Genomic DNA, 144,179 nt, shown 5'->3' on the forward strand with positions numbered 1-144,179 from the left:
CGGTCGCCAGCGGGGGATGAGCTGCCCACACTAACTGAGGTTCACTGGTTTGTGGCCCTCTGACACCCACAGCCAGCCACGGATTAACGCACAGGCTTGCCTAGGCCATAGCCTAGGGGCCCCACCTGTCTAGGGGCCCCTGAATGGGCAGATTTTTTTATTTTAAATTTGCATCAGCACGAAAAAAAAATACACCCTCGGTGGCCCATGAGAAATAAAACAAAAGATAAGATGGTGATGGGATTGATGTGACATTTGGGTCACTTCTGTCCAACCAGGTGCTTGTGATATCATGTCATCTCATTTTAATTTACGTCACAGCTTTTGCTAGATGGCATAGCGGCAAAGGGTCCGAAAGAAAGTACAATAGTGGAGCCCAAAAATGGAAATACAAAGGTTAAAAGAACAACGTGACCGAGATAGCAGCAGGAGGTCCGGCAGCTCCCAGCCATTGGCTGACATCTGTGCTTTGGTTGAAACAACTGCAGCGGGATCCTAAGCTGTTGCAGCAGTTAGCTCATCGTGTCATCGGTAAAATTCCACAATAACATGCATATTATACAGGCTGGTTTTATAATTATGGATTTATACACAATTTATGTAATGTACAGTGGTTTGTGTTTCCGTAAAAATCTACCGAGGCGTTTTTGGGGGCCGTCCATATTTCTCGTATACTTGTATAAAACTGGAGCTTTCGCTCTCCTGGTGTGTGTCGTTTGTAAGCAACCAGGAATGTAGAGGAAGAACTGTAGGATTTGCTGTTCCATTGTGTGTGTATCCGAGTGCGATTGTCCCGGACGCCCCTCGCAGCGTTGGTTTGGTGTCTCAGCTTGATTCTATCAAACCGAGGTGGGATGGCATTCAACTTACGTCATCACGAAAGTGCATGACACATGATGGTAAACTGAACATGGTTCAATTGGCTATATCGTGTTTTTTCGGTACATTGGTGCGCACCTGAGTTTGCGTGACAGTTTTAACATTAGTCATTTTTCATGCAAGCCGTGCCCCGTTACGAACTAAACTGCAAGCGTGAAAGGCACCAGAAAGCCAAAAGGGGGGGTCTCATACAAAAAGCAGCCTAGGGACCCCTGACCACCTTAATCTGCACGTGCCACTGTAGCCAAAGAACTTCAAGAAGGTGCAAAACTTCCAATGTTTATGATTTCTGTGCAAGCTCTCAGATTGAATTAGCTTATTTTAATTGGGTGTACCGAATGCAGCACGCTCCCTTAACAAACACTGAGAATTGAGCTTTGCGGTTTTCCAAGTGCAATGAGTCTCATCGCACATCGACAAATGGAAAGTGCAACGAGGAGAAGCTGTAAAATTATTTGTGTATTCATAGGAGACGATTCAATCTCAGCTATAATGAGTTATCACACACAACCTGGGTTCATAGTTAGAACGCTAGAAGCTAAATTATTATTTTGAAGACAAACACAGAGTTGTATTCTAGACAGCATTTTTGTGTTGTTTTAATAAATGATGGACTCAAGTGATCCTAAAAGCAGCAGTAACTGATGTTAGTGTAATGGACCATACTGTAAAGTTTATTAGCTTTTTGCCTTCTGCCATGCTTTCTGCTTACCTCGGTTTTGCTGATGTTGCAATACCAATTTGACGAACCAGCTGGCGAGGGAAAAGACGCAAAATCATGTGGCCTTGATGTTTGCTCATAACGCATTTATTTATGAAAATCTCAATTTTAAAGTATTATCATAGTTTAATTCTTTATGATATTGTATCAATAGTCTCATCCAAAAAAGCTACATTAAACATAAACATTATATAATAATACAATTTATTAAACAAAAATATTATAACAAATATAAAAATTCATAACTCATCTCTATGCCATTTCAGAAATATATAATCCTTTTTTAGTTAAACATTAACATCATTAACTACCATAATAGTACCATCATTTAATTTTTTCTACTATGGTTGTCAATGATGACACGTGAGAACCAACGGCAATTGATTTTTCTCATTTATTATTTGGATGACTTTAATGAATTACTTTTGGATTACTTTTTGAAGAATGTGCTTTAGCTTCAACATTATGGACCTCATCAAATATAAAATGATTTCTTCGTGTTTATCTGAGGAGGAGAAGTCATAAACACCCTGGATGGCACGAGGATGATTAAATTGACAGAATTTTCATATTTGGGTGACCTGTCATGTCCCTTCTCATTCCCAGTCTGGTTGTGTCGCCTTAAAACAATGTTTATGTGGCTTTTCCACAAAACGTGGCGAACGTGACGAAAGGATATTGGGGATCTGTAGGCGTAGAATCGACGCCTCCTCGAGTTGCAGCTACGCTTATCTCAGTCAACAGGCTGTGGAGAGTGTGACACACGCTTTTGTCTCGGCCCACGTGCGCTTCTTAATCGTTCTCGTTCCCTAACTCTCCTCGTCTTCTTCTGCAGCCATCCAAAGCCCAGCACCCCTCAGCCTCCTCGTCACTCACTAACGCCAACTTTGCGTGGCCAATTAGCACATTGACATCGCAATGAAACGACAAGGGCTGGCAGCCAAGAAGAGAAGAACACACGGTAAAACCAAACAGAGTTACCATTGCTTACCGTAATCCATGTGCCTGACAGTTGCTACGTGACTTTCTTGTCAGAACAAGCACTCTTGCTGTAAAAGTGGTGCTAGCTTTGTGAATCGCGAGAAGCATGCTTGCCTGCAAACCCGATCTCGACGCCCGCTGCTTGACACCCAATGCAGAATACTTTATGCAGCTCCTTCCGCAATAGTAAACCACGGAGCGCAGTCCACCAGGCATGTTCATTAGGTGTAGCTGTGCTTTGTTCAGCACAAATATTTGATTGTGTCTTCTTATGCATAATGTGGTTGTTGCTGATTTCATGGTAGCGGGACTAAAATTAAACCTGGCAAGCGTGATTAGCGAAATTGACACAGCGAGGAGCGGACATTTCCATAGCCTGCTCAATGTATTGTTCAACAGCCACTATCATTGTTAATAACAGCTTTTTCTTGTGTCATCTAATGAACGGCCAAAAGGTTTCTGTCTCCGGCAAATGAAGATGTATGGCACCACATTTCCTTCAGTGCGAGGAGCTCTGTGGATTTCCTTGGAAGTGTTTTTTCTTTACAGCACCCAAGCGGATGGGAACATTTGTGCGGGGTTGAAGCATGCAATGTGAATTGTAAATTATTGTGGTTTTTTTTGCATAAACCGTATCAACATTAGTTGAAACTTGTTTTTGGCCGTCACAAGCTTTATCTTTCAGACTGTATGAACTCTTCGACATACGTGACAAACCAAAATTGACAGCTAGTTACACTTTTAAGTCAATGTTGTGTGATATTCGCAATTCAGTAATCTGATATCAGCATTTGAGGTTTGACATGAACACACAAGTGAAATTTTATTCCAGTAGAAAGTTTACCTTCGGAAGTTTATGTAGCCAAATGATGGGAGGTATTTATTTGTCATAGCGCCAAAAAAATGTTTTCATTAAACTGTTTCAAAGGCGATAAGAAATGTTCATGGCCTGTACGTTTTCTCAATTCGCCAGCCATCGGCAGGTGGGACAAAAAGTCATATTTCGACCTCGCTTGTTAAGGCTTTCCATTATACACTGTGTTAAATCTGTTTACCGAGATGGAAAGTGGAATGTAACGCGGTGGAAAGATTAATGGGCGAGCTAAGCAAGCACCGCAAATGATTTTTCAAAACAAATTTGTACATTGATTCCCTCAGGTTGTGGAGCAAGGGAGCGGGTTTAATTGGGAAGATGCCTTAGAATAGAAGCTCACCTGGAGAGGAGTGTTTTCTCTCTCTCTCTCTTCGTTATCTCAGTCTGTCAGAGAGGTCCTGTAATCACATCATCTCTTATCAGCTATTTCTGCCATCCCAGAATGCTCAGCTCTCAAGTCTCCAGGTTATCTGCAGCAAGGAAGGGAACACTTGACAGTGGTGTTCTTAGATTTCCAATTGACTATTTTAAACTATGTCATTAAACTAATTTGCATGTTTCAGCACGGATATTCTGATGCATTTTGAATAAAATGCAGTGTAGGATGCGTGTTTACGTTTGTATTCGCTGATGTAGACATGCTCGGTCTGTTTATCGGACATCTGTTGTGTTTTTTTGCCCGATGTCTCATTTATATTACGAATTCCAAATCATGACTCAGTTCAGCAAGCTACCCGCATCCACATTTGCTCTAAAAATCGTATTCTTAAGTGGGTCACGTCTTGGGAAAGTTTGGCCTGCTTTGCCAGTTGGACCCACGGTAATTAGGACAAAGGGAGGGCGGAACCTGGGCACATTGCCCCAAATCCTGACTCACAAATTACAACTACACAGATGAATGCAGTCCCACCAAATTTGGGTCTGGGTTGCCGTTGAACCTAGCCATCTTAACTATGAGTTCAACACATTCTCAGAAATGAAAATTTTATACGTATGTGAAAAAATGACTTTAAATTGAATAGGTTTGCCAGCTTTTGAGGTCATTACATTACTATGGATGAGTTCAAAGAGAACGCAAAGTAGTATCTTGATATTTCCTTTATATCCCTTAGTCTTTCATAACACATATTGCTTTTTCTTGCTTATATTAAACACATTTAAAAAATAATACAAAAGGCGTTATTTCACATTTTTGTAGTTGTCACGTTTAAAAGTAGTTTTTTAATTTTTAAGAATTTCCTGAATAAAAAATAAACATATTTGAAACAAATAAATGTAATAAAAATATATAAACCTGAGCATAAAACTAATAATGGCTAGTTAAATGGTCAACCCTGTTATATTTCTCAGCATACATTAAAATACAGTAATTTAGTCGAAGAGCACATTGCAGTATATTTATTATTTGTTTATATGTTTATGGTAAAGCGACAATTATGTATGATTGTAACTCTTCTTAATTTGTGTCTTCAATAAAACTTATTTCACAAATAGCACATTGGAATATATTAACACACACATGCATATATACATGCAAATTCATTCTTTAAAAGCTTAAAAACGATGCTTTAAAATCCTGTGGCCAATTGGAAAAGGTACAGTTTCATAAAATGACCCAGAAAATCAAAGAGAAAGTTTGCCAAGTGAGCTGTGCCCAGAGGCTGATCTCTAAAATATATTTTGCAGAAAGTTCAATGCAATATACAGAGAGCCAGTTAACAGAAATGTCTGCATTGAAGGCAGCGCTTTTATGGCTTTGCAGCTGTATTAAATGAGCTGTGTTGATGGCTTTGTGCCTAGAGTGATAAAAAGCTTTTTTTTTGCTCTGCCAGGCTTCAGTGGTACAGGTACCCTAAGTACTCGCCTTGATGGGCCCTGTCCGTTTTAAGGCTCTCTTTTGCTCTAGTGGAGATGAAGAGGCTGAGATTGTGCCGAAATATGCGCGTGTGCCTGTGAGCGTATGTGCCCTGAATCAACCCCGTGGAAATGTTCACTTTGCTCGACAGAGTAAGGTCACTCTCGATGGAGGGGAGGGGGGCCGTCCTGCTTGCGCATTGCGACTGGCTAATCCAACAGCTAGTCCAGATCACATTTATGAGTTTTGTCCTCTAAGTTTCAACCCTGTTGGTTCTAGGCAAGAAGCATCCCTCAGATGACCTGTTGTTTGGACCGGAGAAAGAACGTGCCCGAAACACATGCCCGATCGCAGCGTATCCCAACAGCTGTTGTGACGGTGAATTTTCCTTTTTCGCTGCACTTGAGGGGTTGCTATGGTGATAGTCGGCCATGTTGGCCTTGATGTTTTCACAGCCCTTTCTAATTACGCTCGGCGGTTTGAAATGACTCAGGACATTTCGGTGCGCCGTGAAAATGCTTTTGACAGCACAGACCCCTGTGAAAGAAACTGCAGAAGCAGAAGGCACGCCACAAAAAAACAGATGACTCATTTTAATCTAATATGTGGCATATTTACTGTACATTTTTAATCTTTGGTCATAATATTTGATGTATTTGATCTTTCTTTTTATCTGTTAGATATTAATTGGTCTCTGAAAATTGGTGTTTTTATAACAGGTGGTTGGAGGGGTTAAGAAAAGGAGGCTTGAGGCAGAATAGGAAATTTCAGAGAGGGAAGTGAGATTTACATTTAAGCATTTAGCAGACACTTTTATCCAAAGTCAGTAGATTTACAAAGGTGAGAAGTGCTACGAAGAGATTCTTGAAAACGCTAACGTGAGAAATGTTAGGAAATGCTTTACATGTAAAAGAGGGAGAAAGAAACTAATAAGATATTTCAGTACATTTTGATGAAAGATAACTGAAAAGCTTTTTAGAAATAAGACAATTTGTGCATTAAGTTCATAAACCTGCCCTTAAAATTTACATTGTTACTTGCTTTGAAATACCACAAATCACACAATTTAGTTTATAAATTGGCTTCATAGTTAAAAACACTTAACCTTACTTATTTTCTTATGAGGCAAACCACTGCTGAGGTCTCTCTGACAGCATCACATGAAGAGTCCTCTGAAACCAGCCCTTCAGGCAAGCCATTTATTTTTAACTCGTCTTCCTCGTCCCACCATCTGTAAAAACGCTCCTGGCTCTCCATTAGCGAGGTCACGTGGATGGCAACAAGAGGACAAGAGTCTTTTTTCCAGGTATCGAATCAACGCCAAGCTTAAGAGTGAAACCCAGAAGGTTATGATGGTGCCTTCTGGCTTAATTTCAGTCAAATCTCTCGGTTAGCATAGACCAATGTGGACTAGCACACAATTCATGGTTTTAGGTTAAAGTATGGTTTAATATTTTATAAAGAAACTTAATGTATTGGCTACAACACATTAATATCCCAAACAAACTGGTAGAATTGAATGTGTTGACAAGATTTGTTGTCAGAACTGATGAGATCTATGCTTTTTTGGCCCTCTGGTTCCAGGCCTCCCAGATGTGCGGTGTTCCAGTTTTAAGAGCCGAAGTCTCTCTGGAGAGCAGGACGTTCAGTCTCAGTTCCAGCATAGAAACTGACACCCACTTTTTAGCAGTGAAGCATTTTAGCAACATCTCGGTCACATTAACCATCTCTGGTTAATACTCCGAGTGTGTGGCCACCCCAAAAGAGGATAGCAATAAAACAGCGCCCCCCACCCCCCCTGTCGTGACGCTCGTGATATACGGTACGTGAGCGCGCGTGAGGCCTTGCTATTCATTCTCCGAGCAATCAAGCATCTCATCCGTAGTGTCTATTTTGTCATTACCGATTTAATGAAGCGTGAAAGTGGCTCGCTAGCTCACCTTGAGCGTGTGCATCTGAACGTTAGCGTGTGCGAATGGGTGGAGTATCAAGCGCCTGACCAGCTGACCAATCATAAGTGAAGGTTTCATTCAATGCTGTGCTGTGTGTGGATGTCATTGCATTAGATAAAATATCTGGCTTGATTTTTTGTTAAAAATGACTTTTTTAAACATCAATCAATACTTTTTTAGTAGGCCATTGTTATAAAGGACAGGTGGATTTCCATCACACCCTATTGCGACTGTGTGTATCTTTAACACAGAAGAGTAATCGCATAGCTGTTTTTTTGGCTGCGAGTCAAGCCCCCCCACACGTTCATTCTATCCGTCTCTATCTATATAAATGTCGGCCTCCCTTGCACTGCTGAAAAAGCTCCCAGGAGGCTGAACGCTGTCTGGTTTAGGGGAGAGGAAAATCACTGGGCCGGGCTCGACGCAGGAGGTGGGTAAGTGCCGTTTGGCTCGTTTTTTCCCCTCACGCTTTCCCTGTCTCTACCTGCCGTGGCTGCAGAGCACTGGGAGACGTGAAGGGTGATGAATGGCACCGTCCATGTTTTGGGAAGAGAGGTGTACCCTCCCGAAAGCTTTCAGGGAGACGTGTCATCGCTCTTGTCTGCCAGGTCAGGAAAGCGCAATTCAAAGTGTTTTATTGGTAATTCTCACACGATGGATAAAGAGAGTATGAATTGGAAAAAATGGATTTACCAGTTGAGTTGCATTTCTTATCCCATCTGTTTAGTTGATAGGAAAGGATTTTAGGTTATTTTTTAGATAGTTCCAGGACACAGATGAATGAAGTAAGCAATCTTATTTCCCTTTAAAGGTCTTGTGTGTAATTTTATGGAGGATCTATTGACGGAAATGCAATATAATATACATGTCTTCAGAGGTGTACAAAGACCTTACATAACAAAGCATTGTGATTTATTACCTAACAATAAGCTATTTTTATCTAAACGGACTGCTCTACAGAGCGCATTTCGTAAATGCGTTATCTCCTTCAGCGAAGAAGCAAAAAAATGACCACATATTAGTCCTGTGTCAGCCACCGTAGTGCTTCGAAAGGGAGTTGTGTAGTGAGCCTTTGATTGCAATTCACAACCTCACCACTAGATGTCGCCAAAGTTCATACACAAGACCTTTAATGCAATAAAAATGGTATTTCACAACATGAACATCCAAAAAAGGGGTTTTATTTGTATTTTGCTCCTTTAGAGTGCACACCATTGGATCAAAGACAGCAGGTTGACCCTGGATCCTCGCAGTCCCTGTCATTGATAAGTCAGAGAAAAGCATCCCGGGACCCGGCTTCCCCCTCACACTCCATCTGTCCGATGTGCGACTGGACTTAAATTTCACACGCCGAACTGCTCGCTCAGCATAATTGATGTGAACATCCCTGTTTGAAGACAAGATGAACAACTGTCTCCTTCCCCGGAATGAATCCTTAGGGATGGATGTCATCTACTTTCAATCGTCAACCGGTGAAAATAATGACTTCGAGAGACACACACGCACGTAACCTCTGAATCTTATTTGAGCGTAAGATCACCAGTCAGTTCGTATAAACATCACTGTATGAAATATATCACTTTTTTATAATTTTATATGCGGTGCCATAACTGTCAAATGTTTTCACCGAAAGATGTCATCAATCTATATTCGATCTTGGATGTATTTGACTAACATGGTTTTATATTTGTATGTCAAATCATTTTGTTTATTGACTATGATGGTGTATTATGATCGTGCATTAGCCTGCGGCCCAGCTGCAACTTAAAGCAAGTAAAAGATCCTGGCTTCACATCTGTGCTTCATGTTTTATTGACCCGATCACATTATAAAAACCTGATGTGCCTATGCATTACGTCTCTACTAAAGCTATAAATTCTGTTATTATGCAAAACACTACCAGCTATATGACACGAGGGGTCACAGTCTTCATATTCAGATGAACGGTGCTGTTTTTGTCTCGCTGCATGATACACTTTTTGTCAGAGTATTGAATATTGTCTGTGACATGTACGTGAGCCAAATCTAGAGACGTTTATATTTAGCTCATGTAGGCTGGAACAGAAGTCATTTGCTGTGTGACATGATTAATTTACACTGAAGAAATACAGAAACGTTATACACCAGATGATCGTACAAGAGCGATTCGCATTGTCTCGAGTGACCCGCTGTAACATGCTACCTTAACGGATTAAATAATTGATTGAAAAATGTATGGCCTAAAACATCACCGAGCCTAAATGTAAAACTATTCCTGACAAGAATAAACAGTGTTTGACCTACAGCGCTCCTCTTTCTTGACTGACAAGATATCAAGCGGATAAAATATCCACTTTGTCCCATTGAGATGAATAAATTTCAGATACGCTTCTTCACCATCATAACAGAACTCATATTATACCCATGAATGCTTTATGATGAATCTGACATGGTTTTTCTGTCCTTCTCATCTCTTTTCCAGCTTTAGCGTGCCTCTCGATTTAGGCCGTGATGTGGCTGCCTCTCTAAACAGTCTCTTTATGAGACGCAGTACATCATATTGATTTCTGTGGGAATGAGATTTGTAGCAAGCAGATCTCTTTTGCTGCCGATGTTGTGGTTGTCAGATGAACACGCTCCTGTACGAGTGAGGAAAGGAGCTGCGGTTTGGTGTGTCTGAGCCCACCCAGATACTGGGAAAGGTAAATCGGCATGTGGTTTCACAATACAATCTCTTGGTCAATTCGTACATTTTATACAAAGTGGCTTATTGGAATTTGTACAATCTGGTTTTAGTACAATAAGGTTTAGGGGTGGGGTATTTCTTTTTTTAACAATCATACAAGGGGTGTCACACTATCCATGGTCTAAAAAAACTGGATTATCTGTATTGTGTAAAACATCATAATTCGGCACCCATTTCAAGTTTTTCCAAAAGTCTGTTTTTCTGCCCCACTACTCTTGGATTTTGAGTGCGATTGGCCAAAAAGCAAAATAAAAGGGAATTAAACTAAGTTAAATTCTAAAAGTAAAAAGCTAATTTAACTAGCATTATTATTTTTTTAAATCAATTGACATCACAATAATATTATTAATTATTCAGAAATATTTTGGCATTATTTAAATCATACAAATGGATTAGCCATCTCATAAAATAGTTAAAGTCCCAGTGAAATGAAAAATGACAATGCCTACTTTTTAAATGAAATATTGCTATTGTAAATAGTTTATCAATGTAGGTCGTTCTCTTATTAGCATTCGAGTGCACTCATAATCTTTAGCTAAAATCTAAAGATTCTGCATTACTATCCATCTTAAATGACCTACGTTAGACTGCTTGGGCGGGGCATCCGATAACTCCTCCCATCCAAATCTCAGTCTGCTGCCAGTTCCATTTCAAAATGCAGCGACTGTGTTTAAACAGCCAATCAAATCGCAGAGAAATAAGAAAATCACGGCCACTATTTTACTCATTAGAAATTCCATTTCAGTCAGAAATGCATCAAAATACAGAAGTAAAAACGATCGCAACTTCCGGTTCACGGGGACTTTAAGGATAGATTAGGTTCAGTCCGGGTTCATGACTCAGAAGCCACGCCCACTGTCTGTTCACCGAATCGAGATGTGCTCAAAATAAGGTCTTAATTCATTCGTAAAATTCTCACTGGGAAACAGAGGATTGAATGTCTCATGCCATTAGGCAGAAGTCCAATCTGACTGACTTCAGCCCTGGCAAGATTCCCGGTCTCTAAATTTCATGTCATGACCGTGAAAGAAATAGCAGTATGTATATTTTATGTGGCCCTTTATAATGGGATGCTACATGCAGGTTGCCAGGTGGTGTGGAGGTGTACAGGTCTGCATAATTCATGGGGTTCTTCCTCTCTCTCTGTCACTATTTTTTCTGTGAGGAAGTGAGAGATTGAAGTAGCCCACAGAAAGTCTTGAATCCGACACTTTTATTGACTTCCGCATTAGTTCAGCATCTTGGAAAGGAAACAATTAGCTTTAAAGGTAAATATGTGTGTGGGCTTATTTGTATTTGAGTGACTCAGGATTCAGACACACCGGCTGGTTCTGACCTCTCAATTATACATCCAACCTGTCGTTGCTAATTAAAAAAAGAGCAGCACACGTTCCCGCTCTTATCTTGTTCTTGTGGAATTGCGTGCCCTATTTTGTAAAGAATGACCTCAATATTTCATTCAAAAAGGTGGATGTGCACTAATTGAATGTATTTATACAAGGTCATGACCCTTAATGCACACCGAGACTGATGTACACTTCCTTCCATATTCCGATCTTTTTTCAGACACCCACATTACTCCAGTACCTGAGAAAGAATGACTTCCCTACAAATCACTACATACTCCTACACAAACCCCATGCAGACAGTAATGTAGTCCACATTTCCCTTTTAAATGATATATAACAAATGAATATTTAAGGTCACGATTTCTGTTTAGGTATTTTAAAAAGCCATCTGGTTGATGCAGAACATTTACTCAAAGTTAAGTGATCCTATTCTATTACTGTTATTTCTTCTTATTGAAATAGGATGCAGCCTTGCATCTGACCGATGCTATTATACGCATGCAATTATGTTGCCTATATTAAATGTTTCCGCATCATGAAATGTTCTCAGGATAGTAAATTACTGTGCTGTGTGATTTATTTTTTTGTGTCAGATGAAATTACTAAATAAATGTCTACTGGAAGTTAAATGTTCATAACACTGGTTTTTAAAATGACATGATTTCCTTTAAAAGTAAAGACATATGAGAACAGTACATCTTATTTAAAATTGACCAATTTTCCCAATGTTTGTGTGTTGTGTATTTCTCTCTCTCTCTCTCATGCTTGTGTAGGAGGCAGCCTGCGGTGTGTTTACTCAGTCAGGGAGCTTCTACCTACGCTAGCTAAACTAGGAGAGAAATGCCACATTTTGATAAGTTTCCATATATAGAATAGCCTACAGTTGGCTACAGATTATAAAGTTACAGTATAATTTAAAGTAAAAGTAATCTTCTTTTCTATTTTATTTTATTTCATTTACTGCACACATATGTAAATATTCACAAAGTCGCTTTGGGAAAAGATTTGAATAAATAGACCTTCTACCCAATATGTGCCCAATCCAATACGGATATGGAAAGAATATATCAAATTATCAAGAGATTTAAACATAATATAGGTTTGAAGGAATCCTTCATTTGGGTTCCTGCACATGTAGGGTCGAAGGAAAATGAAGTAGCAGATAAGTTAGCCAAAGAATCAACTAATTCACAAATAATAGAAATGAAGGTTTTATTAAGTAAAGGTGAGGCAATTACAAAATACTATTTCCAAAAAATATGGGAGAAATGTTGGGATGCAAATAGTACAGGAAGACATTTATATAGCCTAATATAGAAATTGAAAATTACATAAGGGAAATTTTGAAGGAAATGAGTAGTTCTCTCGAAAGCAGAGAGAAATGTGAAAAATTATAAAATAGTTAAATTTAGCATATGCTGTATTGCGGCACACAGCAAAATTGCTGTTCTACCGTATTAAAAATGATCCTTTTGATGATAACATTTTGTTATAATTTAAAATACGCTAGAACACCACTTCTATATGTGTCACAATGTACAGTATCTTCTAAATTTAACTATTTTCTCATTCTTCCATTTCTCTCTGTTCTAAGTCACCGCAACCGGAAACTGGCCAGGGTTCTGAACGTGAAACGCGGAAGTCACACATGCATAATTCTCCAGTTCAGAAGGTGGCGGTAATGCGCCTATGAGCAGGTTTGCCAACTGCCAGTAAAACACAAGAAGAAGAAGAAGACATTTGTGACGCCGTTGACGTCATTTGAGAACGAAACCATGGTCGTCGAGACAGCAAAAACTCTTTGCTATGATCAAATGTAAGATTTATTTTCCTCTATAATATTATAATAACATATGTAGTTTTGTTTTTTTTACTTTAAAAGTTGTTTCCATGCGCTCAGAGCGTTTAACGTTATATTGTTAAAGTTAAGAGTGTCGGGCTTTGATTATGTGGCAGTTTCGCATCTGACAGCTATCAATCCTGAACTTTACACGCAGACGTCCTGTAAACGTATTATTACAGCTTTTAAGGGATACACATAGAAATGTCATTGTGAAATAAACTTTTAAAATGCTGTCTATTCACATTGAGCATGCATTTCCGTGTATTGTTCATGTTTTGTGTAATGAAAACATGCCTGGCTTGATACCATTGTGATAACAAGGATTTTGGACATAACTTGTAATTGTGGTTATAATAGGTATCATGGTATAGCTATCCATCACCATACTGCAGCCATAGTGTTTTTTAAGATCGTATGCTGTAGTTTTTTATGTATGTTTCTCTTAAGATTCAAAATGAGAATACTGATGCACCGATATTTGTCATCTTAAAATAGATCACTGTTTTAGATTTGTTTCCATTAGTAAACTTCAAAAACATTGATTAGATACATTTAACAAGCAAACATTAAATTCTGTCATCCAGAGATTGAATTTTGTTTTATAAAGGTTTATGCAGCATTGTACAACAAAAGTTTGTAACTTGTGCTTTTATCATGCTGTAGTTTATGTGCTGATAGTTTAAAATTAATCTGGTGCATCGCAAGTAACATTTTTTTTCTCCGATTTTAGTTTACGCTTTAAGCACATATTAATTACCAATACGTGATGTTACCGGCATCACATTACTATCAACATCTTTTTTGTTTTGTTTCATTCATCTCTGCAGAATGTCTCCACATAATTCTTCGTAGTGAGGCGTGAGCCTCTGTTTCTGCTCAACAATGTCTGGTCAAGAGGATCCCGGCAAGGCTGTAGACATGTGGTCCTCCCTCCGCTGTCTAGGCTATCTGTCCAGCTTCAACCTGCTGGTCGCTGTGTGTCTGGGAATGTACGTACGATGGGAGCAGACGGCTGAAGGTGTCATACTGGTCATCTTCATCCTTGGTTTGTTCGTCTCGGCCATCGCCTGTATCCTCTACTACTACTTTTCAATGGAGTCAGCCAGTTTAAGTCTTTTCCACCTGTGGTTTGGCTTCCTGCAAGGTCTGTTGTGCTTCCTCAATATCCCGTCTTTGGAGAAGGACATAAAACATCAGGTCACAAACTACCTGTTGCTGGCTAGTGTGGCCATTCGAACACTCGGGGCCCTGACAGAACGTCTGTGTGGTAATGCTACGTATAAACCTGTTGTTCTCACCTCATTTGAGCTTCTGGAGCTTTTGGGCTTCGCTGTCGCCAGCCTCAGTCTGTTTGTCAACGAATCGGTGGCTGTTATAGCTCTAGTGCTCGCTTTGGCAGCCCTCATTGTGGACCTTCGAATGAAGTCGCCATTGGCGCTCCCGAACCTCACCTGCTTCACTGTGATCACCGCAGTTTATTTCTTCAAGTCTTTAAAGTTTGAAACCAACCCCTACGCCCTCAGCTGCTACCTGGGACGGCTTATATGCGAACCTCTATTGGACGTCTACTTTAGCAGCCTGTCGCCTACAGAACGCTGGAAGCCGTTTTTCTCGGCTGGAGGTTTGTGGAGGAAGCTCTCCTTGTTCCCCCTGAGCCTATTCGAAGTGGCGTTTGTGGTGCTCTGTGCCCTGAAGCTGGGTGACATGAACGTGTGGTATCTGGTCATCCCCGGCTTCTGTGTCTTTGGCCTTTTGTGGGTCCTGTGCCACATGGTCTTCTTGGTCACACTGTGGGGTTTTCACACCAAGCTAAGCGAATGCCAGAAGACGTGTAAGGACCAGCAGTCAGACACACTCAGTTTGGTCAGGATAATGGCCTCTCGAGGCATGCGTCATTTCTGCCTGATCTCTGAACGCCTGCTACTCTTCTGCATGCTGTCCACATTCATACTGGCTGCTGTCTCATGGCAGGTAGGATCTCATGCAAAACTATTTCTTTGTATTTTGGGGTGCAAAGTAACCTGGGCATGTTTTCAGAAATAATAAAAAACTATTTATCCACACTCCTACTACACACAGCTAACAGCCGTGAGGCTTTGGTTCCACAAATAATCCTCCTGACTTTATTAGTAACGCACTTAAGATTTAATATTAAGATTTGAAAACCAAGATGAGTCAAGAGAGAGACTTGAACAAATGCAGCATGTTTCATTTCTATTTTAAATGCCATATAACCAACAAACAGCTCACTGGTGAGTCATACTGTGTACTTGTGGTTGTCAGTAGCAGCTTTGAAAACCATTGTTGTGTTCTGAATAGTGTACTAACATAATGCTTATTGTGCTGTACACGGCTTACCATTGTAACTGGGCTTTGTGAAACAGTATCCGTAATAACCATTATAAATCTTACTGTGCTGAGCACATTTTAGTATGTTAGCTTTTATGGTTCTTTTTTCTGGTATCAATTCCAAATTTGCACACTGCTGAAGCTAGTTTGAATGATGATTGCTTTGCTTTTCTTTTTATTATGCTTTTCTTCCTGTGTTTTTGCTTGGAGGGATTGTGTCCAGGTTGGTGTGTGCATCAAAGCATCTTTGCAAACTTAACCTTATAGTTAGACTGTGTTTGAATATTTAAAAACATTTAAATCCACTGCATGGATCTGTTGATGCTGAGCGTTTGTTTCTCTTTTCAGGTTACGAATGTGCTCTTCATGAGTGTGTTTTTAGTGTTACTGCCACTGGAGTCTTTGGCTCACGGACTCTTTCATGAACTGGGCAATTGCTTGGGGGGCACCAGCGTAGGGTACGCTGTTGTCATTCCCACCTATTACAACAGGTAAATGCATGTACGCACATATTTGATTACCAAACACTTTGATTTTAAGGGACTTGAAATGGTCATGTAATACATTTTGCATGTATCGTGATGTATTTTTATCATATTTTTGTAAAATAATTTCAACGTATTCTCTGTGAACATTTGATTGGGGCTTCATTACATTGATTGCTTTTTTAGAGTAAACCGTGTGCCGTTTTAACGAATTTGCATTACTTGTCAGTAATTCTGGTTTTGTATCTAAATCTCGTGTGCCAAGAGTCCAGAAAAAGTGAGCTGAGAAACTTCCCCCCTTCAAATCCCCCAAACACATCAGCGCAGAATAAACTAATATCCTTTAATAAACACGGTCTATGACTGGCCCCGCCGGGAAACCCACGTGTCGTGCATACTGAGAGGATGGGTGGCTGTGCAGGGCCGGCCGTGAGTAAGGTCTCTGAAGATGATGTAGATTAAGATGCAGACCCACAGCCTCTTGACGCTTAGTATTCCAGCGCTCTCAAAGAGGAGCTCTGCAGGGAGCAGGCGCATGAGGGGAATGTAGCAGGGTGTAATCTTCCGTCTGATGGGTACAGATCATGTTTTTACCGTGATGAGGGCCACTTGGGAAGATGAGGGAGCGAGAGAGAGACGTAAGGGACTCCGTGCTCGTCTCCACCACGAGAGCTCATTTCATTCTTAGCAGATGCTGCGCCTCACCGTTTCCTTGCACTTTTCACAGGAATGAGATCTGTCGTCTTGGACGTCGTCCAAACATTCAGATGGTTTTACCCAAGAATCACTTTAATAGCTTTGACAAATAGCCATCATTTCTTAGTGCTATTAATGAAACATCTTGATTATCTGTTGGGATAAAACCTTGTAGCAAGTAGACCCATTTCAATTTAAAGGAGAATTGCAGATAAATTGCCAAAATAATCACATATGCCTTTAGTCAAGATTCTCATTTTGGAGACCCAAAATGGCAAATTCGGAAAATCCATTATTCTGCTTTAAACCACGTTGTTAGTTTTCTGAAACAATCTCATGTTGATTCATAGCTATTTCACGAATCATATTCATATTCATTACTATTAATTTTACTCTATTTTTATTTAAAACTATTTAAATTCGTACAGTCTCCTTTGTGTTGGTCTCACTTCATTCCAGTCACGTTTTGAGGGCTTCAGTGTTTATTTTATCTACTAATCGTACATATTTGCGCGATTTACATTGTACGAATTTATACAAATGAGCCATTTCATAAAGTAGTTCATAAGAATAGTTTATAAAATCTATTTGTAGCTATACAACACCATATTGTTAACATATTAATGTTATTACGATTTTGATATTATGTTTTATATTATCTTGGTTGTAACGTCACCGAGCACAAATGATTATTGTTGAAATAATGCTGAATGCTGGCTAAACGCAAACTTCAATGAATGACTAACTTTATCGGAATGAACATAAATTTTGCTCTGTTTCTTACACGGCATTCCCCAACACCAAAGAGCTGCATAACAAATCTTCTCAAATCCTTTTGACTAATTCCATTAAAATAATAACAAAAAAGCATTTTGAACAACTAAATAGTTACGGAACTTCCTTTTGAGTGAACTGCTTCTCTTTTGAAAGCTTCCAGCAATGTTTGGAAATGAGAGATGTTGAATCTAGTTCGCGTTTGGGCAGTTAGAGACTGACAATCTCCCATCTAAAGTGAACATACCAAGAAACAGGTTTTCAGTGGCAGAATACGAGAGAGAGAGAGAGGAGATACAGAGGAAACAAGTGTGGTGAAGTGGCCACTTCCGCTCGGATGCCTCAGCACCTGCCTAGCTAGTTTTCATGGGTCACCGTGCCTTACATGTGATATTTCATTAACGCTGAAACTGTCTTTCACCATTGAGAAGTTCATTTCAACACTGCCATCTAGAAAACAGTTAATCTTGCTTTTGTATAAGAACAATTTTCAAAAAGGTACCAAGTACGTGGGGTTGTAATACTCTAGGCTATTAACTTATTATTATTATTATATCATGTTCTGAATGATGTTTACAGCGGGAAGGCTTGCTGTGCTCTTTCAGAATGGTAGAACAGGTCACGTTGACCCCACAGAGGCTTCTGAATTGGTCTTCGTATTGTCAGATGTATTAATATCATCCATTGGCCTTTGTTCGTTTTTCTACACCTTTAATTTTGCACTGCTTGATATTTGTTTCTCTTTCTTTTATTGTGCTAATGTTTTTTTTTTCGTTGGTGTACCCATAGAAGGTCAAGGTGTTCCATTTGTCTTCATTTTCCACAGTTTACAATTCTTTTATCCTCTCTCTCTCTGTCTCTCTCTCTTGTCTTGACTACAGTGCGGATGGCCAACCATTGTTACTGGCTCCGGGGCAAGTCCAGGAGTGCCAGTCCACATCCACCTTGAACGCCATACAGACACTGTTTTCTCACCATCTGATCCAGGCGTTCAGCTGTGACTACTCCACCAGTCTTAGCCTGGACCCCCTGCTGGGAAAACTGCGCTCTTTTCTGGACCTCTGCACCGCAGAAGGTCCGCGTCATGACACCTACGTCCTGTACTACAGTGGCCGGACCCTTCTCAGCGGCGACTGGGCACTGGCAGGTGAGAGTCAGCCAGTAGCATAGAGTATTAAGACATTTACAACTAAAACGATGACTTTAAAGGTTAAGATTACAATGTTAGCATACACCAACGAACGATATGTTATTAGGGTTCGAGCCGGAAGGGCTAGAAACCTATTGTATTTGTAGGTTTTATTATTAGGGTTCGAGCCCGTAGGGCTAGAAACCTATTGTATTTGTTAGGATTTTTATTCTTCTTTATTCTGTGGAGTGTGAATGTAAATAATTATAAAAAATGTTGAAATTTCGATACACGGTTGCCAGGTGGCGCCAAAACGTTCTAACAGGAAGTAGCCAATTAAGGTAAAATGTAAATAACTCGTAAACGGTTTAAGATATCTTCATTGGCCTGAAAAAAAGCTATATATGAATAATCTGATTTCAAATTATCAAAAACTAGGCGTTCGGGCACTAGGTGGCGCTATAACACGAAAATGCTCATAACAACCCAACCGTTGGTCCGATTAACATGATACTTCTTCTGATGCATCTTTAAGTCATGTACCACAAATCCCCAATAGGATAAAAAAAATGGCCGCCATTCGAGAATGAAGTTTTAGCGCTTCCGGTTAACGGAAGCCGATCGGAACAACGCTTGCTGGGCTCATTCGACTCATGGTCCTGAAGGTCTGTAAGAAATAAGAACTCACTCGTCCAGCATGGGGCGAAACAACTTATTTTTAGTGTATTAATAATTGCGTTGCACGTGACGTTTGACACACACACACACAATATTAATATCAAACGATAGATCTTCACATTCTGAACAACTTTGCCTCCTGAACCACTTCTCTCAATCGAACGGTTTGTGAGTTATCAGTGGTACGATAAAAACCTACTTTTGCATACTCGTCCTTGGTTTTTCGCCCAATCGGAACTGAAACCGACCAGATTGATTCTCTGGAGTGTGAATGTAAATGGTTATTGAAAAAAAGTTGAAATTTCCTTTCACGATCTCTTAGGGGCGCCAAAATCTAAAATGGGCGGATCCTATTACATTTAAATGTCCACAACTCAAGAACGGCTTAACATTTCATCACAGGACTTGGAAATACAGTGTAGAACATCGCTCCGAGGTCAAAAAAAGAAAGCGGTATTTGTACACTAGGTGGCGCCATAACAGTTAAAAATAACGAAATTTACGCATCTTTTGGAACCAAATCAATTGTGTATCACGTGACATTTGACATTTACGCAAACTATTGATATAATATGATAGCTCTCCTGATTCCGAACAACTTTGCCTCTTGAACGATCGATGTCGATCGCACGGTTTGTGAGTAATCTGTGATGATAGTAAAAACCTACTTTAACCAGGATTTTTCGCCCGATCGGAACCAAACCAACGCAGCTGTCTTCTCTAGAGTGTGATTGCATATAACATAACATTAAACATGTATAACATTAAAATGTCAATAACTCATGAACGGCTCAACATATCGTCATGGGGCTTGGAACTCTCATGAAGACCGCCACTACGAGGTTCCCTACAAAACAGTGTCGTTTGAACACACGGTGGCGCTAAAACAGTGAAAATGACAACTTTGGCGAAAACCCCGCAGTCGTTAACCTATTTGCAGGCTCACGACTTTGTCTGCGATTGATGTATTGTCATTGCAGTTTTTCAATCGTGTTCCTGGATAGTCGCCTAGTCCTAAAATAACACACATGCCAGGCAAACCTACGTAAGAGTTATTTAAGCGCTCAAACCCGGAAAAGGCTGCTTGCAGCTTTAATTTTTATTTGATTTTGATTGACTGTCAGTGTTTTATGGTTTATAAGCTAATAGCAATTTAGTCACATTTGTCTGCTTTTTATAAAAGACCTAAGAATTAAAGCTTTTATTTTGGCCCAGCTTTCGCAAATTATGGCTGTGAAAGCCCTCCAAACTGTAAAGATGTATCTTGGCTGCATTCTTTATCTCCGCCACGCGCATCTTGTCTCAGGCTGAGGTATTAATCCTCATGAGCGATATGGGATGTCACGGCCGCTGTCAGACTGTTTGATCAGACCGGCCCGGGTGAGAAATAGCCGCGGGTTCTCGCTCGCTTTTGAACAAGGTGTTTGCCGAACGTCATTCGCAGTCTTCCCTCAGAGAGAACTGTTCGAAAATTTACACATCTGCTGCGTCAACCACGCCGTCTACCTTAACATCTGTGTCAGGCCTTTATACATAAGTGAATGAGATTTTCTGAAGCCCTTGCGACTGGATGTGTTATAATTGTATAGTTAGTTGAAACAATAGCCGTACAACAACTGACTCGCAGTTTTACTAATATTTTAAATTAGCTTAATTTTTATTCAAATTAACTTTACCTTTTAATTTCATATTTGTAGTTTTCATGTTAATTTAAGTTTAGTTTTTAGCCATTTTGTTATTTGTTTATTTTTATATTGCTGTGTAAGTTTCAATAATTTTTTATTTCCATTTTAGCTTTGGTACAGTTTATATTTATTTCCATTTATCCTTTCGACCAGCAGCAACACATTTTAAAGTAACAAACCTGAGAAAATCTGTTATTAAATTACTGACCTCGGTTGCATTTTGATGGCGTTTTAACCCTTCTCTGTGCAGGCGGTGAGTGTTTACGTCTACAGCAGGTTCTCGACATGTGGAAGGAACGAAACACCAGTTTCTCCTCCCGCCTTATCATGGTCCTAGATACCGAGAATTCAGCACCGTGGGTGAAGGCCATGGGAAGGGTCGAAGGGATGTACGTAGCGGTTCAAGGAGCGAAGATGAGCCCCGCCGGAGATGCGGAGGATCAGCGAGCCCCCCGGCTGGGAGACTTCACGCAGGAGTGGGTGAAATACAACTGTGATCCTGACAGCGGTGTTCAGTGGTCGGAAAGTGGAAGGGTCGTCACTGCTATATATGGCGTATCCAAACCCTGGAGCGACTACGCCCTTCACCTGCCCACTGGGAGCGACGTGGCCAAGCACTGGAAAACTCACTTCCCCCGGGCCACGTACCCTCTGTTGGTGGTGGCCAACTGGTGCTGTGGACTTAACCTACTCTGGTTGTGTAGTGCCTGCTTGCGATGCGTTAGGAGAATGAAACTGTCATGGTTTCCACCCAACATACTGGACACAGGGCAGGGAATTAAACTGGTACGGTCATAAGAGGGTGTTTACTTTACGTAACATGTATGTTGTTGTGGGAGAATGGTTGTTGGTTAAGATGCTCTTGGTGTCATTTCAGTTGCCTTTTATAAGTCGGTGCCTATGGACTAGAACTGTGTCTTAGTGCCGTGTATACGGCCAAACATAATTCTGTTACCAAAGAAGAGCATTTGCACAGTTTTTATACTGTAAGTGCCTATTGTTAATTTATTACGTTTTAAAGAGACAGTTCACACAAATATGATTGTTCTTTCATCATTTACTCTCCCTCGTATCATTGCAATCCTGTGTTAGTTTCCTTCTGCAGACCACAAAAGAAGATATTTTGAAGAATGTCGGTAACCAAACTATATTGAACACTATTGACTTCCATTGTATGGAAACAAAACCTCGGAGACATTTCCCAAAATATCTTCTTTAGTGTTTCACTATACATATTTTGAACGACATGAGGGGAAATAAATGATGACAGGAGTATTACTTTTGGGACTTTTTGGTATCTTTATAAGGGGCTTTCTTTGGGTACGTTGGTGTTGATATATTAAGCCTCAAACTTTGTTCTTGACCAGGAGTGGATAAGCTTGGAGCCACTTCAACAAAAGCCATTGCATTTGTACATGCATATAAAAGCCATATACCTAGTTTACAAGTGCTTTATTTTTTTTGTCTTTATAAAATAAATGCCTTATCAACATCTCACCCAATCTTCAATACTAAGCCGAAAATACAAATATTTCAGTAAACCTCCATCTAGTAGTCTCTATGATAGGTATACACATGCATATAATGTTTCCAGTTTCATCATTCCAGTTTTGTGAAAACAGGGCAGATGATGTCATGGAAACAGCGAAGGAAACTGTCAGTTTGTTCGTTCTTGTCCTTTAGAGAGCGCGACCCGTGTCTCGCTGCGTCTCTGCACGTCTCCCAGGCAACGTTTTAGAGTCGCTTTCATGCATTTTATGAGTCGAACACAGCAGGTGGGTGGACAATATCTGCCTTCGGGTTCTTTTTTCACAGTGAGTCAGAGAAACTTCCCTATTTGCCTGTGAAAGGTATGGAGAACATTTATGTCAGTTTTATAACCTTCTCTTATTTTACCAAAACGTGTAAAATGGATTTTCTCTTATTATGAAAGCAGGAAAGTGTTCACGATGTTATAAAATGACCAGATTCAAAGCTAAACTGAACTAGAAGTGCTTTATTTGACGTATAGAGCATTGCTAAGTCAGATGGTCTAAGAAGTACATTCATCTGGACCCCATCTGCTGGTTTCTAAACCCAGATACAGCATATCGGCTGATCTCACAATCCTATCAACTAGACTACTAGAATGGTCTTTTTTCAATCATTTGTTCATTTATTTTGTATTTCATGTGTTATACTATAATTTATGTATATATACCGCCGCTGAAAAAAGTTGAGAGACCATTTCAAACGTATTATCAGTTTTTTTTTATTTACTATGTATAGGTATGTGTTTAGGTAAAATTATCATTTTTGTTTCATTGTGTGACCTACTAACAATATTTCTCCCAAATCTCAAATAAAAATATCTTTTCTATTTGCATTTATTTGCAGAAAATAAAAACCGTAGAAACAGGTATTATTTCAGATCTCAAATACTGCAAAGAAAGCGAGTTTATATTCACTTGTTAGCAAAACAACAGTAATATTTCTGGATGTATTTAGGAAAAGTTTAAAGATTATTTTTTATGTGAAAACCTGTGATTTTTATCGGAGTTCATGTGTCTGGTCATGCAAGTCTTTCATTGACTTTGTATTGATTTTGTAATTCAACAGACACTGGGCAAGACTGACCACAATACATCTAGAAATGCTGATTAAATAAAAATTTGGAACGGTCTCTTTGGAATTTTTTCCCGGCTGTATATATATATGCGCTCATATAAGCAGTTCATATTAACTTGTGTGTGAAATTTGGAGGTGGCATGAAGGTCATGGGTTTGATTCCCAGGGGACACTTACTGATACAAAATATATAGATTGAATGCGCTGTAAGCAACTTTGGAAAAAAATATCTAATGATGATCACTTTTGACTGTGCTACTGTGTTCAGTACACATTTCTGGTGTAAGTTCATACCAGGACCATCACTTAAGCATGTGTCCAAGAAACTGTTTCAAAAGCCTCCCTCTCCCGTTCTCTGTGTTTTTCTTACCTGTCGGGCAATTGGGCAGTGAAATGGAATAGCCTAATTTAGACGCAGCTGACATGTGCCTTAGTGTGTGTGTGCATTACACACATGTAAACACTCTTCCCTTCAGTTTCTCTCTATGCTGCAGTGAGATCCCAGTTCTGATATTACACGGCTAGATTAATAATGAAGTACCAGAACACTGTTGTAAAAGTATACAAAAACGTAAGCTTTGTTAACAACCGTAAAATGTTAACTATGTTGTTGTAATAATGTAATTCCAGTTACGTTTTCTCATAGGGAATGTCAAATGGAAACTTTCATTATGGAACAAGTCAAAACCAAAAAGTGACTGGATCACCTGAAAATCAAAACTTGTTTTAATCTCATGCCATACAAGGCGTGTAATAAAGAAGATATTTTGAGAAATGTCTCAGTGGTTTTGAATTTATACGGTGGGAGTCAATGGGGGCAAATGTTGTTTGATTACATTCTTCAAAATATCTTCTTTCATGTTCTGGAGAATAGATTTCTGAGCGAACTATACCATTATTATATAAAGTATCAAGACTAAACCTGAAACAACTATATAAAAACTATTATTCAGCTAATTTTCTGTATTTTTCTGAATTTTCTGAACTATAAACATGTTTATAAATTTAGTCCTAGATATCACATTTGTAAACAGCACAGATTGCACTTCTGTCTCTGCAGTTGAGTTGAATTTCGAGTCGGTGTGGTTGTAGAGTAAAGACTGGATACATAAAACAACCTCTCTCGCTCTCTTTCATTAAGTCTTTGTCAGATTTAAAAATATCAGTACAAGGAGTCTCGATGAGCTTTGGATAAATAGTCCAACTTAGACATCAATGACTTTCAAAGATAAATGTTAGTAATTTTTTTATCAAGAAAAGAAGATTTTTAAATGTTGTAGTTCTGAGAACATCTAATACATCTTTTTAAAGTGTTTCTATGGTTTTTAAAATGTTGGAAATGTGTCTTAGCCTTAATCAATAATGCAATTAGTTCATGTGTATTCATTTGATAAATCAAGCAAATGTATATATCAAGGTATAATCTTTATACCAATAAAGTTAAAGCTTTGCCTTAATACGTGTGTGTGTCAGTCTCAGCAAGTCTTATATTTTCTTGTATCGTCAGGTCATTAATGTCACAGTCGAGCGTTTCAAAGCATTACAGATCGCTCGAATGGCTGACTAACTTAAGCTCAGTGCTTTAATAAGAACTCTTCTCAGATGGATGAGAAAGCAATAAAATGCTGTAATTACATTTAGAACGACTGCTCGCTGCTTTTTGGACAAGCGGCTCTCTGCATTAACATTTGCTGCGCGCCTTCGGATGAACAATCATGTCGTTCCAATTTGCATTTGACTAAAATCATCATTACCCTCGTGCGCTTCTGCATGCTAGTGTTTAGATATTAATTTAATGAAATCTGCCGTAATCCCTTTTAATTCCCTCTAATCGATAACGGAAGGCCTCTTAGTGCCGAGGCTGCTTCAAAAAGATTTGTTTTGTCATTAGCTTTAAAAATGGAGATCAGCTACAGGAAAACGCAGTTGATTTTTAATCTTAGAAATCAGGTTGGCTCGATGCAAACCTGAAATATTTCCTTCCACTTTAACATGAACTGATCTTATTAGGTGAAATATCAAGTTCAAACAAAAGATGGCAGACTGTCAAGTAATTTCAGGCATTCTGCAATTGTAAAATCTGCAATTGGTTGGACCATGGTTGGATCAAATATGGACATTTCCCACACAATGTCACAAGAATTTATAACTAGAGGTGGCTAATTTGTATAAATATGAATACTTATTTGTACATTTTAGTACGATTTGCATTCGCGTCAGTGACTTTAAGTTTATGGGAGGCATTTTGCAAATAATGGTACATTGTTGTACGATTCACATTGTACAAATTAGCCACGTCTTAAAATGGTTATGATTTTCTGTGAGATCAAGTTGATCAAGATCAAGTGTTTTTCCACCATATTTGTTTGTGCTTAGTATTATCTGTCTCCCATCAGCCTTTCAACTTGTGCCAATGTCTGTTGGTATCAACACCAAATCTCACACGTCTTCTTATCAATGACAGTTATGTGCAGAAAGAAAACTCCATCACTGTACGATCCCGTCCTTGCCATTGGCCCTTGTCATCAACCCCCAAATGATTTAGTAAGACACAGTCACCTAGACCTGCAAGCCAAGCGTTACGCCAATTCCAACACAACCGCTTCGGTGTAAGTTACAGCACAGTCAGAGGCGATTGTTGCTCTCTGTATGACCTAGTAATGATATTTATACCCTCGTCGAAATTGCTTTCCATTTCTCCATTGGAGGAACTCTAAAATGAGTCTCCCGCCAGCGATCACGAACGTTTACACGGGACTAAGAAAATGCCCGGAGCCTTGTCATTGGGGTGATGCTACGGAATTGATTTATATGTTCAGAAATGTTGCACTCATCTAATAGAGGTTCAGGGCGGAATGATCGACGACACGCCAAATAAACCGCATTGGTACCTTTCTTACCGTTAAACATGCAAAATTTATAGTAAGTCTGCTGTGATGAATTACCCTCGTGAATGTTTTTCGTATCCAAGTCTTTTCACTCTAATCAACGGCGTTGTAACCCTGCCAGATACGTCGGAGGGCCGTCTACCCGCCCCTTCATTTATTGGTCACATAATGAACGCTTTCATGCTTTCCGTCCTGGGACGTGATGGGTTATTTGCGGGTGTTAACGGATCAAGTGCTCCATTGCAGCAACTTGACTGCTTCTTTCGTTGCATGCAATAACATTGCATTTAAATGCATGTAGGAATCTCGGCTGTGTGACCTTGAGTCGCATTATTTAATAGTTTGTAATGCATGTGTAAACATTTATACTCCCAAGAATAGTCCTGTGGCATGGGCGATCATCCTTTTGGTATCGTGTAGTGTAATCGTCACATTTGGGAATTGAAGTTTGGTAGCAGTAGCGATTCACAGGAGTCCCATTGATATGATTAGAGGAGTCCTTAGCATATCTGAGACATATTGACCCTAGCGAGTTCTCGACAAAGTCGTCTGAAACTCATTCACCTGCTAAATGCCACAAATCTGCTCTAATCACGCCAAGTTATGGAGAGAGTTGATTTCTGGAGTGCCAGGCTCTGATTCAGCCATCAAGGACTAATGCATCTCGAGTCCTGACACTGCATTTATAAAACACAAAGACAGAAGCGTACAAGCACACAACTGCTTTGCAGGAAAACGAAATTACTTGATTAAAAAAAGGCTAGCAGCACGTACCAGCTGTTCGCATTATGTGCCGGTAAATCTAATGAGGTCTTTCCGCGCCCGCCGGGCAACTTGACGCTATATACTTTTTACTGAGCTGAATAAAAAACACGGTGTGATATTGAGAAAATGGCTCAGTTCTGTTAGATTCCACAATGTTAATTTGTCAGTATTATAATTTTTTATTATAATAAATAAACGTTAAAGCATGCAAACCATAACAGTTTTGTTAAAAAAATAAACGAAAACATCCGTTAATGAGTGAGTACTTAAAAAATGTATTCATATATTGAGCTGTCCAGTATGATTTTTCTACAAAGTTTGATGTCATTTGACTTCAACCCATGTCAAGAAAGTATGTAAAGTAACCTGCAATTTTAGTTTTCAAACAGAGATTCACCCAAAAATTAAAAGATGTCATATACTTACCCTCCTAGACCTGTATGACTTTCTTTCTTCAGCAAAACGCAAAAGAAGATATTTTGAAGAACGTTGGTCAGCAATCAACCTTGGACTCCCTTGACTGGACACAAAACCATTTTTCAAAATATCTTCTTTTGTGTCCCACAAAAGAAAGAGTCATATACAGGTTTTGAATGACATGAGCATGAGTAAATAATGATTGGACATTTTTGGATGAACCTTTCCTTTAACTGTATGGGTTTGATGAGCAGATTTCTGAAAGAATTTCCTACAATTATTTTGAAACACTGTACATGTTAACACGAAAAAATATCATTTTAAAATATAACACAGCTCATAGCTTCAAAAAAGGAGTAATGGTCGAAATAGCTAAGAAAGTTAGAACGCAGTTTTGAAAGCGCAGGACAGTTTTGGAGCAACAGAGCCCTTGACCTTCACTGTAGTTTTACAGCTGATCCCAAATCGCTCCTTTGGGTGTGATTTCATATAACCGCCCTCCTCCCCCACTTCAGCCCACTCTGTTCCTCATATCAGCGCTCGATGGGCACATTGGCTCAATTAGACCGCGCATAGCTGCAGTTAGAGTGCCGTGTGTTACGGTTAAGTGCAAGCGTCTCTGCGGTCTCAAACATTTTCGGGGACCTTCGGTCGTCTGCTTCTGCTCTCTTGGACCCATTCAGCCACCCCATAATATCCGTGCCGTATATAACAGTGATGTGGGACCCGACTCCTATAGAGCGGATGCTTGACAGCGTTGCACTGGCCGAGGGCCAAGCCTTCATGAGATACCGCGAAACGGGTTAAGATGACTTCATCAGTTTGTTGAGTGACCTTTAACCAAGATGGTTATCTCTGGCCTTTCATCCACAGGGTTCACCTGGCTCAGGGTTTTTCCGTCACACTGAAATTATTCATTAGCTAATCAAGCACAAGCCCCAAGGTTAAGCGTCTGTGTGTAGAAGGGGCCGCCGTGTGCACACGGGGTCACACGCGATCACATCGCTGACACACGTCAGAGAGAACTGCAAGAGCAGGCGATCGATGGGTTTCAATGGACGAGAACAAAACTCAATTTTAATACGCTGACCGCTGTGTTTATTAGATGGGATGGTATTGATGATGAAATGAAAGCCTGGTTCAGTTATACACAGATGGAGTATTGGTTATCAATCGATTTAGAGCCACTGATGTTTTTATGTTTGTGTTTGAAGGTTCATGTTTAAAACTAAAAATAATATCTGAGAAATGTAAAAAAAAACAAAGGAAACACAAACTACAATGCTACTGTATTTTGCTTGCCATTGCGTTCTTGGTGGTTGCTAGGGTGGTAACTAAGATAAACATTGACCCTCGCCAAAAAAAAAAAACGTCCAAAATATTGGATTATACAATCTTATGATTGAAAAATATTCAAAAAGTAGTTACATTTCAAACAGAAAAATAATAAAATGCTTTATATTAATATTAAAATAAAATATAAAAAAATATTAATATAAAAATAAAACGTAGACTCATCTGAATACATTTTATGATTGTAAAAATTCATAAAATAGTTACATTTCAAACAGATAAATATTAAAATGCTATATATTAATATAAAATAAAAATAAAATATTAATATAAAAATAAAACGTAGACTTATCTGAATACATTTTATGATTGAAAAAAATCATAAAATAGTTACATTTCAAACAGATAAATATTAAAATGCTTTATATTAATATTAAAATAAAATACAAACAAAATATTAATATTAAAATAAAACGTAGACTCATCTGAATACATTTTATGGTAGAAAGAAATAGATAAATATTAAAATGCTAAATAAATAGACAAAAAAATTATAAATTTTTTATAAATTAACTTTTAAATCCAATTGATCTAAAATTGGACCTAAAAATTTAAGATAATGTGTCGATTATCGCAACAATATTTTGAAAATTAGTAGCAAAAAGTTAATCTGATTTGTTTTTATTTAAGATGCTACAGCAGAATCCATTAATAGGAAACTCCATCAGGATCACCTGTGTGCGTGTTTGTTGCTTGTTAATGTTCACCTCACTGATTCATTCCACCCACTCCCTTTTAAAACCATTTGCCTCTCTTCCTTGCCTCTTCCATTTCTTTCCACTGTTATGATCATTTTCTCATTCATTCATTCGGATTCTCAATCTCTGCTTTTAAATGAAGGCTATGACCTGTGTGTGTGGGATTTAGAGACTGTGTGAAGTGTTTAAAGAGCATTGAGCTTTAGGAAATGCCATTTTGAGTGCGGTTTCCAGGAAGATCTGAAGCACTGGGGTATTGAACCCTTGTATGGTGTGGGTACAAAAAAATGACCTGGATTCAGTATTACATTAACCTCTTAATGCCTTTGAAATGGTGCATTTGCTCTTACCATCCTCACATTGTGAGTTATATCCACGTCATCATGCACACATTATCATGCTTTTAATGGCTTATTGGGAATATTGATTTGCCTGCTTGTCCTTTTCTCTGACGTATTGTTTATCAAATTTTATTCGGGGTTCAGATACTGTTCTCAGATTTTTCAAACCAAAGGAATCACGCACACTTGAGATCTTTGTCATCCAGCAGGGGATGGATGAGTTACACCCTTGAACTGTCCTGCGGCCCGCGCTCATTTCATCTCTAAATTACCTCCGACCATGCAATAACATTAAATCACTGGATGAGAAAAATGATTTTGCAGTTTTTAAAGGCCAAGAGAACTCGGGCGATGAATTATCATGTGTGGGGTCTCGCCGAATCAAAAGACCACTGAGAGGACATCAATAATGGGAGATCAGGAGACATGGTTTGAGACCCGGAGACCAAAGGTTAATAGATATAAGGGGCAAAAGAGCCCTGTGCTTTAAATGGAAGCGATTGTAATCTACGGTGAATATTAGATGTGGTTGTGAAAAATGCTTTGTTTCTTTATAGTCATAGATGGTATATCATAAAGGTGCGTGAAAAAATCTTCATACTGTATACTATTTTCTAGGCCACTTAGTGGAGAACACTGAAATGAATGTTATGTTTATGTAAATGTACTTGTGTATGTGTTTTGTCTTTATTCTAACCAAACAACTTACAACAACTAACTTTAAGTTTTTTTTGTTTGTTTGTTTGTTAAGTATGCTTAAGTAAATTTATATCATTTATTATTTTTGTGTTAGGTATACTAATGTCAATGCACTTCGTATGAAACTTGTAAGTGTATTATTTTTACTAAATTGACCATCTTTATAAAAGTATACTTTAAGTGCAACAATAGTAAATAGTACACAACTAGATTTTTGTTTGTTCATGTGAACTTATAGATATATTGACAGTTTACTAGTTCAACACTTTTTTTGTATTTTTTATATGGGAATTGCATTCCTGTAGCTCAGTGGTAAGAGCATTGCGTTAACAACGTAAGGTTGTGGTTTCGATCCCAGGGGATTGTAAAATGTGTGGTAAAGCAATGTAAGTCGCTTTTGATAAAAGCGTCTGCCAAATGCCTAAATGTAAGTTTACTTGTAAGTGTTCTTTGTGAGAATCTATCATTGTACTTGTAGCCTAGCAAGGGCGTAGATTTAGTTTTAAACATTGGGTTGAAGTGTGTATTGGTATGGTTCCGGATATTTTTACTAACATGAATACTTTACATGAATAGTAGTAAAAATCAGTTATGTTAGAGTATGCTGTTCTTTTTCAGAATATGTATAACAGCGTCACCTAGTGTACGACTGTAAAGGAGCTTCAATCACGGCTTATGGGAAATGTGTGTTTTAGCAGGGAACCGTTAGCTTATAAATGACAGAAAATTCCCTCAACCACGGGGAAAGTGTTAATAAATACACCTTATAAATATCTTCATATAAACGATAAGATATTCACTATTCCCGTACCTCTCGTTGTTGTCTTTCCTGCTCATCTGAAACAGCTGTATCTCTGCTGCCAAAAGTCCCTCACTGTGGTAAACATAAGACAGAAGAAATCAAATAACTTTGTCTACTGACAACTTTAACATTAACTTGGCTTATGCTAACACTTTCCAGTAGATGCCTTAAAATATTTTAATACGCTAACGTTAAATTCTAAAATAATAAATGCTATTTTATGCAGTTTTCCTCATTATGTTATTGTTTGAATTGCATCGTCTTTACCTGATTCTTCCTGCACTCCCTCCACTCGCGAATATCCGTTATTTTAAATGTAGAAGCGCGCGCAAATTTTTCTAGGCGCGTTGGCGCGCGCGCACACTGGGTCATCGTCTGAAGAGAGAAAGAGGCGTGGTTTGAGACGAGAAATTAATCGGGCCTAGGCTCGAGGGAACCAGCGCGGAGCTTACTTCCGGGTTCGCCTAAAAAAACACGTCATATTAATCTGTGTAATGGGCGGTAAAAATTATGGCGGTAAAAATTACGGAGGAGCCTTTAGGACAGATTCGCATTCGATTGGGGAACATGCAAAACAAATGAATTCTTCCTTATTTCTTGTGATCATGTTAAATATAGGGGAGTTGTAATGCCTCGATTAAAATATTGAACTGTGTTTACACTTGTTTTCAGTATTTATTAGTCAGGATTTTAAAGCGTTATTTTTTAAACCACGTGAATTTTGATGCAGCAAAGTACGCTCCTATTTTTTTATATACTGCATTTAATATAGTTTATTGCTATTTATATTATATATATATACATTAAGTACTTCATTATAAGTAGTCTGTATATTGATATATTGACTTTTTTGTCAGTAGTGTATACTTAAGTGTAATTTTAAGTACATTTCTGAGAAGTACATGCCGTAAATGTAGACTAAAAGTATGGTTTCCTATATTTAGTTAAAAAGAAACACAATTGCATAAAATTTTTCATGAGGGAAATTTTCAACTCCAAAAGCAAACAACCTCCCTTAATTCGGGGACAGGATTATTTTTTGATATATCAATGCCATAGTCTTTTTGTCTGTTTTTAAACATTACAGTCTATTGTCTTCGTCTGTAATCAAGCATTTGTTCCCTATGTAGAGCATTTCAAATCACTTACAGGACTAGTTCACGTGCGTCTTGGTGGACACCAGCTAGCAACGTAAATGAGTTTTAGAAACAGATCTGGGCTATTGTAATATAAAACGCAGAACACAGTCAACTCATGCATACTGCTGTTGTGCTGTATGTAAAAAGATCATTTTTAAACCAGATTTGGTTAGCGGGCGTGCTGCCCAGAAGTTCTGTGTCAGAAAGATGAATCTGTAACATATCCCTTGCATTTAGCAATATTCCGGCGCTCATTTCTTGCGTATTTATTTAGAAACAACATCTGGATGCCAAGAGTGTTTGGCAATGCAGAAGATGTTTTCCTTTAGCCTTATTTCCATAATGAGATTATGCATTGTGATTTATGCCTGAGTCACAAGATATTGTCTACGGGGCCCGATGTTCTGCTCTGGAGGGACGGCAAATGAATTAGATGAACAATATAGGCAAATTATTCTCAGCCATGTGTATCTTGTTTGTCTTTGGTGGGGGAAAGGTCTGAATATGTTGGAAATGTGTTCGTGAACTCTACCTTTATGATGAATCTCATATTGTAGACCTACATATGTTTATGTGTTTATATAATAGGTAATTGGCTTTCCAAATTGATTACAATCCCACACTTGCTTTGTGTGCGATAGTTATGAATGATACCTCAGATCGTATAGTTTGTTTCGTGATTATCACCTTGTTTTACTTTAAACCTTACCAATGCAGATATTGTCTCAAATATTTCTTATCGACATGAATGAGATTAAAGATAGAGCAAAACTATTATTGATATCAATAAGACTCCAATGTGAAGTCAAACATTTCTCATCACATTGACCGAAATCCAGATTATTTTTGATCTACAACGTACATTCAGTTTACATCTCCATACTCTTTTTAAATTGGCCTCACTCAGGTGTCCAGAATGGTGACTGATTCAGACTGATTATGAAATTAGTCTCCTTGATGTTATTCCCACAAGCTATTAGACAGTAATGAGGTTCTTGTTCAAGGAAGGCCTTTTAATAAAGCAATATAATCAAAACACACCGCCGTCACTCTCAAATACATCTAAACACATGTGCACATGTATGTCGCGGTGTGGTCTGTCACACGGGCGTGCATAAAAAGAAATAAATCCAATGTGAGCAGAAACAGGTCGATGATTCTCTCTGTTAGTGTAAGATTAGATGTTCTACATAGGTGCCGTTGATTTGATATGCATGGCCTGCCAGCGTAGCTCTGAAATGTGATTACCATTTTCATGTTTTTCCGTGGCGGCCCTTTGCATTATCTACTAGATTTTCATTTGTTGCTTGTCTATCATCCGTGAGGAAAAGCTGGCCTCAACATTGACTCGTCCAGCCGTAACTGGTGTCGCACTGGTTTATTATAAATATCAGGGCTCACATTCATGTGGCATTTCCATGGATTGAATAATGAAAAGGTTGTTCGTGGACCACGACACGCCAAGGAAGCGAGATGAATAGTGGAAATGAGGAAGAAAAGAGCAGGACAGAAAAACAGGAGCTCCAGTGAGGCGTGCGGAGGACTGCTGAGGACACGCTACACTCCCGCAGCTCTCTAAAACCCTCACTTTTCAAGCCATCATTTCCGTTGAGAAAAAATAAAGGGCTTAAAATAATATCCCCCCGATGAATTAAACTCAACCTCCCCATAAATAACCACATTTTCTAAAGTTATGTATATTTTCATGACTTACCATCTGGCAACGTAACTGCTACGTCCCAATTTAATTACCATTAAATTACCATTTCACAACGGCACTTTTATGATCTCCTAACGTTGCACATAAACCAAGATTTATCAAGTAACGTACTACTATGACATGTTTGCAACAAAACTACAACGCCATATTCTTGTCACATCTATGTTTCATATCGCTTCATATCTCGGCTTACATTTTAGCGAAGCACTTTCTGTGTACTCACAGAGAACGCAAACAGCATCTCGATGATCCACATCACCTTCATGGTCTCTTTGGAAATGAAAACCAAACTTCAGACAATTTAATAAGCAAGAGTGATCTAGTTATGTACTACTATGGCATATTTGCAACGTAACTACAACGCTATACTATTGAAACATCCATGTTTTATATCGCATAACGCGTACATTTTAAAGGGGTCATTTGACATGATTAATATTATCGTTTGTTTAAGATGTAATGCAATGTTTATACACGATTTAAGGTTCAAAAACGCTGTATTTTCCAAACACTGTGCATCTTTGTATCTCCTCTTTGCTTCTCTGAAATGTGCAGATTTTTTACTTAGCTCATCGCTCTGAAAAGCGAGGTGTGCTATGATTGGCCAGTTAACGAGTGTGTAGTGATTGGTGGAATATTGCAAGCCTGTGACTGAAATGTAATGCCTCTCACCATATTTGGAACATCAGGTTCCAACGCAGTTTTACTGACAGGTACGCCCACCTTACTTAGTATACATTTGGGTGGTCTTAATCAACTCATACCGCCAACTGACGTAGATTTGTTGGGGTGTGGTTACACGAGGTGTTTCAGGCAGGTCTGGGTGAGCATTCGCTTTTAGATAGAATGCATCTTTTGTTACCACACTTTCATTTTTGCAATTTTTCATGTCTTATACATGCATAGGCAACGTATAACACACCGAACACACATAAAAACCTCATATACACCTCATGATTTTAACATAGCACGTTCTGTGAAGTCACATAAACTGCAAACAGCGTCTCCAATGTACCCATGTTGCCTTGACGGTCGCTTTGGAAATGAAACACAACCTTCAGAGAATCAATTGACTTCTAGCGTGGAATTGATCTTTATGGATTTTGGAAAGAGTTGTTGACTAAGATGTGTTCTCAGGTCAGTTACTTGCTGAGTTAATGTGACTAGGTCGGAATCTTCAGTCATTAAGGGGGACCAATCAGCTCGCATTCCCTCTCAGAGCCCTGGCAACAGCCCTCAGAGCCCTGGCAACAACCCTCGGAGCACAGGCAAGTGTGCTTTAATCATTCCACTCAGCAGCCAATAGTGGACAGACACAGACACACACACATGGAGGATCATAGGCAGTCATGCAGGCGTTTATATAAAGCACACGCACAACCTCTGAAATCTCACACAAGCCAGCTGGGTCTCATGTCTCCTCTGCTTTCTCTCACATCTCAATGTGCTGTTTACTCACCATTGCTCTTATTTAACTGACCACAGATCAACACATCATTTTCATTTGGTTAAACATATTATATCAGGAGAAAATGGTTTATTTTCAGACATCTACATATTTTAAGACCAACCGCACAGATGTCCAGGATTTACAACACGGTGAATTTTTATTTCAGAAAAACATAATAAAAAAAATATTTACAGAATATGTTATATAATATGTTAAATATCTTTTCCATATATGGAATTAAAATGAACCAATATGAAAAAATATTGAAATTTTATTAAATTGTATTAAATTGAAAAAGTTTTGTGTATATTCTATAAGAAAAGCATTAGAAATATATTTGGTGTTCCTACAAATGTTCCATAAAATACCATTTCATTTAATTAAATTCATTTCAATTAAATTTTATTAAATCCAATTCTTTATTCGATTATTTCATTTATTTTCATTTATTTTCATTTAAGTTCATTTAATTGTTTTATATTTTATTTATTATTTGTTTATTTGTTTATTTATGTATGATGATTTAATTAATTAATCATTCATTCATGTATTCCTTTAATTTCCTTCCTTTACTTTCCTTTCCTTTCCTTTCCTTTCCTTTCCTTTACTTTCCTTTACTTTCCTTTCCTTTACTCACTTTACTTTACTTTCCTTTACTTTACTCATTTACTTTACTTTACTCACTTTATTTTATTATTATTTATTTTTCATTTTATGTGCAATGGTAATAAGTTGGCATAAAACAATTAATTGTAGATAAAGTTTATGATAATCACCAGTTTAACATAATGTTGGATGAATGTTGAATTTACGTTATGATCTTTTCTTAATAATTAAATATAATTCGTTTTTCAAGTGATACTATAAATTTCATTTTGGAATCCAGCATGGAATCCATACAAATACACTAATGTCATAATAATGATATTTTTTTACTTTTTCTTTCATGGGTGTGTCTAACTCTGCACACACTGTAAAAAAGCTGCAGTCGTGTGAATAGAGCTCTCGAGGAGATCTAATGTAGTTATCAGAGCATCGCTGTTTGTAAAGAAGAGAATAAAGTGGCACACCTGCTGTGCCCGTTGCTCCTCTGCCAAAGTGTTGGCTCATGCTGTTGGTGAACAGGTGCTTTTCCCTGAACCCCGGCATTACCCTGCTTGGCACAACCCGGCAACCAGTTGTCAGGCCCTGTGGGCGTCCTAATGTGTCACCGGCTATATCACGAGTTTGCATGGCAATCCCTTCCACTAAAACAGTGGGTTTTTGGCCATAGTTAAAACTATGCATGTGTGTTTTGTTAGAGGCCTGCCACCAACCCTGAAAGTGTTTAAACATGAGCATTGTGTCCTGGAGGAGATGTCTAACATCTGTGCTTGGCTGAAAAAACTATAATGTTAACCGTATGTATCTACTGGTTACGTTTTGGGTTGATATTTGTCAGATGGAACCAATAGAAATGCATGGAATCCTAATGGACAAAGACCCAAAACACACTACATTAAGAAAATTTGTAACGGTTTTAATGGTGAACAGCTGATGGTTCATAATGGTATTAGTAATGGAAACCATTAGATTTTGTATCATGCAGGCTGCATGTTGAGAGACTAATGAGTTTTTTCCCCTGTTTTAAATAGGGGGACATTTTTTTGTGTGCTTTATGACTTTGGCCATTAGAAAAGAAAGATCATTTGGATTGAGAGCAAGACATTAGGTGAATCATATCCGTCTGAACAATCACCTGTCATGAGTTAATGGAAATAATAATAGGTTGCTCTGGGAATGTTTTTGAAGAATGATTAATGATGTAACCATTAATAGGAGTGTGATGGCTTACATTCAGAATAGTGAACAGGTGCCATCTGCTGGTGAGATTTTGTACTTTTTGTAAATCTGGACATTTTCTTACTTTAATTCAACATGTTCAAATACAACTTTAAAATGCATACATATTTATTTAATTACAATTTATATATTTTTATTGATTTTACTTTATTCTATTTATTTTATTTCCTAAAACAGTGAATACAACAATGCTTATTTATTTATATTTAAAAAACTAAATGTCTAACCCTTACGATGACATTTACACACTCAATTTAAACAATAAGGTTGGAATACAACATAAAACATATTTTATTGCATAATTAAAGCTATACATAAATAAAAAATGGAATCATTTTTTGCAAATCTGACAATAAATGATTTATATTTGGTCACCTATATAACCAGACGATGGCTGTTAAACATTACAGTCAACACGTTTGATTAGATTAAGAAGTGTTTTTTTTTTATTTAAGCAACAACAACTAAATTCATCCTTGTAACAGAATTTGGATTAATTTGGTGAATGTGTGCATCACATGACAAAAATGAGGCAAAGACATAAGACATTCTTCATCAGTTAATGTATTAGGAGATAAACATCTAAGATCTTCTTAAAAGTATTTGTATCAATACCGATTTACATTCTGCTGGCTTGAAGTCAAGCATCTCACTTCATTGAAAAGATCATTCAGAGTTCATCAGATTCTCACGCTGACCCTGAAAGCTAACTCCAGTGTCTGCAGCCAGAGTTCCAGCCATGAACCTAATTATACCACGATGGATGTCCCGCATAAACATGAGCATCCGCCATCGGGAAATAAAATATGTGGGTCACAGTAACTTTATTTATTCAAAACCTGAAATTGCCGGGGAGAAGCAAGGATTGGTATTTTGGAGATCAAAGATGCTACTCCTGAGTCTGTGAGGATGCTAGTTTCAATGAGTGGCATGACTCGGTGATAAAATAACTCTGTATTCTTCATGCTGCTCGGTCTGGTCCTTGGCAACGGGAAGCAGAGAGGAGGACAGGTTTGTCGGGAAACATCAGGCTGTTTTCTGCCTAATTTATCAAACGTTACAGAACACCAGACGCCAGCTGCTTCGGAGACGCTGTCAGATGGGACAGGTGCATGTGTAAAGTGAGGGATACGAGCCCAGATTTATGGCTGAACTGGGGTTGTGTTGACATGACATTGATGTCTTTTCATAGTGCAGTTTAATGCAATGCTTCCTATCGTGTACATATAGTACTTACACTGCAAACAAGCTAATTGACTGTTTTTAGTATGTAATATTAATGTACTGCACTCAATAATCATTATACATTTCTTACTGTTTTTATAACTACAAAACACTAAACATCATGACATTTTCATAGACCTCTCAAAATGTATTACTTGGCACATGAACTCATCACAGTGTGTGATTGATTCCCCTGAATGCAAAGTCGTTTTGTTTTTGAAATCCAGTTTTATGTCCTAACGTGTGGCAAAACTAACAATAAATTAAAGGATTATTTTATGTTGGTTGAACAAGTCATGTCGAATGCATTGCATTACGAGATTTAGTTATGCCATTCAAGAACACATGGACAAAGAAAACAAAAGACTTTCATTGACTTAATATTTCCCAAAAATTATGAATCAATTACTCACCCTCTTGTTATTTGAAACCTGTATGACTTTAATTCTTCCTCCGAACAAAGTTGTCAACCGAAAACACCGGCCCCCATTCACTTCTAATGGATGGATACAAAACCAATGCATGTGAATGTGTGCCGGTTTTGAACATTCTTCAAATTATCTTCTTTTGTGTCATCAGGAGTAAAGTAAGTCATAGAGATTTGAATTGACAAGAGGGTGAGTACACGAGACAATTTCCATTTTTTGGGTGAACTATCACTTAAAGATGAATCAGGATTATTGAAACTAACCAATTAAATCGAAGCTCTGAAATGATGCATTAGGGCGGAGGATTTATAAATGGATAATAGGTGGTCATTAACTCCACTTGTGAGTCTGTTGTCATGTTTGAAACTAAAAATAATAATATACGTTTAGTCATGGTACTAAGTGACCATCTAAACGATAACCGATGTATAGGTTAAACCACAATGCCATTTTCTCACATGATACTCATCGAAATGCTTCTGGCAGGACCTGAGAAAAGTTAATTGTGCAATCAAGCATCAAACAAGAGCTGACAGAGTTTGTGCAAAAAGATGTTGGAGGCTCCAACTGGACTGCAAGAGGCAAGTTATTTTCTGAATACTGATTGACTTGGGTAATAATATTTAGTTATTCAAATATTGCATTGTATGCATGTGCCATCCTGATAATATGTGAATATTCCCATTTAACACAATGGGCGATTCGTTATACATGGCACTCTGGTGAAGTGTGTGGAGAGGTGAGAATGGTTTTAGTGATGTAGCAGGTCATTGATTGGCAGGTGATGAAGAGGAAAATGTCATTTTCATTTTTATTTCTCTCCATTTGCCCGACTGCGTCTTTCTTCCTCCATTAAAGAACGGCTCTGTGATTTTAATGGCTAGTCATTTGCCAGGCTGATAAACACTGGCGCTGTTCAGTCCATTTGTAGCAGCCACTATCACCTCTGACAGAACATTACGCTGCCAGTTTGACACGTCGTGTAGCATTAGAGCAGAATATCGTATAAGTTTATTACAACAACAGACAGCAAGATGATTGTCAATTACCCAGAATGCATTGCAGTGACTTGTGTATAATACCCAACGAATGTATTCATAAATAGCGCCGCTCTTGCATAAGGATAACTGCAGCCCACAATGCATTGAAGGCAATTGGTTGAATACTCCTTATATAAAGTCATTATGATTGTTATTCTTAATAACTGTAAATATTTTTAGTAGGTTTAATTCAAATGACCCCTAAGGTTCAGTTCTCTTAATAGTTTTCAAAATAGTTTTTAATTGACCAATTTTATTCTAGAAAAAGCAATCCAAACAGTTTTGATGATCCTCTGTCGTTTTTGGGTCTTGACTCAATATGCTTTGCATGCGTTTTTTTGCCAGACCACATTAAATTGTTCTTAAACTGCGCTTCAGTTTACACTCAAAGCACAACTACACAATACAAACACAAATTCTTTATAAAGCATGTGTAATATTTTCAAACAATGGGTGTAGATGTCAAGTTCCCAAAGTTGGACATGACTTTTGGCCTAGAGTCTACATTAATCTGGTTTTGGTTAAGACCACATAATTTACGCAGTATATATATCTCCTCAACAAATGAATGCACAAATGCATCAAAAGAGAAACCCTTTAAAAGCTTTTGTTAAACGTGTAGCACATTGAGAATACCTGATTGTGGCCTCGATTACATTAATAGACGCAGTAGGTACAGTAGACGCACTTTTGTTAGTCTACATAAGCGAGATGGCTCAAGTAACTTTGTATTCTTCAGAGTGACCTCAAAACCATGCCCATGAGTCACATGGTTTATACAGGAAGCGCATATGCAGTTACAAAACATCAATGTTTATTTCAGCTTCATTGAATTGGTCTTCATGGCAACTGTAAATGAACCAAACAAGGATGTAAATTCCAGGAAGTGTAGTAAGGGGAGCTTCACAAAGTAAGTTTCTTTAAAAGCCTTCTCAACGTCTCGGTCTTGCTGTTGAAATCGCTTTAATAAAAGACCAATCTAAACAGGGGATTTCAGTTTTATTATTATTTTTAAATAATTATTTTTAATAAATGTACTACAGTACAGCCCACTGACAATAACATTACACAATATATTCATAAATACTGTGCAAGTCACGACACAATCCATATCAACACAAACATCAAAAGATCATGAGTTGAGATTCTAATAAACCCAACAACACAAAAATACACACATAAATTAGAATCTATGACAAATGAGTGAATATTAAGTTTGGTAAATACTACATTTATAAAGAAATGTAATTCCGACTATGCTAGGAATGCAAAGATAATAAGGAAATGTACAAAAAAGTGCATTACAAAAACATCTCAAAACTCCCCGACATCGTTCCTTTTGTCACGAAACTTGTTCCTCGCCTTGGTTCGCGCTTTAAACGCAGCTGCATTGTAGAGGTGCTGAAAGAAACAAAAGCACACGATTACACCACATGCTCGTATTCAAAACGCATTTATAACATGCACAAGAAAAACAAAGCAGAAACCTCGCTTACCCTTTCCAATCTAGAGCTCTTCATAGCTTTTAAAGCAGCAGAATCGATCAACATCGGTGGTCCCAGTTCAAACACATCCCTTATAAACTCGTTCGCCTGCGATTGAAAAATTCTGCATGTTGTTCACTTCAATACACTGTAGAATTAAACCACAGTTAACGCTTGAGCTTTACCTGTAAATGATAGTTCATGCCAGAGCCCACAAACTCTCTGAAAATGTCATACATCCTCTTCCTAACCCAGCTGTCAATGACCATGCGCTCTGTCCCGAAGCGAATTGTCTCAGTTTGAAAATCCCCATCCTGTTTCAAAATGCAGAAGTGGATCAGTTTCAGAAGAGAGGTCAGTTTCAGAACTACACACCAAGTATGACAACCAGCCCTACCTCTACTGCCTTCAGGACATCTCTGAAAACAGATCTTTGCTTTCTCTTATCAGTCTTAGCTCTGTGTTTGTTGCAGTCGGTGGCCAACGCATTCAGCTTTTCACACAATGGCTCCCAGTCGTCATATTCAAAGTCCTGCGGAAGGTCAATGATCATTCCATCATCATTCAAATGACTCATCCTAGGACTAGCTACAATTACAGTAATTAGCGTAAGAGATTTTGCTAAAAGTAAGTCCAAAAAGGTTGTTTGGTTATCAGTGGGCAGAGCTGCTGCGTGTTATTTACTCAAGAGAGCAATAAAAAGTAAGGAAAAACCATGGTCTCCAACAAGACACTTGTTATAAAGGGATATAATCCAAAGTAAGAGCTTTCAAAGCATTGAGGTCATTTGACTGAATACACAATTGTCAATACTTCAACAGTGAATCATCAAATCAAAGGGGAGTCTCAACTATTGGTTCTAAAATGTAACTTTTGTGATTTATTCCACGGCTTTAAATTGCGAGTTTACAGGATGTGCGAGACTTACAGGGTCAACATCGCGGATGAGTTCGAACAGCAGCGCGATGGTCTCTCCGGCAGCAATTCTCATGTTGACCTCATCGTTCTCCAGCAGACGAGGAAGTTTAGACAAATGTCTGAAAAATGGCAGAATGTCAGAAACCGAGAGGTGATTGAACCCAAGTGTTTTTACAACAGAGCTGATGGGCGTCTATATACGTACTTCTCTGTGATGGCTCTTATGTGGTTGCCTGGGCAGATGGTAAGAAGCAGGGCCCAGGACAGAAGAGCGTTGGTGTGGAGCTGTGTGGTCTGAGGGTTAACAGAAGGTCTGGTCCCGTCCTCCCTAACGTACGAGCGAGTGAAGAGGGTCTCAAAGCTCTCCATAGTGCCATACACATCCTGGAAGACAAAAGCAGATTAGAGAAAAGTTTAGACAAAATGAAAGTAGTCATCTTTTTTTTTTTGGAGTTTTGCATTCCACACTTACCATGATATCATCTTCAGCTACAAGACTGCAAAGGCCCAGACTTGTTGCACACTGAAAGATAATTTGAGATGAGATGGTTACAAAATCCCCAAGATTTATCTTTTAAAGGAGCATCCTTGGACAAAACACGTACAGCTTGTCTGGCCTGGATGTTGGCTGTTCCGTCATTCAGGATGGTCTTAAAAACAGGTTTAAGCGTCTTAAAAACCTCCTCGCTCTCAATTCCAGAACCCAGCTGGATGCACAGAAGACACGCCAGAGAGGCGGCAGCACTCTGCTCCACTCCCTTCCCTGAATCACACGCAAGCGGAAAACTTCAGATCAATCATTCCACCAGCTGAGGAAATCTTCAAAACACAAACCTAAAACCGCAAACCTTTCTTCAAACAGCGCTCGATGCTGTCCGTGATGGTCATCCTTCTCTCGGAAATAAACTCGTACAGGATTTTGGTTGCCATGGCAGTCTTAAGTCCGTCAAGGGCACCTTGCCTGGTCTTGGCACTAGAAAGAGAATGCAATTACACAGTTCAGACTGCCGCAGTGGGGTTTGCTGGAGGAGGTTGTCAACACGTTGAACCAAAACCTTACAACATCATCTGGATCATTCTACAGTTTTAAACATGTGCTTGAAAACAAACCTCTTATCCACCGTGCTGTCGATGTACACCTTCAGTTTATACTGGAAGTCCTCTTGAGTCATTTCCTCACTTTCACCAGCTGTTGGACAATCATCATAACGTCACATTTATCCCTGCCATCATCTCGTGCCAAAACATGATACAGTACTCAAGGTTTACTGAAAATCACAACATACCATCCTCGGGTGCACTGGTTCTCTCACTGAGGCTGCTGCAGTGACTGAGGGTCTCAATAGATGAATCTTCATCACTGAACGGAAGGACATTTCCCTGTTGTCCGCCTGCAAAACAAACTATATTAAAAGAGTCACAGATAACTTCACCATTGTGTTTGTATGACTTGTTGATCCACTTTTATTAGTCAAGAAATAACTCTTATTGGAGTAATTATAGATACTGTACTCCATAATTCATTATGTCATTCAAAATCTAAACGCTTTCTTCTACGGACGACATAAGAAATGTCTTTGTGGTTTTGTCTCCATACAGTGGAATTCAATGTCACCCTCATGTCATTACAAAACTGTGTCTCACGTGACGGCACATGCATGTGGTCGATTCTCTTATCAGCTCTGTGAAACGCAGTCATCTACAGAAAGTACAAAGTGTCTCCATTCGTTTGACAAGGTCACAGGGTGTCAGGACAGGTTCTTATCATGTAAACAAAAGAGAACAGTAAACATGTCCAGGTATAGGAAAGAATTCTGGGATACAGGGATCATAATGTGTGTTGGCATGACAGCAGTATGCTCGGTTTTCCTTCATGATCAGTGGTTTCAGACAGCAGATGGGCGGAGATCATTTAACACGTTGCAGATTGATGTACAAACAGCATTGGACTGAGATATTTGTTCCTGCTCACTTCCCATCCTGCAGTTCGTCCCAAAGCAGGCGTGTTATATAAGTAGGCTCGTGCATGGCCTTTAGTTTCCTTCTCTCCAGTAACACACACTGACAGCTTCAGGAATATAACGAAAAATGATGGCCGCAACTCCGCATGAACATAATTAATATTTCCCAATTATTTAGCCAACGTCAAATTACAGTTGATCGCTTGTTTTACAATTATATTTATTCTCGTGTCATTTATTGTTGATATTAAATAACAACAACCGCTATTTGCATGAATAACGTTAGCGGTTTTCAATCAATTTGACAAGGTTTTGAGATCAATCTCCGCTATCAATCTAAACACCGCCCTTAAAAACAAATTACATTTTAAAACATAAAAGACATTATGTACCGTCGATGACTCGAGCTGTGTATTATTCTTTTGTTTGTAAAAGAAAGACATTGACTCCTTGGTGTCAACCAAAGCAGGGCCATGCGATCGTGGGAGTTGTAGTTTGTTATCGTCTTTACTCCATTGCGCGCTCGTTGTAAAGGACTACAATCCCCAGAATTTCCATTGGCGCAGGCCGCGCAAAAACAACCGGTGATTTCCAGTCATTCTAGCCTACTTACCTCTGCCGCTCCTTTTCTTGGCCCGTGGCATCTTGTTTAAATGAGTTGCTCCGCTCCTAAAATCAGCCGATACACGACCAGTTTTTAATATAATGTCTTTTGAGTAAAGTATTTTCCAACGGCACAGTGAAATGGAAAGTATTAAAAGCGAATCCGGTGAAAGACTTTAAGCTCAAGCGATACATTTTCCTCAAAAACTACGGCTGCGTCAGCGGGCTACAGCCGAGCGCTTTTATACGGCTGCCGGTGACGTCTTTAAGGGGGCGTTACCTCACGTGGACCTAGATACAGCCTGGCCAATCCCTGCGCAGGCCGAGCAGGCGTCAATATTCCGCTTGTATTTGTTTTTGCTGTCACGTCCTCCTGCGGGTTCGGATTCCGCGTGTTGCATTGAACGCTCTGCAGTTTTTTTTGTGTAAGATGAATAACATTTGAAGCGAATCATGACGTTTGTTTAGTAAAAAGATATGCTTCAAAAAACGTTTAAGTGTTGCATTTGTTTTAAGACAAACGCGTGTGTCAAGACCACGTGGAATTCGTGATACAGGATCAACAGGTGGACACGAGGTTGAACTCACAGCTGACAAAACAAAAAAAGCACAGACTGTGTCACACGCGTGTTTTATATTAAAACCTGTCTGCTATGTTACAATTCTGTTTTATAAAATGCCTCATTCAATGTTTAGTGTTTATATGTGTCTATGGGAGTAATCGTTAACATGTGTTAAATCACGTGATGTATATTTCATATCTATCACACAAGTAGCATGAGATCGTTCACAAAAGCGTTTGGCGTTTTATTCAAGGATCCCCACCTATTGGCAATTATGGGAAATTAAAATAAGGGGCACCACTAGAGGGAGCTCTTTATAAATAATTGTCACTGGCATTCAGTGAATCTGATATTGTTGGATTATTTATGAAGGATGTTTTATGATTGAAGTCAGTCGAATCTAAGGCAGCATTGAAGCACATTCTGTTGCATTGCATTTCCCCTTGTTCTATTTAATTTAGTTTGGTTAAATCAGATTTTTTTTTAATCGTCTCACCTGTGTTTTAATTTTATGGTGGAAGACCAAAGACAAACTGCTTGGGAATTGAACTCACCAACACATCTTCACATTAATGCAGATGAGGGGCGTTCACCAGTACGGCTTGACATGAATGCAGATATAAGGCTGACAGAAGACATGTATTGGGTATAAAGAAGTGCTGGGTTTATATAATTATTCTGTGCTTGAACTTTGTGTTTAATAATTGATGACGCACCCTAAGGCACTGGGCAGGGGGTCGATGCGTCACGCTACTGTTAGAAATCAAAAGATGTCAAAGAGTTAAAAAGGCAGCAAGTTTGTTTGATGTTTGTTGAATTATTCTAAGGAAGTAAGGTGCACTTCAAGACCACTTTAGATAATGTGAAAAGGATATAAATACTTTCACCTGATACTACATTTAAACAATAAATTCAAACATGAATGTTTCTTCTGTTTTTACTACATTGCATTTAAACTTTAAAAAATGTTATTAGGATTTCTATACATTCCTGGTATGTGTTTTGTAGAAGGACATAATAAAACACTGTAAGTCTTAAATATTAAAATCCGATGATATAAGAAAATAATTACACAGCTGTGTAAGTGTTTTCACAGTTTTATTTTTTTCATTTAATGGCTGTAATATGCATTTTTTACTGTCCTAATGAATCTGCTCACTGAACACATGAGCATGAGGTTGACAGAGATAACAGATTGCATAAACTGTCTGCCAGTTCGGCGGTGTGAAAGTTTCACACCTCTCAGGTCAGTAAGTGTTTGAAGAAATGAGCAGAGTTTTTTAACAGCACATTCTTCTCTTGTTCTTATCAAGATATTGTGATGCTATGTCTGTCTGTCAGCTTTTATAAATATCATATGTGTGTGCCAGAGAGAACCCCAGATTTATTCATCATTCTTTAAAACTTTCATCCATCTTTGTTGCAAATTGGATAGAGGATGGTGCTAGCAACGCCAAGGTCTTGGGTTCGATCTCAGGGATTGCACATACTCCAAAAAACTGTATTGTATTATGCAATGTAAGTCAAATGCATGAATGTAAATGTAATCTGTTCTTACAAAACCTTTCTTCCTGCAGATTCAAAGGAATATGTCCCACATACTGAAAACACAGTATTTCATTACACACTGTTTTGACAACATGATTACATTAAAGTCACTGCATGTCGGATACACTGGGGTAATGGATCCAATAACAAAACTGGTGCTACGTACACCTGCTATGAAAACATTTGATTTTTTATCGGCTGTAATAATTAAATCTCTGTCACCTTATAGGCTTCGTATCTCATCACTAGAGGACGATGGCAAAAACTACCTGCCACTTCCACATGAGATGTACTGTCCAGTGTTTTTGTTTTTTCGATAAAAGTACAAAGTGTCGTCTTGGCAGTATACGAGTCCTGGCATCGGGTTTCCCACCATTTTCCAGGTTTCCACCCCACACGCTGTTTTTCCTGGGCATTGATTCAGACGGTGAGAACCTCGTGACAGACAGCTGAATGAATTTCACTTCCTCCGCCACTTCCTCCCCTCACAGTTTTTTCCTTTTTCTTCTTCAAGCCCTGAAGGAGGTTGGAAAATGTTGCCAAATTACTTCTCTGAAAGCATAAAGATGCCTGCTGAAGGGTTAGTTCAGTCACAATGGCCAAAAATCGCCACAGATAAACCAGGTTTAATGTGCTGTTCGTAAGTTTTGGGGGTTAGGATAAATTGATATTCCTCTGTGAAGAATGAATGGCCTTTAGCACCACAGCCCTGCTTGCTTTGCTGAGAGGGAGGTTTCTCCGCTTTGAGTGCTTTGGATTGCGTGACATCTGTCGTCTGACGCAGTCCTCATGTACTTCTCTCTTTTTCCCCCACCCTCCCTTCTTCCAAGCCCTTGAGATGTATTTCTGCTGACCCACAGAGCTGCTGTTCATGTTAAATGGAAGGTTTCTCTCTGGGGAACGGCCGTCTGATTGATCCTGCAGAATAACCACAAATCTCTGAGCCCATGATGGCGTTCCTGAAACATGATGAAAATAAAACCCTTGTGAGTGATCCATAAAACACATGCGATTGTGAAAGCTGTAATCCGCACGACCGGAAACGTACACGCGAGCAGACATTTTTGAAGAAAGAGAAGTGGTCTGGTGCTGTCAAATCTGTGTAGTGCTTTTCCGCTCAGTGATGTCCTTGAATGTTATCACATTTGACAAGTCCATCTGTCAATGCGGGCTCCGTAGACCGTACAATCACGACATTTCCGCATTCATTCAGAGCTGGTTTGTCTACACACTGTTGACTTGATGCCCTCGTACTGACTGCACAGCATGACCCGCACAGCGTGCTCTCGCCAAGACGTCCTTTAATAAAACATTATGATTGAGACAGAGGTCGTGTTTTTATGAACAGAGCAGCACTTCTATAACAAACACGGCCTCATAAAACTTACGACAATAGCAGCAATGGCACCCAACACACTGAACTCATTTGAAAATAATCACAGCAGTGTTCGGCCTATAAGACATATCGCATGTCACAGTCACTTTCTGTCACAGGCATATGGTAGAAACCCTCATAATAAAGCTTTATTCTGAAACCATGTTTTAGAAAACCATGTCTCGCTGTTTATGACAGATTTAATCTCAGCTCTATGAAGCAGGAGACTGTCTTGTGTTTTTATACTACGTACATCGCTTATGTAAAACTTGCTTGTTGAGTTTAGTGCTATAGTCGAGACCACCAAGACCAGAGGGTGTCGAGACCAAGACCAGCACTCCCAAAATACATTCAAAAGATCGACAAAACACTAAAAAGTTACCTGGATGACTTATTGTGCAGAAATGTTTGTGTAGGGTGTTTTATGTTCCATGTTTGACCAAACACCGTAACATATTACATTTTTAGTGCATGTAAAATTCCAACACTAAACATGAAAAAACTGTAAATACCCAAGATATTTAGTGAGTTTATAAGTTTCTTTGCTTTTCATCTAATCAGTAGCAAAATAGCTGTGTGATACTCAGAAAAGGACAGACTTTTTAAGTGTTTAATTGTGTCTAAAACTTAAGGCACTTATTAACTCAAGGTTTATTGAAAAAAATTGAAAAAATCAATATCACGGCAGATGTTCTAAAACAAAAAAATCACATCTTTTTTTACGTCTAATCAGATGAATGATGTTAACACATAGACAGACAGTTATTGGTTAGTCAAATAAATGTGGAATAGATATGTTTTGAGCTGTTTTTTGAAAGTTGTGAAGGATGCATCTATGATCTATGATGTACAACTCTTTGAGTTGGTGTGAAATAAATAAATGCGAATTGGGAATCGATATCTTCACTTCCCTTTAGGTTCATAGATGCCCATCCTGAAAACTCACAAATTCTTGTTAATTTTTCTCTTATAGTTTCTATTCTGCTTCCCCTAGACTGTGACGTTTGGAATAAAAGGAATCGCTTCTTATTAATGGATTTTTTCACTAGAAGTAATGCCTCGGACAATGTTAATTTATGCAGTTCATTTCGTTCATTTGTAATGTGATGATGTCTTCAAAGAGAACTAATGTGCTCTCAAGGAGTGGCCTGGCAACCTGACTTGACTTTAAGAAAAAGAATACTAGCCAAAGACAATGTCCATACGTTCTAAAATGAGTGAACTAATAAAACCTTGGAAAGTCCCTGAACTTCCATAATTGCCTATTAAGAATGAAACTGGCGTAAATACGTAATAATTAAGAAACATTATCTTTTTCGGAGGAAAATGTGACATTTGATCCTTCCTCTCTCTCTTTCTCTAAAATGTTCTTCTTTTATTTAGTTCATTTGTTAATAATGATCTAATGATGCCAGCATTCGACGGAAATATCAAGTTCTTCTTTGTGGTGTGAGATGACAGATAGCACTTTGTGAACACAAGAAGCAGCTCTGCACTTTACACAGAGTCAAGAGCTGAAATTGTGTTGACGTCTTTAACAGCAGAGTCAGTAAGTTAGAGAAATACATAAGGATAAAGCTATGTGTGTGTGTTGAGAAGGAATCGTGTGTGTTATGTCAATGAGGCAGGCAAACACACAGTTCAGTGTGATCAGTGAGATGTTCGTGTGCAGGATGGAGTTGTTTATGCATGAGGTGGATGAGAACATAGCGCTTTTTGTCAAAGTTTAATATGAACCTGAGGAAGCGAAGCACACGAGATCCTCTTCAGCATGTTTCTTTCTCTCATTCATCTTTTTAAAGGTTTAACTTTGCTCCCCTTTCTGTACGTCCTTGCATTTCCAAGAGCCTCACCAGGTTTATAAACATGTGAATGAAATATTTATAACTGCACGCATAACCAGTAACAGTTATAAATCTAATCGATTACTAGATAGACAATGTCAGTTCAAACCATTTTTCAATAACTTTCAAGCAACTCGTTCCGTTTTGTGGTCAAATTTATATCTAATCTATAATTAGAAAATGTCCAAATACACTTTTGTCTCACCTACAGAAATACAATCTAATGCAATAACAATTTAAAGTCAATTTGAAGAAGCTCAGGTGTCCAGGAGTCATTGTATTTCTTGCGTGCTCTTCTTGCATCCACACACAAGATCATGCACCGGGAGTAGAAATACATTCCGGACGTCCTCTGGTAATACAACTGTTTTATGTTTCTGTTTTTGAAAAGAGTGCCGGAAATAGAACAAGAACCCTATTGAGTGTGCGTATCAGCCAGCGCACCTGTGCTGTTAATACTTATAGGATCTAACATGTCCTGCTGTCGGCGTCCTGCGTCTCGCACGCTTCCTCCTCCATGCTTAAAAGGGCTATTTACTTTTCACTGGCACAATGTCTGAGGACTCTTCCCTGCAGCTGTGCGTGTATACGTGCTTCAATCGAACATCATCTTCAATCATTCAATCTAGAAGCATGTGACAGTTCCAGAAACATCATAGATGTCAGTTTGCCAGAGCGTCTTCATGAGTGATTCCTCTCTTCAATAGCATGGGAAAGTTTAGTTTGAAATCTTTTTCCAAAAATCCTCAAACCAGAAAAACAAGAATGTCAAGGAAATACCTTCGGTGTTTATTATGCTGTGAAGTATAACATCACATGTTTGGTCTTATAAGCAGTTGTGCTGTATTCTTTTAACACTTTCCTTAAAGAAAATTCAGCCTCAAAAGCACAAACTCGTGTGACTTATAAACACAATACACACCAATGAAGGGTGCATGTTCAGCAGTCATGCCATGCATGCTGCACGCTGGCAAAAATAAACGTGTCAGATGCCGGAAGCCGCAGGGCTCTTGGAGGTTATGTCATCGTGATGTCAGACAAGCTAAAGCGTAAGTGCTGGTGAGCTGCCGGTCCATTCGTGCCTATCAACAGACCGGGGTCTACGCACGCCACCATCCAATTGCCATGGAAACGGAAAAGAGCAGACGGAGCAACAAATGAAGCCTGGGATTGTTATTCAGTGCTGTTTGAAATGTCTCTACGTTTGCTTAGAGAGAATTTTTCAGCTGATGGCATTCTTTGGTATAAACTCCTCACTTAGGAATGGCATTTTTGTCTTCATTTGATAAAAAGAGATTTAAACCAAAAACGAAATGTTACAAGTTATAAGATTAGAAGAGGTTCTCAAAAAATTGCTATTTTTTCCAAATCTAGTTTCATTTTGAGCTGGCTACTGAGAGATTGAACACAAGACAAGTGCACGCTGGGATTTTATTTGTAGAAAAAATACAAATAGGTTACGTCTAATTATGCTCAATTTATATCCATACTGCATATGCACTTAAATGAAAATGCTCTAGATTTGTTTGTATATAGATTTGCATAAGCTAACAGTCTTATTACTTTGGACTTTTGCAAATACATGCACATGCTTGATAATTCACTCTAATTGAAACAGTCATTGTTGTTCTGTGTAGAGGTGAATGTGGTGGGCAGATCTGTTTCTTGGCAAACACTTGTTTTATAGAGATTGTGGACCAGTCTGCAGGTGGGTGTGATATTCATTTGCGTCGTTCATTATGACCAATGTTTGAAATAACACCTGTTACAATTGCATTATCTTCACTGAAATACTTTAAATTTTAGTCTTTCGAATCTAGAGATGATTATGCTTTAGACCTTCCTGTCTGTGTGAGATAATGATCTGCCTGATAGAGACGTGAACTCCTTAAATGAGTTGCAAGTGGAAATGTTGCCACGGTCGGCTGATGTTCTCAAATGTGCATCTGTGGACAAATTCTAGTCTAGTTGGAAAAGTCCACACCGTCGCCGCACCAGAGTCTAAAGATCTATTCTAGTCCCAATGCTGCCCATTATCTAGCTGCGCATCACCACATACACAGGTACAGTACATCCCATAATTACATCGCAGCTGACAAAATGGAACAGCTAGAAGAGATCCGCAACATTTCAGATGATTTTTCACAAATCATTGCAATGCCCTGACATCCACCCACAACCTAGCCAGTGTGTGTTTGCACAAACAAGCACCCCACATGATTTTAAAGAAATCTGAACTTGTCTGTTAAAATGTTCTATCGTGCACAAAGTAAACAACATAAATATGGTTTGGTGTGATTTTTTGTTTTCTAGAGGAACAGGTCTTTTAGTCTCTCACTAAGAGAAGAACACAGAACAATGCACATGGAGTTCAATCACTAGACGCTCCTCAGATGTGCCGAGGGTCGTCCGCCACGTCTTTGTGCACATGCATGAAAGGAGCGAAGAAGAAAGATAGCCGCTGAATCTGTCGTCCTCCTGGCGGCTACACATGTGTCTCTTACAATCTGATGAAGAATATGGTTTTGCATCTTGAAGACTCCATATTTGACCGATCTTTTTTAAGCTGAGCTCAACATCGTGTTTCATACCTGTCTGTGGAGGTATTCCAATGTGTTGTTTTAAATAAATTATACATTTTATATGAAGGACTGAAATAAATCTGATCTGATTTGAGCAAAAGCATTTAAATGAAACTTTAAACATTGCTGTAAGCAGGAAACTTCTGTATGTGTGGAAGGAAGTGTGATCTCCGATCACCGCACACCAACTATTTAAGCAGTTTTTTACAGGGTCCATATGGCCCGATGACTCTCTCGATTGTTTATGAATGTTATTGCAGCATATATAAAATGTTAAACCAAAAAAAGTTCACATTAGATGGGTTTAAATGATGTAATTGAGATACAGAGTAATAAGGAGAAGATCCAAAATTGCAATGCATTATATAGTATTAGTTTGCTGTCTGGTTTGATATGTTTGTCCACTGAATGTTGATTTTCTGGGTCTACACTATATCAACATCTTTTAAAACAAATGACATAAAAGAACCTTTCGGATGCAACAAGATCACACACTTGTCATTCACACACCTTAAAATACCCATCAATGTCCTTTCATCCATCTCCGACAGCTGTTAGATGTTGATAGACGCTCTACACGCTGCTATTTGTACCCTGCAAGCATTCATTTTTCATACAGGAAACAATGTCATGGTGCAACGTGGTTTCAGTGCAGATTATTAAATTGACATCCAGACACAACAAGATCTAGGCCACAATCACAGCTCATTTACCAGAACCTCTCCACCCACACTCGGACTGCACGTGTTGCTTTCTCTGTTTTTCTCTCAGAGCATTTGTGTTGGACAATATGCAAAGATTTTGTTTAAATAAACCAAAAGCGAAGGATTTTGGATGTTGTGTTTGATGAAATGTATAGAGGGCAAACAGTTGATGATATAGGCTAACAGACTTCAAGCTGTTTTTGGCATCTGAGTTTATTCATGCATTCGTGAATTTGCAGTGTGCGCCGGAAACTCAAGGTTTAAGAAAATCAAATGAAAAATGACACATAAAAAAGTCAAATAGCCTATTTTATTTAAACAAAAACTCCTGAAGAAAAAGTAATCTAATAAATAATTGTAATCCTAAATCATTAATTAATAAAAATCATTATTCGTAAATGTAAAAGTCAAAAAGTCAAAAACGTCATTTCCCATCATGCCGCGCGACGCGCAGTGGCCGCGCACCCTTGTATGTGTGTGTATATGTGCACGTGAGCGCGCTTTCTCATCTTGTGCGGAGCAGCAGATCGCTCGCTCGCTCGAGCAGTCTGAACAATGAGTGTGTACGAGCGCATGATGTGAAGCGCGATATCATGTGCGATTTAACGCTGCTTTTGTCGTATTTTTGACGCAAACATGAACATGTGGATACCTACTGAGCACGAGAAATACGGAGTGGGTAAGTTTGATTTAAGTCTGATTTCAGTACGAGACTCTCTGTGTGTTACAGTTGAATGATACATTGTATCACAACACCGCTGCCGCTATCAGACACTGTTTGTGTTTGTTTCCTTTGTTGACTTTAAATGTAATTGTTGTTCGCGTATATTTTGACGTGAAACAAAAGTGTTTGGGACTTTGTTTGTTTGTTTGCGTGCGTGCGTGTTTTTCTTTGTTTTGTGAGCAGTGTTTTATTGAGTGGTAAACATACACTCGTTTTCATATTCACGTCCTGTATGATGGGATGTCGTTTTTTGTTTCTGATAGATTTAGCAGATTTCGATATTTAGAAAGACTTGTTCAGTTTTATTCGAGACTTCTGCGTGATGTATTATCATTGCAGTCCATCTTAAACCAAAGCAGTCACATCGATGCTCAAACATACAGGGAACCTATGAGTATAGATGTTGAATATAAATACAATTTAAACATGTTTTTAAATGAATTTCCTTTTATTTTCTCGCTTGCTCATCACTTCTTCCCATTTTTAAGATATTCATTCCTATATTGAGTATAGTTTCAAGTGTATGTTGTGTATTGAATTAATCAGGTGTGTGGCATCCTCTGTATTTTACGTCCGGTTTAGTGTGTCAGAAATATAGCAAAAATGACTTGATCTGGTTTTCAGCCATGATTAATCCATTATGAACATTTGGTCATATTTTTTTCAGATGAGATTTTATTTTATATATGTGATTTGTGCAAGGACTGCTTTTAATCAATACACTTTAGTCAAGCTCCAGTGATTGTACAATTAATTTTCCGATTGGATTTGTCTCTTCTGAACTCTGTCTTGACTGTATTATTGAGAAGGATCAGTTGACTTGCTCTGACTGTACATCAGTGTTCTGGTTTGTATAAGCGCGATATTAAAGAAAAATGTGATGTGCTAAAACAATGTGATATGAAACATGCAGTCCGATAATGTTTAAAGATTGTAAATCAACTTGAAATATTTAAACAAAGAAAGTTTAATAACAAATAACACGCATGTTTCACGTTCTTTCTAAGAAAGGAAAAGCATCATTCTCTCTGTCTGGCCAGTCTCTACATCTGCTTTACAATTATTCAACATTTCCATAATTTGCTATATCTTGAGGCCCTGTTTAAGTTGATCACAAACTGTTAAACTAGTCTGTTCAGTCTTTGGCTTTGGGTTGAAAGGAACTATAAAAGGAAACAGTCAAAGATTTTAAGCAATGGGACCAACAGAATGCTTGTTAGAGCGAGATCTCCTCTGAAATCTTCTGTGAGTTATGGTGATTTCTTTGAGGATTTTGTCATCTCCACACGTCCTTTACTTTAAAGCGGGTCTCGAACCCCAAATGGGATTTTGTCCGCCTTTTCCAGTGTTTTCACATTTTTTCGTTTTGATCTTTTGCCAGAAACAAAATCCATATTTTAGTATTTAATTGGAGTCTGGTAAGTGCTTCTCGTAGGTAGTAAAGAACTTCTTTCAGCCGTCGATTAAATATGAATGAACCCTCGCAGACGCTGCAATAAGACGCCGGTTAGCGCTGAATTGGATGAATTATGGCTAATTAAATCAACACAAGGTTTGAAAACCGTGTCTTAAAGGCTCCCTTGACTTTCGTGGTTTCTTGCCAAACAGGAACCAGGAAGAGCAGGCGTTTTTAGCAATAATTGCGTTCCTGACAGCCATGGCTTATGTGGAAACTGTGCAGAGCAGACGCTGCACTGGTGGAAATACCCGCATTTTTGCATTTCTTCCTCTACTGTCTTTACTTCGCAAGAAAAATGTGAATATCTGAGAGCTTTAAATAGATGGAGGGTGGAGTGTGACTCACTTTTCGAACGACTTTGGCGTCTAAAGTTATTTCTGTGATTCGGGCGTTTTGACAATTTTTAGAAATGCTAAGAAAAGTGCACCTTATTTAGGATAAAAAATACCCCTTGTCTGAACTGGCAATGATGCTGTGTTTTTTTTCTGGCCATCAGGCATTACTCACTACTTTGGTACAATAATAGGAACACTTTTTTCGGGATGACATCATTGAGAAACTAGTTTGCCTGCACATGCACAGATCAGGCGTGAATGATTTGGAACAGAGCCATTGATGAGATGTTGCCTACGGTGCCCTTGAATGCTCATTGAGCCCAAAAGAGCTTTGACCGGGATGTTGTGTTGTATTAATGTGTGTGTGATGCCCGAGGCTGGCTGTCCTTCTGCTCTTCTTTTCTACAGTATTCGATCCCTTCGGGAGGGCGTAGCTGGAGAAGGGGGGTTAACACTGTGTGGAAGTGGCCACCCCTGTGTTTGTGGCCACCCCGTGTGATGCCCTGTGGGATTAGCAGGTTGTTGTGGAGGGGCACTGGGCCATTCCTTCATTATAGAAAATGTTCTGTAATGACTGGCGACTAGGGAACAGGGGGCGGGGCATCTCGACACTTCATTGCACATAATTGCTTTTTCATTCCGAGGCCACGCCCACTAAAAAGCTGACACAGTCATTCGGAACGGTGCTCTGCTCGTTCCTCTGTTGCATCTAGTTTAGTTTATAGACCTCTCTACCAGCATGGTTGTGGTTTTCAATGTTGTGTATTAAATATAAAGTCATCAAATGTTGTGTCTTAAACAGTAATTTTTCACAAAACGCCAGGCAGAATGAGACATGAACCTCACTCACAAAGACCAGATCTCTCTTTTTTTGAAAGCAGAAGCCCTCGCCCTTTGAAATCTATACCTGGCACTTTCCTGAAATTCTGTTATTGATCCTAAACCCGGCACACTCCCCCGACCTCATAATCCCTCTGACCTTTGACCTGCCGTTCAGGGTGCACGCAAACAGGGAGATTATTAATACTCGCCTTGCCATGACTGTTGATGTTTTTAAGTGTGCTCATGAATACCTCATTAATGCAGGGAAGACGGCTTCAGTCCGAGTAGGGATTCTGCATTAGGGAGAGAGAGAAATGAAACAGAAGGATGTTATCGTTGCCTTTGGCAGGCGGGAGGACTGCTGGTGTCGGGTTGAGACAGCACTGCTGTTATGACGCCCACCCCGACTTCCTCCGCATCCTATTAGTGAGAGAGAGAACAAAAAGGTAGAAACAGAAGAGCACGCTCTTTATCAACTTTTCCATTCTCCGCTCTCTTCACCTCATATGACCTGAACGCTCTTTTCCAACTTCTTCCTGGTCTCTCCTGTTTGTTGATGTTTCTAGGACATCTCTGACTCTCATTTAGAGACGGTCACGAGTCTCACGATGGTGGAACGGCCCAACAATTGAATGGTCGATATGTGAGGGTGACTTTAGTAGTTTACATTTTTTAGTCTATACTTTCTTTTACTGTGTTGTGCTTTAGCTTTCAGACGGATTGCATGGTAAACCCTATCCAAAATGTTGCATATATTTCTTTCTTTCCAAGCACCGTGTTCCCTGTGTGAGTGTTGGGTTATACAACGCTTTTTCAAGTTAAAGCACTTAACCTTTTGTAAACTCTTCCTGGATTCTATCTCATTCCATCGTGTTCTCTCTGTTTTTAAACACTTAGATAAACAGATCAGTGTTTGGAAACAAGCACAGGTCAGCTCTGTTTAGGTAGTGGACATGAAGTTTCAAGCAATGACAGTGTCCTGCAATGTGATGTTTTGGTTTCCCTCTGGTGATTTAGTTTTATACTGATCCCTGCTTTCTTTGACCTTTACCTTAAACCACTTCTGTGAGGTGACGTAAACATGGGCTGATGCCTGGTGCCAGGGCATTTCAGCGGAGAGCGTCTTAGACTTGAACATTACCCAAATGATATGTATGAACGCTGTGTTTTTGTGGTGGGGGTGTGTATGCTTGTTGTGGACAATAATGAAGGTTTAGAGATCTGATTTTAAATGATCTCATTATTACTCGCAGGTTTGGAACATTATAAGTGTCTGATGTCTAACCCAAGTTTGCATCTGGAATGGAAAATAAAAATGAGTCGAAAACTTGAGAAACATTTAAGTTTGGCATCAGTGATGTCGATTGTCATCTAAAAATTTAATGCAGGCTATTAATGATGAAGTGAAATATAACTTAAAATTCGATCTTTTCCTCGCATAGTGTTATTGTAAAAACTTTTTTTACGTTCAGTCTAGTATTAATCTTCCGTCCAGTCGCTTGCGCACGTCTCTGGCACGTTTTCTCTGTTCCGTCTGTGGAAAAAAAGCGAAATGCAAGCGGACCTGAGAGCCCCTTAGCCGTTATCTAAGCTGTCAAGGGCGCGATACGGTGTTCTGAGCATCGCCTCACTGCCGCTGTCAAGGCAACCACATTGCATCTTTAACACATCTCGCTAAATCTGACTACCACACTTTCACAGGGAGTTGAAGTGGTAAATCTAGATCAATTTTACCCACCAGTGAGGTCAGGGCCGGAGCGGTATTCTCTCTAAGAGATGCTATGTGGTGATCACAAAACAGTTTCTCTGGTTCTCAAGTTCTTCTTTGGAGGAGGGTCTATTTTCACCCTTTCAGATTGTTAACATGTCTTCAGCTTTCATTTACTGGATGTTTGGTCACCTGTGTTGTTGCTTTTTTGCAGAACGCCAACAAGCCAATTATGTGAAAAATTGCTATCATAACCAAAACCAATTATTGGCCGATATATCGGTGCAAGTCTAATCATATATTTTAGCTATTTTGCAGATTGTATTAACAATTTTTGCTTGTTGACATCATACGAACAGAAGACGACTAATATCTCATTATTTGTTATTAATTTCTTTACAGGGACAGCGAATTAGTGACCGAATAATTCATAGACCCATGAAAAAATGTTGAGTCCTAAACTGAAATCAAATCATTTTAAATAACAAATTCTACATACAAGAAAAAAGCAGACAATAAAACATTTTGTGTAACAGAGTGTAAATGAGTCAATCGTGGTTCTTGTAGTCATGAAGCAGAACAGCGATTTATTGTTTTCTCGTCATTGTGGGAGAGTAAATATTGTGTAGCAAAAAATCTTGCATGAAACCGCATTGTTTTTGCATCAGTTTATCAAGTGTGAGCAAATTTCAAGTCTCATTTCTCTACACTTTTTTTGCCTTATGAGCTTCCTTGACTTCTTTGTTTGCCTTTTGCTTCAACGCTGAAATATTCTGTAAGATTTCCTGATCCGATAAATCATTTCTTAACCCTTCTGATCATCTGAAGATAGTTTATCCAGAGGGGAAACTTCTCCTCCTCATCGCTGATTGAATGGGGTCTGCTTAGCATTCAGACGACGACATCCGACACAGTTTACCAGCATTCAGGGATTTCCTTCTTTGCTCCTGGTCCTTTGTTTCACGCACAACAACTTTCCTTTGCCATTTCAAAGGCTTTAATGTAGCAAATGGAGCCTTTTCGGGTAAATACGAGAAGAAATCTTGTCAAATATGTGTCTCACAGATTTGTTGAATGTTGATGCTTATACTACATATTTACTACATTCCAGTGCTGGGTTGCCCGAGTGCTGTGTACGGGTTGCTTTTGTGCCGTGGATGTGAAGCAACCTGGATCAGCTGAGAAACCCAGACTGGTCCAGATTTTGGACTGTTATTCACCCCCTCGGTATACCCCCCCGGTGTCCCTATTTGACTTCCCGTAGGGTGCACATTAACCCCTAATTGAAGTGTCACTCAGTGGTGAACACTAATGGCTGTTTTGGGCTCTCTTAGGAGATGTGAGGTACAGTGAATAGATGCAGACGGCTCTCTTATAATGACGTCTGGCTTAATGCGATGTCTTTTGCTGTCTCACACATTACTCTACACTAAAATAAGCCAGAAGTGATTTATTCAAAACAGTCAAAGCCTACTTACACAAAGGTCAATAACGTAGATGTCACTCTCTTGGGAGTCAGCGGTTTCAAACCATTCAATTAGACATATATAAATGGTAAACTGTATTATATAATACTGCTTTTATGGTAAATCAATGTTGCATGTTACAATTTCATGCCATTCCTAATGTAGGGTACATGATGGCACTTTATTATCTATCTATTAAATGGAGTAGTTGTCCCAAAGGATATGTCTCTCATAATCAAGAGCTTATTAAAGATGAATTATTGGTTTGCTGTACAATGCGCTTCTGGTTCAAACTTTAAGTTTTGTGGTTGTTGGTGCTAAGGTTGGTTAGTGTATTGAGTGAAGATGCTAAAAATACTTGTAAATAGGACATTGCATGTCACATAGGATGACGCGTACAGCTTCCTCAAATAGCTCTCGCTGCTTAACCGTATTGCATTTTGCTATCCAAGGTATAATACTTGATGTTTAAAACCAGACTGTAAGCGATAGCTTCACCTCCTCTGCTATCTTAGACATGTTTTCATATTGGCGGCGTTATTTTTATTGTGTAACATTTAGAAGGTGAGCAAATGCTTTTCTGTAATTACATTCAAATAATGAATTGTATAAATGAAATATGTTTGTGTATTTCATGACCTTTTTGTCAAGAAATGCTCTTTGACTGGGCTGTATGTGAGGCATCCAAGATTTAAGGTTGACAGGTTCATAACCATCTTTGCATCTTACCAATACTCACTAGTCACCACTCACTACCAATGTGTAATATCAAAAGAACAGCTGTGTTTTTCCTGCCCTCAGGATGGCCTCCTTGCGAAAGAGCCTACCAGGCATTACCTGTGAGAATCCCACAGGATTTAGAGTTAAGACTAACCACAGCTTCCCATCTTGATGTCAGTATTTGGTTTCAGTCTCTTTCCTCATTGGATGAAACCTTTCCCAACATGGCCGCTTTGTTCGGCATTTAAATCACATTTTTTGGGACCCCTTGGCCGTCCATCCAGCTGAGCCTTCCGACACCTTACATTTTGATGGAATGCTATAACCCCCAGCCCAGCTGTTAGTTGTCTCTCCATTGTTGTGGATGTTGTGGGTACACTGGCAGGCCCGCAGGTCATTAAACATTTAATTCCATCGATGCCTGAGGTCAATTTGCGGTGAAATCCTTCCAAAGATTTCACAGTTTTTGCCAGATCAAGATTAAGCAAGAGAAGATAGGAAATCAGACCAAGTCTCGCATTCCAATGTTTGTCAATCGGGTTTATAGATGTGTGCATTAGAGATGTGTTTGGAGGGTATGAACGGCTGCTGTTGACCCACTTTAGAGCAGAAACTGGGACAATGTTTGTTTTCCAACCTTCACTCGATCGATTTTTATCCGGTACAGTACAGAGGACAGCTTGAATACATTAGCTAAGCTAACTGGACTTGAAAGCAGTGTGTTAAAATTAGGCCTGCAGACATTTTTGCTGTTTAGCTAGACCACTTTTTTCGGTGCTGTAATTGCTTTTATTTACTGGGGCAAGTTGTCACACCTTTTTACTCCAGTGGGTGTTTCTCAAGATTATGCATTATTTTGTTTCAGTCAATCTTGGTTAGACACAAAAGTCTTCGAAAAAGAATGTTAAATTCCACACAAATTCCACTGGCTTAGACCAGGATGAAAGGATGTGGTTTGTTTAACACACTAGAATGTTGTGACAACACTTTACAAAAGGTAATTTGCAAGCTGGCTAATTCGATTTGAATTATACAAAAACATACAATTATTAGAAAGAAAAGCCATACTGAAGCCCCTCCTTTAACCTAATCTTTCACAGGCGCAAAAGCTAAGACCGTTTCTCAATATGCGTTCTTCAGCGGTGTTGTGTGCGTCAAAGTCCGGTACATTAAGAACACAAGAACAGAAAACGCATGAAAGTACACGGATGTGTTCTTGATATCAAGGATGCACTGAATACAGAACTGAACCCGCCCCAGTCACTGCGGCGCGTCCCTCCAAGTTCGTTCTTCGTAAGTTGCCTTGCAAGACCGGTCTACATGAGAACACAAGTCTGTTCTTTGCGTTTTTAAAAGGCCTATGTGTACTAAAACATCCCAATGAGATCGTATACAAGCCACCTTGTAAGATGTGAGAATGTGTATCTGTCGGGCAGGTTGGTAAAATTTTATGCAGTTTCGTTAGCGGAGCAAATACGTTTTTTTGGGAGGGGCTTTCAAAGATTCCAGAATAAAAGTTTGTGTTAACATAATATATGTGTGTGTACTGTGTATGATTTTGTATTCGTGAATGTATTTTTTTGTATTCGTAAGTACTAAATTAATATGCAGAGTACACTTATGTGTACACTTTATGTAAACATAAACTTTTATTCTGGATTAATCCGTATAAAATGACAGATTATGGATTATTTATTAGACAGCCTTAGTTTATTTTCTTAACAGAAGGAATGAGGAAATTGACATATTCAAGTATAAAGTTTTTGGCATACTAGAGTTGTCACTCTTGCACAGTGCGCTGTTGTTTCGGCACGTGTCGCTTGGCAAAACAGCCGGACACGCGATCTTCTAAGCTTGTGTGGATTTTAAAACCAGCCACGCCGCTGGTACAGAGGTCAATTTTAACACGCATAGATTTCCACGACGTATTTTCATCTGTTTTCACCGTAGACTGGTTTCCCAGTTTCCAGGAAAGGTTGGAAAACAAACTGAGAATGTCAGCCCTGGGTTTTTATCTGCGCATGATACTGATTCAAAAAGATTAGTTTTCCACTCTCTGTGAAAATTGACGCCTTCTGTATCTCCCGTGGCATTATTTCCACACCCATGAGAGCTGTAGAGTATTAGAGCTGTGTGTGTCGGATGAGTGGAAGTCTAAAAAGGGCAGTTATTGATTCTCTTAAGCTAAAGCAGATGTTACGGCTGCTCCCAGCATGCCGGTGGCTTGAGAAATTTGCTTCCGCTCCATGTGGGATGAACAAATCTCCACCCAAAGGAAAATATGAGGGAGTCCGTCCGACGTGCTTTTTGCAACAAAAAAAAACATTCTGGACATAAATCTGACTCTGGAAGCCGTGGTGGATGACCGCGGTATTCCTCTCGGAATCTGAATAATCTTAAACATTACATATTTAGCAAGGTTGTTTGTTTAAAGAGATGCTGAGACTTTGCAGATGTCTTATTGACATGATCGCTGCTGTAGTTTACCTTATTTTATGACTTCTTAATGCAGAGCGGATGCTTCGGATCCGTGTTGATTTCCAAAGCCTGTTTGCGATAAACCCGTTGAATGTTTTTCCACGGCTGTGTTCTAGACAAACAAATGCTCACTGAGTTCATTAGCGGGCAGATCAGATTGTGATAACAGGACGAGGTGAAGCGTGTCTGATGATGTTCCATGCTCTCCGCCTCTCTGTTTTCCCTCTCTCTGTTTGTCATGGATGGGTAAACAGCTTTACACGGCTGTCTGATCATCATCCTGGTTTGCTTCGGACATAAATAATATACAAAACTAATATAACGTAACCTTCTGTTGAACTTTTTCAGCTTATTTGTTATTAAAAACGTGGGTTAATTTACCAGCATCTGTTTGTAATCCCGTATTTTGTGTGCTGTATCTGGTAGGTTTGTACCTTCAAGTACATTTTGTTTGTTGTGATGTTTTTGTTGACGTTCTGTAAGCGTGAACTTCGCCTCTGACCCATAACCAGGGCAGCTGCCCGTACAGTAATTGGCAGTGAAGCTGTCCGGACACATGCTGCCCGTCATCACACTGGCTCTGTGGTCTGTTAGCGGACATATGGACGGCCGGACGCTTCATGAATGATGGGTTCACCTGTTACAGCCGTGTTCCACACTACCGGCCTCCAATCTGAGCCGTGCCGAGTGTCTCCCGAGTGTTCATTTGTGAGAATGAACCGTTTTTGATTTTGTCCAAACGTGTTGCTCGTCCAAAGTGCGTCATCTGTTGTATGAAAGCACGAAGGCTTGTTTTAAATGATTATTGGGGATCCTTGTGTTTTGGAGAGATATTTCACTAATGATACACGGTTCAGTGAGTTTTGAGCTTCTGAGCTTTTGAGACTCTGTGCTTTGACCTACCATCTGGGCTGTAGAGAGAGAGTCCACATGGTGTTCAGCCCTGTCTCTCTCTGTGTTTCTCTCTTGCCTTTAGTGTCTTGTTGCTTTTTCAGAGATGTGTACGCTCATATGCTTGCATCGTGTTTTATGTGTGCTCAGTTGTGTGTTTGTTTGTATAGGGGTCGCCCTTTTAACGCCCCGGACGATTTTCGACGTCGGTATTAAGCATTTTTATGATTATCTGCATCGAGATGTCAATTGTAGCACGATTATTTTCGCTTATATTGATATCCCGATTATTTAACACGATTACTCATTATCGTTTAAAACAACACAGAGAATGAAAAAACATGGGTTAAAAACTGTGATTTCAACTGAAAAAGCCCTAAATTGACGGAAAAGTTGACTCAAACTGCTCTCAACGAGTGTCAGATTGAATGATTTTTGCACATTATTATGCATAAATGTTCAGACACACAAACACAAGTATACACATAAGCACAGTTGGTTGTCTTCAGTGAGTAAATGTAAACGGCATCTATAATAAGTGTTATTTCTTTGTTTTAACGCGCTGCCACATCTTTTTCTTTCAATAGGACCGATTCACATTTCGGGTCCAAAACCGTGCGGAAAATTTGTAATTTTGAACATATATTTCATTTTTACACCAGACATATATATCGGTAAAGAATATCAGTCTATTACTTGATCTGTAATAATTGATATAGACAAAAAAAAGCATATCGGTTGACCCCTGGTGCACACACATCTGATTGGTTAAACAGAATGTCATTCACTAGTTTTTGCGACCTGATTGGTTGAATCTTGTCTATTAATTATTTTTATAATGCACATTTTGCAATTGCGATTTGTTATACACAATAACACTTTGGAGGATCATTTTGGTTCTCACTTTGAAACCGTCTAAGTGTGAAAAGCATATCATTACCAAGGAAATATATTTCATTATTTTTCTTTAGTTCTAGTCTGTGTGTAACAGGACACATCACAGTTTTCAGTCTCTCCATCGCACTTTCCCACAGACGAATGTGTGTCCCGTCAAACAAGGTCACCACAGCTGTGTGGAAAGAGTACTGGTCACCGTAACCCATTTAGGATGCCAGTATGAATAGTTTAGCCCATCAAAAGGGCCACATGTATAAAAGCGGTATCCAAACCTTTATGAACAAACCGATCTCCCTCTCTAAACATCATTTCAATGTACTGTTGTGCGGTGCAGGTCACATCAAACACTAGAATGTCACATGACGTCAGTATTGTTCTGATTAAAATGAGCTTGTGGTTTCTGGTGTGTCCAGGTCCTGAGGCGAGGGTCCTAAACCCTGATGTGTGTGATTGGAAAAAGCCCAGAGAGGGAGGTTTTGGCTTTAGCATCATAAGCCAAATGGTTAATGTTTTTTAAAGAACCACATTGAACCACTTTCTCAATTCTGAAAACCTGTTTATTGTTGGGTTGTCGTTGTTACTTTCCATTCACAACTTCTGTGTAAACTTCCTTGCACATGAAATGGGTAACAAAGTTTCTTTCCACTGAACCTATATAGGCTACCGTGTATACATTGCATCGTTTACCTAAACATGTATAAGCCTCCTCTCGTTGTTATGTTGTTATAAATACATAAAATAACACTTTATTTCGAGATTGACTTCCAAGTCCACACATAGCATGCTGGGAATTGATCTGACGTCATTGGAAGATATAATTAAAATGCATGAGTTAAGTGACTTCTTATTTTTGTGTCCCTGTTAAACACACTTAAAAGTTGCAAGATAAATGAACTTCTTGACAGTTCTCAGTAAAGTTTGTTTATTATTAATGAGTAGATTGCTGTTCGGGAATACAGGTGTATTCGTCACTTCACGACGATTTGTGGCCGATTCTGTCTGCTGTGAAAAAAACACTGAATTTGGATATTTATAAAAGAATAAGAATGGAGAAGTGAATCTGGTTCCTCCTCAAATGTAGGAACTATTAGAGGAAAATCAGCATAAGCAGATCATATGAGGTCTCTGTCAGAGCACAATGACTAAAGTCCACGTGAGTGCCAGTGTGGATCCGTCAGATCGGTTTCCTTCAGATATATCTGATAGACCTCAGTACCAAACGGTAGCGAAGCACAAAACAGGGAGGATGAGGCTCATGTGCTGATGTTTTTGATCTCTTTTGGTATGTGTGCTTTGAGAACATAGTATATGTGTGTTTGTGATTTGGTTCCCTTTTCGGATCCGACTGTGTCATATAGCGGATGTTCCCATTTTGTCTAATTGCGTATGTATGTATATCCACAAACATTCAATCTACATTCTCTTTGTGACGCATGTGGATGTCAGTTTTTCTTTGCACATCTTTTGGTAAATGCTAGATATGAAGTAATTAGAAATCTGTGTGTATTGCATTCTTTGTTGTTGTGTCTTATGGGAATTTACTGACTTTATGGATGATATCATCTAGATACAACATACAGCATAGTTATTTGTTCGGTTTATAGTTTTATTGTAAGTTTAATATTTCGATTTCGCTCTTGCTTATAATTTGAGCAAATTATCATTTTAATTATTTAATTAGTAATTTGTTATTTTCTATGTCAATGGCGGAGGCGACATTTCTATTTCATATCTTCAAATTATATCCAGGCAAAATATTTTCTTTTATTTCAGGTAACAGAAATGTGTATAATGGTTTGTGTTTCAGAAAATTATAATAACCTGGCCATGGGCAAGTTGCAAAACTCTCTGACTAGCAATTGGTTAGGTGTTATTAGTCTTATATTTTAGACCAATCTACCTTTTTATGTGTCTGACCAATACAAGTAATGATGACAGGTTGTGTGGTATTTATCATCTATAGTTCAATTCAGGTGGCATTGACATCCGTAACAACCGGCGTGGATCAAGCAGAACCTGTAATTAAATATTGGCCATATCTATTGTCCTGTGAGCCGTGATAATAGTGATGTTCCTCTACCAATGACACGAAATGAAAATACATTACTTATGTTTGAGAGCCATCATGTTGTATTATGATATGAATCACAGAAACTCTTGTGTAAAATCGGGGTGAATTATACACCATTGCTGTTAAAGCTCTGAGTATTTAAAACCTCCAACATTACAGTAAATCACATCTAAATCCCTTCACACACACACACACACACACACACACACATGCAGAGAAAGAATCAAAGAGCCGATTACGGCACAGAATGAAGTGAAGTGGGCAACTTAAGAAGTCTGACCTATATTCTCATTTAATCATAGTCATGTATGATTTACTCTGGCCTGTCCAGACACTATTCGCCCGGTTCCCTTCACTTATAGTATACATTTACACTGAACAATGAACTTAATTCAGTTTCTATGAGACTGAGAGAGGGATGAGTAAAATATTTTGAAGTAAAAGCATTTTGGTGACTCTTTCATCCAAAGTGAATTACAGTGCTTTCAGTATAAAGATATTCTGTCGCATTTATGTTCAATAGGAAATTCATGTTTATATTATGCATACATTCGTCGGCATTTTAAGATTTGTGTCCAATTCTAAATTTGGTTTACTTTGAAGGCCCGGATCTGCTCTCAAAGATAAAAAGCGCAAATAAAAGATTTTCACCCATCATCTCTGAGCCTCTCGCATCACCCGTCTGTCTCCGTTTGATTCTCTTTGTGAACCCCTATATCTTTTTTTTGACCTTTAGATATCTGGACCACAGGCGTCAGGCATACCAGTTTCATTTATCTCTGATAAACCGCCAGAGCAAAATCTATACATTCAGGCCCCTAAATGACACAAGCACAATGGGATGAGAGCGCACAACATCCTTGAGTGACGGTTCGCTCACATGAACGGAAGGAGGAGAGATGTGTGGCTCTGTTAACTATTATAGACGTGTAATAGTGTATCTTCAGGTGTTGTCTGGAAGCTGTGAGGTGGTAAATCTCATAAAAGTAATGATTCTTGGAAAACTGTCCGCTTTGTGCTCTGCATGTCTTTATTTCACCTATTCGGTCACACAGAGCAATTTGTACTCGACCTCATCCGTGTTAACCTGCTTGTAGCTGTTTTTCACTTATCGACGTTTTAATTTCGCCACTTGTGCTTTGCAATTAGCCTCACGTCTTGTGGGCCGTCGCGGGTCGAGCACGTTCTGGACATCTAAACAAGCTCATGATTTAAGAGTCCTGCTCTCTGTCAGTACACGGACCCTTCACTCGCATTCACATCACCACGGACAGAGTCTCTCTCTACTAGCAGCTGCGGTAGTGAATGATTTCCACAGCGACCGCTTCATTGGCACGGCCGTACCATGAGATGTGCCAAGGAACCCTGAGCTCCTGTTATGTAGCGCAGATGAATCGCTGGTTTGGACTGCTGATGGATTCAGTACATCAGTGCGCTAGAGCTCACCAGGGCTGTGGTGCGATGCTCTACATTGCTAAGAAAGGAAAGCTGGAGAGGTTTTCTATTTTGTATCTGGAAGAACATTTAGGGCATGAAGTGCAGATGTGAAGATTGCGGGTTTAGATTTCTGAATAATAATTGCGGGGTACGAGGTCTCCTAAGCCTTGCAGTCTATAAAGCGTAATCGCCTGATAATATCGCAGGTGGTTTCGTGCCCTAAATACTGTTTTGTATTTAAAAAAATCTCATGTTTTTGTGCTCAAGCGTCTAATTGTTTAACAACTTTTGAATCCTCTCATATTCCCACTCTCTGCATATTTTATTGATGCTGCGCTACAGAACGCTTGGAATGTTTAGAGCTAAATATTGTGTTAATAATTCATTCACTGTTTTGGTTATGGACGGCCCCGAATCCTGTGTAGATTTGCATTTTAATGTGGTCATGAATAATGAATGAATAGAGGTTGATTCGCTGTCAGGATCATTGTTGGATCACAAGTATTTCACTTGGGTTAAAAACACATTAGGATCCTTTTGAACCGGTTAACTGCGTTTAAATATTCTCAATAGCTGAGATTTTAATCAACAAGGCTTTAAACTAGTGTCATAATGGCATATTTATACATTCAGGCCAGGGTGGCCACCTGCTTATACACAACATATTAAAGGAATAGTTCACCTTTCAAATAAAAATGTTGACTTATTTTACTCAAGCTTTTGTCATTTTAAACCTCTATCACTTCTTCTGCGAAACAAAATAATATATCCTGAAGAATGTTGGTAACCCCAAAATGTTTGTACCCATTGACTTATATTGTATGGACACCAAACCAATGCAAGTTAATACCAACGGTTTAATGTTATCAACATTTTTAACAAGATCTTCTTTTGTGTTCTGCAGAAAAAAGAAAGTCGTACAGGTTTGAAATGACAAGAGGGCGTGTAAATAATAACAATTTTTTTATTTTGAGGCACTTTAAATATAGGCTACAGTACAATTTTAAGTTTAATAGGGAAATGTATTGTGAATACATATATAATGTGAATAAAATGTGCATTTTGATTCACAGAAATCCTTCAAAGTATGTTGTTTCTCAAAACATTTAGTTATTCAAAGAAAGTGCACAAACAATCTGAGACGAGCATCTCAACAGTTGTTTAGACTCCAAAACGTTTGATTCAGTCCACACTCTATACAACAAATCTTTAAGATCTCTGTTTTCCAGAATTCCAAAATTTGAGTCACCATGTCACAGCCATCATTCTGAGCTCTCCATCAGCCCGTAAGGAGCTTAGACTCCCCGACTGTAGCATCACTTTCCCTTCAGACCTAAACCCGATGTTCGGGTTAATCCACACAAACGGAGTCTTGCTTTGACTTCTCGATTGCATTCTCCCTCGCTCTCTGAAGGGATGAGGCTCACCGTCTCAGGTCTGTGTCAGGTCTGTGTCGCCCTACAAAGGTCTGAACGTGGTGTTTTATTGAATTTATTTCACTTTTCTACACTGTTAGTTTGAATCGAAGTTGCTTTTACCGGGTTTTTGAATTTAGTTACACTTGATGCAGAATTGTAGTTGAATATTATGTAATAGAATTGGCCGTAGACATCCTATACCGTCACTCATCCGTGCAGAACCATCACTGATGTATAACCATCAAAAATACTCAGTTCCTCATGATCGGTGACATGTAAATACATCAAAGAGATTCTCTGGAGCGTTTTTCTCTGTTGTTTACAGATTATAGATGATTTTGGAGGCCCGGTTGGACTGGGTCCCAATAGCAGATTGCATGTATATCCTAATCATCCTTCATCTTTGGGGTTAATCTATATTTGAGTATTTGAGAAATATGGATTTTGTTTTACAGTAATGTGATCACCTCTAGTTACCCGAATGGTGTGTTAGTGTGTTTGTGTTCATTTCATTTGCTTATATCGTGCATGGACAAGTTCTCTCTCTTCATTCTTGCATTTTATCGTTGTCCTCTATCGAACGAAAAAGTTTGTTGAAGATTGGAACGCTGTCGAGGATTCAACCTTCGATATGAATGATTTATTATGCTTCGGATTGTATAATTTATTCATTGGACCTACTTTGTTATTTTGGCTTCCGAATTTCAAAGTCAAATCGGTGACGGTACAGCTGCTCTTCAGAAACCAGTGACAGAATTTTGGAAATGTAGAAATGAATCAACTCAGGGACGAATCTAAAAAGCCATATACACTGGAAAAAAAGTTCCAAGTTGTTTTATCGGAGGGAGTTTTAATGTGTCGCTGTTTGGTCTTTGACAGGCGATTTTCTACGACATTGTCTGATCGATGTGTCAATGTTATTCTGTAGCCGTTTGCAAATATTGATGGGAATCTTTTTTACAATTAAGTAATGTTTTCTTTTCAAATGAAAACAGTGGGTTAGCAGTTTCTTTAAATCCCCGTGAGAGATAATAATAGCCATGTTTCCCTTAGCAAACACAACTAATGTTGCCCATATATTTGTGTGTCTGGAAAGGTGTACATCATTTTTTCGAGTCTTGCCACACACACCCTCGCTGAAGTTCTCAACTGGGTCAGAGCTTCTGTGTGGGTCTGTAAAATCCACTTCATAAATCCAGCCAGTGGAAATCATCTCTCCATTTCATAACCTGATTTAACTCACCTATCCCATAATCCCGTCGGAGCGGAGAGGGCAATGATGACATCATTAGAATGCGTTTCGAGAGCCGTCTTCTCAATTGCTTTTCTTTCTGTTTTACACAATCTCTGCCTCAAAATAAAACACTGATTGTCACTTCCCTTTTCTACTTGCATATCTCTTTTTTTTTCTTTTTTTCTGTCGTCATGTCTTCCGAGACGTTTCATTTCTGTTTTGCTCTCATTGTCTTTGTCTGCATTTACATCAAAGGTTCTGCAAACATGCGTTTTTGAGCGGCGGTACCATTAGTCTCCTCAGATGCGCCTTTTATACAAGGCTTATTATATTATATACCTTTTATTTCAACTTTTATTCAACCTCTCCACCGCACCAATGCCATGTCCCAAAACATTTAGGGTGATAAAAAGGTGGACTGGACATCCTTTAAGTGCGCCACTACCCTAGAGGTCAAGCTATGTTGACTTGAAAATGTAAATTGCAATGTGATGAATGTGTTTCTGGTTTCAGTTCTGGCCAGTTTCCGGGGGACGGTGCAGCATGGCTTGCCTCTGGAGATCGGAGACACCGTGCAGATGCTGGAGAAATGTGAAGGCAAGTTATCGATTTTGTTTTATCCCACAAGGCTGTGAGTTGTGTGGGAAATGACACTTGGGTGTGATTTTTAGAAAAACTACTAGACACCTGTGCAGCCCCTTGTTCCTCTCATTGTGTAGCATGCCGGAGGATTCGATTCTCTGCGCTGGTCGTTTTTGTGACCTCTATTCGGCTCAGGCTTTCCTTCATTTCCTGTTTCCACACTTTGAAGATACACTCCTCTATGTTCTTTGGTGCAAACATTTCCTGTTTTTTTCAGTTAGCGAGCTCCGTATTACACTGTATGTATTATAATATGCATGTACAGTACAATATGTAATATGCATGCTTTAGTTATTTATGTGTGTTAAATATGCTATATAATTAATATATAATATAAAAATGTATTATTATTACATTCACTTACAAATAATTTTAAGTTAATGAGCTGTTTATTATATTGTATCAATTACATAAATACTTTTACACAATATTTATTATATTGTATACATTACATCAAATAAAATTAATTAAAAAAAACTTTCAAGATACTGAGCTGTTCGTTCATTATAATTATATATTATGCAAATCATTATTTAATTGTATTTATTAATTTATATGTATTAGTTTAATGTGCTATATGATTCATAAAAATAATAATGTATGATCCATAACATTATTTTACAAATACTTTTAAGTTAGCGATTGTTTATAAAATATATTATATTATATATATATTGTATTTATTTGTTTTTTTTGTGTTAAATATGCTATATAATTATTACAAATAATACCATTATTTAACAAATACTTAGTTATATAATTCATGTACTTGGACATACACACATTGAATTCGCCTTGTTTCTTAACATAAGAATTACAAATCTTTTAATTGAATTAAAACATAAGCCTTTTTTGTTAAATAACATTTTTGTCCATTTAAATATTCCAGCTCAGCTGAAAGACACATTCGCCCCACATTAAGATGAAAGTCTCATTTATGTTTTGTGTTTCAGGCTGGTATAGAGGGTTCGTCCTCAAGAACCCAAATTCGAAGGTAAGCCACAGTCTCTTTGTCTTTTGTTGAGTGTGCCGAGAAGCTATTTTCAGTTTATATAAAATGAGGCAACACAGACAGGTAAAGCTGTCAGATAAAAGCTTTCTCTCTTAATCTGCTCTTTTGATTATTATTAGAATTATTCACACTTGTTTTGTTGCGCTTCATTGCCAAGTGATAATTGTGTTACCTCCCATTTCATTACCATATGTACACAAAGAATTGTTTTTCTTTCTTTCTGTTTTTTAAGGGGATTTTTCCATGCAGCTACATCCACCTGAAGAATGCTCATATCAAGAATAAGGGGTGAGTTAAAGCGAGAGGTCAATAAGTGACAGGTCACAATGGTATCCCAAACTTAAGGATTATTTAGTTGTCTTTCGCTTACGTTTCTTTATGAAGTTTAACATGCTAAATACGAAAATCACATTCTTTTTTTTCATCAACTCAACCAACAAAAACCTAAAAAGTGTTTTCACACATTTATACATTTCTGTTTTATTACTCGGAGTTTTAAGTACTGGTATAACACTGAGATAACACTGAGCTATAAACACACAATTTAACATAACACTTGAAAGTTGAGTCTTCCATAACTTCAGAAGTGTACATTTGATTGTTTTTACAATCACCCGTAGTCACCCATCATAGCTTCATCCCACCTTTCCTATGCTATTGAAATTTCTCGAATTTTCTGACGATGACAACTTTAATTTTTTTTTATGTGAGAATTTGTGTAGTTTTTGTTTATTTACAAAATACCGATATATATATTAGTAGTTAATGAGCCCAAATTAACTTGAGCTTATATAAAACATTGATGCAACATAAAAATAAATATTACCACAATATTTATTTAGCACCACAGTTACACGGTTTAATCCAATAAATATATGAAGAATTTATTTATTTATTTTTGTGGAAAATCAAAGAAGATGTTTTCATTCTTTCACTCTTTCCATTCTATTAAATCTTAAAACTCTATTCCTATTTTTTAGGTGAACAACATCTTTAATTTAGTTTGTTAATAAAACATTTGCAGCACCTGCGAATGAAGTTGCATACATTCACATTTCTGTTTGTTTGTTCTGATTCTTTTTCATCTTCCGTCACGGCCCAAGCGTCTTATTGTGACTGTACCGTAAAAGTACTGGACAAAAAGATCCGTCAAACCTTCTGCCCCCAGTCTTCCTCTGCCTAGCGATCAGCATAAAGATAGCACAACCATTAAGGTTCTCCTATCTGTTTCCCTTCCATCTCACCCATAGGCAGTTTGAGATGGTGGTTCCAACAGAAGACTCTGTCATCACCGAAATGACGTCCACCCTCAGGGACTGGGGTGCCATGTGGAAGCAACTCTACGTGGTAAATATTGCTGTAAACACAGCGGTCCGCCCACAGACAGATGTCGGCTGTGTGCACAAACTATACTTTCAATTATTTAGAAACCTTCTCATTATTTTTCAGTGGTACAGCTATGATTTCTTGTTAAAGCTTTAACGTGTACATTTCTTATCCCCCGTAGAAAAACGAAGGAGATCTGTTTCATAGACTGTGGCACGTGATGAATGAGATTCTGGACCTGAGACGGCAGGTTTTGGTGGGTCACCTGACTCACGACCGCATGAGGGACGTCAAACAGCACATCACGGCACGTCTGGATTGGGGCAACGAGTAAGTAGCGTTACGTTGTTAGCCACGAGCATTAGAAAAGTCAATCTTAAGTCTTTGAGAAAACCAGCCACGATCGCGTCAATCAAAATATTTTGCTCCATTCCCAGAAAACCTTGCGTCAAGTCGTTGATTGTGATGCCCCCATATCGTTCTGATTGGTTATAAGTGTCTCACTGTTCTGGTTGGCTGTCATCACATCACATCGTTCTGATTGGGTGTTAACATGTCACGGCATTCTGGTTGCTGAGAATCATGCGATCATGTCATGACGTTCGTTTTGGTTGTGATCGATGTTGATGAGACGTCTGAACACGTCGTGGTGTTTGGCTGTGAACCTGTCGCGCTGTTTCTGATTGGCTGTAACTTGGTCTCGCCGTTCTCATTGGCTGAGATTATGTCACTGTGTTCTGATTGGCCCGTTATCACGTTACGTCGCTCTGATCGTGATTGTTTGTGCTTCTCTGCTTTCAGGCAGCTGTGTTTGGATCTGGTCCCTCGGAAAGAGTTCAGCATGGTGGACCCCGAAGAAATCAGCGTGACGGAGCTCTACCGCCTGGTACGTTACCACGGCAACCACGTTCTTTCCTCACTCGAGGTTTATCGTCCCAAAACGATTTCTCTCCATCTTCAATTCAGCCACTTGATCCCGTTCCGTGAAACGTAATGAAAAGCCCCGCACGCTTCAGTCGTCTCGAGTAACAGGCCCCCGGGGGACAATGACAGTAATTCCCGACAGCGCTGACAAGATACAACTCAGAAAATTACCGCCATCGATGTGGTAGCGCGGGCTTCCGGCCGCAGGGGTTGTTGACAGCGGGGAGTCTCCGCTGTGATGTAATTGAGTTTGTAAGGAGCACATGGAAGCGTTTCCCTCGCTAAACGTGACCTGGTGTGCCCCTTCACGCTGGGTAATGTAATGTAATAACCCTCGGCCAACAGACACGGTTACCGCACCCTGAGCGGTCTGCTGAGCGTGCGGCGGGGTGTTTTCAACATGTAATTTACTTACAGACAAAAAGAGACGAAGAAGCAGCACCCATGAAACTTTCGAAGAGCTTTTAAAATGATTTTCTTTTGTGATGAATGACTTTGCTGGGGAAAAGGAAATATTTAGGCAACAGTTATTGATTTATTTGGGTTATTTTGCGCTGAGATGCATTTGGTTTAGCGGTGATTGAATTGTAGGAACAACAGCACGGGCTTCTGTGTGTGTGCGTGTGACGCAAACGACTTGTTTTGATGAATAATGTGGTGGTGAATCAGGTCACACAGTCTTTAATTAGTGTGGAGGAATCAGACCGCACATCACAATGTGTTTGTGTGGGTGTGTGAGGCAAAAAGTAAGAGATGAAGAGGGGAAAACAGAGCCAGGAACTGACGATGAATGAGATTGTGACTATCTGTAGTGTATCAACCAACACTTCAGTTACGTTAGTTAAAGGGACAGTTCACACAAAATGTTACATCATGTCATCATGTGCTCACCCTCATGTTGTTCCAATCTGTATACATTTCTTTATTCTGATAAACACAGAGAGAGATATTTGGAAGAATGTAACCGAACAGTTTTGCCCATTATGACTACCATAGTAGGAAAAACGACAATGTTAGACAAAGAGTGGTTCATTCTTCAAAGTTTCTTCTTTTCTGTTCAACAGAACAAATACAATTATAAAGCAATGGTGGCCAAGAACTGTTTGGTTACAAGCATTCTTCCAAATATCTTTTTTTGAGCTTGTCAGAAATTGACACAGATTTCTCGAGGGTGCGTACATTTAAATTTTTGGGTGCACAGTTCCTTTAACATGAGAGAAGGCATTCACGCTTCTAAATAAGCATCCGATAATGTCAACTTTGACACTGTTTTCCGTGTGCTTTGGCCCTTTATGTTCTGTGAATACTACATTTTCTGTTTTATCTAAATCATCTTAAATTACAACATCACTTTTATATTATTGTGTGTTTTCCCTGGGAGTTGAAACCTTGACCTTGGTGTTGATAGCGGCATGTTGTACCAGTTTCTCTTTGGCATCTGTCTCCCACGCCATCTGGCAATGCGGAAAGAGCTCTTTATACGCAATGCCACTATTTGAAATATCACTTCTCTTCACACCCAAACCGACACAGGAATATATGTACCGCTTCATTGACCTTTTAACCTTTCACATCACGCAAGTTCACGTGTCCTCAAGAAAGAGTGTGAATACTGTGCATTTCAGAAACTCTATCTCCCTTTAAACTTCCAGCGTTGTTTACTGAATGTCCATTAACAATATTTTATATAATTATTAAATATTTACTCGCTGAAAAGAGAGACTTGTATTTGATATCTGCACACTATGAATCATAACTGGGTTATTTATTCTTCATGTGACAATCTTAATTGAGAATCAAGCTTGTTTAATAAATGATATTTGGCGTTTAATATCAGAGGTCCCATTGGAAATGACTTGGATGTGTCACTTTGTTTGCGCGGATAGATGGAGCATCGACACCGGAAGAAAGAAACTCCGACTCCTGTCAGCACGCATCATCTGTTCGTCCACATGAAGAGTCTGATGAGCTCAAATCTGGGTGAAGAACTGGAGGTCTTCTTCTTCATCTACGACAGCCGAGAGAACAAACCACTAAGGTGAGCATCTAAGCAATCGGCTATTTTTTTAAGTCTTGATCTGTGAATCAAAAGTCTGTTTGTGATGCATTTGTCTTAATTTGGTTAAAGTTGTATTTTTGTATCCGGCATAACACTTGCATCATGACGTCATGGTATATCCAGCTTGTTTGTTTCTCATTTGTTTGCCTGACAAAATAAGCAACTCCTGGAAGAAAAGTAAGCACACCTGCAGTTGGAGACCATGACAGTATTGTTGTGTGTGTTTGTTTGTGTTCTTGTTTATCACATTCTTTGCAGCTGCGCACTTTTGTTTGCTCACATTGTCTTATTGTTCTTTGTCTCAGTCTCTATCATGCAGTGAAGAAAAATGTTAACATTGAGGATAGTGTGTCTCTGCTTGGCTGCGTGACTTTTAGTTAATTGAATTAACTTTTTAGTGATTTATTTTTATATATAAATATTACATTTATTAGCCCAATTATTGTATTGCATTTCGCATTGAGAATATGTGTAAAGTAAATTTTTCCAATAAATTATTTCTGATTTGATTCGCTGATGAGGGCAATGAATAAAATAATATTTCCAAATGTAAAGATTTTTTCCGAGCAAAATTTTGTTCCAGGATCCCATAAAAATCCATCCCTACTTAACCAGCATTGATTTAAAATAATAATCCTGTCTTCATTTACTTACCCTCCAGTTGTTCCAAATCTAAATAAATTCTTTGTTTTGTTGAACACAAAAGAAGATATTTGGAAGAATAACACTTCTTGGCCACCATTGACTGCCATTGTGGGGAAAAATGAAAGTGCCCCAGAACTGTTTGCTTTCCTACATTCTTCAAAATATCTTCATTTGTGTTCAACAGAACAAAGAGATTTAAAACACATTTTTCCTATTATGGTGTAGCCAATGGTGGCACAGAACTGTTTGGTTGTAAACTTATACATTTTTGGGTGAACTGTTCCTTTAAGGGACTGTTGTCTGTTTGGTTTAGCGCTGCACGGACAGTGATCGCTGTCCCTGTTTGTATTTATTTTCCTTTAGACATTTGAGCGCTGCTCTCAGATCCTTCTCTTATCTGATTTTCTCTTCTTCGCACAACACAGAATGCACACAGACTGTTGATTGACAGCCTTTTGGTTATCCCCCATTCCCAAGGGACCGTTCTGTGGCACATTTAATTTATCTACTCAGACGTACGGGGAGATCACTTTTCTCTGTCGTGTCGATTTATCCAGCCATGTCCGGAGGGAAAGGGGAGGTATCGGTGTCCCATTTGAACTTGTCATGTTATGATCCCCGGCGTCAAAGGAGGAAATATCAAATTCTCTCTGATGTGAAGAAAGCCGCCTGTGCGTGTGTGCGTTGTGGAAATGGGAGGAGGTGGTGATATTTGCTGATAGGAATATCCCAGTGTCCACAGACGCCTCTTCACGGCCCTGCAGCTGCGTGTCATGCTTTGTGTTTCTGGCTGTGCTGACGGGATGCTGGGATTTTAATAATACTCAGTTAATTATGTGCCGCTTGTCTGTAGGGATGTTTCAATACAAGTCCGTGCATGAATGCATCTTTCCTTTGTGTATTGAATCTATAAGGCCTTTCCGGTCTCTGGCTCTCGTGTGTGTCCGAGCAGCCGGCTTTTGTTCTGTTCTTGGATGTGTTTATTGGCTGTACTTTTATCGAAAAGCAGCTAAAGTCAAATAACTGGAATATGAGGTTTGTGGGTGAAAGACTGGTGTGTGTGTCATGTGTCTCTCGCTCTCTCTCTATCTCTCTCTATCTCTCACTCGCTCTCTATCTCTCGCTCTATCTATCTCTTGCTCGCTCTCTATCTCTAGCTTGCTCTCTAGCTCTCGCTCGCTCGCTCTCTATCTCTCGCTCGCTCTCTAGCTCTCGCTCTCTCTCTCTCTCTCTCTCTCTCTCTCTCTCTCGCTCTCTCTCTCACTCTCTCTATCCATCCATCCCTCCCTCACACTCAATCACTCACTCTCACTTAATGTGTCTTTAACAACCCTGTAGTTAATTGGACTAAAGAAGCTTGCCCAAAAGCACAAGGTTGACCGGGGTGTCAAGTGATGGTATTACCATGTCACATTTACAAAACATCTCAGCATCTCTTCTGCATCAATATTTTATTTATGAGACCTAGCCTAAATTTGCCACAATTATCTGGTGTGTAAATGATATGTTAAAACCATTGAATGCCGTCCTTTCAGATTTTCAGATGGAAATGAGATTTTCCAACTCGATGTCTAAAATGAATGCTCTCTCTCTCTCTCTCGCTCTCTCTCGCTCTCTCTCTCTCTCTCTATGTTTAACAGTGAAAGGTTCTTTGTTAAACTCAACAAAAACGGTCTGCCCAAGTATCCCGACAAGTCTGAGAGACAGTGCACACTTTTTGTGGTAAGATTAAGTCTCTTCATTAATAGCACACTGGTACATTATTGTCATGCTTCATGAAGTTTCGTTTGTGTTTCTATTAGGATCTGGGTAGTGGAGATCTGAGGAAAGACGTGTATATTGTTGTGCACATCATTCGAATCGGTAAAATATGTGTGATGTAGAGATGCACCGATATATCGGCCAATAATCGGTATCGCTCAATAAAAGCATCATATGAATTTATAACATTCAGAAAGTTAAGAAATATTCATTAAACCTTCAGAATTTAGTTAATGGGGTGATATAACCACAAAACTATTGGCATGGACAGATATCACTTTGAACAATCGTATCGGTGGAGAAATCTTGTATCGCTGCATCTCTTGTGTGATGTCATGTTTTTGCAATAAATTATAATAGATGCCAAAAAACGTAACCGATACTGAGTTGTGTATGTAGGAAGAATGGGTGCAGGAGAGAAGAAAAACACATGTAATGTGCAATACAGACGTCCGTTCGGCTGCGCGGTGGTCAGCATCGCTGATCTTCTCACTGCTGACTCAAAAGATGACCACTTGCTAAAGGTCTATGCGTAAGTCAAATATCGCATAAGCATCAGATTGTTAAATCTAGACGTCCTGTTTTCAGACTCCCTTTTCCTGTTTGGTCAGAATCATTTGAGTTGCCTGGTAACCATCATATTCAGTAGACCACCGCAATTTAAATTTCCGGAAGTTTTTATCCTTTACTTAACCTAAGATATAAGGAACAACACTTTTCATATTACCATCCAGAACTTTCCAGTTGACTTGAGTATAAAATCAGCACTGATACAACACAATGACCTATTTTACACTAGATGACAGACAGATCTATTCAGCTTGGGCTTTTATTGGTCCACATCCACAAACACATTATCAGCTGGCTCCCTGTCAGCCTCGGGGCTGTTAATATGATTGTGCTTCTTTGTATCTGTGTCATTGTGGGAGTGAACCGTCTTCTGATTCTAGTTTCATTTTTCGCAGATGTAATACAGAGAGCGAATGGAGCCAAATTCACGACAACATCATTAAGAAAGTCAACATCAGATACAACCTCTTGGGGTCCAACACGGGTGAGACGACAGACAAAACGTTGATATTGATCCACTGAACAAAATGGATTAGTCTAGACCATGATCAAGATGTCACAACATTTATATATTTGTGCAAATGTTTTCGTTTTAAAAACGTATTGCTGGCCATTGTTTTATTTCACATATAAAATAGAAAATAACAGGACAAAGACAGCCTCTTTAAGGATGAAAGAGTTTTGTAAAATAGTCATAAAAATGTAATCATGATTATTAGTGAGAAAAACACGGATCGATATTGTGTGACAAATATCAAACATTACTTTCTTCTAAATTGAATATCGTATTTTCTCCCATTTCTAGCATAAAGCGTGTGTCTGCATCCCACCAATATATCACACTTTTACAGACGCAGGGCTTTCAGCAAAAAACTAATTTGCATGACGGCGAGAAGTTAATAATTCTAGATGCAAAGACGCACGGATGGACCCTCAAGGCAGCTTATAAATAAAGCCACGCTTGCTAATAAATTCCTTTTCGGCCCGACATGTTTCTAACAGCCGGAGGAATAGAATTTGAGGAAAAATGTACAGCAGAACAGATTGCAGATGGAAATCTGCAAAGAGCGTGTGACTAGATCTACATCTTTTAGATGCTGAATAACGGCAAGGAGATGCGTCAATAAACGTCAATTGTCTTAACTCAGATGTATAAATCACAGCAGGCGATCATGAGTATTTGGAGCCGTTTTCCAGGATTTATTTCATCTGCCTTTTGTTTTTATGTTACGATATAAATTCTACTTTCTTTTCTACACATGAATCATGTTTGGTTTAAGCCCATGCTTGAGAACAAATGTAGACGGGTGTCTGGTTTGGATCAAAAGCCGCACACGTGCTCTGAATCTGTCTACGTGATTAATGAAGATTATTTTTCGAGAAATACATCCTGCGCTGTATAATCTTTATTATCGTTTAACGTGGTTACGCAACATGAAACCAAACCGCTATCTTTTAGATGAGGTTCATGATCAAACTTATGCTTTCAGCTTAACCTTAATAGCGTTTACTTTGTCAGCATTACTTGTGAATATTTTTACTGTTTCACACATCAGATGTATTTCAAAAGCAGAACCGAGAGGGGACGCAGACTCTGTGGTTTACCAAAATGCAAGCCACGGTGAAAGGATGCCAAATTTCTGGTAGACCTTTCAGCGTTAATCAAAACAACAAAGAATTACAACTAAAATGACCTTTATCTATTATATCAGGGAGATTTAATATAATCAGAGCTTTGTAATGAATATTCATGAAGCCTCCGGTGAACACCTGTGAATATTCAATGTCAGTCCATTGAGGAAAGCCGAGTTCATTTAATGGGTGAATAATCATTTGTAATGAGATGATTTGAAGCTCTTTTCGTCTAATAATTAATGTTGCGTGTGTGTGGTTCATTCTAGGCTTGGCAGTGGCGCTTCAGCTGCTTCATGGCGACATCGACCAGTTGAGGAGGGAATATATGATCCTCTTCACCCGTGGGGTGTCCATCACCAGGAAGCTGGGCTTCTCTGATGTTATCATGCCAGGTACGAAAATAACTTATTTACCCAGAATGCCACAGTTTCCAACCTCACAAGAATGTTTCCGATGGCTTTGAATAGTTGGTGCTGTCGAAACATTAGTTGCTCTTGATTTCTGCTTTAAGAGAGTTTTCATCTCTGATAAATTGTAGTACCCGGTACCTTTACAAACACAACTCTCCCGTCTGAATAAAACCAGTGTGCTGTGACCCAACACAATCCAGCCAATCAGATTCGAGCTTTTGAGAAACTGACATTTTTGTGTGCATTATGCAAACGATGCAGATGTACAGTTCTTTTATGTATTGACATGAACATGGCCTGTCTTTTACCTCTTGAACAGTCCTTTATGGCTGACTGATTTATTTTGAGCCTGTTTGTGTCTGTTTGTCTTTCCTGTGTTTATGTGTGTACTGTAATTTCTTCCCATTCACCAAATCAGTTTCTCCAGGAAACTTTATACATCTGATTGTTGCCACAGCAACTGTCATGTGTCCATTAGTTGGCATGACTACTGGTGTGATGTCTTCTGCTTGAACTTGAAATAGGAAGACACACACACACTCACACAGGAAAGCACACTTCCTCTGCTCTGCAGCTGAGGTTGCAGAGGCTCTTTGTCCCCTTTGTTTGCCGATGCTTGTTTTTATAATAATTCTTAATAGGGTCGCACAGCTCTTCATTCGCCGTGTTTAAATAAACATTATATGGGACCATGCACGTGTGCATTCTACCATGCATCTTTTATGTAGTTTCTAGCCCCCCACAACAAATTCAAAAAAAAAAAATGCAATCTCAGGAAATATACTTCCTGTGAGCTGATGACCAGGTGAGAACTGGTGCATGAAAAGGGCACAGAATCACTTGCTAATTTTGACGTTGACATTTCCGCTGTGTGAATGCGCGTGCATCACGTTGGAGGTGTGGGGTTCAGTGAGGTAACCAATGAAAACGGTGTGAGTGCATAGTTGCTCTTTCTGTGAAGGACTTTTTGTGTGCTTTTGTGTTGAGTCACAGGATGCACATGCTCTATTTTGGAGCGCTGAACATTTTATTTGTATTATTTTATCATTTGTATGTTATTATGTGTACAAGCAGGTCGTTGTTCATCTCTGCCAATTTTTTACAGAATCAACCTCTTATCTGTTTTAAAAAAAAAAGATTTACAATAAACGTGACCAATAAATGCAAATGCTCAGGCATACTCAGAATGAGTAATAACCTCTCCAGACGAGGACTTGAAAGTCTTATTATTACAATCTCGCATCTGTAAACCAAGAGCTTAATTCATGTCCGCATTCAACATCTTAGATGCAGTTTGATGTCTGTACTGTCAACATAAATATATTAAAGCTTGATCATGCCTTCGACTCTGTGCATTTAATCTTTTGAAGGTGAGATGAGAAATGATCTCTACATTACACTGGAGAAGGGCGAATTTGAGAAAGGAGGGAAAAGCGTGGCGAGAAATGTGGAGGTCACCATCTACGCCCTGGACGCTGATGGACAGATTCTAAAGGTCACTTCTTGGACATTATTTTTTATTAATAATGTGTTGACATATTTACTTTTAACCCATGTCTATTACAGCTTTGAGAAAATCACGTTTCCCTGAAATAATGTCAATGCTATAATGTCAATAATGTCTATGATAAATCTGATATAGATTAATGATTGTTTCCTTTGGTCGTATCAGTCATAGATGTGGAGTGGTTAGAGGTTTGTGTTTTTATTGCTCTCACATATCTTAGTTAGTGTTGATTGTGTTGTTCCTGTTGTCCGCGCAGGGGTTTGTGGCCACAGGCTCGGGTGAGCCGGGCGGAGACGAGTATCACACTTTCGTGCTTTACCACAACAACAGTCCGCGGTGGGCGGAGCTAATCAAGCTGCCCATCCCAGTCGACGTGTTCCGGGGCTCACACGTCCGATTCGAGTTCCGCCACTGTTCCAGTAAGACCAGGCCAAATGTTGTTTTTCCTGTTTAAGATGTCTGTACATCAACAGAAAACACAAAGTTGTGAAGCATCTTTAAAATAACGCCAACATATAAGGCCGTATTTTCACACACAATGAGATGTTTGCTGAAAGCAAAGTTTTTGGTACAATCTACAAGGGTTCAGGATGTAATGCACAGAGTTTTTGTTTTCCAGCAAAAGACAAGGGGGAAAAAAAGCTTTTTGGATTTTCGTTCGTACCCCTGATGCAGGAAGACGGACGGACTCTTCCCGACGGCACCCACGAGCTCATCGTTCACAAGGTACAGCGGTCAAACCATCTTGTGCGTGCAGTATGTTAGGTAACATAACGCGATTTAAAATCCACATCATGTCAAGTCACGAATAGCAATTTGTCTTGCCTGACACTTTTCATTTTGCGTGAGCTTAATTTTTTCAAAAAGGCCTTCAAAGGCTGTTTCCCCTATTAAAAGTGTGGGAATGAAATAACTATGTCTGAGAACACATCCCTGAAGCACACCCAATTTAACAACGTGCTATGGCCTCTCGTAATTGCAGCTTGTGAAGTGTTTGTGGATTCTGCAGACTTGAAGGGGGCACACATGCATGCATGCATTCACACGTGCACGAACACATTTGTGTTCTTGTCTTTGTTACCCGGTTAGTAGTTAAAAATATTTAATTTGTTTATTTGGGTTTCTATTAAACTAGCTTTATTTTCAAGCAAAGTAGATTGCATATTTGGGTGGATTTCTGATAAATTAAATGTACAAACAAGAAGCAATAAATGCTGGTTACTATTTTATAGTTAAAATTTTTAATTTTGTGTGGAATTTTATGAGGGATATGGAACATTATGGGAATGAAAATTCACTTGCGTGACTATGCTTAAAAAAAACGTATCAGACCAATTGTTTTTTCATCTTAAGGTTAAAATATGCATAAAATTGCCCTTTTAACTGGATTTAAAAAGTAATGTTTTCTCTTTAATAAGTGTTTACTCAAGGTCAACTGGTATTTATAATTTATGATAATTTTCTATTGCACAATATAAATTAAACAGACCAATGCTATGTAAATGATCTCTGCTGTGATGGCTAACAACTTGCATAATAAATGGATAACAACACATCATCCACCGTGCATATGACTGAAAATGGTGTGAAGAGATTTCGTGACGTTAATGATCCTGCTATGTTGGGGAGCAAATTGTTCATAAAATAAACTCTATTTCTACATTAAAGTTGCAATATTTGTATTAACATCAAGCTCATATACACACGCGGTGACTCTTTATGAGCCGTGGCCTAGATACACGCGCCTAAACAGGACTGTTTGCTTTAGTGCAGTCATATACACAATTCTCAACACAGCTGCATTGTGTAACACCAGATCGTGCCGTTGACCTGGTCATATACGGCGCGTGTGCATTTGCACACAGCCGTGGAGTTTTTGCTGACCCTCTCGCTAGAGGTTTCAGTAAGATTAATGGCGTAAAATGAAAATGAGTCAGCTGTTTGTATTTCTGGAGGAGAGAGCAGAACTGCTGACCGAATGTGGAGCGATGGCACGACTCTCATTAAAGGGAAAAGTTCACTCATCTTCATAATAGCCAACTTTTTTCTTTAAAACATAACAATCTAGTTACGTTTTCGAATCAAACATTTTCCATACGTGTTTTTCAGTGCGAGGAGAACGCTAACCTGCAAGACTGTGCACGCTACCTCAAACTGCATTTCTATAAATGCAATCTGCCCGGGAACAACCAAACTCTGAAGGGCACTAAGGAATCCTTCTGGATCACGTCATTCCTCTGTTCTACCAAGCTCACTCAGAATGGTAATCTGCTTGTCTTGTTACATTAGCAGGATGAAATAAAATTGAAGTTACAGGACAACGGAGGTGGGATGTGATGATGTGGAATTAAAAAACATGCTGTTTCCTCCAGGTGACATGCTGGATTTACTGAAGTGGAGAGCTCACCCGGAGAGAATCAGTGACAGTCTGTCCAAGCTGAAGGAGATCGATGGCTCAGAAATAGTGAAGGTCAGCTGCATGACAAAAACTCTACCCCGCTATTGGTTAATGAACACGTCACTCATCGTCGTCTAATGGTGGAAAAGCTAAACCGACTTATTAAGAGAAAAATATCTTGTGTTAGTTTTTACAGGACACGCTGGATACGCTTTTCGGCATCTTGGATGAGAGCTCACAAAAATACGCACTTAAGGTGTTTGATTGTCTGGTAGGTACATTTTTATGTACAGTATAAGCACATTTTATTTATGTTATATATAAGCATGAGGAAACCATTAATTTGTCTTGTAACGTGCCAGCATTATCTTATATAACATCTTGGTTATTTTGTAATTTAGGTGCACATCATAAACCTGCTCCAGGACAGCAAGTTTCAGCATTTCATGCCGGTCATGGACACCTACATTGAAGGCCACTTTGCTGGAGCCTTATCGTACAGGTTAGTGCGTTTTACAGTGAGAAACGCGATTTTCCTCCGTTCATATGACAAATCTGCCAGACTGCGAGTTTGGAGATAGCGACACCGAGGTCATAGGTTCGATTCAGAGGGAATGCGAAGAGCAGTCTGTCCAGATAAAATGATGAACCAACACCAGATGCACCGACACGAGAATCTGATTCATCCCTCTCATCCCTTATCTAGAAAAACACTCCATGTCTCTGTTCGTGAATCTGTGTGGGGTTTTCGATTACAATCTCGCTCTTGTGTTCTTGCATCTCTTACAGGGATCTGATCAAGGTGTTGAAGTGGTACGTGGATCGCATTATTGATGCGGAACGTCAAGAACACATCCGACAGGTGCTAAAGGTGAGCATACATCCCGCTCCTCATGCTGATGTCATTTCTGCTTTCCGTCGGTCGTAGAAAGATTCAATTTGTATTCGTCATGTTATGAAAGATTGTTTTCTCCCAAACTTTGCACTTCCACTTCATAGTCTCTGAATGGTTAATAAGCCGTCTTTTATGATGCGTTCTGCGCTTTAATGTAATATTCTGTTGGTTTCCCAGGCGACGGAGTACATTTTCAAGTATATTATCCAATCGCGGCGACTCTTCGCGCTGGCGACGGGGGGACAGAATGAGGAAGAGTTCCGCTGCTGCATGCACGAGCTGTTCATGTCCATCCGCTTCTTCCTGTCGCTGGAGGACAAGGGCTCACGGCCCATCACGCAAACTCAGGTGAGAGAGAAGATACTGGGAACGAGTTCGATTCCACCTTGACATTTTCACATCTTATTCTCTCATCTTTTAGACTTTTCTATCATATAAAATGTGGGATTAGACGTTTCAGAAATACTGTTTGTGTTTTGATCAATAGAGCAGTTCATTTCGTCAGTCTTACACCTCATGTGTCCTATCAGACAGGCTTTTATTTGTCAGAGAAATGCTCTTTATTGAATTTCGACAGACATCTTGCCCTTGAGAGGCGGGATAATTCATATTTCATGGCGAGGTCGTTGAGCCGCGTTTTTCGACGCATTCTCTTTAAACTCACACAATGCTTTTGAAGTCTTCACATTTCTGGCTTTCTTGTGTCGGATGCGTCTTTCGTCATCGCTCGTTCTGGCACCCGTCACGCCGACTTTTGTTCCGGTTTGTTTTGATGTTCTGCTCGTGTTCTACAAAGGGGCTCCACGGGTGCCACGCGCCCCCTTTGAAAAGACGAATTTGTCCAGCAAAAATGCGCTTCGGATTTTAATGAGAATGGGGAGAGAAACATTGTAAATAGATAATATGAAGAAAATGAATGAATATGAATGTGGCGACAAAAGACTGTAGGGATGGGGTTATAATGGAGAAAAATAACAGGCAGGGAGTCTCATTAGAAACCATTTCACTCTGTTTTAGGATTCAGCTGTTGGTTTTACAAAATCACACTTGGTGTTAAAAATCATCACGTGCTTTACGGCTACACATCAAGTCGGCTGTCTAGATGTGTGCCAGTGTCATAGTCGTCGTACCACAGAGCCAGACGTTTGAAACAGAAGCCGGGCGTACATCCTGAGGCTGAAACTAGACACGGGTCTTGTTCAATTTCGAGTAATTCACTAATAAAACAATAAAAGAGAATGTGTCTGTAAATGTAAGTCTACTTCCTTTCGCATAATTGATTACCCATGTGTCGGATTTGATTGGTGATTCATTTTAATCTTCATAGAAGATTAGAAACGGAACAAAGGCGGCAAAGGAATGAAGGCCAGAGCTCTTCTAATCCCCCATAATCCTCTGCCCCTCCGACTCCTCCATAAAACAGCACTGGACCCTCACAGAGCAGGATTAGGTGTTGCGATGAGACGTGATCTCTGTTTTTTGTGTGTGTACGTGTGTAAGTTTGGTTGTTGAAACAGTAGTCTGCTCTCATAGGTTGAAAAGATGGAAAGATGTTATGTGGTACAGATGAAAGTGAAATTCATGCTTAATGTTGCTGCTTTGCTATTCTTGAAATCCAGATGCTCTATAGCTGCAGATTTGTTTATTTGTAAAACCGTTTTATTTTTAGTTTACTTAGTCATTTTGCATCTCTTCATCATTTTTATTTTGGCTAGAGGATATTGTTTGTTTACTTTTTAGCGCATGCTGTTGTGCTGTTTTGTTTTAAAACACAATTTAGTTTATTAGTCCACGATAAAACATTTTTTCACCATTTGTTTTCACGACAGGGTTTTTGCACATGATAACCGTAGAGTAAGGTACCGGACCCCCTGACAGGCCTAAATCTGGTTTTATTTGTTCTTTTGTAAACTAAATTTGATTGACATCATGATTGTTGTGTACAAAACACAATAGAAATTGTGATAATTACGCAAGCGTAAATACATTTTTGCCACGAAAACCGTATTGTGAAAAATCTGGCATCTGGTTTTAGGTCTATTGTCTGTAACCAGAATTGAAGTCTCCTAAAGTACGTCTCCACGACAGCGCCATTTGTGTTGCGTGTGCACTTTGTTGACCGTGTTTATGTTTTCACAGGCAGTGTTCCTGCAGTCATTCCCGGCGGTATACGGCGAGTTACTCAAGCTCTTTACTGTCCGGGAAGTGGCCACGTTTGTACGTGAGACGCTGGGCAGCATCCCCACCGCTTCCCAGTCAGACTGCCCCCTGGAGGCCGTCAAGTTACACTGTATCGTCAAAACCGTGGAGAGCGAGCTGTACACCAACCCGGGTACACACAGTCTGAAACATGCATCTGATAAGAAAGTGAATGCATTAAGAATTACAACATAAGCGAACCTGTGTTTGGCTGTTCCATCAGAGTCTCGATGCATCCTGCTGCCAGTGATCCTGCGTTTGATGCAGGCGTACATGCAGGAGCAGAAAGATCTGGTCATGTGTGCGCACATACTCACCTGCATGCTGTCTCTTCTCAAGAAGGATGAAACGGTAAGAGGACCTCCAGGTTTTCTGGTACGAGCAGGTGCATCAAATCGATGTGATGGATCCAATGTGCTTGTGCAGGATCCATCTGAAGAGGTGAATCTGATCGTGGAGAGTCTTTTGGTCGTGCTACTGCGTACCCTCCTGGAGATCACAAACCGGCCTCAGCCAGCGGCACCCACGCTTCGCCCTCAGGTTCAAGACGTTACGGTAAGAGAATCAGACAGCCGGAGTGAGAAAATGAGATAAAATGCAGCTTTAGAAAAGAAGTAAAGAGAGAGGGAATTTTAAAATGTGAAGCAGGCAGCAAAAAGGCGGAATAAGACAGAAACAGGCCCTCGGGGGCAAAAGTCATTACAGCCCGGCAGGCAAAGTGTTTTACATTTCAAAGCGTCTCCACGCATGCAGCAGGTGAATTATGGAGTAGGTGGATTTCCCTGCGTTCTGAAGTTTTGTGAATGCAAACCTCAGCGTGCCGGGCTTCAAGACCAAATTATATTCAGGGTCTCACGGGGCGTATTGGTGTGTGCATGAAATCTTCCGTCATGCTTTAGACGGAAGTGTAAAAATTCCTTTTTGTTCTGTCCTATTTTGGGGATCTGGGGACGAATTCACAGATGAGATTGTTCTTAAAGTGATAGTTCATACAAATTCTGTCATGTTACTCACCCTTGTGTGTCATAACTGTAGAAATGACTATATAAAAAGAGAAAGATATTTGGAAGAAAGTCATTTTCAGTTCCGGGACATCATTGCACGAAAACTCTTTGTTTTGCTAAATTCTTCAAAGTATCGCATCATTTTTTTTCCTTCTATGGTGGTTGATGATGTTCCAGAACTGAAATCGCAAACATTCTTCCAAATATCTTCCTGTGTTCAACAGAACAAAAAATGTATACAGGTTTGAAACAAAGGGGTGAGTAATTGATGAAAGATTTTTCATTTTGGGATGAACTGACCCTTTAAGATAAATTGTAGGAAGTTCGAAAAAATGTTTCTTAATCAGTTTTCATAAAAATAAAATGACACATGCTTTGTAAATCAATCTTAAGTTTTTTTCGGGAATACAAAATATTCCTATTTTTTTTCTAAAAAAAAAAAACCAAAATCAGTCGGGCTGAATTTTCTCCTTAAATATGTTTTGTGAATCCGGCCCCTGATCTGTTAGTCTCCTGTATAGATTTTGTTGGGATGAACTTGTGTGAAACTAAATGTGTTTGTGTGTTTCAGGGCGAGTTTGTGGCGTGTCTTTTGGCTCTTTTGAGGCAAATGAAGGATCTGCATTACATGCAACTCTTGCAGAGATTTAGTAGTAAAGATGACCTGAGGGTGAGATAGATTTAACATCAGATCCCACTCAACACTTACCCTTCATCTCTATTCTCTGACTTAACCTTTGTCTCTTTTTTAGGATTTTCTCCTACATATTTTCACCGTATTTCGCATTCTGATAAGGCCTGAGATGTTCTCCAAAGACTGGGCGGTAATGCGGCTCGTCACCAACAAGTTAGACACTTATTTTCTTGGACTTTTAAGTGATGGCGTTATTATCGTTGGTTTACTCGAAGTTAAAGCTCAAGTCTTATATTGTTATGTACAGTAATGTGGCATCTCTTCATGTTTGATTTACAGTATCATCATCACCACCGTGCTCTACCTGTCTGATGCTTTAAGAAAAAACTTCCTCAATGACAAGTTCGACTACAAGGTTAGTGCTCCGCTTTTGTTTTCATTCATGAACGATATCATAAAGCTTTTAATGTATGATAATCTCAAAGACATTATTTGTCAATCACGTTTGCCTTTGTTTCCGTTCAGGTGTGGGATTCCTATTTCTGTCTGTCTGTTATTTTCATCAACCAGCCTTGCCTGCAACTAGAGACCTTTTCCGCATCCAAGAAGAAGAAAATACTTGAAAAGTGAGTTTTGCGTATCCTAGCACTGTTTAGATTTATGTATGGCAGCTTTCGATGGACGTGTCGGGATCTTTCTTGCCTCTTATCTAGCACATTTTCTTCAGAAGTACACAAGCATTTCTTCGTTGTTGTGTTCATGTGCAGGTACGGAGACATGCGTGTAATGATGGGCTGCGAGATCTTCAGCATGTGGCAGAACTTGGGTATAATCTTCTTGACATCTCAAAGCTTTCGTGTTGCTCTTTATCGTGCCTTGATTTATTTGTCTGTCTTAAGCAGGAGAGCACAAGCTAAACTTCATCCCTGCCATGATCGGCCCATTCCTGGAGGTCACGCTGGTTCCTCAACCGGACCTGAGGAACGTCATGATTCCCATCTTTCATGACATGATGGATTGGGAACAGCGGCGGAGCGGGAACTTCAAACAGGTCACACAGCGCCCTCTGCTGTCCGAGAACATCACAGAACGTTATGCACTAAAGTCATTTGATAGAATTATTATGATTGTTTATAGGTGGAGGCGAAACTTATAGACAAACTTGACAGTCTGATGTCAGAGGGGAAAGGAGATGAAACGTACAGAGAACTCTTTAACAGCATGTGAGTGAGATCAGTCGTCCAATTAGATCGCTTAGTCATTGATCTTAGACATCTGTACTGGTCACATCACTCAAGTTTTCCTGTGCACATTTGTGTTTAAAAGGAATATTTTGTCATCATTTTGTCACCCTCCATGTGCTTACAAACCTGCACACATTTCTTTGTTGTGCCGAACGCAAATGAAGATATTTTAATGAAAGTTTGTAACTAATATGTTTTGGGTCACCATTGACTTCCATAGTATTTTGTCCTACTATGGAAGTCAATGGTGACCCAAAACATATTAGTTACAAACTTTCATTAAAATATCTATTTCGCCCAAAAACTTTTTCATTTTTGGGTGAACTTTTCCTTCAAGTGTGTGTTTGGGAATGAAAGTGTGTGTGTGTTTGTGGCTTTTAATGTGTTGTGCCGAGTTCTTTTATTTCCTAAACATTATTGTTCTTCCCAACTTTTCCTCCTTTTTCTTCTTTTTTCCCCTCCTGGACTAACTGTACTAACTGGGTGTGAGTGGCTGCTGTTGACATTAATCTATTAATATCGATTTGTTTTGTCTCTGCTGTCCTGGACTAGAATTCCTCTGTTCGGTCCGTATCCTAGGTAAGCTTCACTGATCACTGTTCTGCCGGACAGGTCTGTGTGTGCAAGGCATGATGGGTAATGAGCAGTACTGTATGTCGTATGACTATTGTGTTCTTGTTTTATGTCAGTCTGTTGAAGAAGATCGAGCGAGAGACGTGGAGAGAGAGCGGGATATCACTCATCGCCACGGTTACGCGACTGATGGAGAGACTGCTGGACTACAGGTGATACAGAGCTCACACACACACACGTGCATGCACACACATCCCGACAGCTGTCAAATGACACTTGTTGTTTTTAGGGACTGTATGAAGGTTGGGGAAGTAGATGGGAAGAAGATTGGCTGTACTGTCAGTCTGCTGGTAAGTCACACTTAGAAATTAGCCTTTTTTGGTTGATATTAAAAATTATAAAAAAAGATTATAATCATGATTTATGAGTTGAGAGATGTCGAGGAAGATTTCTGACTTTTTGTTTATCGGAGGAGAGTCTCTAAGATTTTTTTTAAAGCTCTAGATTAGATGTTGTGAATTGCACCAGAGCTGCTTTGATAAGCGATGCAGTAATTCACTTTGAAAACAAAGGCACCAAACACTTAAAGCTTCTTTGAGTTTTATTTTGCACTAAGCAACTTCCTGCATTGTGCATTTCTTCTCCAAGTCTCATCGGGTTTATCCGAGTGCCTCTATAGCAACAGCCCAAAAACACCTGTGTGTGTAGAAATGATCAAGTCTCGTTCAGTCTTTTGTCTCCTCTTCTGCAGAACTTCTACAAAACCGAGCTGAATAAAGAAGAAATGTACATCCGCTACATTCACAAGCTGTATGAATTGCACTTGAAGGCTCAGAACTACACAGGTACTCGAGGGCAGATGCTCTTATGGGACCCTTTATAACGGCATGTTATTGATCAACTAAATGGATACACGTTGTTTAGATGAAGATTTGAAGTTTAAATGAAGATGTTTTTTATTTTTTCGCATGCATAAGAAACTTAAGTTGTACAGTAGAGTTAAATGATGTATAACGTCAAATATGTTATATAATTGTGCCAAAAGTTTATGTTTGACATGCTTTGAAGATAATGCAAGTTCTGAAGCTTGGCCAAAAATTGAGGGTCTTAGGCTAGGGAAATGTATCATTGTTTGTGTACGTGTTTGATCAGAGGCCTCGTACACACTTCTGCTGTACGACGAGCTGCTGGAGTGGTCCGAGAGACCCCTGCGAGAGTTTCTCAATTACCCCATGCAGAGCGAGTGGCAGAGGAAGGAGCATCTCCATCTCACCATCCTCCAGAACTTTGACCGTGGAAAGGTCCGCACTTCTGTCGTCTGTCTATCTCTTCCTTTGTGTCTGTTATATTAACATCGATGCGTTTGGGGGATTTAAAAATGCTCCGCGTCATTATCATACAGAATGTATAATGATAATAATGACGCACAATATTTCCTCAGGGGATTGTTTTCATGTCCATCTGCTCTATGGTGGGGTTTTCTTAGACTCGTGATGAAAGCATTGACGGTACTCTAGTGCCTCCAGCTGGTTATTCATGAATTAAACAGGTGTTATACTCCTCTCCATTCCTCAGTGTTGGGAGAACGGCATCATCCTGTGCCGAGAGCTCGCTGACCAGTACGAATCTTACTATGATTACAGGAACCTCAGCAAAATGAGGGTGAGCGTTTTTTCTTGTGTATTCACTTATATTTACCGTAAAGGTACAATAGTAAAAACTGCTTGTTTGCTTCCAAGCCTGGGAGATGATTGTAGATAATTAAAAGTTTGTTGGCTTTAGGATGAATAAACTAATGATATAAAGGTAATATAAAGGCAAATGATTAATCGTGATTAATCGCATCCAGAATAAAAGTTTTTGTTTATCTTAATATATGTCTGTGAACTGTGCATATTAATTTTGTATTTATTAACACAAAAACATAAACGTAAACATACGTGTATATATATATGTAGGAAGTATTTAGATGCATTTATTTATATTTACTAATAATTGAAATGATAAATAAACATTTGTAAAAATATATATTTTATATTTTTCTTAAATATATGCATATATGTATGTGTTTATTCATTCAAAATGAATATGCACACTACACAGACATATATTATGTAAACACAAACTTTTATTCTGGATGTGAATAATCGCGATTAATCTTTTGACATCTAAAGGCAAAAATGGTATCTAAGGAAAAATACTCTTCTCACTGTAAAACTGTTTATAACAGATGATGGAAGCGTCGTTCTACGATAAAATAATGGACCAGCAGAGGCTGGAGCCCGAGTTCTTCAGGGTGGGCTTCTACGGGAAAAAGTTCCCCTTTTTTCTCAGGGTAAGAGAAGGAAGAAGCTCCTTACATCACCTTCAGTAATGCTCAAGTCCACTTGGTGTCAGTATTAACCAGAACGTGTTCCCATGCGTGTGTGCTCTGCAGAATAAGGAGTTTGTGTGTCGTGGTCATGACTACGAGCGTCTGGAGGCGTTCCAGCAGCGCATGCTCAACGAGTTCCCGCATGCCATCGCCATGCAGCACGCCAACCAGCCGGACCAGACTATATACCAGGCCGATGCCCAGTGTATCCTCCATCCCGCTTGCTCTCGCTTATGTATTCACATGCTATCTACTGAATAATAAAAAGAAGATATTTTGAAGAATGTCCGTACCAAACAACCTCATTGACCTCCATTGATACAATAGAGACATTTATTTTTTTAATATCTTTTGTCTTTCACAGAATAACAGGCCAAATAAAAATTTTGAATGAACCTTTAAGTGCACTTTTATGTGCATTGACACGTTGAGCCGCCCTGCTATCGAGAATCTATCTTAACATTTGAACATTTTCCCAAAAATTTTTATTGATTCATGATTCGGAAGTCATAACACACAAATGTTTAATATACAACATCTTGTTCCCTACAAAGGCAAGATTTCATCTTCGCATAAATATGAATGGAGCGGGGCCAGGAAGAGCAGTGATTAATCTCTGGCTCGGATAACAAAACGCTGCGCTCATGCAGTTTGACCGCCTCTGTCTGCTTTAATTGTGCTGAAGAGAACGTCGCATATTCGCTGAGCGTCTGTCCTCCGGGCACATGTCTCATCAATTGAACAAACGCTCTCTTGCGACCCGTCGTCTCTGTGCCTGGGATGCATTCGGGGAAGAAGGGCATCGATTTTTTGACGGCGCAAGGGTTTGGATTTGTTCTTGTTTCGAAAGGCTTCTTCTTAACCTCCGTTGTGTTGAAGTTCAGGGTGAGGGAGATGGCAGGTTGCATGACTGTATGTGAAAGCAAATCCATTCTAACTCATGCAGTTAGGACATGAGTGATATCTTCATCCATGAGCCTCATCAAGGGGTGCGCTATTACTTTTTAAGGGGAAAGGTACTTTTTATGAAGAAATAAGTCATTATATACTAGCAATCATATAAGAGATTTCAATGTATAAGTAATTATTTAATTATAACTTATTTAATTACTTTTTACATCAATGTCCAAGCGAAAATGTTATTGTACGTCTTTTTTAATGACACATAAATAAATCAAATTAAATGTAAAAAAGTAATTTAATTTGATTTACTTATTATTACTTATACTTGTTTACATCAACATCCAAGTGAAAATAAATAACATTAAATGTAAAAATATATATATTTTATTTGCTTATAATTACTTTTACTTTTTTACTTCAACATCCAAGTGAAAATAAATAACATTAAATGTAAAAAAGTCATTAAATTTGGTTATATTGTATTTATTTTCTCAACGAATAATTGAATACAGTAAAAATGTCATTTTACCTGTTTAAAAAAAAAAAAAAAGAGTTACGATACAATTTTCACTTGGGTATTGATGGGGTAAAAAGATTAGCTGTTTTAAGAAAAAATCTATAGTACATAGCAAAAACAACTTTCTTTTGTTGTTTTAACTAGAATATGAACAATAATCAACATTTTTGTTGCATTTGTTAACGTTTAAAAAACACGTCTCGGGTGCTCCTTGACATCCCTTCATCCAGACCTGCAGATCTACGCCGTCGCACCGATCCCTGACAGCCAGGACGTCCTGCAGCGTGATGGCGTCCACGACAACATCAAGAGCTTCTATAAAGTCAACCACATCTGGAGGTATCGCTACGACCGGCCGTTTCACAAAGGCACCAAGGACAAAGAGAACGAGTTCAAGGTGAGCCAACAACCTCTAGACTTTGATTCCCGTCTCTCGCTCATGTATTCATTCCTTCACTCTCAGCGTGTGTGCGCGTGGAGCTCAGGTGTACTCTCACACGCTGCATTATTCACACCCTCGGCCCAGAGAGGCTAATTAAAGTTTTAAGGGATGAGAGACCGGCTCATTCCAAATATCATTTCCCTTCCCCTCTCACTCAATATTTCCAGCCCAGACAATCACAGCCTCGGCACGGATCCGGTCCACCGCGGGGGTTAGATTTCCTCCGGCCCGCCGTGTTTGAAATAAACTGTTTAGCCTGCCCGATATTGCATTTGGAGAGACACTGGGGGTCCTCACCACCCCAGTCCACTTACCGCCTGGTAATAATGTCTGAAAATCTCATTTGGAGGTAAACTTCGCCTGAGACAGTATCCAGATGATACGATTATATTAGACTGAGCCGGTTTTGAATATCGTAATCACACAACCCTAGTTCTCCTCACTATACATGCGTTGGCAAGGGTCATTCCAATGCTCCGCAAGGAAAGGAAATGAATTTATGAATGTGAAATTTAATATGAGAAGCGCTTCCATGTTTAAACTGTGTGTGGATGAAATGTTTTTATGCTATGTTTTATAAATACTGGCTCTTATGGGATTTTTGTAGGTAGATGAAAGTTTGCTTTTGAATTTCAGAGCTTGTGGGTAGAGAGGACGACGCTAACGCTCGTTCAGAGTCTTCCAGGCATCTCGCGATGGTTTGAAGTGGAGCGGAGAGAACTGGTTAGACCTTCATAACCGGCCCATCATGTTTTTGTCTTAAAAGATTCTCATGTTTCAGGAAAACCTTGTGTTTGTGGTCCAGGTGGAGGTGAGTCCGCTGGAAAACGCCATTGAGGTGATTGAAAACAAGAACTTGCAGTTGCGGACGTTGATCACGCAGTGCCAAACGCGACAAATGCAGAACATCAATCCTCTCACCATGTGTCTGAATGGAGTCATCGACGCTGCCGTCAACGGCGGTCTCGCTCGCTATCAGGAGGTTAGTATTGTTAAAGGGACGAAAAAATTAGTCAAATCTGTATCAATTATTTTGCTCTCATGAAAACAGAGAAAGATAATTGTAAGAATGCTCGTACCCAAACAGTTCTTGGCCACCATAGTAGGAAAAATAACAATGGTAGTCAATAGTTTCCTTTCCTACATTCTTCAAAATATCTTCTCTAGGGTTCATCAGAACAAAGACATTCATACAGATTTGGAACAACCCGAGGTTGAGTAAATGAGGATTTTTGGGTGAACTGTTCCTTTAAGCGCATTTGTATGTTACAAACATCTTTCTCTTTGATCCATACCTCATATTTTATAAGCATACACGCTGTCAATTTCAAGGTTTTCCCAACCCCCTGAAAGCCCAGTTCACCAAGAAAAACGGCATGAAAGGAATTCTGGGATACCACACGTTTAACTCGTCCATAGAGGACTAGTCTGACCACAACTTGCTTACATAGTCGATCCCTCGCCTGCGGAAAAACTAAAGAAAGAATAACTTGAAGAAAGCTTCATTCCTCCTGCGAAAACCTGAGAAAATCTATAATTTGTCAAAGGAGTCATATCCTCCAACCGTGTTTTCCAGTTCGTATGAAAGCTTGTTGCATAGCAACCTCGCTTTAGTGCGACTGCAGTATTTACCTTTACAGTCTTAAAAGGAGATATCAACAGGAGACAATAGAAATGCGCCGCCTATGTGAGCTGGTGTGTGTTTCTGAATTTTCACTGAGGGTTTTAAAAATGTATTTTTGAAATGCCGCCCCCCTTTGAACTCGCTGAGGTGAGGAGGGTGTACGGAAGCCGATGCATTTGAAACTCAAACATGAGCTCTCAGCATTAATATTAACCTTTTTTTGAAATGATATAGTATGAATTATTTATCTCGCGGAACTAAAGCACTTGCACACCCATTGCCAACAAAACACAGACATATGAGTCGGTTTCACTTACCGTTTGCGGTTCATGTCCGGCATCTTTTGATGACTGCCCCATCTATCAGTTTCAAACGATCTCCAAATCCAGCGTTATGTCCACAGTTTATATACCATCCATCACTGAAATGTAGTGAACAAACAAACACAGCTGAACTTTGCGAACGCAGTGCTCTCTCTCTCTCTTGCTCCAGCTGGTTGACATGTGCTCATGCTCCTTCTCCCGGTCTGCCTGGTTGACGTGTGGTGATGCTCTTTCTTCAGGCTCTGGCGGTTCAGGTTGACACGTGCCTTTCTGTGAGAATTGTCCAATAGGGCTAAGAAAAGTTGGATATTAAGTTCGAAAAAAACTTTCCGAAACCTATACGAACGCTGGGGAAGTGTATCGCGCACAGAAATACTACGTCATATGTCCAACTCGTTGACCATGTCAAGCATGAGAAGAGCGCATGTTTAACATTGTAAAGAATGCATTAAACACCGTTGCACATTCCAATTTAACTAAAAACATTGAAAAGAGCTCGATATAACACATTGTTTAATTAGTGAAAAAATGCAGTTTTTTATGTCAATTGTCAGTTTTGGAGTGTTCAATCGACCAGCGACGATTTGCCGGATTCTCTATTTTAATTCACCCTAACGGTTTACTGACAGGCTGCACCTTCTCAAGATGTTTATTTTTGAACCATTCCTTAACAAAACATTTGTTGAAAAGCTTCTGATCGATGCTGCTGGTTTGACTATAAATATTTGCGAGTGATTTCTCTCCAACATCCAGCCAGTATTGTTTCCAACAGTTTATGTTCGAAAAGCTGAAAATTTAATTCCTTTCCAAAAGCTCTCAAAATTAATATTCGGTTCATTGCATTCATCTGTTCTGTTGAATATTAATGTTGAAGTCGAGACCACTAAGACCAAGACCTGATGGGGTTGACACCAGGACAAAAGATCTAAACTAAGAAATCACAATTTCAAAACCATGCGTTCTATGTGTTTCTTTCTATTCAGTAGCAAAATAGCTGCTGTGTGTTGCTCAGAATTGCGCAAAAGTGCTGATGTCCTTGATTTCTTTGGGACTAGCCAAAATGGAGAGACCATCAAGAACTGGTCTTGAGACCAAGACCGGTCTCGAGTACTTCAGCGCTAGTGCTCGCTCATGTCAGAATCTTTCTTTGAAAACTTTGCTGGTTACACAGCGACTTTAAATTGTTTAGTGAGACCACACGTGTTGTTATCTGCAGCGATGGCAAACAACCACATTTCAATTCAGGACGACGTATTACGGTCAAAAAGGAACATTTGAAGTGTGATCGCTCATCCGGTGTCTCTTTTGAGAGACCAGCCCCTCATCCTCCAATGAGATTTGGAGACCGATACGCCGTCTGTTCTCCGTCTATCACTTTTTCTTTAGAGGATGAGTGAAGTCTTTTTACGCTCACTTTATTCATACTGAACAAATGAGAAATAAACATTTGATTTTTTTTTGCCGCAAAAGTGTTTTTTTTCAATCTATAACTATGCATGCTCTCTCGTGTGTAAAATCTTGTGCGTAACTTGTGTTCCAGGCATTTTTCGCCAAGGACTACATCATGAATCACCCAGAAGACGGAGACAAGATCGGCCGTCTCCGCGAACTCATGTTCGAGCAGGTCTGTCTCAAGAAACCAGATCTATTCTTTATCCAAATGCCATTTCATGCTCCTGCATCATTTACGGCTGGTTCTCCTCCAGCGTTTGAGGTTCAGCCGCTATTTTGTCAAGAGATTCTATAGCTAGCGCTTCCTCTCCGTACGCATGTGCTGCTAAGTAACCGGGCATGTGAAGCAGTTGTCTAGACGGTAACCATGGATATAAGCCAGTTAAAAGCATGAAAGAGATCTCTTGAAGGCTGGTGGGAAAAACATAGTTTGCTGATGATCATTAAATTATGAAGCGAGCTCATTTCAAGATGTTGTGATATTATACTTGACCCAGTTTGCTTTTATTTTCGTGTTCTTTCGGCCCACAATTTGTCTCGTCTCCAAAACATATACTACATCACTAAGAAAACATCTGTTTCTTTACAGTAAATATACGATTACTCACAGTCTCACGGTTTTGAGGGTAACATATCTGTCCATTCCAGTAGAAGATCAAGGTTATTGGTGTATGACCACTTTGTCAGCCATGTTGAACTTTTGTGGTTCTTAATGAAGAATAGTCAAATATAGTTAAAGGTACAGTAAGTGTCAATCATAGCGTGTGTGAACATAACGTCATGTCATGAGAATTTTCTCACTTAGAAGTAGATATTTAAACCCCATCTTGTCAGTAAAGTTCTGTATTTTTCATTGTGATTATTGTTTTTATTAATCATCGGTTCCATTTCCTTCTGAAACTTCATTATGTCCATTTAGCTGTTTTTCAGGAAATGGAAAAAACTCTAGGTTTGAAACGACTACATACTGTGTTATCAAATCGGACAAGCACTTCCGAATACTTTTTATTTGTGAAATATTTGCAAAACCTTGTGTGACTCATAAAATTGATTTCTGGAAAAAATCACAAAATATGGAGATACAAAGTTTCAGAAGGACTGTAGCGATGGAGTATATGTTTTGTTGTCTTATTGTTATTTCATGCTGTAGCGCATTGAGAATTAGAAGGCGCATTTCAAATAAAATTTGTTGTTATTTGTAGGCTCATATACTTGAGTTTGGTTTGACCGTGCATGACAAATTCGTGCCTCAGGACATGAGACCCCTGCACAAAAAACTGGTGGATCAGTTTCACCTCATGAAATCCAGCCTTGGCATACAGGTAAACATCTGAAGCGCTGTGAACGAGCTATGGCGTCTTCATAAATGTTCAATGTTATAATTCGTCATATGTATTCTTCGTATTCTTTGCATTGTTGCAAAGCCATTTACATGTAAGAAAGAAATCATGAACTTATAGTAAAACATGGCAATAAACCTGAAAATAAACTTGAGTCAGTGTAATGTCTATTCTCTGAAGGAATTCCCGGCGTACATGCGGGCCAGCCCGACTCACTTCACCAATGGAAGTACTCGCGGCGGAAGAAACTCTGCACCCAACATCATGAATCCAGAGGGAGGGGGTCGCGTGGTGGCGCGACGCAGGTGAACATCTCTTTCAGCCCTCTGATTGGTTGAACAATCACTGAAGCAACTGAGAGCCAGACATCACACTTGACAGCTACGCTTGTGAAAACATTACGTCTGAAGTGTCTTTGTAATTGTGTTGTTTGTGCGTTTAGTCCCCTCAGCTACCCGGCAGCCAATCGCTACTCTTCGTCCTCGCTGTCATCACAGGCGTCCAATGAGGTGAGCAACATCACGGGCCAGTCTGAGAGCTCAGATGAAGTCTTCAACATGCAGGTGAGCAAACAAACACACACACAGATCCTTACACCAGCGAGTAAACCTGACTTCTTTTATCTATATTCCCTCTCGCTCATATCTTCTCTTAATCTCCTCTTTCCCCATTTCACCTCTCTGCTTCTCTTTTAATTGCTTTTTTCCCGTTTCATCTCGCTCTTTCAAATTCCCACTTAATCTTGCCGTGTCTCTGTGTCTTTTCTCCCGTCGTGAGAATTGGATTTGTAGGTGTGAATTATAGATTGGATAGACAGATGATCTACCCTCTCTTTTATCCCAAAGCAAATGATTATTCTGTAACCTCACCTCTACAACCCCGCCGTCACTGAAGCACGGAAAACTTATTCCTCGTGTTTTACGCCTTTTTTGCAGCCCAGTCCGTCTACCTCGAGCCTCAGTTCCAATCACTCCGCCTCTCCCAATGTGACCAGTTCGGCTCCGTCCAGCACCAGAGGTGAGGAGAGATGAGCTCACGGGTTCTTTTTAATTATCTGCCTCTATTGGAATAATATGTGTTTTACACACGCTTACGATGGATCTTTTTCTGCCTAGATTATGTTTTTTAACGCTACGCTACCGAACATATGGGAGTAAAATTCTCTTATACTTTACTCACACTGATGCCATCGCAGATGTATATGACCCCCTGTTTTTTTAGTTGAACACATATAATTCCATATAATAATTTGATGATAACGTATTTAGGGCTGTCAAATCGATTAATTGCGATTAATCGACTCTAAAAAAGAATAAATCTGCTTATAAACGCTGTAAAGTAAAGTAACTGTGATTAATATATTGTTTACATTTGTCTGTGTACTGTGCATATTTTATATTTATAAACACATGCACATACATGTTTATATATTTAGGAAATATTAAAATGTATTTATTTATATTTACCAATTATTCAAATTAAATTAAAATAATTTTAAATTGTAACTTTTAATATATATCATATATATATATTTTTAAATAAAGTGTGACTAAACAAATAATAAAAAATATTAGTTACATTTATAAAGTGATTATCTGGGTACTTTAGAAGGAAGGGGGAATCTCCTCAACCACCGCCAATGGTAATCTATATATTTTTATTCATTTGTATATTTTAAGTGCTTAAATAAATAAATACTAAATTATTATAATCGTTTGACAGCCATAGTGTTCATATGTGTGTGTGCCATGTATATTGAAATGCGTTTCCTTATGTTGTGATTCCCGTATAAAATGTTTTTCTAGTGGAAATGGCTACATTAGCCTCAAGATATAGTGCAAGTGGACTATGGTCCATTTAATGCAATTTTACTAAAGCTTACATATTGGTAGTGTCCTGATATACGTCTGTCTCCTCCGCTCTTCATCGGCCTCTTATCTCTCTCTATTCAGCCCGTGATCTGTTTACTCGCGGACACAGATCATAAAAGCAGGAATATGTATGGAGACATTTATGCAATCTTACGGTTTACCCTTGGCAGCCCTTCCTGCATCCACAGGGTCCGCCATAAAGCACAGACAGACACTTACTGAGAGTTACAGATGGCATTAAACCCTACTTGAAGAACTCTGGTCTGCCGATGGCCATCGCTGGGAACAGAAGGGCATCGCCGCTCATATCCAGTGCTGGACGACATGGGTGGGAGTAGCTCTCAAAACAGGCCGGGACCGCACCCCGCGCCTGGGAGTCTATCTCTACCTGTGAAATCCATGTCTGACACAATTTTCACCCCATCGGGTTGGAGTGACGAGGAGCCCGACGCATTACATGTGCCGGCTGGTTAGCTAAGAAATGAGTGCAAGATTTGTGGCTTCGTGTGGATGCGAGAGCATCGGTGTTGCTTTGTTACTGATATGGCGGCCTTGCTCACACCTTCTCACCCTTTACAGGTTCACCGCAGCTGCCAGATAAACAAAAGCATACCAGAGAGAACTGCCTGTCGCCACGAGACAGACCCTGCAGCGCTGTGTATCCAAACCCTCTGGATCCTACACTGGTGGGTGTTTTAGAAAACAATTGTAATATTATTGTTTTGAATGTTTTTGGATGCGCACATTGGTAGAAGTTAGTAGTTCATCAAATGAAAACATTTTTATGCACTTACCCGTAAACAGTCAATTCAGACAAACAGAAAATAATTTTGAAATGCTCTCTTCATTTTTTACGCATCTGTTTATTATCTATAATGATTTAAAAAACTTCTTCACAGAGGGCTGTTCCTCAGCCGCCGAGCGATTCCTCTTTGCCACGCAGTGACCCCAGCATCTCCACTCCTGACAAAGGTGAGTCTGATCTGTGCACATGAGCCCATGAATCTTCAGGGCTCTCACACGGAGCCTTGCGCCTGCTGTGAAGAGGGCGGTCGGAGGAGACCAGGGTCTCACGGTCAGCTCGTAGGATCTGATGCTGGCCGACAACCTTCCGCTTCTGTTTGTGTGACAGCTATGAGTCACAGACGAGTGTCACAAACAGGCTCACGTTTATTCTCATTGGAGGAGAGATTTTATTCAGAGTTTTATTGGCCAGCTTTATTTAAAAAAAACCCTCAAAAAATACACAAATATGTTGATGTTTTACAACAATGCAATAATATGTCATTATAATGATATTTTCTCTGTGTTTAACGGATGTCTGTAATTGATGGTAAAATAACAGTTTGCATAATAAGATCTTCTAAGAAAACTGAACAGAAATGGGTGAAGCTCTGCCGTGATGTTTTAAACTGGATTTGACTGAATATGCCTTTTTTTGTGTGAAAGTGGTCAAACCGGCACCCAGTAGCTGGAGTCTTGACACGTCGCTCTCTGACTTTAACGGGAAGGGTCCCCCCATCCCTCCTAGACCACCGTACACAGGTAAACGTGAAATAGGCTCCGACAGATCCTTCAGGCCGACACAAATGTTTTCAAAACCTATTTAACATCAAATCCTCTAGTCTTCTTTCTTAAGTCTGTTTTCCCCGGCTTCTCTCTCGTCTTAACTTCCAAGTTATGTCATGTTGTAGATTCTCTGCTTTTGTGTACTTTGAGAAATATAACATGCAGCGAGCTTCTCCGAGGTTTTAATCCAGCTTGACATGTTTTCTCAGCGTTTCTGTCTGCACTATAATCTGCATGAGTCATAAAAACTCCAAAACTAAAACTGCACTGTTGATGATTCTTAACGTTAAAGTCCCCATGTTGTCGATAATTTTATCCCTTGAAACTTATCTTTGACCCACTAAATTACATGTACGAGTTTTACCTTTGAAAATTATTGTATGTTTTATAATATTACTGCCTTAAAATAGATTGAATGCAACAACATCTCAGCCTCATTAAGTATGCGCAGATACATGCATATGCAAATTAGCCCCGCCTCCACTCTGTAGTTACAGACGCTGACTGCTAAAACTGAAAGTGAAACTGAGAGCTGTCGCAGCAGTGCATCCATAGTTTCAGACCAAATCTATGCGCCATCTTTGCATATTTATGCATGAAACGGCTGATCCTCAGAGGTCAAATGAGTTGATGTAATTGGTTACAGTTTTATGACGTCATTAACGGGGCAGTTTCAAACTGCATTTGGTAAACTGCAGTTTTATGGAGTAAATACTCAGAAACAATTTTAAATGATAAATTTGCACACAGGTTTTTTAAAGCGTTATTGAAACACTACACAGACATATAAACAACATTAAAATCTTGATTTTCATCACAGGGGGTCTTTAAGATATGCACATGTGTATACCTTTAAACATTTTTTTAATCAAAATGATATATCATGAAGAATGTCTACAAATTTAAAGTCACAATATTAGTCTTGTGTACATTCTGAAGCCATAAAATACCCATGTATGAGAAGCTAACATCATCATTTTAAGTGATTATTATTCAACGATTATTTTATGATATGGTGTTAAATATCATCCATGTGTTCAGATGTTAAGAATTTTCCAGGCGATGTCCCTTTTGTGTTCTGTTAAAGAAAAATGATCTCGTGTGAACTCTTTATAGGAGCACACAAGACTCTGTTCTTTGAGAGCCGTTGCTGTGTTTACCGTCCCGACTCTGTATCAAATGATGGAGCTTGTCGTTTTGTGTCCTTCATAGGATCTCCTGCCAGGACCACCAGATCACAGTCCCCTGTGATTTCCTCACGTTCACCTCAAAAGGTTTGACCTTTCTCTTGTGTGTGTGGATTGACCTTTGATGTGTTTACCTCTGTTTTTTGTGATTGTCTGGGGTCTCGGTCCAGAGGGTCTTAACCGGGTCAGGCTTTAAACAATCCAAATGGGCACATGATTAGTGAGACACATGCTGTGTTTGTATACCCGCACGTGTCTTGTGCCAGGTTTCCAGTTCGTCTGGCTCACGAATGATGCAGAGCTCCAGACCGGACCCTTCAGAAACCACTTATTCATTATGATAACATACAACCGCAGAAAAAATGAAGCGACCATTTCAGAATTATTTTCAAAAAATGATCATTTTTGTTTCATTCAGTGAACTATTATCCATATTTCTCCCAGATTTCAAATATAAATATAGTTTCTATCGCATTTATTATGAAAAATGGAGAAACGGGTCAAAATAACAGAAAAGATGCTTTGTTTGTTTTAGACCTAAAATACATCAAAGAAAACAAGTTTATATGTAAGGGATAGTCTACAGCTAGCCGTGCGTTAAAGGGTTTTAACCAAGAACCATCCGACGTGAAGCACATTAATATCCTTTAACACATGGCTAGCTGTGGATTATCCCGCTTATACCATTGTCATTTGCCAAGTTACAGTGCAGCTTTTATTGATGTTTTAGATCAAACAGGTGAACATGACAATTATTTTGTCAGTTATCGATTGATATCAATAATCGAGTATTCTAACAGACCACGGTATAAAAACTGTAAGCAATAAAACCATAATATTTGTGCATGAATTTAGAAAAACGCAATTCATGAAAATTTTGAATGTTGACTTATTTTTGTTCACGCCGGTATTTTATGTGTTTTTGGTAAAGCTGGTTACCAAAAAATCCCACGCTTACATAGAAACGTGTGCTTTATTTCCCATGGTTAAGCCCTATGAAATATGTTTTTTAGTTTTTACCCTCCTCAGAGGATGGCGCAATGAATAAAACCGTATCGGCTGTCATAAAGGATCACCGTTCCCATATGTGTGAATTCTGTTTCTAAATTGCCCTTCTGTACATAGCAGATTTATCCTAGCTGAAATGTTTTAGTTTGAAGTTCTCTCAAGAGGGCCGTCACACTAAATGGCTTTATTCAGTTAAATGAAGTCTATGAAACAGCTGCAGTCTTAGTTGCGGATATAATTGCTTAGAAAGTATTTTCATAATGAAAAGAGACAGTTTGGCCTCACAAGAATAGATCCAAAATTGCAGGATATTATACTTTGGCCTTTCAGCGCACACATTATATCTGCGGGGCGGAAAGTTGCTTCTGTTGAGCATTTCATCATTATGAGTCCCTGTAAATAATAGGTGAATATCTCTGTGCGGAAGTCTGTTTTTTTGTCTCAACATCCCTGTTTATTTGCACGTCTTGTGTTTGCAGAACTCTGCACCTCCTTTCACCCCATCACCCACCGAGTGCCAGTCGACAGGGTTGGTGTCTAATTCTCCAGTGCTGTCTGGAAGTTACAGTAGCGGCATTTCGTCCCTCAGTCGCTGCAGCGTATCGGAAGCCTCCGGTACCGAGAACACGCCGTGGGACCACCCCTTCCCAAACTCCACCTCCATCGGCTTTGACGAGCCTATTCGACGGGAGAACAAGACCCCACCTCCATATAGCATCCATGACAGAAACAATCCGCGGAGACCTGTGCCTATTCCCCCTGGCCTGTCCATTCTCCCCAGCATCGACGCGCCGCCGGTTCCTCCCAAACCCCACCAGATTCGAAAGCCAGAGATGGAGCCTCGGCGACCGGACCACTTTCCCAGACCAAGACCCCTTCCCAGAAAAGTCTCGCAGCTGTAACCGCGCATTCCAATGCAAAGTCAAACCATTTGCACATTTAACCTCTGTGGGTTTACAATTCCAAACTCCCAGTTTAGTAAAAAATAAACTGGATTATTTTGTTATATTAGACTCGGGTGTACATGCGTTCTTATGCACTTTTCTAGGTCCAAATTGCTTCAAGTAACCCCTTAATCAACTCTAAACCAGAACTTCGTACCGTAGTATTTTCTCAAATTTTGGGTAGGTTTGTCACTGCTAATATGTATTTATAGTGGTTGATGCAAGACATGTTTGCCTTAAAATTTAAAACAGTCTTTTTATCAATACGAAATGCACGATTACGAGTACTTTGTACTTTTTGTGTAGCCAAAAGTGCTAGAAGTTCTATGTTAATGTTGGCACTGAATATTGTCCCAGGGTAATGTTTTCTGGATTTAGAAAGTTTGCTGCTTTTAAAAGACTGAAAAAGACTGGCTTTGGCAAACCAGTATACTGCCGTCTTTGTGTTGACTAATGCGAGATGACATTGAAGCGGATGTCTGCCCATCTGTGGGGTTGTGGGAGGGTCTATACCGGCATCTCCCTGCCATAAAACATGGATGGTTTCTTTGGAGTTCGAGGAACTAAATACTTAGAAACGGCATAGGCGGTCAGAATAATTCCTAGCAAGGGTTTTCGCGCGCTGCCCATTCAGAATAAAGATGGACGTTATGTTCTGCCAAGTTTTGTGCCAAAGGAAGGGGTGGGCTGTGAGCGAACGGATGCCCTGAGCCTAAAGGTGCTCTATTAGGAGTGTCAGACGTCCACTGTAAAGACTTGTTAAGCACTTTACGGGACTGTTACCGTATTGCTGCTGGTTTTCTGAAAAGCCCTGTAAGAGCTTGATAAGAAAGGTACTTTATCTGCCAGTGGGCATTATGGGCATTTCATTTACCAGTAAGAAGTACAGGTAATATCTCAGACAAACAGGGGGCGGGGCTGTAAAATAAAGTAAAAATATAAAATACTATTAGGTATTTTTATGTACGCCTAGTAGACGACTTGTAGACGTCAGTGTGCATGCACTGTGGGGTCAGATGAGAAGCGTACATGAATGTTTGTGGGGTTTTTTGGTTGCCAAGTTGAATATTTTGTACACCCTGTAAAATAAAATCATGGTGAATGTATGTGGATTGAGACCAGCGGGATTATGGGATATGTGATCACCTGACTCAGTACGATGTTTATGTTTTGTATTTCATACTGACTCTCAAATGAACTCGAGAATGATTTTTATCTTCACCTTTTTAAGGTCACATTTTCCGAGATGATGTTGTTGACAAAAATCAGTACTTGAGAAAATTGTAAATTACCACGATCGTTGTAATTATGCCAAATACGATATCTTGTCTATTGTACATACAGTGTTTTTAACAAAAGATGTGTAGCTATAACAATTTTGCAGCTTTGAATGTTCGTACAGCAAATGATTCAGATGATAAATGTCAAATATTTATGTTCTTTGTGAGCGTAGAATAAAAGAGGTCAAGAGAGCGTCTAACACATTTACATTCTAATGACTCCCTGTCTAATAAACGTTTCCAACAAGCAACAGTTCATTGCGTTTTTCTCTAAAGGTTAATGTGCACTTACATGCAACCAAATAATATGCGAGTTAACAGCCGGAATATAAAACGCAAGTAAAACCAATTTTACGAAGAAAGAAGTGTTGAAATGTAAATAAGAGTGAATATATGTACAGTAAGTGTGCGTTCTTCAGAGGTTAAGCTCCTTGACAGCCCAACGGACCCGTAATAAGGATCATAACTCCAGAAAAGTAGGAAGCTTATTGTTATTCCATCAGGTTGCAGCGAGCATCATGCATTATTCATGAGTTTGTCTCTGTTCAGACCTGTATTTGCACACGTAATGTCATCTTGCTGTGTCGGGACGTTTGAAGACGCCTCGCCGTCATGGCAAGTTTGTTCCGAGGCGTCAAGGATTTCTCTGAGAAAATTTGCAATTTGGTTGAAAGATAATGGTGTAGTTGTAAGCATGGCTGTAATTGGGATGTCTCGAATGCATCAGGAACGTCTTAACACATCAAGGGCTTTTGGGCAAACGCTGATACTCGGTCCTTGGGTGTTTTGTTTAAAGATTCCTTGAAGAATTTTGTGAACCGTTGCCAGACTGCACCACTGTGCCGCTCATTTAGATTCTAAACACCTCGAGAAGTGTAAATTTATGGGCACGGTTAAGAGCTGGGGGACGGGGTCTTCATGTTGCCTTACCTGGGTTGTGCTCTGCATTAACACAGTCCCAAGGTTTTTATGAAACTCTGGTTGTTTTTCTGACTTGGAAGAGCTGGAAGAACACACAGTTTCTGTCGGCTCCGTCGGGAATGAGCTTCATCGAAATTTCAAACAGATCATGGATAATAGATTTTCTGTTTCATACCCTTGATTTCCTCCATCACTGCTGTTATGCTTTCGGCTTATTGGGATTTGCCTGTCGGCTTTATCCACCTTTATCTTTTCCTCCTCAGGTTTTGGTTCATATTTTTCGCATTATGAACTCGAAAAAAGGCTATATCCCCACGCATCGCAAGGGGATTTCGGCACATCAAACGCAGGTTTGATGTTGGCGAGCATATCTCCTGAAAGTTCTTGCGTGAGAATGTTTGATTTGAAATGGGTTTTTGATAGAACTGCTCTCCAAACCGTCCTTCATTGATGATTTATGATGGATGCAGAAAGGAACGGTCAATCCGGACATCTCGCTTGAGTGAAGTAACTTTATAGAATTTTTAATAAAATACAGAATGTATTTGGAATCCAAATAAGTTCTGGTTTATTCATCACTGAACATGAAAGTTGTACAGAAGGTGCTGAACGTTATTCTTTAATAAAAGATGCTTTCCAGTGATGCAATAAGAGAAGCATTCTTAAAACAACCCTTTCTTTTGACATTTTGTAAATGTTTTAATTTTTTCTGCTTCAAAGAACCTTATTTATGGAACCAAACAGCCTGACAAGAGCCTTTTAGGAACCTTCATTTAGGAACCATTATTTTATTAACAAAAACTTATATTTTTTGCCTTTTATTTTGGACGCACTTCAAAAGTGTCATCTTGCACAAAATCTAAAGCAGCATTACATGTATTCTTCAATGTGAAAGCAATCCCAGAATACACTGCGATGAATTCACTTTGTTCACAATGACAGGTTACGAGAAACAAAGATTATAAAAAGACTCATTTTGCACTCAAAACTGAGAAGGATTTATAAACATGTGTAGGCTATATTTTTCTCTTTCAATATAAACTGAGACAACTACAAATCTACACATTCCTTAGTTTCATACTTTAGTTTTTTTTTTACTACAACTACATCATGAATTGGGGACTTCAAATATATAAAGAGGTAGTAAAGATTATAAATATTCTCACTTTGCTATCCGATATTTTTTTTTAAAAACTTTTTCAAAATAAACTAACAAAAAAAATCCTTTCCTGGTTTTTTCTTTTACTACATTTAGCCAAGCTCTTCAGTATTTTGTTGGGTAGACATGAGTTGGTGGCTTCCTAATATATAGTGGACAGTAGGAAGACTTGAAATATAAAAGGTTGAGACCTGCACTATACGTTAACAGACATTGGCTTTATGTCCAGCATCTTTTATGTAAACACAACAGTTGCATCATGATTTGACAGCACCGGAGGGACCAAAAGGACGAATGAATCTGCTGACCAGACCGTGACCTTGAAGCACTTGAATGATCTGCCGTCATCAGGACTTTCCATCAGTGAAGACGTGGCTGTAATGCACCCATTTCAGAGAAAGCACACTATAGTGCGATCGACAGGGGACTTACGACAGAATGAGGGCAAACAGAGCACTTCTACTTGTGTTCTGTATGCCCAAATTCACTCAGGGATAAATGAAAGCTTTCTCTGTTCTTTCTCTTTTTTTTATAAAATTTTATAAAATTTCTCTTTTTTTATTATCTTGACCCCTTTCAATTTACCTTATAACACTATCAATATTGAATATATTTTGGTAACGCTTTACATTAAGGTAACCTTTATAAAGCATTTATAAATGGGTTCATTAATGATTAATAACTCATTTACAAATGCATAATCCCTGTTATTATTCATGCAGTTATATCTGCTTTATAATGCATTTGTAAATAACTTAATGATCATTAATGAACACATATAAATGCTTCATAAAGGATACCTTCATGTAAAGTGTTACCGATATTTTTGATGCCGTCATCTCTTCATCATGGAGTCTAATGCAGCAGTTGGTGTTTTTGCCCTGCTAACTGTTGATCTTTCACTGCTCTTTTGCTGCCGGTGGGTGGTGGTGGGTAGTGAACGTGGAAGGTTGGTAGGAGGAGATGAATTGGCCCGGGCTCCACGCAGGCAAGCGTTACTGCATGTGTGCACTTGTCAGTGACCCTGACTCCTCACAGCATGTCCTCCACCATCACGCTGCGATATGATTATTTTATTTCAACAGCAGAATCTTTAGCGAGTCTCATTTTTTCTCTCCCCCGCTGTTAGCGCAGAGGGTCTGCTATCGGAAATCTTACGGTTTTGTCTGTGTCGACGGTGTCATCTCTCCTTTCTGCTGTACTTTAGATTTACAAATGTACTGAGATGTTCATTGTATTTCCTTATCTTATCTGTGTCTCTCTTATCCAGCAGCACGATACTTCCCTTTGACAGCCATTTACTTGAAGTAGATTTGTAAACATGGCTACTTCCCAGAGGCCGTCGCTTGGCACCATATAGCCTAATACCTACTTATTTTGAGAGAAACTCTTCAGTATGCATGCCATGTGAAAATTTGACATGCATGACGTTACATGTTAAAATGGGCAGTATAGAACATGAGAGCATTGTGTGATGCGTATCCCATAATGCAATGCATAAAAATGTGTAAGTGAACAAAATAAATGTGAAGGAACATTTGTCATTTTCATATTTGACACATTTATTTATTCGATTTAATGTTTTAATTTAAGAACCATTGAAGGTTGTTTGCGCTGTGAAACTTAAAAAAATGATAAATGTGGTGCACTGCATTTTGATAAAATAAAATGTTATTGTAAATATTAATAAGAATCAAATGAGATTCATTATTAATGCGTAGTTGAAATGAGAAGATGCATTAAGATACTGAGACTTTAGAAGGATTCATATGCATATTTATCTGGAATTCATTTAACATTGGACTAAATAAAAAGTCATAAAAATAAACTTTTTATTTATGTTAAATACATTTAAATGTTCCATTTAAGGGAGACTTGAGATTTGCCATGTAAGCGTAACAGTCCCTGCACAATCCCAAGATCTTCAGCTCAAATGCAACTGTTATCCCAGCCTGAAGGCCGTGTCTAATATACTGAGCATCAGTGACTTCATTTTTCTGGGTTTGTGTGCACCTCTGAGAGTCACCTACACCGCTTCTATTGATTTTCTGCTCATGTAAGCCCATGTTGTGTGGTCATCTTTCCCCTCTGTCGCCATCCTTGTTTTTCTCCTTAGTTTTATTATGAGCTTTTTATCCTCGAACAACAGTGACTGCTTTTGTGCGAGAAACTCACTGGCCTTTTCTTTAAATCTCTGGTTAATAAGAGGACAGTGTGCAGTCATTACAGTCTCCTGAATACAGGAGGTGTAAAAGCACTAAAGCTGACTCATAATTACAGTCTTCTTTTTAAAATACGCATGGGCCACTCGGAGCAGATATCCTATATAAATAAATAATCCCAAAAAACTACACCATTCGTTTGTGAAGATAAGCCGGCTGGCAGGATGATTGAAAATAAACATTGCAATATAAATATATCAATAAAATCTAAAAATATATATAAATGCATAAATAAATATGTTGGTCCATGACAGGGTTTACAATAATTATATGATGTGGCTAAATTTATTTCTATATTTTACACAAATTTGTATTTGTACTGTTTTCTATATATACAAGTGTTTAAATGTTCATTTCTACCTTAACTGAGGGATTTAGTTCATTTTTGATTTATACTAAAAGTCATTTTGTCCACCGTAAATATTTTAACAGCTTAATAAAACTCAAATGACAACAAAGACTATAGGCATAAAAAGAAGTTCAGATTTTAACGAAAAGTGCAACGCTCCGAATCCTGACCTGGTTGTGAGGTACGTGAGCATGCTATTGGGTTGTACAGCATAAAATGTAAACAAACGGTGTCTATATTGCAAACAGCAGGCAGCCATATTGATTTGAGACGTTTGAACAGTTCGTCTTGATGTAGGTCTGTATTGGGGTTTCAGGGGGTCTAGTTTTGGTCTTGAAGTGTATGGATCCGGATTTACATCGGCAAAGTTGCATAAAGATGTGAAAGTTAGGTTTTAAAATATATGTGACCCTTGACAACAAACCAAAACTGAGCTTTATACATCATATGACGGCTGAATAAATACACTTTCCATTTATGATGGTTTGTTAGGATAGGACAATATTTTGACAAGATATAACTTTTCAATAATCTTGAATAAAAAAATCTATATATTGAGAAAGTCGCCCTTAAAGTTGTCCAAATGAAGGCCTCTTAGCATAGCATGTTACTCACAAATATAAAGTTTTGATATATTTATGGTATTACAAAATATCTTCATTGAACATGATCATTTCGATAATTTTGACCCAATGTTTTTTTCTACTAATTTTTTTCCCGTGCTACTCAAGACGTCCAGGGTCACAGATATTAAAAAACTAAGAGTCTTTGATAATGACAGTAATGTGTCAATTTCTGTCTGACTGTCAAATCAGTGGAAACTAGAAGGTCGAACATTCTGTGATGGTGTATATTGTCACTTTTCTCTGTATATTCTTTTAGCAACTGAATTGTTGTTTTACCATGTGAGCATCTTGCTAATGGCAGTCTAGTTTTAATAAATATCTAACAGTAATTTTTTGGTGTGTGTGTCAGGTCACTCGCTTGGTCCATCTGTGTTCCTGTTGGGAGGAAACTGGCATCACATCTCCTACCACAGATCCCTGCCAAGCACCAGCTGCCTGAGGTCTGTCCTGCTGACCACCACCAACTGTGCGCTTTGAGATATTTACTCCACGCTGGGTTCAAATGGGCTTTTTCATGAGGAACTGATGCGAAATATATTATTCGATTCAAGCCAGTGATTCGAATCTTTTGATTCTTCTTACCAAAACATTTATTCAGTGAACCTTTGTGCAGTTACATTAAGTCTTTAAGTATACCAAGATTACAGACATTTTGATTGAATCAAATTATTCACTCGATATATGACAACCAAGCAGATTGTAGTTTTTTCATAAACTGAACTTTTTTTCAGGCTTTAAAATAGACAAAAATTAAAATCATTATTATGTCCTTTCGTTGATTTTGACTCAATCTTTTTTTATGTTTTCTCTCTTCTAGCTTTTTGGTGTTTATGTGTAAAGTGAATTGTTATGGTTTAACTCTAAAGGGAGAACTCCCTCACCTCTTTCAGACATGCCCGGGGCCTGTTTTTTCGCGAGAGACGGTTGCCATGGCTTCGGCAGGCCAAAGCCCTTCTCTGCTGCTCTCTTGGCTTTCATCAGAAGCGGGTTGAGGAAAAGGACAGCTTCTTCAAACGCCGCATCCAGAAAACATTCGGTGATTTCTTCGACTCAAACATCATTAACTTGATATACCCAGAAATGCATTAACTTCACAAACAGCTTGTCTGAATGTAAAAGCACTTAGGTAGCAGCGATCCCACAGATGGTCAACCCATCGGAGATGAGGACCTCGGCAGAAGGATGCAGTTTTAAATATTGCTCAGGGCGTTTGTTTTGAATTCTGTAGAAGGGCCGTAAGCGGTTTTACTTCAGCGGTTGTGTGAAACAGCAGGTTTTGCTTGGACTGGATTCCATTGTGGTGCTTTAATATGATGATGGCAAATTCAGTGTATTGATTATGCATTGATCATTTATAATTACTCTTAAGTGAAGTATCATGCGTACTATGAATAGCAGTACTCTAAAAGAATAACGCATTCAGATCTTTTTCAAATCCAAATTTTCGAGCTTAACAGTCAGGTCCAGTTCGGTTCTTAGATGAGATGTTTGTTGTATCGTTTATGTGCCATTTAGCTACAAGTGTATCATAGATTATACTACAAAAATAGTACAAAAATAAATATACCACAAAAATAAATGTGTTGCTGTGGCCGATATATTGGGCCGATATTGGAATATTTTAAATGATGTAAATTATGTTTTTTAATTAACATTAAGTATGGAAGATGCTAATAATGCATTTAAATTGTATATTTTATTCATATTTTGCTGCCCAAGATTAACGAAATGTCACGTGTGCACATTTTCTAGTCTGTTTTAGTGTTAAGCTACACGTAACTAACCAGTGACATTACAATAAGTGTTTATTTAGGTTCACCAATTTTTTTATGTCGCTCATTTTACTCTAAATGCATTTGTGTTATATGGCATCATAAATGGCATAATCGCATCAGCCATTTAAATATCCAAATCGGTCGACCACTTAAATAAAGTTGATCATTATACTATAATTAGAAATTGAATATAATCTTTCAGGCTTCAATTTGTAACTTTTTGTTAAAGATCAACAAAAATCTGCTTTTAAATCCATGCTCAAAACTGATTTGCACAAATCTTACGACACAAGATTTAACCGTATTATAGTAAAACAACAAGATTTTTTAGTAAATGTCTTTTTGACTTCAAAATACTTGAAAAGTATGAAACATGCAATTTTATATTTTGAACAGTGGTGGCGGTAGAGATGCAATTTATATTGCAGCTGTAAAACACTTTCTCTAGCACATTGAACATTCTTGATTTACATGCAGTAAAAAGCCCTTGTGGGTATCAGTGAGAGAATAGGTATTGGTTGACGGTCTGAATGTGAAGACACATGGAGGGGGGATGAATTGATCTGAATTCACTCTCTCAGCATGCGGCCGCATTGAGCTGATTAACTCCACACTGTGCCGCCCCGGCCTTCTGTCTTAACAGATGAGCCCGTGCGTCGTTCACCGATTTCCAGAGGTCAGGATCCCAGGCAGAGGGGTTTCAGATAAAATCAGGCTTTACAAATGTTAATTAGACCCTCGTTCTATTGATCGCACGCCGAGATTTCCTCTGTAAAGTCTGTATTGTCCCTCAATATATCTGTAATGAGGAAATGACACTTCATTTTCGTCTTCAATATCATTTATTATAGGCTTAAGATGTGCCGTTATATTAAGGAGGAAGCTTTTCCTGTTATCGAATTCTACATTGTCCGTTCACTCAATCCTGTTTCATGTGATGCATCGCCAAACAGGAAGTGGAAAGGAGTCATTATCGTTGTCTCGTTCAGGATGATTTGTTGCGTTATCTCTCTCTCTCTCCGTCTCTCTTTCTCTAATAGGGCTTATAAAATCCCCGTGCAGGTATTACACAATCAGCCATTGTGTGTGGTAATAGAATAGCAGCTTCCGTGTGTTGTTCCGTCAGACAACGAGGTATAATGTAGTCTGTCATATTTAGGCTGCCGGCGTCACCCCCCCATCATGCCTGGAGAGCAATATAATACACTCTGTCATGCAACAATAAGCAGCGTCACATACAGAAACTCCCGGTGCACAATTGATACTAATGATATGAGGATGATTGTTGGCAGGCAAATGAAAGGCGACGTCTGGGATTGTCCACGGTGTATCACATCCCATAATGCACTTGCCTTGCAGGCCAATGGGTTGGGGAAGATACAGATGACTGTGAGGAAGTTGGAGTTGTTGTGTTTATGGTGACATGCATGTCCGTGTAAAATTCTGTCCTTATCTTTGGAACACAAAAGAAGATATTTTGAGTTTTGTGTCCTTAGAAGTCAATGTGGTTCTCAACGTTCCTCAAAATATCTTCTTTTGTGTTTTACAGAAGAAAGAAAGTCATACAGGATTGAAAGGACACGCAGGTATATAATTTTTGTATATATTATTAAGTGAGATGTCCCTTTTAGGATTTTGCCAAAATTCTTAATTTTTTTCGCTGTAACTATTTCCATCGTATCCAAATTTCATAGCTTTTTTAATCAGAATCCCTGCAGTCTTCAGGCTTGGCCTGCCTATAATTCTTTCTGCACATTAGCATAGAAAAAAGTCTCAGTAGACTGCACGTCGTAGAATATGTACGTGAGGGTTTTGTGTCTGTTGAATGTATAAATATGTAATACTTTCCTAAAGATATGTTAACCGTGTGTGTGTTTATGGGCAATCTACAGCTTTCACCTTGAATGCTTGTTGACAGTGAACATGTGTCGTGTGTAAAAAGCTGAATATATGAATACTATCTCTCACAGAATAACCTCTTCCATGCAAATTTTGAATCACAGTATAACAGCAGTATGTTGTAAGGTTATGTAACGTGTGTGTTGTGTGACTCATTAGCAGTGAATGATGGAGGCCGGTGCTAAAGCTCTCATCACCTTTGTCACGTCCTGGCACGGCACTTACGCTCTCATGAAAGCTTTTTTGCCTGGTGATGCTCACATCTGTTTTATGCTTATAGAAATAGCCAGGACTGAGAGATACCGGCAGCAATGATATCAGCAATTCTGCGGCGATGTGTTTGCTTATATAGTCAAAAGCCCCGCCCAGTTTGGCAGGCTCCATTGCAAAGGTCCGTGCAGCTTTGCTTCCATTGGTCGAAAGTTTTACTTTTGCCCTAACCAATGGCCGTGCAGTATTCACTGCATTATTAAAAAGCGTCAGTTATCGGAGAAAGCGTCCTGCTACGCGTGAAGTATCGATAGTGAACACAGATACCGTGACAAATGGGAATATTGTGAATAATCACACAAAATAAGCAAAATATAAGATTAATTTACTGATTCCTTTATTTATTTAAGTCAACAGATATCGCAATAATACCGTTATCATGATTCCGTGTAGTGAAAATCTGATATTGTGACAGCCCTATATGTTCCCACAGTTTTAACAAAACAATCATAACTTAATTTTGGATGAATCCCTCGTGCCAACTTTTATTGTGACAATCTTGCCCTTTTCTGTCTGTCCGTGATAAAAGGATTTGGTGTAGAAGTCAAATCTAATGACGGCTTTCGGATCACCAAAATGAAAGATGCTGCAAGAAACGACGTCCTGGCAGTAAGCTTTTATATTTTAGACCAATTATTCATTGTTTCTATGATAAGGAAATGTAATAATTATTTCTGTTAACACAAAGTATTCATTCATTGTCTCTCTTCTCGTTTTGTTTGTTGCAGATGGCATCGACACTACATTCTTTCAGTTTGTTTGCCCGAGACATTAGTATTAGAATCCTATTTATCTCATGAATTTCTCATCGAACAGAGCGAGTGTAACAGCGTGACAGTCCCGGTTGTTTCTGCGTGCGGCGTGGATACACAGCGTGTGAGCAATCTCTGATCATATCATCTCACATTCATGCGAACTTCTCCTCCTCTCGCGAGCGTCTGGTTCCTGCTGGGAAGCATTACTATTGTTTATCTGCGTACATCAGAACGTCTCTGAATATTCATGTGTTTAAACTTCCTCTAGCGTTCCTCGGGAGAAGCAGCGTGAACGTCTCAGTTAGAAACGTCCCGCAGCTGTAGAGCAAATGATCCTCTTGAATGAAAAAGTGACTCATTCGATGTTTCGTTTGCATCATAAAGCCACAAGCGCGCTTCATTTCACTGCCTCGAATGATGTAAAACATTTCTACAGATTCATCATAGCATAGAAAAGAGTAAAAGCAAGCACAAACGCTTGTTTGGTTTATTCAGCTCTTTCAAATCAGTTTTCAATGACCAAGACCTCAAGGTATGATCTACAGTTTCTTTTGAAAACATTTTTCTCTTTCTGTTAGCAGTTCAAACTCCCAAAATAGTTTCCATTCCCAGCAGCAGGAACCGATACGCCCCAACGGTTGAGGCACGTTTCTCAAATAACAAACCCGTGGCTTGTTGGAGACTTGTTTTGAGAATCTTGTTTGCGGGTAACACAAGATTCATCAGGAGACAACCGTGACCCGCCTCAGAGGCGGGATGCTTGTTTTAATTACTTTTGACAAGGAGGAGGTGCCACGGGTCCAACCTGAGGTTGCATTACAATGTTGACGTTCTTGCTGGATTTCGCACGTTTACTCGTTGCACTTTTAAGATGTAGATGTGATTCAACTCGACATGTGATGCTGAAATGAGTAATGGTTTCTTTCATTTTAGTGACCTTGAAGATGGGAGTGAAACGTGAACGGGATGCGTGGGAGATGGCAGCTGGATGCGCAGTTTTTCATTAAGCCTCAATTAAGTTATTTTAAGTTACAGATGTTACTACTAGGACTTGTGTGGTTTTATTTTACGGCTTAAAATTATTTCCCCTTGTCGCAAGTGTCTAGTTCACTCGTCGAATACCTGTCACGTCCAATTAACATTTGCACTTACGCCAACAGTAACCAATAGCTGTGTTGCATGAAATGGTTGGATGTAAAATTAAGATTGAAATTGAAATTCAGGTCATGCAAGAGGTTTGGCTGTGATCGCACCTTGAATGTCTTTACTCCTACGTTTTCCAGCCCGGCGCTGTTAGTGTGAGACTTCAGCTGTGGGAATGCATCTGCAAACCATCACACCTTCTATAGCACACGCTCACTAACAGCTGTTGTTTATTTCTTATTGCAGAAGTTGAAATGTACCTGGAAGCGTATCACGCCGCTCATTATAACCTTGATGATGTACAATGAGTTATTTTGTTTTTTTGACGACTGCAGAAGTCACAAGCGTTACTCACGAGAAGTCCTGAGTATCATGGGGAAACATGCTGTATCAGCGGAATGAATGTTAGAACGTCAGCAATGTTTTTACAAAGATTTACATTATTTTACACCAAATAAAGGTTAGGTTGTATTTTAAAATTACTTAGTTACTTCACTACATTACAAAGCATTTTACATTTAAAAAATATGTGTCCTTTTTACCTTTGATTCTTGGGTATGTATAAAATATATGTATAAAAAGTATCTATTTTTTTGCAAAAATGTATGAAATGTAGTTGGGTAAAAAGTATTAAATATGCTTTGTAATGTAGTGAAGTCCAATTATTTTCAAAGTAAAACACTGATACAGATACTTGAAAAATGTACTTGAGCATAGTAAAAAGTACACTACTGTCCACTTCTACCATTTCGTTGTGGACACAATTAAATATAGTATGTGTAAAATTATATAGCAGGAAGAATAGCCAAAGCCTATAGATCTCAGTAGCAAGTTCATAAAACATTTCTTTTGAAATCAAAATATCAAATAAACTATCTGTCTAAATATTATTATGAAAAAGTATTTAGGAAACTGACGCATGTCTTATTATATAAAAGTATTAACTGAAAATAAAATTAAAACAAAAAAAAATTATAGGGCAATATGAAGGAAATAACATAAAATATACGCAAAAAGAACCAAATAAGTAACAAAAGGACAAAATTAAACAAAAATGAAAATTATTAAAATAAAAGCTAATTTAAAATAATAATAAAACTACTATAAAAAACTCCACATTAGAAGTTCAGTTTTCTGAAACCAGTACACTATAATTAAATAATAAAAATGTTATAAAAATGCCTTGCCTTGCCTTGCCTATTAGTGCTATTGATGTAGTTTTATGAAAGCAATAACCCACTCGAGACATTGCAGTGTAAGTGGTGGGCTTAAGCGTTTTATTTCCAATTTTTTGTAAATGGAGACACCAGTTGACCCCTTTAACTGGTTTTGATGAAATACAGTTACAGATTCATATTTGGATTTTGACTCGTATCCTGACTTCTCCAGTTCATCATTCAGATACATCTTCTGTCTATTTACACCTTCCTGACCTCATCCGGCTCCTGTGTGTCTGCCTCTATCTGCTCTCGGGCTCTGAAATGCTCACTGCCCCGCCGCACAGGACATCAGTCAATGTTCTCAAGCACAAGTGGCCCAGAGGGTTCCAGAAAGGAAGCCAAAAATAGTGCTGCCTATCTATCTGTCTGCGGCTCAAATCGACCCTTTCACCAGCTCACCTCGGATTTATGAGAGCGCCATAATCCATCTACAAAACCAGACCGGTGAACTAAAAGCAGAACCTTGTCTCTCTATATTATTGCACGTGTCTGTCTGTTTATATATTGTCTGTCTTTGTTTTGTCAGAGCCGTAATTTGAAAGCGGACCACATGTTGTGTCTGAGAGTGATGTGTTGAGCTAAAGCGGCACAGCGGGGTCCGTGTTTTTACAAACTTTTACGGTTTATCATTTCCTTCTACATAGAAAATCTGCCAGTACAAACTCAAGATTCGTATTGTCTTCTCCCAAGTTTAACTTTTTGCTGTTTGTTGACATAAATATTTGTCACATTGGGAGAGTTGAATATTTTTACTTTGCATAAAGTAGGTTGCATGTCTGTCAAAGTATCCTTGTCGCAGGAGAAAAGGGTCATTCTGTCTCCTGGGAGAGCTGTAGATATCAGACGATAAAAGGCTTTTGAACACTTTTAAACGAACAGAAAAGGTGAAGTTTGGTGATGCTGGGCTGTGCTGCAGATGTGTGCATAAGAGATGCAAAGGCAATTTGTCTTGTGTTGTCCTCTGTCAGATTTTGACCGGCAACATATACTTTCAGAACATCCTCAAGGCAGGACAGCAGGTTTTGCAGAGGTTATAAGGTCTGCTCGTGGTTAAGCCGACATGAAATGGCATTCACAATGCGTTTAACATCAATAACGCAGGATTTGTCTGAGGGAATTCTGCTATCCGTAAATTTTTGTGGTAAAAAAGGAACAGAAATCTGTTATTGAGCAAGTATATAAAAATGGGTCTCTGTCTAAACTAGATTCGTGGCAAAATCCTTAAAACATTGATTTAGAAGTTGAGTTGACGGGTACGAGTGAGAAATGACGTTTTCTTGTCAATTGACTTTAAGACATGTACAAAGTGTGTGAAGTGGGCTGCAAGTTTATGTTTCAAACACAGATGAGGCAAATATTGATGTAAAAGATAAAGAGGCAAACATTACGAATTTCATGATTTGATTGGATTGTGAAAGTAAAAAGTGTAAGGCCGTGTTCACACTTGACTCAATTTTTGACAAGAAAAAGTTGACAATGGTGCTGTTTTTGTAAAAAAAAACTCGCAGCGTTTCGGTTACAAATAGCAGCCGGCAATATTCAAAGATAGCCTTTGTGCACGAAGACAGGCATCATAGGCAGAGTAATGGAATTGTATTAAAATTATAAACAGAGACATATTCGCAATAAATAATCACATAGTTTAAAACTACAATACTAAGTTCTCGCTAGAAATGCAATCAGAAGTTATTGAAAGTGAAAATTGAACTTGCGTTTATTCAAAACTATGCTCCAACGGGAGTTTCGTCCGCAATTTTATTTTTTCGAGCTTTCTCGACCAATCACATTCCTCCCACGTTGTTTTTATTAAGATGTCAATTTTCAATTCATATTTGTTTCTTGGAAATTGTCGATACAACAACAGCATTTCAATTCAAATATGGATCTATACATGGTGATTTTTTACATTTAAAAAAACATCTGCTGTTATGAAAATAGCAATACTGGAATTTTTACAATAAATATATGTAGGGATTGAAAGAAGTGCTCTGTCTGAGAGATTTTGAAAGCTTGTGTGTTTGTGTTTCCACATGCCCCGGGCAATTTGTAATAGATAGGAGACCCGGGTAAGACAGGATGCTTGACTGCTGCAGGAGAATTTGGTGGGAAGTGACAGTTTTACGACTTACCGTGTGCCGTCTGCTGCCGGGCCGAGTAGGCGGGTGTCACGCTCATCATGGGGGGCACCGGTTTCGAACATGCATTTACAAAATACAGTAGAATGTGTTTAGACGCATGGAAACGCACAGAACGATGCTTCTGTAGGAAGATTTGCATAAGAAGATGAAAGGATTTAGTTGTCAATTAAGTCCATCACGAGCTCTGTTCCTGCCGTCGTCCTGCTGGAGGAATATCTCTTTAGGAAAAGCATTTGCATTTTTAACAGCGGTCTTCGTAAACTCTTTAATAATGACTTTTCAATGTATTTGAGGTCTTTCGGCGAGTTAGCTTCTCTCAAATTGATTACTCATTAAATGTATTGACCGCGTATTGTTCTGAGTTCGATGAGAGCACAAAAGACGTCTTTCAACTCGACGCAAACGTCTTGTTGTGAACAATGCCCACAAGTCAAAGGGAGCTTTGTAATTCGGTACGTTGATTTATAAAATGAATTTGGAGGAGGTATGGTTTTGGACGGTGAATCGCATAGAGGTTGGGATTATAATTTCAGTGCTGACTTCCCAAATAAACCACCCCACCTTTAAATCTGGGAATTTATTGTTAGCATTTCTCAATAGTGAATATATTTTCGTTCTTGATCATTCTGTCATCATTTCTTTATTGAAAAGCCCTCTTTACTTCTTTGAAACACAAAAGATAATTTTAAAAAGTCTTGTGGCAATGGGGTTCGGTGTTATATATCTTCTTTTGTGTTCTGCAGACATGAGTAAATTATTGACTATACCTACATTTATAGTACACGCAAACACAGACGTATTGGTATTTAATACTTCCAGAACATTAAAGAAAAATATCCAGGATTTGTATCTGTCATTGATTCATGTGGGATGTTCGTAAGCTTGTTCAATGATTAAGGGTTTCCAAGGGGGCGGAGCTTAACTACAGCTCATTGAGTTACCTGTGTCCAATATTTTAGTGGATGAGCCCACTTGCAGAATCACATTATATTGAGTCTTGTCGTAGTGAACTAAGGTGTGGAATAAGAGACCAATGGAGAACATGCATGGTGAGATATTATGCTTCTCGCAAGTCTTTAGATGTATTGTGTCAGAACATTAAAAGTCTCAGTGAGGTTGTAAATAAATGTCGATTTTCTCTCTTTTCAAGGTAAAAAAACGACCACTTCAAAAGTGTCTGATAAAATGAAATAAAGATCAGTACATTGTGTGTGGAGAGACTGACAGAGAGGTGTGGTATGGAGCTGTGGTAAGAAGATGTAATTGTTTAGTGTGCAGAGATTTATTCTTCATAGGCGCTTATGCTCGAGTGCGGTTCGAGTCAAAGTGTGTGTGTATGTGGCACAATGGGGAAAAGGATGATAAAGAGAGAGAGAGAGAGCTCCATGTTTCTGCCCAAAGATGGCAGTCTCTCCCTGCAGGGGAGCGAGGAGCGCAGGGAGAACAGGTCATGAAAACAGGACGTTTATCCTCCATTAGAGCGCCGTTCCTGACAAAGTGCAGCCAGCACCAACCCAGAATACTAATACTGCTGAATCTCCTGCTCTCTCTCTCTCTCTCTCTCTCTCTCTCTCTCTCTCTCTCTCGCTGGCTTACAATAACACACAATTGCATTCATTTGGCGAAGGTGAAAACAAAAGTCTCTGACAAGCAGCCAATAAATACACTGCTTCTATTTATCACCTTCCTCTTTTTAACTCTTATTTCTCTCTCTCTGGTATTTTCTGTTTTCCGTCTCCCACACACATTCACAAACATGAATTTATAACACATTCACACATACAGTATATGTGAACTATACAGTTATATTTTATATACGCTTTTAGAGACTGATTCTCTTTTTCACATTCTTTAAGATCTTTTAATTGATTATCGAGTGATTATCGCTCGTCAAGGTCGGTTTATCTGCTAAACCTTTTGACCGCAGTCTTGTGTCTTGCGCTGCAGGGTCACGGCACAAAGGACGTCTTTCAAATTATCAGCCCCTGTACCACACAATCTATTCTGACATTTCTATTTCAGATACAGAAGACTGTTCGCCTACACAGAGTGGTGTAATTTTCACACATAATTGGTGTTCGGGTTTGAATCAAAAATAGTTTGAGGCTGAAAGTTGCAGAGTTTAACATAAAGAAAGCTATATATTGGTTGATGTCTTGACTCTCTAGTCAACCTTTTAGTTTATTTATTTTTTTGCACTTGTCGTGGAGCTTCCAAAGACAAAAATCACTATTTCTCTTGATAATATTTACTTTTACTTGAAACATTAGTGACAGGTCAATTTATAGATGGTTGACAACACTTTTAAGTTTTATACGTTCACTGTAAAAGTTTGCTGTAGTTTTGCAGCAGGTCTGCCTGTAACTTACTGTAGATTTAATTACTATTTAATAATTTCCTATTAGTCCCGTTTTCTTTAATTAAAATGAAAACACTTAAACTTTTGAGATTAAAGAGGAGCAAAAAGAGACTGGTCTCATTACTGGCATTAGGGGTGATTCACATTTCGTGTCTTTTGCGTGTGCAAGTTCGTTATTTTCCCGCTACTTGCGTGTGCAAATAGGGTGTGTACATTTTTCTAGGCGCGTTGGCATCGCATCAAGATGGAAATAGTTCAATGCATCACGCGAGTCATTTAACTAGAAAAAGCGTCACGGCTAGCATTTTCTACGCAGTGTTAGACATGAAATGTGAATCGCCCCTTAAAGTTCAAAAATGACATTCTTCCTAAGCATTTTTGTTTTGTTTTCTAGTCAAAATGTTCAAAAACTCAAAAACTACTTAAATTATGATACATTTACAAGAAAAAAGAAAAGTGACCTTAGATATTAAGTATTGTTTTATGACAGAAAATATAAGAACTAGTTAAGCGTATGTGTGTATGCAAAGTTTTAAAGTGTTTTTCTACGAAGAAAGAACTCCACATCCAAGACCAGATTTTCTTTTCTTGAGAAAGTTCTCAAATCATTGAAAAACATTGTGTTTTAAAACATTTCTTTTAGCGTTGCGTAATTGAATGAGGACCAGTGCCAATGTTTCATTCCTCGCTGTTTAGCTGCACGTGTACACGCATATTTGCCTGTTTTATTGTGATTCCCTCTCGCGTTCGCTTTTATTCTTTCATTGAATTGCCATATTTCTATTCTGTTCCAATAGCGTACGGCTGTAAACCTCATATTCTGCAGTAACTGCCGTTCTGAATGGATCTTTGAAAGCGGCACTAAACCTTCACTTCATAATTCAAATACCTTACGGTCGTGTTGAAAGGAAACATGTGCTTTTTTAGTAAAGGCAACAGCGTTTCCCATCCACAGTTAAATTTTCTCTTCAAGCGTCCCTCAGCATTCTTCAAGTTCAAAATGATGCACGCTCCCATCCCGAAACCTTGCTAGGACAGGAAGGAGAATCATAAGCTTGTTTGTGCTGTGAAGACCTTGAGCTTCCAATCTGAAGGCTGCAGAGACGCGTGAGAGTTTCCGGATGAATTCGCCCCCTGGTGAGCTGTGTTCTGTGGGCTAAGAATAATGAAGCAAACCTCTGGAGAGGGAGCCAAGGAAATTGGTCCCAGTAGTGAGCTCTGCATCCGTCAGGTCAGGTAGAATATGAGTGTGTTTGAAGATCGACCTGAATGTCTCCTGATGTGTGGAGGTTGAGATGATGTAAGGCCCTATTTTGACATCCAATCAGGTGCCTGTGAGGAAAAAAGGGGAAATTTGATATTGGCTGATATGATGTGATACAGACGGAGAAATATTGGTGTTGTGGGAACAACATGGTACATTGATGCTATCAGATGGTTTGGAGGCCTGTTGAATGTTTACCGTATTTATGCACCATGTCTGAACATTCTCCAAGGTTTCGGTAACGTTTTGTTAGTAATGGCTTTCTTTCCATGTTTTCCATTTTGCTGCTTTATCGTTGCTATAATTGCCATAAGCCCTCATTGAGCTTTAAATAAATATGAAAAACCCTTGGATTAATATTCGTTTTGCTTCATGTTTATAGAGTTTAACATGTGCATACGATCCAAGAGTGGGGCACGGTGTGGTCAAAATTGCTTTATGAATAAATGAGTATCGATTAAAGCTCTCGACCATTTTATCTATTTATTTCCACCTGTGTCGAGTGGTTAATATTAATAGCTTTGGTGCTCAAATCTGAATGGACTAAATTACTATTCATGAAGTAATAAAACCGCTGAATTCGGTCTTTCTGTTATTCGTCAGGCGAATCCAACGTGCGCAACAGGACATGATTTATAATTGTGTTAAAGGCGATCGGTCTCTCCTCGCCCCGGTAGCTGGCGTATATCATATTTAACAAGAGATTACGAAAGGGTGTAATTGCATTATTATGGGATTCAGTGCTTGAAATATGAGCACATATTATAGTCGACACAGGATGTTGTTCCAGATCCTGATTTTCTTTTTTCCTCAGACACAAAAGGTGAACATGAGAAAATTTGAGAGACTGTTTCCATATGTTGCCTTATGTTGTTATTTCAGTAAGGTCCGTTCTCATTATAACGATAACTATAACGAAAACTATAACTCCACAGCAGCAGATGATAAAAAAAAATGTAAGCCTGCGCGCTGGAGTGTCCCCGGTCACTAAAATGAATGTAGATGTACTGCTGCTGATGCTTTCGTTTTCGTTCCCGAACATCTTTTCTCCAAAATGTGACAGTAAAGGCTGGATGCCCTACCTGATGGCTAAAGGTGCGCGTGTCCGGAATGTAAAATATATTTTGCCAGCTTGTTGACTCATAAGCGTCACATATATAATATCCCGCCGTAAACACACCACTTTCCGACCACTACAGTCTTTAAGTCTGACAAAAAACCTGCGTTGCGATCACCGATAGTCAAATGTTATCTGCCAGAAACTGTCTGACAGAATGTTTTATCGTTCACCAGATGGAAAAAAACAACACCGTTCTCTGTATTTTTGTCGTTATTGTCATGGTGTGAATCCAGCTATTACCCTGAATTAAGAAACGTTATTTTTTATAGTTATTGATAACAACCTTAGATGCCTCGAACCCTGTAATTGCTGCTTGCAGCTATATTTTTTCTATATGTTTCTGATCGCTCGTCGACTAAATCTTTTATTCTGAACGCATATTCTAAAACAATTTGTGGTGACTATTTTACAAAGAGAGTGAATTTGTATGATTTCATTTGTTCGTTTTAGTACAATTTGCATCCACGCCATTGATGGTTAGATTAGGTGTGAATCTTAAGTATTGCTTGTTTCTACTAATTGTACGTTTGGTAGGATTCTTATCGTACATATTCATATGAATTACTGTAAACACCAAAATTCCTGTGATATCAGATAGTAGAATCAGTTATCTTTTTCTAACATTTATACCATTTTAAATTTCTTATGAAAATTGGAAAGAGATTTTACTCATTTTACATAGTTGAATATTAAGAATTACTTCTTGAGAATAATTTTTTTACAATCATTATGTCACATCCTAAAACGGTTTGATATTAACACTAAAAACGGTCAAGAAAGTTCAGTTTATTTCAGTTTCTGTAAATTCTCTAGATTTATATAATATATACTATTAATCTCTTAGTCTTCTCATAATTTTCGTACTATTCCTATTTTAACTTACTTATTCTTATTCAATATATTTTATTGTAAACACAGTGGGCAGAGAGTCATGCCAAGCAATTCCCCAAAAAGCTGTATGCGATCCCATAGAAGAACCATCTTTGGTTAAATGGTCCCAGAAAGAACCTTTTAACATCCAAATAAACTTTCTTTATCACGAAAGGCTCTTTGTAGTGGAAAAAGTCTCTTGAGATTATAAAAAGCTTTACATTCTTCTTATAAGTAAATGGGGAAGCAAAAATGGTTCTTCTATGGCATCACTGAAGCTTTTGTTTTTGTACAGTGTATGCTTTGGTTGTATATGTGACTGATATGACATGAAACTTATCAAATATGAGAGAAGATTGAAAAGAGAACTGATAATCGGCACAGAATAAATATTTATCAAAATAGCAAAAGTCACAGAGGATGTTTCAGTGTTTTTTTAAAAGCTTTTGAACTTTAATTGCCAGATTCGCATTGTGACGTTGAATCATGGAAGAATGCAACTGTGTTATTAAAATGTTGCCGGTGTGGTGATATTTCAGATTTTTTATTCAATAGGCGTTGTGCTGCCGTGGCCCAAGCAAATGGCTGAGGCTGTCTTGTACCGAGTGGCCTTTCTTTCCCATGCAGCGAAATGACTGTGGCCAATTACCAGGAGAAAAGAGCGTAATTATTGGAGAGGGATCGTGGGGAGAAGTGTACCGTTCAGATGTGCAAAGCTGCACTTCAATAAGATGGAGCCCCGAAAGTCATTCTAGCTAAGTCTCTATCTCACGTCTTTGTTAATTAAATTGCCCCGCCAGTAGCTTTTCAACGGGTAATCCATCTCCGTGTCAAACAGGGGAGTCAAAAGTTAGCGCTGCAGAAGACCGTCTTGGCCGTGTAATAAGTCTTAACAGAAAGTGTTAAGCTCTAATAGCACTTTTGGGGAGTTAAAAGTGGGTGTTATGAGAGTGCTTTTGCTCTTCGGTCAAAACTTAGATTTCGATATTGACGTACCTGCATTAAGAGGCTTTTAAAAGAATCCTCAGCATTTTATCTGACCCTCACAGTTGGATGTAATATTCTATGACATACATTTACAGTTAGCAGAAGTGTTGTTCAGCACCTTGCGCGAGTTGTGTAAACCGCTGCAGGCTTTAAGTACACCTTAGATGCTTTTACACTATGTTTTTTTTCAAATTACACGGCTGTGCCGAGAAAATTGCTTCTAAAGCAATGAGAAGTAGTAGTTTGCCAAACTTAACATTTACCTTTCCCAGGTAAACTTATAATTTTGTACGAATTTGGTGGTGTGCAAGAGATGAAACTATAATGGCGCATAATGAGCATGAGTCGTCTATCACCACATGTGTAATGCACATTGTGAGATTTGAGTTACTCTCCCATTACCGTGCAACACATATTTGAGCCACTTCGGCTTTGCGATCGCTTCAATATACAAATCTGGTCCTTTATCGCACCAAAACCTTGTCATTCACGAGTCATCACGTCTCAACGGAAGAGTGATAGACAGGTCTCCCTATCCCAGACCTGGTTGTTTAAACTAAACCAATTAGGGCGGTGTTAAGAAATAATGTTTATGGCTTAACGTGACTATATAAAAGAAAAGAAAATGCCAGCAGCTTCAGCGGGTTTTTAATTTCGTAAGCAGCCTAAATTTAGGAAACACGCCCAATATGGCAACATTGCAGGCAATGCATCACTGTGCATTTGTATATTTGAGTAATTTTAAAGGACCAATGTGTAATTTTTTGGAGGATCTATTTACAGAAATGCAATTATATAAATAACTAAGGACCTAACCTAATGAAGCATTATGTTTTTATTATCTAAGAATAAGCTATTTCTATCTAGATACACCGCGGGTCCCATTGTATGGAATTATTCATGTTGTATCTACAGAAGCCCTAAACGGACAAACTGCTCTGCAGAATGTGTTACCTGTTTATATTATTGCTTAAGAAGCAGTTTTCTTTTCTTTGTTTACATCTTCCCTGTTGAAAGTATTAAATGGCTGTTTCTGTATAAATATCCAGTTTTTATTAACATCACAACCGTGAACCTTTTTAGCTCCTTGCTATTCAAAGAAAGGTGGCATGATTTCATAGAGAAGCTTTTTGTTGATAAAACATTGGAAAACTTGTAGTTGGATAAATTGAAGATGAATCATTTTTGGTTTGTTCGGCTGTAAAGCACAGTAAACTTTCCTCGAAGGTATTTTTGTTTTTAGACTAGCATGAACATAATCTCCAAGTTGACAAATGTTGATTTAACAAATGTTGACTTGAAGCTCATATTTTCATCCAATGTTGTTTAAAAATGATACAAGACCAGCTGAAGTGTGCCATAGACCTTTCTGTGTTTTATATAATCTATATATATATGGTTGTACTCACAACACAACTTCATCTCGAATCGTTTCATATTAAGTAAAGCCATGATATTAGTTCTGATATTTTGACATGGCATATTTAAACAGCACAACACACACATGCATCTGAAACATCCAAACATTTGTACTCTGTGGCATGCGTGCACACATTGAAATGGGATTTATTTCTCGGCGAGTTGTTCTCTCGTTTAAGAGACATTGATTCTCTTGTGGCAGACGCTCTCAGGTTATCGTCTTGACATATTGAGGACGTGATGAAGGCGTGCTCGTGTTTGGCAGGGGAACTGAGAAATCCACATTTTAATGTACTCGTCGCTGGATAAACAATTTAACGTTACTTATTTAAGCGGTGTAAAAGTACAAACCGATGCAAATAATCTTTGGGCGACAACGACGTTTATCGGCTCAGGAAATGTGGATCCAACCAAGCGAGTGGGTTTATCTCTATTTCCTGAAGAGGACGGAGACGATTTAGTGTCACGCACTTCACAGAGGAGTCCCGAGTTTAGGCTTTGCGTGGAGTGTCAGATCTGCGATGCACGGCCTCTGAAATGCTGTCTAACGGCCCAAGGGTGCTCATGTGGAGGCAGATGTGTATTACAGTTCAGAACTGGTTCTTTGATGACAGAAAGAGCCGTATTGAGATGTACGCAAAGACTGTCAACAGTTTAATCCCTTAATAAAGAGAAGAGCTTTGTCGAGATTAGAAGGTCTGAGCGAAGAAAAAAAGACAAGAGATTTATTTATCTGTATCACTGCGGAAACACGGAATCTCACATTTTTTATGAGAATGTTGGTGTTGGTTTATGGATGCAGAACTCAGGATGCTGAGGTGCTATTGATGGTTGCCAAGCATGGAAATGCAGGATGATTTTACTTAAGAAACAGAGTTGCTCGGTGGTTGCTATGGTGTTCTTAATTGTTTCAAAGGGTTCTCCTTTAATTTAAGTCTAAAAGATTTGTATTAATTTGAAAATGAACCGCAAACCCTTGTGATTCAAAACATCCTTATTGTCGGTAAATCAATAATGATTTTATTAAAACTTCGATTTAAGTTTGCTTTTTTTTAATTCTGGATGCGATTAATCACAATTAATCGTTTGACAGCCCTAATTTAATACAGTGAATATACATTAATATGGATACATATTAAATATAAAATAAATTGTTATATTATAACTGAACACGGACCGGAAGTTAACTGTGCGTCATTTTTAACCTTTCACTATGTGATTTTACATCAGAATAACTGGTGAATAACTTTCACCCATAATTCTTTGTTTTTATTCTATCTATTTATCATTCAGGCACCTTTACAGCTCTGCAATTTTTTTTTAATTAACAAAGAGAGAAAGAACACAAAGATTGTGAAATTCAAGTTAAAGAAAGGTTTTTTTTCCATTGTTACCTGATTATTCATGCATAAAAAGGATTTCATTTAGTAGTAATGTTCTTGCTTTAGCAAACATCACACCGATCAGACACTCTTCTGCACACTCTCTGTCTGATGTGGCAGATTGTTGCTTTAATAATCATAGCTTGCGCCTGCCAAGTTTCAGATTAGTCCTTTACCGCATTGCGTCCATCAGGCCGAGATCTGTCTGAAAAACCCCAGTCTTTTAAAAGAAAGAACCCGAGCAAATCAAGAGCGCTGTGTTTGTGATGGCAGCTTTGAATTTCCACTTATCGCCAGTAAGCATAAGAAACCTAAAGTCTACCCAAGAGTCATGCATGGTTACTTATTACATCTATCAGCCCTGCTGGTCGACCAACTTATGTGAAACTCATAAAAAAATCACAGCCCAGAATTTGTGTCATTTAAAAGTGATTTTACAGCTTTTTATGTCTATTTGAAGCATGTAGAATTAAATGCGTTTGGCAACTTACATGTACTGAATATGTCGCATATGGAACATGCAGGACATGTTTTTTTAAGGTTTTGTAGAGTTAATATATCATTATTTCATATCATCATTCTGAAACCTTGTATGTCCAAATTTGCAGTTTTTTCAGGAATTGGAAAAAAGTGAACACACACTGTGTATTCAGAGTTGACAAGCACCTTTAAAAACCTTCACAAATTTCTGTCATCATTTATTCACCTTTGCGTTTTTCCAAATCTGTATACATTTCTTCTGATGAACACAGAGAAAGATTTTTGTAAGGATGCATATAACCAGACAGATTTTGCCCGCCATTGACTACCATAGTAGAAAAAAATACAATGGTAGTCAAAAGTACCCCAGATATGTTTCTGTCCTTCATTCTTCAAAATGTCTTTTTTTGTGTTCAACAGAACAAAATTGATAAAGTCATTTTTCCTACTATGGGAGTCAATTGGGGGCAAGATCTGTCTGGTTATAGCATACTTCCAAATATCTTTCTCTGTGTACATCAAAACAAATTATTTTTTACAGATTTGGAACAACTTCAATGTGAGTAAATGTTGACAGAATTTTCCTTTTTGGCTGAAGTATCCCTATAAATAGTTTTTTGGTTAGATATTTGCAAAACTTAGTGACAAACAAAAGGATGACTGATAATAATGATTTATGAGAAAATTCAGAAGGACTGAAGCGATATACAAACAAAATTAAGAGACCACTCTAGTTTATCTTTCAGTCAGCGTTTCTGCATTTATTTAGGCAATTTCTGTCCAGTTTCTGTTGAATTTCAACCCTCAGGAATGGCACAGAAGTCAAAAACATATTCATTTTGAGCTCATCTAAAAAACATTTGTATTATTTTAAAATAAATATGAAATCGTTCTTGTTGCAGTATTCACTGCACTGTCCGTAATCATTGCAACTTTTTTGTTATTTTGAGCAGTTTGTCACTGTTTTACTTTGATCATTTTTGCAAATAAATGCAAATAAAAAGCATTATTTTTATTTACAAGAGGGAGGAAGATTGTCACTAGTTTACAGAACGAAACAAAAATGATCATTTCAATAAAACGCATACCTATAAATAGTAAATCATTTTGGGGTGTTTTTGAATATCTCTCCTCAAAAGACAAATTTCACGGCAGCTTATTTTCAGGATAGCCTAGATCAGTGGTTCACAACACTGGCCCGCGAGATCCATTTTCCTGCAGTTTAGCCCCAACTCTGATAAAACACCTAAAGTAGCTTGTTCAGGTGTTTTAGATCAGAGTTCGGACTAAACTCTGAAGGAATATAGATCTCGCTGGCTAGATTTTGTTTCTGTCTAACTTTAGCTGTGAAGGAGTTCTGCTCATTGAGATCTCCTAATGAACCACACCTGAAGCAGCTCATCACAGACAGGTGTGTTTGAGTTGTGTGAACCGCAGACTCCAGGAATGTCTTGAGCAATGTAGAGTTCCAAGAGCAGGATTGATGTTGCATGTACTTGTTCAAACCCTGCAAACACAGTTGGAGAAGTCTTGAGGAGATCTTAATCATAAATGTAAGAGTGTTGCTTTGTTGAAATCACTGTTATACCCGCTGTGCTTGCTCATCAATGCTTTGTTTTTTTTACTCAATCTTGCCTGCTTGAAACAAACCATTTGTGACCCTGGACAACAAAACCAGTCGAAGTTTTGAGTTTTACATAAAGATGAATGAATAAGCTTTCTATTGATGTACGAGTTGTTAAAATAGGACAATTTCTGTCTGAGACACAATTGTTTAAAACTCTGGAATCTGAGAGTGCAAAAAAAATCAAAATATTGAGAAAATTGCCCTAGAAGTTGTTAATCAGGGGCACTGTGGCAGGCCATCCACTCACAAATGTAACTTTTTTATTTATTTAAAGTAGGGAATTTACAAAATATCTTCTTCTAACATGATCTTTACTTAATATCCTAATGATGCCATTAAAGAAAAATGTATAATTTTGACCAATACAATGTAGTTTTGTATTTTACTAAAAATGTTCCAGTGCTACTTGAGACCGGTTTTGTGATCCAGGGTCACATTTGTTCTGTTTTATGTGTGATGTACAGTCCAGACCTGTTCTGCTGTGTGTGCACATGTTTGCATTCATGATGATCGAGCACAAACGCTTCTGATCTCAGGGGAACCACAGACAATAGGAACCGACAGCTACAAACTTGCACATCAAGTTGCGCTTTCGTCCGTGACTGATATAATGCGCCGGTGTAAGAATTGTCATTCAGTATCTCACTGCTTTTAATGAGACAGTGTAGAGTCTGGGATTCAGTTTATGTTTTTAAATCTCCTGATAAGTTAATGGTGCAATATTTATCAAAATCAGACCGGGGTGTTATGCATCCGCAAGCAATGCATTTGACTCAGCGAGGCGTTCCCAAGATCAAGATAAATGTGCAATGAGTGAAGCAATGCACATACGCTACACATGCAGTGTTTAGAAGGGAGTACAAAGTACATTACATGTCTGCATAAGAAAAGTCTCACTTCAAGGATCTTGCTAGGCAGTTCTGGGTGCTTGCTTAATGGTCCATAATAGTCCAACCTCAAGTCTGTTGCGTCGGAAAGCTTTATGTTTAATTGCATGCGTATTATGACTGTTTGTATCTGAATCCAATGTATCGGTTACTGAGAAAAATAAGCAATAGATCTATTGTTCAGTTTTCATGTGTGTTTTTTAGGGATGAAGTCGACAAAAGCCACAAGTCCAGGGTCACAGCCTGTTTACCTGCCCGGATGACATTTGACGAATATGAATAGCGGTTTGGAGATCTGCGATTTGAAAAATGTGGTGACCAGTGTGTGACCCCTGGCGAAGGTGAGCATGCGCTTCATTTCTCTGATTGATTTTGTATCAGTGACCCGTTGAGTTCCCAAATACCTCAAATGTTCTTTTTATCGCGCTGATGGTTATTTGACATGCTGAATGATCAACATTTAAAGAGTTTATTTCTCAGAAACAGATGCTCGCATGCATTTGCAATCTCCTTGTTATTCTGTTTGTGTGTGTTGCTAAATGAGGTTTTTCTTCTGGCTTTGCTCAATGCCGCTTGTGGTTGACCCTTTAGGGATGCTGTTGCGATTAAATTGCGTTTAACAACACGCGTGCGGCCTTGCGCTTGATCATTAATAGCACAAGGCCGGGTTTTAACGCAGATGTTGTTGACTTCCATTGTTGGGTTGTAAGATTCCCTCCTGTTGTAGATCATTTTCCATACGCTCCATTGCTTTAAACGTCATATTTTTAAGACGGGCACGCGAGGGACTGAACTTTAATCTCTTTTACACGTGGCTCTAAATCTGTGGTGTCTCAGGACCAGATAAAAGCAAATAAGGGGAAAAATGGCTAGTATGGATGAAGCATTGTAAAACAGTAGAGGCTGGAAGCGATGAGCCGTCCCTCATTATACGGGCGTTTGAAGCGTTGTTTACTCGCAAGGCTGTCCTGTCGTAGTCCTTGATACTAGCAGTTATCAGACCTGAAAAAATATATAAAGTGGAATCTCAAGGCCTGTAATATGTTGTCCACAACATTGACACGCCTCCCGGGACATTGGGACGTTTAATAAACGTGACTGATGTTACATGGCAAAATGGGCTGAAATGGATTTAGTTTGCTGTGTTTCTGTCCTGAGGTGCTGGCTCGGTCTCAACCGCTCGAGTCAAAGCAAATGAAATTATCCACATTGGAAACATCTGCTCTCCTCAGCGAACATGGACATCACATCCATTCCTGGAAGTAGATGACGTTATAGGCTTTTACTTCACGACGGTGTTTCAGATGGGTTTCTTTCAGTAGTTTGTGTTGACTAACAAACGCAGTAAAGGTGTGAGTTTGTTGTAGAACGACCACCGGGCGTGTTGAGTAAGTGGCCATTAAATATAATGAACACAACTTTGTGCGGAATTCTGGGAATTGAAGAGACAGCGTGCAAATTACATCCATCTAGTGTACATTAAAATGTCCGTTTTCCCTGGTGTGCTATCCACATTCAGCTGATGGTTAATTACTGACCTGTCATGGTTGTTGGACAGAAGAAATGATGCTGTTATGATGAAGTATGTCTTGAGTCCTGTTTACAGCTGCTATTCACATCTATCATGGGTTATTTTGATCACGAGTGGTAAAATGAAGCAGATAACAGATTATATCTAGTGTTTTCTCCCGTGACCACTTAAGATGGTATTTTAAAGTCTGGGATTTATTTGACTGCATAAATCAATCACCAAATAAATGTTACTTGATGTTGATAAAGAACACCAAAGAGAAAAATCCTAATGCTTTTTAAAATCAATTTAATTTGGTGTTGTGCGCACTGATGTATTGATATGCCCTTATCCATATCTAAATTTAATTAAGCATTTTTAGTTGTTGCCTTATTACAGGTTTGGTCCGAAACACAGTACATCCCTTAAAATACACTATGTATATTTAAAAATAAATCATCTAGAATAAATAATATTGTTAAAAATATAATACATTTTTCCTTCAGTGATTATTTTATATATTACAAAGTTAATTTTAAAACTAAATTTCACTTCAAAATTTCAAAAATCATGTTTGTGTTTTTTATTTTATTTCATTTTGTTTTAGTAATGACGTATGACAACCCAACTGCAGTTTGATATGTAGTCACGTATTACTTGAAATGCACAATAAAAAACAAAATTTTATTTTCCCCCAATTCCAAACATTTCATGTTATTTCTATTTTATTTTAAATTGTCTTGTTTGTTCTTCTCTTGTCAACACTTGTGCTAAAACAAGTAGCACAAAGTGCAGTCCTTCTCTGCTTACATTGAGACATCAGGTCTGATTTATATCTTAATGAAACACTGTCTATTTGTGATTATATTGCCCAAGATGGGTGTTTATACTAAGTGTGCACAGTGTACGGTGTTCCCTAACAAATATTGGGACACTTTAATGTAATAATATATATTCTTCAATAATCTCCAGAGGAAAAGCATTCAAACAAGTGGTGTTTCATTTAAAGTCTGAGAGCAAAGGCACACCTGTGAATATTCTGCTAGGACACCTGTGCCCGGTTACCAATCTTTATATATCTTCTGGACATGACCTTGGAACCAGTAAAAATTACTAAGAATATACAGTAAGTTGTAAAAAACGTGTGTTACAGATGATTTTTGCTTTCTAATGCAATACAGTTGACTTCGCCATGACATTAAAGCGTTCTCTTCTACAAGTGCTTTGGATGCTTTCTTCTTTTAATCAAAGACATGTAAACACTGGAGTTTTATTATTTACAGACTCAAATGCAAATACAGATGAGGTTTAATCTGGGTCGATGGGTTTGAACTTGTCCTGCTCTCGACATGAATCTCTTAAGAGGAGCCACAGGGCTCGGTCTTGAGCTTTTGAGGTTTAATGAGGTCTGGTGACATTTGCTAAATAATTAAGCATCTGATTTTTTAAAGCCTATGTTGACGAACAGGTGGCACTGTAACTCTTGCTGAGCTTTCATTTTCTTCCATGCTCCTTTAAAGGGAAACACCATTAAATAATACAGGAACTTTTTCTTGCCGACTGCATCTCGTCCACCCCCTCCTCTCTTGTTCATCTCTGGTCATTAAACATTTGAGATGTTTTCCTTCCCGGCCAGCAGAGTTTTTTTTTTTTCATCAGCACCTGCATTCCTATTTTCTGTCAGTGGCGTCCGTGGGGGTTTGCGGTGTTTTGGAGGGGTGTTTTGTGTAGGCGAATATGAGATGCGGGAATGAGAAGTGGCTTGTCTTGCTTTAAACTTGCCCCCGTTTGGCCCGCACAGATGTGAGGCCTATTTTCGAATGATGTCTCTATCGCAGATGGGGGTCCCTGGGGGGCCGGCCAGCGTACTTCATGGATGAAAAAATCCTGACTAATGTAAAATTGCTCGGGTGAAAAAAGATGTTGCTATCTGGGCCGTTCCTTTGCGGGTTCAATGTTAATATTAAAGCAGAGTTGTCAATATTTGTGTTCTTAATAAACATGCTGATGTCACGACGGCCACATGCTCCATTTTGATAGGTTGCTTTTTCAAGTGAAATCTATGTAACTGGTATATTTGATCTAAATTAATTCCCAGTCTGCGTTTTCTTCAGTTTACAAATTCAGTTGCTCTCAGATATATTCAGATTACTAAAGTTAGATTTCTTCTGAAAGCGGTTTTATGTTGACTGCCTGCAGTTAAATGAACTGTAACTGGAAAGCTCAGAGCCTCAGATCTCTTTTCATTTTTCACAATACTACTTGTGCCTCAGCGCCCTCTCTTCATCTTCATCGCGTAGCTTTTTTGTTCTCTAACCCCTTTGTGTCTTTCTACGCGTCTTGGCCAGATGCTAAAAGCGGCAGCGTGGTTGGCAGCCCCACGGAGGCCGCGCAGCCCGGTGTTAATGGTGATTAATGGAGAAGAGAGAAAGGCTCTGGCTCTTCTCGCCCCTGCGAGGAAACCCTCGAGGTCTGAGGCTAACAGGACGCCTTCCTTTAAACGTCTTGCAAAGCAAGCTTATGAATTATATCTGATACACCACGACGCTTCTCTTTTCTCCACGCAGGTGTTCCACGATTTTATAAGCGTAGCATGTCAGATCTCGGGTGAATAATGGCACGAAAGAGCTGTGCTGGTTTGTGAACGCTGTCTTCCAAAACTCTGAGCTGTCTCGGTGTGTTGTGGTTGGGAGGAAGCGTTGATGAGCGCAAATTGGTGAAAGGAAAAGAGCGAGATGTCGGAGAGCAGATAGCAGACGCCTCCTCCACACCAGCTGCCCAACACTTACAGCAATTACATCCACATCTCCAGCGCGGCCGAACACCCGACAACACATCAGCGCAGTCGCTAATCAAACCACACGGCTCACTCCTGCTGTGACAGAAAGCTTTTAGTTGGAGTGGGGGGGCACTTGTTAGGTAGTTGCCAGGGCAACAAATTGAATCCAGTAATGCATAGAAAGTATATTTTGCATATTGCATTAAACTCACACCAACCCTTAGGAATGTCTTAGACAGAAAGCTAAATTTTTTATGTATTGAATATTTAGGCCATGCATAAAAAACATTCGGGCATTTAGATTATCATTATTGTTTTTATCCTAAATATTTGGTTTCACAGGAAGGCTGAGGTTAAAAAAAGGATACCTGAAACATGACTTCTTGACACGCAAGCTGTTTTAATTGAAATTGGCATTGTGTAACAGGCAATATTAATTTCTAAGGGTCTGCTGAAGTAGAAACGGCTCTTTAAAGAGATTATTTACTCAAAGGTGAAAATCATTTGATCATTTATTTAAATATAAGATTCGACTACAATGACCTTCCATTGTATGGACTCAAAAACCACGGTGACATTTCTCAAAATATCTTTTGTGTTCTAAACTTCCGGTCTATGTTTGGATATAATATTATTTTATATTTGATTTAAATTAATATTAATGTTTTTTTGTATATTAATTTTATTAAATAGTGATTTAATAGTTAATTAGTGATTCTTTGCTGTAGGTTAAAGTCTCCCTGAACTGGAAGTTGAACTTGTTTTTACTTCTGTATTCTGACGGGTTTTTCCGAGTCGAACTGGATTTCGAATTACAAAAATAGTGGGCGTGGCCCGTTTTTCTTTACCAATTGATTGGACGCATAAAAACCACAGTTGCATTCTAAAATAGAACTGACAGTTGAAGGGGAGGAGTTAGCTGATGCTCCACCCATGCGCCTAACTTACATCATTTGAGATGATGGTCACTAAATGCCGGAAGTGCTATTTCAGATTTTAACTGAAGATTATGATTTTCAAAAAGAGAACGACTCGCACTTGTAATTTATTTAAAATAATCGCAGCAATATTTTACGAGAAAAAAAGGAATCGTAATTTCACGTATAACAATGTATGTTGTTGATGCTGAAATGTCTGGACAGACATTTCTTGATACCAATTGCCAGGTCTCGGGCGAATAGCTCTGTATGAATTAGGAAATTGGTTTATTATAATAAATCAAATTGATCCAGAATTCATCACCTCTAATAAACAAAGTTTCCATTTTGACATGCTTTATAATAAGGCTTTTCTTGTTTTTTTCTTAATGCAGCTGAGCGCAACCTTTCCCGCACCGATCTCGCCTCAGCTCGGGCTTTAATTGGAGAGCGAGTGATTTCCTGTTTGGTGGGCCATTGATTTTTATTTGCATAGTTATTTGTTGATGGATTTGACGCCGGTGGCGCGATATTGATCTTGCAGAGGGGCTACGGGTGCCCATGGGTGTTGAGTTGAATCTGTCTTTATAGCAGCAAAAACATGAACCCCACACATAAAATTAAAAGGTTAAAATTTTAAGAGGAAAGCTTCATTGGAGCAATCTTAAGGTGTTGGGAGGCGATTATAAAGCTTATCGGCTTGGCTCATGAATTTTAATTGTGCAGTGTAATGAACATTAACATGTAGTCCCACCTGATTTATTAAAAGGCAGTTGATGGTAAATAGGCATTAGCCAAAGCTGGATTATGGCGTATTGCTTGTCTGCTGTCTACACAAAGGTTAAAGAATTTGCTTTGTTAAAATTTAACATGGCCAACTACCTTGTTAACCCTTTTTTATGTATAAAATGCTTTAATGTATTTTATTTAATTGTAATTATTTTAATATTTAATCATATTGTGTCAAGCTAATTTTGGACAATCTTCTTATATAACTTCATATATCTTTAATAAGTTTTGACACTGTTGTCCAAGAATTGCTTGGTAGTCATGCTTGACCGTATGCAATATGATCTCATATTAATTGATTAAATATGATTAAATAAGCACAAAAGATTATTTCTGTAGTATAGTTCTTGGCACAAACAGAGCCTTTCATTTAACGTGTTTCTCGGTATTGGAGTCTAAGTTTATTGGAGTGTTAGTTGTGTTTAATGAGTGTTATTAAGCAAGGGTTAAGTGGTTGACCACAACAACACTTTCAGAATTGCACGAATTCCTCAGGAGGCTGTTGTTTACTGCGTTTAGTGTCCTCATTGTGTACTCCAGGTAGACCTGCAAAGATAAAAGGCTTAAATGGATTACCCATCATTATGGTAGCAGTTGCCGGTATAGCTTCAGTGTTTCTGTAGGTGAAGCATTCACATTACAGTATTCCTCAGATTACAGTATGCTGTATGACACAGGCCCGTCCACTATAAATGATAAGAGTAAAGTGTTTACTTTGTATTACAACGCAAATGTTATTTAAGCAAAACAATCTTTGTCAAATGATGCATTGTAGGATATTGATTGGTGATCTTTTTTTTTTTTGGTCAAACTATTGAATGATGAAACGTTGACAACCAATTAAAACCTGTTTAAAATAATTTAAAATGTGAAACTACAGCATGTTTGCTTATAATAAACATAGGATGTCCCTTGGTGCAGATGCTATAGTTAGTTGTTTTAATGTATGTAGTCATCATTCTTTGTTTAAATTAGCTTTTACACTATAACGTCTTGACAGAACCGAAGTGTTTTAAAACCTTTGGTTCACTTCATAGCAGTAGACCTAGCCAAGGCGCTTTAACACAGCTGAGACGCAGCCGGTCTGTCATGTCCATCAGCATGTGGGCTGTTTTCTGTCAGCTGTGAACATAACATGTCAATCACTTGAGAGTGAAAGACTTCGTTTCCTACGATTTTTGTATTAATCAGGCTTCTGTGGCCTCTGTGACGTTAGTGCGTATAAGAATACGGATATGCTTACAGATGTGGTTTCAAAGCGAATTTAAATGCTTTGTTTTAAGAAACGTCACACCATTATGATGAAATGATGCACTTCACAATAATATGAATTTGTAACAGTGAACTGCATAAGCTAACATGAAATAGCAATGCACAATTTATTTATTCATATCAATGTATTTTTTAAAT

The 144,179-nt window shown here is 38.8% G+C and overlaps 3 protein-coding genes and 1 long non-coding RNA gene across 8 annotated transcripts; 2 read left to right on the forward strand and 2 right to left on the reverse strand.

Annotated features, from left to right (window-relative positions):
* The first annotated feature begins 12,975 nt into the window (after positions 1 to 12,975).
* tmem168a (transmembrane protein 168a) lies at positions 12,976 to 22,415 on the forward strand. The gene is made up of 5 exons (XM_056747632.1): positions 12,976 to 13,152; positions 14,007 to 15,150; positions 15,877 to 16,019; positions 18,365 to 18,630; positions 21,226 to 22,415. Exons 2-5 carry the CDS (start codon positions 14,062 to 14,064, stop codon positions 21,771 to 21,773), a joined length of 2,046 nt encoding a protein of 681 aa, XP_056603610.1. The 5' UTR covers positions 12,976 to 13,152; positions 14,007 to 14,061; the 3' UTR covers positions 21,774 to 22,415.
* On the reverse strand, positions 22,411 to 31,997 carry LOC130420382 (uncharacterized). Its single transcript, XR_008906648.1, has 3 exons — positions 31,813 to 31,997; positions 31,555 to 31,617; positions 22,411 to 22,816 (listed from the first exon to the last, which is right to left on the reverse strand). It is a non-coding gene; the product is annotated as an uncharacterized LOC130420382 (long non-coding RNA).
* Positions 31,998 to 41,368: 9,371 nt separating this feature from the next.
* On the reverse strand, positions 41,369 to 45,586 carry ifrd1 (interferon-related developmental regulator 1). 2 transcript variants are annotated; one of them, XM_056749329.1, is made up of 12 exons: positions 45,365 to 45,586; positions 44,077 to 44,181; positions 43,901 to 43,979; positions 43,639 to 43,763; positions 43,396 to 43,553; positions 43,263 to 43,313; positions 42,996 to 43,174; positions 42,801 to 42,909; positions 42,270 to 42,404; positions 42,058 to 42,186; positions 41,885 to 41,980; positions 41,369 to 41,789 (listed from the first exon to the last, which is right to left on the reverse strand). In XM_056749329.1, the coding sequence occupies exons 1-12, from the start codon at positions 45,393 to 45,395 to the stop codon at positions 41,703 to 41,705; spliced, it is 1,284 nt and encodes a 427-aa protein (XP_056605307.1). In that variant the 5' UTR covers positions 45,396 to 45,586; the 3' UTR covers positions 41,369 to 41,702. The 2 variants fall into 2 exon arrangements, with proteins under 2 accessions (XP_056605307.1, XP_056605308.1); XM_056749330.1 differs by having other exon boundaries at positions 45,144 to 45,586.
* Positions 45,587 to 54,498: 8,912 nt separating this feature from the next.
* Positions 54,499 to 110,155, forward strand: dock4b (dedicator of cytokinesis 4b). Of its 4 annotated transcripts, none has more exons than XM_056748079.1 (53): positions 54,499 to 54,649; positions 72,144 to 72,227; positions 73,226 to 73,266; positions 73,517 to 73,572; positions 74,535 to 74,631; positions 74,792 to 74,940; positions 75,412 to 75,496; positions 77,421 to 77,572; positions 79,879 to 79,960; positions 80,041 to 80,101; positions 80,399 to 80,531; positions 80,965 to 81,053; positions 82,471 to 82,596; positions 83,985 to 84,109; positions 84,378 to 84,540; positions 84,741 to 84,847; positions 86,231 to 86,384; positions 86,494 to 86,591; positions 86,707 to 86,790; positions 86,921 to 87,021; positions 87,309 to 87,390; positions 87,592 to 87,762; positions 89,554 to 89,746; positions 89,837 to 89,964; positions 90,040 to 90,168; positions 91,189 to 91,287; positions 91,370 to 91,464; positions 91,591 to 91,666; positions 91,777 to 91,877; positions 92,019 to 92,077; positions 92,154 to 92,302; positions 92,389 to 92,474; positions 93,048 to 93,074; positions 93,185 to 93,280; positions 93,358 to 93,418; positions 93,820 to 93,913; positions 94,221 to 94,369; positions 94,644 to 94,730; positions 95,299 to 95,403; positions 95,506 to 95,647; positions 97,093 to 97,259; positions 97,941 to 98,027; positions 98,110 to 98,286; positions 100,792 to 100,875; positions 101,906 to 102,025; positions 102,203 to 102,348; positions 102,486 to 102,606; positions 102,979 to 103,060; positions 104,494 to 104,600; positions 104,814 to 104,886; positions 105,364 to 105,459; positions 106,696 to 106,757; positions 108,158 to 110,155. In XM_056748079.1, the coding sequence occupies exons 1-53, from the start codon at positions 54,607 to 54,609 to the stop codon at positions 108,578 to 108,580; spliced, it is 5,904 nt and encodes a 1,967-aa protein (XP_056604057.1). In that variant the 5' UTR covers positions 54,499 to 54,606; the 3' UTR covers positions 108,581 to 110,155. The 4 variants fall into 4 exon arrangements, with proteins under 4 accessions (XP_056604057.1, XP_056604058.1, XP_056604059.1 ...); XM_056748080.1 differs by having other exon boundaries at positions 102,224 to 102,348; XM_056748081.1 differs by lacking the exon at positions 93,048 to 93,074.
* The last annotated feature ends 34,024 nt before the right edge of the window (positions 110,156 to 144,179 follow it).

The sequence above is a fragment of the Triplophysa dalaica genome, chromosome 5 (assembly GCF_015846415.1).
Source record: "Triplophysa dalaica isolate WHDGS20190420 chromosome 5, ASM1584641v1, whole genome shotgun sequence".
NCBI classification, from domain to species: Eukaryota; Metazoa; Chordata; class Actinopteri; order Cypriniformes; family Nemacheilidae; genus Triplophysa; species Triplophysa dalaica.

Excerpts from the sequence above, each read along its gene's own strand:
- ifrd1 (XM_056749329.1), bottom strand. The coding sequence starts at position 45,395 with ATGCCACGGGCCAAGAAAAGGAGCGGCAGAG. Across the intron at positions 43,554-43,638 it reads CGAGCGCTGTTTGAAGAAAG|GGAAGGGAGTGGAGCAGAGT; the intron begins GTTTGCGGTTTT and ends CGTGTGATTCAG. Across the intron at positions 42,187-42,269 it reads ATGTCCTGAAGGCAGTAGAG|GATGGGGATTTTCAAACTGA; the intron begins GTAGGGCTGGTT and ends ATTTTGAAACAG.
- tmem168a (XM_056747632.1), top strand. The coding sequence starts at position 14,062 with ATGTCTGGTCAAGAGGATCCCGGCAAGGCTGTAGACATGTGGTCCTCC. Across the intron at positions 15,151-15,876 it reads TGGCTGCTGTCTCATGGCAG|GTTACGAATGTGCTCTTCAT; the intron begins GTAGGATCTCAT and ends TTCTCTTTTCAG. Across the intron at positions 16,020-18,364 it reads ATTCCCACCTATTACAACAG|TGCGGATGGCCAACCATTGT; the intron begins GTAAATGCATGT and ends TCTTGACTACAG.
- dock4b (XM_056748079.1), top strand. The coding sequence starts at position 54,607 with ATGAACATGTGGATACCTACTGAGCACGAGAAATACGGAGTGG. Across the intron at positions 84,848-86,230 it reads ACGAGCTCATCGTTCACAAG|TGCGAGGAGAACGCTAACCT; the intron begins GTACAGCGGTCA and ends CGTGTTTTTCAG. Across the intron at positions 97,260-97,940 it reads ACAAAGAGAACGAGTTCAAG|AGCTTGTGGGTAGAGAGGAC; the intron begins GTGAGCCAACAA and ends TTTGAATTTCAG.